The sequence below is a fragment of the Drosophila takahashii genome, chromosome 3R (assembly GCF_030179915.1).
Source record: "Drosophila takahashii strain IR98-3 E-12201 chromosome 3R, DtakHiC1v2, whole genome shotgun sequence".
Taxonomy (NCBI): Eukaryota; Metazoa; Arthropoda; class Insecta; order Diptera; family Drosophilidae; genus Drosophila; species Drosophila takahashii.
Genome location: NC_091681.1, coordinates 21,944,138 through 22,050,865, shown reverse-complemented (window position 1 = coordinate 22,050,865; position 106,728 = coordinate 21,944,138). Strand labels below are relative to the sequence as shown.

At 43.3% G+C, this 106,728-nt stretch overlaps 15 protein-coding genes and 2 long non-coding RNA genes across 26 annotated transcripts; 6 read left to right on the top strand and 11 right to left on the bottom strand.

Moving 5' to 3' along the window:
* Positions 1–418: 418 nt before the first annotated feature.
* On the bottom strand, positions 419–1,382 carry LOC108057454 (coiled-coil domain-containing protein 124). The gene is made up of 2 exons (XM_017141714.3): positions 849–1,382; positions 419–784 (listed from the first exon to the last, which is right to left on the bottom strand). The coding sequence occupies exons 1-2, from the start codon at positions 1,304–1,306 to the stop codon at positions 598–600; spliced, it is 645 nt and encodes a 214-aa protein (XP_016997203.2). The 5' UTR covers positions 1,307–1,382; the 3' UTR covers positions 419–597.
* Positions 1,383–1,764: 382 nt separating this feature from the next.
* Prp18 (pre-mRNA processing factor 18) lies at positions 1,765–2,868 on the top strand. Its single transcript, XM_017141776.3, has one exon. The coding sequence runs from the start codon at positions 1,841–1,843 to the stop codon at positions 2,861–2,863; it is 1,023 nt and encodes a 340-aa protein (XP_016997265.1). The 5' UTR covers positions 1,765–1,840; the 3' UTR covers positions 2,864–2,868.
* On the bottom strand, positions 2,866–4,090 carry P5cr (Pyrroline 5-carboyxlate reductase). Its single transcript, XM_017141778.3, has 2 exons — positions 3,078–4,090; positions 2,866–3,022 (listed from the first exon to the last, which is right to left on the bottom strand). The coding sequence occupies exons 1-2, from the start codon at positions 3,854–3,856 to the stop codon at positions 2,956–2,958; spliced, it is 846 nt and encodes a 281-aa protein (XP_016997267.2). The 5' UTR covers positions 3,857–4,090; the 3' UTR covers positions 2,866–2,955.
* A 160-nt stretch (positions 4,091–4,250) lies between these two features.
* On the top strand, positions 4,251–7,141 carry GatA (glutamyl-tRNA(Gln) amidotransferase subunit A, mitochondrial). Its single transcript, XM_017141771.3, has 4 exons — positions 4,251–4,391; positions 4,445–4,692; positions 4,751–4,993; positions 6,090–7,141. Exons 1-4 carry the CDS (start codon positions 4,359–4,361, stop codon positions 7,090–7,092), a joined length of 1,527 nt encoding a protein of 508 aa, XP_016997260.2. The 5' UTR covers positions 4,251–4,358; the 3' UTR covers positions 7,093–7,141.
* On the bottom strand, positions 5,061–5,766 carry NP15.6 (NADH dehydrogenase [ubiquinone] 1 beta subcomplex subunit NP15.6). Its single transcript, XM_017141773.3, has one exon. It carries the CDS (start codon positions 5,660–5,662, stop codon positions 5,210–5,212), a length of 453 nt encoding a protein of 150 aa, XP_016997262.1. The 5' UTR covers positions 5,663–5,766; the 3' UTR covers positions 5,061–5,209.
* A 13-nt stretch (positions 7,142–7,154) lies between the features above and the next one.
* On the bottom strand, positions 7,155–8,236 carry LOC108057496 (uncharacterized). The gene is made up of 3 exons (XM_017141772.3): positions 8,046–8,236; positions 7,441–7,989; positions 7,155–7,382 (listed from the first exon to the last, which is right to left on the bottom strand). The coding sequence occupies exons 1-3, from the start codon at positions 8,160–8,162 to the stop codon at positions 7,155–7,157; spliced, it is 894 nt and encodes a 297-aa protein (XP_016997261.2). The 5' UTR covers positions 8,163–8,236.
* A 282-nt stretch (positions 8,237–8,518) lies between these two features.
* On the bottom strand, positions 8,519–9,247 carry LOC108057476 (UPF0488 protein CG14286). Its single transcript, XM_017141744.3, has one exon. It carries the CDS (start codon positions 9,178–9,180, stop codon positions 8,584–8,586), a length of 597 nt encoding a protein of 198 aa, XP_016997233.2. The 5' UTR covers positions 9,181–9,247; the 3' UTR covers positions 8,519–8,583.
* A 46-nt stretch (positions 9,248–9,293) lies between these two features.
* On the top strand, positions 9,294–10,961 carry LOC108057475 (WD repeat-containing protein 91). The gene is made up of 4 exons (XM_017141742.3): positions 9,294–9,637; positions 9,705–9,845; positions 9,908–10,502; positions 10,771–10,961. The coding sequence occupies exons 1-3, from the start codon at positions 9,394–9,396 to the stop codon at positions 10,492–10,494; spliced, it is 972 nt and encodes a 323-aa protein (XP_016997231.2). The 5' UTR covers positions 9,294–9,393; the 3' UTR covers positions 10,495–10,502; positions 10,771–10,961.
* On the bottom strand, positions 10,819–49,475 carry gukh (NHS actin remodeling regulator GUK-holder). Of its 2 annotated transcripts, XM_017141740.3 has the most exons (6): positions 48,373–49,474; positions 24,370–24,737; positions 21,492–21,823; positions 19,914–20,189; positions 14,700–17,413; positions 10,819–12,371 (listed from the first exon to the last, which is right to left on the bottom strand). In XM_017141740.3, the coding sequence occupies exons 1-6, from the start codon at positions 48,986–48,988 to the stop codon at positions 11,251–11,253; spliced, it is 5,427 nt and encodes a 1,808-aa protein (XP_016997229.2). In that variant the 5' UTR covers positions 48,989–49,474; the 3' UTR covers positions 10,819–11,250. The 2 variants fall into 2 exon arrangements, with proteins under 2 accessions (XP_016997229.2, XP_016997230.2); XM_017141741.3 differs by lacking the exon at positions 14,700–17,413 and having other exon boundaries at positions 12,205–12,371; positions 48,373–49,475.
* A 573-nt stretch (positions 49,476–50,048) lies between these two features.
* Positions 50,049–50,738, top strand: snRNP-U1-C (small ribonucleoprotein particle U1 subunit C). Its single transcript, XM_017141717.3, has one exon. It carries the CDS (start codon positions 50,164–50,166, stop codon positions 50,599–50,601), a length of 438 nt encoding a protein of 145 aa, XP_016997206.2. The 5' UTR covers positions 50,049–50,163; the 3' UTR covers positions 50,602–50,738.
* A 318-nt stretch (positions 50,739–51,056) lies between these two features.
* On the bottom strand, positions 51,057–52,821 carry dnk (deoxynucleoside kinase). Its single transcript, XM_017141729.3, has 4 exons — positions 52,682–52,821; positions 51,995–52,346; positions 51,662–51,932; positions 51,057–51,603 (listed from the first exon to the last, which is right to left on the bottom strand). Exons 1-4 carry the CDS (start codon positions 52,737–52,739, stop codon positions 51,454–51,456), a joined length of 831 nt encoding a protein of 276 aa, XP_016997218.3. The 5' UTR covers positions 52,740–52,821; the 3' UTR covers positions 51,057–51,453.
* A 103-nt stretch (positions 52,822–52,924) lies between these two features.
* Smu1 (Smu1 spliceosomal factor) lies at positions 52,925–54,850 on the top strand. Its single transcript, XM_017141728.3, has 4 exons — positions 52,925–53,078; positions 53,150–53,216; positions 53,271–54,608; positions 54,670–54,850. The coding sequence occupies exons 1-4, from the start codon at positions 53,053–53,055 to the stop codon at positions 54,766–54,768; spliced, it is 1,530 nt and encodes a 509-aa protein (XP_016997217.1). The 5' UTR covers positions 52,925–53,052; the 3' UTR covers positions 54,769–54,850.
* On the top strand, positions 54,832–55,460 carry euc (eucalyptus). 2 transcript variants are annotated; one of them, XM_017141730.3, is made up of 2 exons: positions 54,832–55,181; positions 55,239–55,460. In XM_017141730.3, exons 1-2 carry the CDS (start codon positions 55,052–55,054, stop codon positions 55,445–55,447), a joined length of 339 nt encoding a protein of 112 aa, XP_016997219.2. In that variant the 5' UTR covers positions 54,832–55,051; the 3' UTR covers positions 55,448–55,460. The 2 variants fall into 2 exon arrangements, with proteins under 2 accessions (XP_016997219.2, XP_016997220.2); XM_017141731.2 differs by having other exon boundaries at positions 54,939–55,181; positions 55,254–55,460.
* Positions 55,461–55,632: 172 nt separating this feature from the next.
* Positions 55,633–103,887, bottom strand: LOC108057461 (cubilin). 8 transcript variants are annotated; one of them, XM_070217867.1, is made up of 17 exons: positions 103,777–103,887; positions 97,075–97,137; positions 91,755–92,474; positions 74,590–74,616; positions 65,028–65,205; positions 64,914–64,940; positions 64,314–64,522; positions 64,023–64,236; positions 63,478–63,695; positions 62,899–63,025; positions 62,728–62,829; positions 62,029–62,457; positions 61,561–61,964; positions 60,870–61,039; positions 60,627–60,804; positions 58,588–58,767; positions 55,633–58,341 (listed from the first exon to the last, which is right to left on the bottom strand). In XM_070217867.1, exons 3-17 carry the CDS (start codon positions 92,464–92,466, stop codon positions 58,019–58,021), a joined length of 3,498 nt encoding a protein of 1,165 aa, XP_070073968.1. In that variant the 5' UTR covers positions 92,467–92,474; positions 97,075–97,137; positions 103,777–103,887; the 3' UTR covers positions 55,633–58,018. The 8 variants fall into 8 exon arrangements, 6 of the variants coding, with proteins under 6 accessions (XP_070073968.1, XP_016997211.2, XP_016997214.2 ...); XM_017141722.3 differs by lacking the exon at positions 74,590–74,616 and adding an exon at positions 66,044–66,142; XR_006412373.2 differs by lacking the exon at positions 74,590–74,616 and adding an exon at positions 66,044–66,142 and having other exon boundaries at positions 58,219–58,341; positions 60,620–60,804.
* On the bottom strand, positions 70,644–71,572 carry LOC138913430 (uncharacterized). Its single transcript, XR_011419173.1, has 3 exons — positions 71,541–71,572; positions 71,251–71,326; positions 70,644–70,799 (listed from the first exon to the last, which is right to left on the bottom strand). It is a non-coding gene; the product is annotated as an uncharacterized lncRNA (long non-coding RNA).
* Positions 71,868–73,688, bottom strand: LOC123003044 (uncharacterized). The gene is made up of 4 exons (XR_006412375.2): positions 73,571–73,688; positions 72,961–73,518; positions 72,283–72,908; positions 71,868–72,222 (listed from the first exon to the last, which is right to left on the bottom strand). It is a non-coding gene; the product is annotated as an uncharacterized lncRNA (long non-coding RNA).
* Positions 80,064–80,174, bottom strand: LOC108057466 (uncharacterized). Its single transcript, XM_070217870.1, has one exon. The coding sequence runs from the start codon at positions 80,172–80,174 to the stop codon at positions 80,064–80,066; it is 111 nt and encodes a 36-aa protein (XP_070073971.1).
* Positions 103,888–106,728: the final 2,841 nt, after the last annotated feature.

Below are 106,728 nucleotides of genomic sequence, written 5' to 3'. Positions count from 1 at the left end.
TTTGGATAGGAAAAAAAAAATTTTAAATAGACATGTGGATGCTAAGAATAATTAGCTGGTCAGAGCACTAATTCTTTTATCTAAATAATACAAGAAAATAAAAAAAAATTGTCTTAAATTTTATCAGTTCGTCAGTTTTTAAACAAAACAAATTGGCAAAATTTGGAATGTTGTACCGCGTTAAGTTCTTAATTAAATGTACTATCGATCAGCATTCAAACCTAGAAAACTTAATTTTTGACGATTTTTTTTTTAAATTGTGATGGTATAAAAAAATGCAAAATGTGAAAAATGTTAACTTTTTTGTAATATTCTCGATACTGATGTGGATCGTTAGCTTAGGTTATTATCTGAATAAATACCTACATTTTAAAGTCTAAATATATAGGCCCTTGCCCATTTAACACAAATTCTACTCACTGGGCTTAAATAAATAAATACATTTATTTTTTCCACAATGTTTTGTATAAACTAAATTCTGCGTATAGTTCAAAGGTGATTCAGAACCATTTGATTAGTCTTTGCTGCTAGGCAGCAAACAGTCACTAGAGTACGCACACTCGTCGAGGGGTCGGTGAAATTCGTCCTTTTTAGCACTCAGCGCGCCTGGTTGAAGGGGTTGTCCGGGGACTTGTTCCACTCCTTCATCAGTAGTTGCTTCCACTGGGACATGCGGAGCGAGGGGTTCTCGGCCTTGATGCGGGGCAGATTGTTGGCTTCGAAGGTCTTGTAGGCGGCGCGCATTCGCTTCTCGGGATGCTTGTCGTCCTCGCTGTCGTTGACACTAAAACAAAAATAATATAGCATGTAAATTATCATTGCTATGGTGAAATTCCAGGAGCTCTAACCTGAGCACCACAATAGCCTCGTCAATGTTGGAGGCCACATCCGTGTCGGCCATGGATCGGTTGAGGTTCTCCTCGACAACATGGTTTTGCACCACCACTCGCGTGGCCGCCGGCTTGTTGGCCTCGTTGATGGCCTCAATCACGCGCTGCTTCTTCTCGATCTCCTCCAGAATCTGCTGGCGATTGATCTTGGCCAGCGGCTGCTTGCGCTGCGTGTTGATGGCGGACATCTCCTGGTCGAGGAGCGCCTTGGCCTCCGCCTTCCGCTTGGCCGCCTCCGCCCGCTTGCGATCCTCCTCCTCCTTGCGCTGCTGTTTCTTGGCCAGATTCTTGTCGTCATCGTGCCACAGGCGATCCTCCGCCTCCTTGGTCTTCTTTTCCTGCGTGGCCTTCTTGGTGGCCTCCTTGCGTTCGCGGGCCTCCACCGCCTTTGAGTTCATTCCCATTTTCTTTGGCATTGTGTCCTTAAAAGTGATTTCCTTCCAAGAATATTTTTTATTTTTTTTATTGATTTGGGGCCAGTGTGACCAGGGGTAGAGCGTTAAAATGCTTTATACCAATCCCAGCTGTCTAAAAAGTACCGTAATAAAATACTGAATAATTAAATACTTTTCGCTGTAAATTAAATGCAATTTTTAAAATTATTCTCTTTGTTTTTGGAATAAATTACTATATGTAACAATAAAATTCGGTTTTAAAGCAGTTTTGAAACTATTTTTTGTTAGACTTGGTAGTTCTTCTTTTGTGCCTTATTATGAACACATTTTTTTACTTCTTTCTTACCATTATTAGCTGTTTTGTCTACATTTAATTACATTTTAAATATAAAAAAAAAATACATTTAATAATTTATTCTTCGAGGGAGCTTGCTATTTTTGTGACCGCGATTATAAGTCCTGGCTTAGTATTTTCCCCAACCTGGTCACACTTTATTTGTTCGCATTTGTTTTGTTTACCTTTTCACCACATTGTTATTGACAAACTCCCTCGAAATGGACATCCTAAAGGCAGAAATAGCTCGGAAACGAAAGCTCCTCGAGCAGAAGCAGCTGGTGGACGACAAGAAGAAGTACTTCAGGCGCGGCGACCTGAACGCCAAGGACACGGAGGAGGTGCTGCAGAAGGTGGGCTACAAGAAGCAGGAGTCCGTGGAGGCCCAGGGACAGACCACCGAGGGAGCCTACAGTTTCGTGGCCGACGGCCAGAACATCCTGCCCCGGGCAGAGGTCATCCGGCGGCTGCGGGAGCGCGGAGAACCCATCCTCATATTCGGCGAAACGGAGCCCGAGGCCTTCGACAGGCTGCGGCAGTGCGAGATCTCGCAGCCCGAGGCGAATCGCGGATTCCGCAACGACTTCCAGGAGGCCATGGAGCAGGTGGACGCCGCCTACCTGCAGGAGATGTTCGCCAACGCACCCACCGCCAAGGAGGACAAGAAGTCCGACTTTGCCGAGCTGGACGAGACCGTGTCGTGGGAGAGCATACAGACCATGGCCCAGAAGATGGGCCGCAACAAGGACTACGACATGGACGTGATCATCACGCTGCTCACCTTCCTGCTCAAGCTGTGGAACGACCAGATAGCCAACTACAGCAAGCACGAGAAGATGTCCACCAAGGTGAAGATGACGCGGGTTATTTACACGCAGACCAAGGAGTACGTGAAGCCGCTGTTCCGCAAACTCAAGCATCACACGCTGCCCGAGGACATTCTGGACAGTCTGCGGGACATTTGCAAGCACCTGCTGAACCGCAACTACATCACCGCCAGCGATGCCTACCTGGAGATGGCCATCGGCAATGCCCCGTGGCCCATTGGTGTCACCATGGTGGGCATTCACGCCCGTACGGGACGCGAAAAGATCTTCTCCAAGAACGTGGCCCACGTGATGAACGACGAGACGCAGCGCAAGTACATCCAGGGCCTCAAGCGGCTGATGACCAAGTGCCAGGAGTACTTCCCCACCGATCCCTCCAAGTGCGTGGAGTACGTCAGCAAGAAGGATCGCGAATAAACTTTATGTTAGTCATTATTATTGTAATATCAATACCACGCGTTTCACTTTATAAGTAGAGAGCAAATGGAGGATCGGGAGTAGCTGCAGACTCACTTCTTCTTTCCCAGTTCAGCGGAGCGCTGCGAAGACTTCTCCACGGCGTTTATCAAAGTGGCCCTGAAAGAAAGGAAGTCATGAAAATATCCTACAAGACGATCTAAGCTCAACCCACCTGAGGTTTCCCTTTTCCAGCTCGTGGACTCCCACTATGGTGGAACCGCCGGGGGAGCAAACCTCATCCCGCAGCACCGCCGGATGTTTGCCGGTGAGGAGCACCGTCTTGGCCGCTCCCAGCAGAGTTTGGGCCGCAAACTGAATGGCCATCTGGCGCGGAACGCCCTGCTTGACTCCGCCATCGGCCAGAGCCTCTATAATAGTGTAGACAAAGGCGGGACCGCAGCCTGCCACTCCAGTGACGGCATCGATCATGGTCTCCGGCACCTGCTGAGCCAATCCCAGAGCGTTGAGCATCAAGTGTATCTTCTCCAGGTCGTGATGCGAGACGCGAGCGTTGCCCGTGTACACGGTGCAGCCCTCGCCCACCTGCATGGAGGTGTTGGGCATGGTGCGGATCACCTTCAGGTCGGAGCTGCCCATGAAGCTGAAGGCCTCCTCCAGCGTTTGAACGCTGGTGCCCGCCAGAACCGAGACAATCAGCTTGCTGGCGTCCTTGGCCGAGGGAACGTGCTTGTATTTGAGCTGCTCGGCGCAGGGTGCCAGCATGTGCGGCTTGACGCAGATGAAGACAATGTCCGTGTGCTCCAGCACCTCGCAGTTGTCGTCGCTGGTCACAGCTCCCAGGTCGCGCCAGCGCTGCAGGTTCTCGATGTGGGGACCCGAGACCAGCACCTGGCTGGCCTTCACGATCCCGCAGCGCACCAGTCCGGATCCAATGGCAAAGGCCATGTTGCCGCCCCCAATGAAGCCGATGCGTTCGTCCAGCTTGGCCATGTTTCTGGAATTTCTATGAGGTTCTCGCGAAGCCTTTGACTTTACAGACCCTTCAGATGATTTCAACCGATTGAGTGATGTTAGATAATCTTAAACAGCCCCTCGAGCTTGTCTTGTTGTCAATAATTGCGTTGGCTGGATTTTATCGCTGCTCTAATCAATAACAGCTGCCGGTACAGGGGCGTAGTTGGTATAAGTTGTTTTGTGGGGGATTCTAGAGGAATAGTTTTTATTTTTTTCAAATAAATAAGTAATTATTTTGGTGATTTAAGTCAAGGAATAATTCTCAATTTTAAGATAAGTAACCTTATTTTTTTGAAATCCCCAATGTAACGCCCCTGAGCTTTTAGTGTGACCGTATATCCAGTAACAAAATCAAAAAAATACCAGATAAAGATACCACTCTTGCAACTTGAATTTATTTGTTATGATTTCTTCCGACGATAGCTTCTCAAGAATTGGGTGAATTAATTCGTAGCCCATTATTTCTTAGCCCAAAAAAATGCGGCGTCACTTGCATTGGAGCATAAAGCAGGTGAGTTAATTCATCATCTAGCCAAACAACTTGTTAACCAGACTATTTACCAGCTAACGGCCAGTTATGCAGATGGCCAGTTGTCTCCTCGCCGGGTTACTGAGCAGGCTCTTGAAGATGGCCTCCGATTGAAGACCCTGAACGCCTTCGTGCGCCTCACACCGGAACAGGCTATCCAACAGGCCCAGGACTCGGAGGAGCGCTATCAGCGAGGGCAGCCAAAGGGAGATCTCGATGGAGTAACCATTGCCATCAAGGATAACTTTTGCACCAAAGATGTCCACACCACCTGTGCCTCGCGGTAGGAAATCAAGAATATTGAACAGTTCTAAAAATTAAGTATATTTCCTTTATACCAGCATGCTGCAGGACTTTGTGCCGCCCTACGATGCCACTGTGTGCTCCAGACTCAAAAAAGCGGGCGCTGTAATCCTGGGCAAGACCAACATGGATCAGTTTGCCATGGGCGCCGGCACTGTGGACTCTTTGTATGGACCCACCAAGAACATCTGGAGCGAGGACCTCGACCAGGACAACTGGCGCATTGCGGGCGGCAGTTCCGGAGGCTCTGCATCCGCCGTGGCCGCTGGTCTCTGCTATGCGTGAGTACTCACTTGTTTATGTTTTGACCACCTAACCTCAAAGGCGGGCGGGAGAAAAAGCAGCATATTTAACGAAAACTAGCCACCAGAGGACCAATAGCCAACATTGTCCACGCCGAGACTTGCAGTTTTATTAGCGGGCAACGATGCGGATTGGCACTGGCCGCCCTTCGCATTCGCATTACATAACACACTAAGGATAGGGGCACTAAATGTTTAGATGATGATCTCCGTGTCAGCCAGATCCTCGTCCGAGGGCAGCGTAATGTTGGCGGGGTCCACGTAGTTGGGGCTGACCAAATCCACGCCGGCCTGCTCGCGGCGGCGCAGCTCCAGGAAGCCCTCGCGCTGGGCCCAATCGCGGAACTGGGTGTCGGGCAGGTAGGCCCAGTAGAAGGTGCCCCACACCAGGCACAGGGTCACGGTGACAAAGAACGTCGACTTGGTGGCCTTGCGGTCCTCCACCTGGTCCTTGTAGTCGAATCCGTAGCTCTGCCAGTTCTTGGGACTGGGATTGGCAAAGTCCTCGGTGGTCACCGATGTGGGGGCCGCAATCGTTTCATCCTTCTTCGGGGACGTCTTGATGGCGCGCACCACCGCCGCCTGCTGGGCCACCAGGGAACGCTGCAGCGCCACGGCGCGGCCGGTCAGTCGAAAGAGCGCAGACATCGCTTCGGGGCAGCAATTTCGGTCGCAAATTTGGTAAATAATCGAGTTTTCCCTTGATCGCTCGACTTCTGACAGCTGCGCAGTGTGAACGTTCGTCGCACTCTGTCAGCTGGCCGAGGGGGATGCCCACTCGATGCGGTATTTTTGTTGGTATTTTTTCGTGAACCGCTCTCATTTGAATTTGAAAATAAGTTGGGTATATTTATGAACGTGGTTTTTTGGGGTATGGGAAATTAAAAAATTTGTTATATTTTTAAAACTCTCTTTTGAATCTTCTTTTGAACTCTCGAGCCATCTTTTCCGGTATTCAAAATTTGAATTTCAAAACGCTTTCTGAATTTTGAAAACTTTCTAACCAAATTGGCTAGTAATTAACATATTTTCTTCCACTTAATCTTAATGATTACTTTATTTATTCACCTTTCAGTGCAATTGGCTCGGACACAGGTGGTTCCACACGCAATCCCGCCTCCTACTGCGGCGTGGTGGGCTTGAAACCGACCTACGGCCTGGTCTCCCGCCACGGGCTCATCCCGCTGGTCAACTCCATGGACGTGCCTGGCATTTTTGGACGCTCCGTCGCTGACTGTTTGGCGGTGCTGAATGCCGTGGCTGGACCAGATCATCAGGACTCCACAACCATCAGACAGCCTTTTACTAGGCTGAAACTGCCGGAAATCGGGCAAATTGACCTGAGCACTGTGCGCATAGGGATACCAAAGGAATACCATTGCGAGGGGCTCTCCGCCGAGGTTCTAGAAACGTGGTCCAAGGTGGCCGATCTCCTGGAGTGCAGCGGTGCCTCAGTGCGACAGGTTTCCTTGCCAAATACGGCAGCAAGTATATTCGTGTACTCCATCCTCAATCAGTGCGAGGTGGCCAGCAACATGGCCCGTTACGATGGCATTGAGTACGGTCATCGAGCCGCCGATGAGCGAAGTACAGAGCAATTGTACGCCCTTTCCCGCGCCGAGGGATTCAACGAGGTGGTGAAGACACGCATCCTTACGGGAAACTTCCTGCTGCTGAGAAAGAACTACGACCACTACTTTGAGAAGGCATTGCGGGTGCGTCGCCTTATTGCCGAGGACTTTGTTAAAGTCTTTGAGTCCTCAGACAAAGAGGAACGCGTAGATATCCTGCTCACACCGACAACTCTCACAGAGGCTCCACTGTACAAGGATTTCGCCTCCCTGACGAACCGGGATCAGTGTGCCGTGCAGGACTTTTGCACTCAGCCAGCCAATATGGCTGGAATTCCCGCCGTTTCCATACCCATTCGTCTGTCCCGGGCAGGATTGCCCTTGAGCCTTCAGCTGATGAGCAACAGCCTAAACGAGCAGTTGCTGCTCACCGTGGCTCGCTGGATCGAAGCACAGGTGGGATTCGATAGCCTGGAGCACAGCCAGGAGTGCAAGGCCAGTTTGTAAAGTTTTATTCTGGTCTTTAATAAATTATGTTTAATTTGTTAACTGATAAGATGACCCCAGAGTTATACAAACTTTGCACTGCGTATTAGTCCATCGCTGCTGGCTATGTAAACTAACCCATTGTCGCCACAGCATAAGCTATTCACCCAGCTGCCCACCTCCACCTCGCCCAGGGATTTTGGAATCACGGATCCCAGATCGGTCCAAGCCTTAACCTTTTTGTCATAGCCGCCGGAATACAAATGGGTTTCATCGCCGCAAATAGCGGTTACAATCCACTCGTGGCAGTCCTAAGAAAGGTATAAATTCCTTATAAATATATCAGTTTAGATTATGAAGAATAATCACCGGCATGTGCCAAAGTTGGCTATACTTTTGCTGCGGAAGGTTGTTGACCAGCTGAAGACCCATTCCCGATCGATCGGGAAAGGCGAGGTAGCTGCGCTTTCCATCCACCAAGGGACCAAGAAGACGCAATGGCGACTTGCCGGCTATCACCGCCTTGTTGCTGTACTTCCCGGACTTGCCCTCCGCCACCTGGGAAACCACCACGTCCAGGTCGCGAACTGTGTAGATGAGATTTTGCTCGCCGGCCAGCGACTTGACCTCCTCGACTAAATTGTACTTGAAGAGCATGCGATCGTTGGTCCAAGTGGTCACCACGCCCTTGTCATCGCCGGTATAGAGCACGGTACCATCGCAATACATGGCCTGAATGGCATCGTCGCAGCGAAAGAGCTCCTGCACCGCTTCGTCTCCATAGGGAGGCAGCATAAAGTGCACCTGGCCATCGCAACTGCTCGAGTAAACTTTTCCGTGCTGGTTGATGGCCATGCAATATATGTAGGCCTCGTGAGCGTTCACAGTGGTTAATAGTTGGAGTTCCGGTGACCAGATCTGCAGGGCAGTGGGTTAGCAATGCGTGGGTTTAAAGGAAACCGTTAGATACCCACTCGGATTTTACCATCGGCTCCTCCGGAGAACAGCTGCCCATCGAAATACGCCACGCAGGTGGCATCCCCTTCGTGTCCCTCGGAGGACGTGTGTTCGATGCGGGCGTTGTTGGCCATTTGGCGTTCGGGAGCGGACTGAGCGATTCCCAAGCTATCCGTCGTCTTCCGACATGATCAACGAACGTCTATATAGCATGGAAGTGCTCTCTGCAGAGCTATAAATAAAAGCCACAAACACTATCCGGGATAAGTTAATGCCCACTAGACATCAGATTTTAGGTGAAATCGTTTTTTTTAAATATGATTTAAAGCCAAATTTGATTGGTTTAAATTTTTTAACCTCAATTAAGTTTTGCCTAAATCTAATTATAACTTAATAAATACAATTTTTCATTAGGAATTTTTTGTTTAGTGTTTTGTTTTCTTTTTAAACTTTCTGAATTGGTCAATCGAAAAATAATTCTTTATAAAAGTTTTTTTTTATAATAAACCTTTTATTTGTAAAGGAAGTAGAAAATTAAGCAGGCAACATCGGTAACTAATTATTCAAGTTCAAGCCGCTAAAGTTTATATTATTGGTGGAATCATCCTCGATAGAAAAGTTGAACTTAAAGGGGCTTCCGGAACTCTCCTGGAAATTGGCTAGCACCTTGGGTGGAGCTGCCTCGGATTCCTTGGCATTGGAGTCTTCGGCAGGCAAGGGAAAGTCAAAGCGGAAATCCTTTCCGGAGGTCAAAAGAGCAGACTTCTTTACGAAGCTGGACTTTTTGGTGGTGTCACTGGTGGTAGTAAACTTGATTTGCTTGGAGGCCAGCAGCAATTTCTGCTCCTCCTGTTGCATCTTCAGTCGGTAGTCGCCCAGGGACAGCTTCATCACCTGGCGCTTCTTGATCAGCGGGGCCGTTGAGCTTTTCAGGACCTTTATATTCTTGGCGGTATCCTCGGCCACTTTCTGGCTCAGTTTTCCGCTGTCGAGGGCATTCTGCAACTGCTGCACACACCAGCAGAGCTCCACCTCGAACTGGGTGACGATGTCCTCGGCGATGGGAGGTTCCTCCGCCGCTGGAGGCTTCTTGGCAGGTCCCTGAATTGGCGGTGGTTTATTTATGGACTTGGGGGTTCTTCGTTTGTGCATTATTCTATATTTATGTTTACAACATGTGCGAGATGGAGAGATGGCACAGAAGTCTCCGGCTATACGATACAATCGAAACAGCGCAGTCAAGCTTATTGAACAATCTGGCAACTCTGTGCTACCAGCTGTTTGTCTTCTTCTTCCACCAAAATTTATAACAAAAATTACAGGAAATTTAAGAAACTATTAAAAGCCCTTTAAAAATACAAGAAAATGGCACAAGTCGCTTTTCTGGACAACCTGCTAAGGGAATATTTAGTTTTCCGTGGCTTCTCGGGCACCCTGAAGGCCCTCGACTTGGAGCAGCGCACGGAAAAGGACCAAAATTTTCGGGCGGAGAGGATTCTGGAGCAATTTAATAATGCTGTGCAAACTTCCGATCTTCAGGCTTTAAGGACCTTGTGGTTCCACCTGGACAACAATATATTCTCCAAGCTGGAGCACACATACGCCGTGGGTGAGTTCCATTTTCCAAGCACCCACAGTATGATTCCCATGACACATCATTGACTAATCCCCTCCAGCGGTCAAGAAACTGGAAAACAGCCTCCTGAAATATTATTTAGTGACCGCCTATACCAGCAATCGTCCCGAAAAGGTGTCGGAATTCTTCAATAAGTTGGCAGGCGATCTGCAGCAGCAGAGCGAGTGGAAGGATTGGTTTTGTAAGTTGAAACTAGGGATTTTAGTGGTTAATAGTCTCCTAATGATCCCTATTCTGTTGCAGATTTCCCCTTCTGCAAGAACGCCGAGGAGTCGCCCAGCTTCGCCCTGTTCTTCACCAAGCAGTGGCAGGATACCTTGCTCCTGTCGCTGCGAAACTTCCTGACCACCGTCTATCAGTGTCTACCGCAGCCCACGTTTGTGCGGGCGGAGCAGGAGGCGGCCCACATGCAGCGCCTCAGCGAGGACAACGCGGGACTGCGCACCCGCCTGCTCAACCTGCAGCAGGAGCTGCATCAGATGACCCAACAGCAGCAGGGAAGTTCCGCTGCCGGAACCAGCGGAGGATCCATTGGCGATGGTGGCGCCCGGCGACGCAGCGTTTATCGCCAGCAGCAGAGCCTCAGCGACATCCTGCCCTTCGATATCAGTCCACCTGGCCACATTGTCGACGACTTCTGCATCATTGCCTCCGAGGCGAATAGCGTGAGCCAGGCCAGCGATGCCCAAGCCCGGAGTCTCAAGCAGCTCATCCGGAACATCGGTTCTGGAAGCTCGCCGGTGATGGGACGCAAGGATCAGGCAGCCAGTTCCCTGGGCGATAAGTCTACCAAACGCAGGTCGGGCAGCGTGGGACGTAGTTGGATTTAGTAAGAAAGGTAATTAAGCAATGCATTACATTTCGGGATGAATGTAATTACTATCATTTGTTGTATGATAGTCTAATTTCGATATTAGTTTAAGCTTCTCTATTTATAATTTGATATTCCTGTCAATTCGGCATCAAATTGTGTTGAAATCTTTCCACTTTAGCTATTATTCCAAATATTTTAGTTTTAGAAACCTCTAAATATACATTCCCACTAAAAATATAAAAGTATTTATCACAGAATTCGTTATAATCCTATAATTGCTTTCCATATCTAGATTATCATAGAGACCCAACACACCCTCCTAAAAAAGAACTGCCAAGTGTTTCCAAGTGAGTTATCCAATGTGTTTAATTTATAAGCGATTCTCATCAGTTCGTAGGCGTACAAGTGTTGTACTACAAAACAAAGAGCAATGCGTGTAGCGTAATACATAATTGCAATAAATAACGTAAAATTACAAATAAATATATTGTAGGTGTAACGACGATTCGTATTTTCGTGTATAAAACATCCTCGTTTATACAAGCAGCACAATTTAAAAAATACAGTTTATTGTATAAATGTGTTGTGTGTATATATATAGTGATATATGTATATGTTGCATAAAGTAGCATCGCTTCTGACTCGTTTCCGTCCGTCAATAAATGCAGTTTCGGCTTGGCTACGGAAGGGAATTGCTCATCTGATTATGGGATCCGTTTCTTATGGAATATATGTACTTTCGCTGGCTACAGCAGTGGGTTAGACCCACTCTCTACAACGCCGTTTCGAACGAGGGCAGCGAAGGATTCGCCACCGGAGCTGCCACGTACTTGTTGCCTTCGGCGCTGCCTGCTCCTCCAGCTCCTCCTGCTGCTGCTGCTGCTGTTCCATTTGTCCTGGCAAAGCTGGGCTTCAGCTCCCCGCGCATGAAGTTGTTCTCCTCGGTCTGCAGGAAGAAGTTCCGCTTCAGGTCGAAGCTGGAGGGTTGGGTCTCTCCAGCCTCTGAGCTTGCCCTTGATCCTCCGCTGGTATTAGAGTGATCCTCCTCGCTATTCGCCTCCAGAATCGTGGTCGACATGATGTCCGTTCTTGGTGGTGCTGCTGCGGCAGCCACCATGTTCACGGGACCCCGCATCTTTGGGGCAAACGTCTTGGAGGGCGATCCAAACTGACCCTGGCGCAGCATCCGCCGGTTGGCGAACGTCTTGGGCGAGCCACTCAGATCGAGCAGCTTGAGGCTGGTGTTTATGGTGGGTTTGCTTCCAGCCGACGCTACTTTCTGTCCCGATATAGGGGTCTTCGCAGCTGGTGGGGTTGGGTTTGCCGGCGTGGACTTCTTCAGCAGCTCCACGGCGGATACCTTGCGCTGGACAGGACTCGCCTTGGCTGACTTGGCCAGCAGCAGCTTCTTGAAGTCCATCAGCGTGGTCTTGCTCTGGCCAATGCGATCGGCACAGGTGTTGAGCCGTTCGGGGGCATCGTCGGTCCAGTTGCGGGATGGCTGCTTCATGGGAGGAACTGGGCTGTTCTCCGCCTCCCGCTCCCCCTCCCCACCGCCCCTGGTGGGCGTGGAGGTGAGGAAGGCTCCTGCTCGATTCCTTGGCACAATTGGCGATATGTTGCTCCTGTTGTTGCCTTCCGCTGCAGCTGCTGCTGCAGTTGCTGCTGCCCCTGGGCGAGGCAGTCGGTCGGCCCGACGAATGGGCGTGGCATAGAGGTCATCGCGACAGGTCACATTCCCAGTGGGCTGTGGCCTTGGCTGGCTGCGGCGACTCTGCAGCGTCCAGTAGATGGGCGCATTGCGCTGGAAGGGCGTGGCAGTTGCGTCCTCCTTTGGCTGGGTGCTCGGTGCTGGCTGCACTTGCTCATAGATATTAGAGAAACGTTGATACCCTGGGAATGGAAAAAGATACGAACAAGGATTAAATTATAGTCTTTTATACCACTATTCCTCTTGAGATTAGTAAGCGGTTTTCGAGTGCGGATCGTTAGGGTAATCAAATAAAATATCAAGCGTTCAGGGCAAGCGGTTCCATACGTACCTTCACTTTTCGGATGACATTACCTGGGAATCCCGATCCCAATCCCAATGAGCTGAGCGAATATTTACAAATGTGCTGGGATGCAGATGTGAATGTGGAATGGTTCGACTATATGTTTATGGGGATTCCTTTACCGCAGACCAAATGCCAATGATAATGTCAATGCCGAATTTTCGTTTCTTTTCGTTTTATTCTCTTCTTCTTTTTGTGGGTTATGAAAACATTACTTACGATCGGTGGTAAATTGGATTTTTGTATGGAATGTGGTTGAACTTAGCCGAGAACTTAACTGGTTAGGCCATGTGCTAATCTTTCAAGCTACTCATGCTAGTGGATCTTTCGTTAGTCGGAGGGGTGTGCAAAAAACTACTACTACTCTATAACATAGACAAACACACAAGCAGTTGGGTTAGGAAAAAGCAGTAGAAGTCTTTTGCACGCCTCACAATCTGTCATTATTTTTGGAAAATGAGTAGAAAATTCAAAATGAAAAACTCAAAAAATTAGCATCATAGTCGTGGACGAACCTAAACTTAATCACTAATTGTGGTAGTCGATTGTTTGAGTATTGTATGTCGATGTACAAGACGTGAACGGTGCAAAAAACTTTACAAAATGTACAATAATCATGTGTTGGTTTATGTTAATTATAATTAGTTACAAACGTATTTATAGGTAAACAATTAACATTTATCAATTAACTAAGGCTAAAACACACACATAACTGATAAAACGAGCAGAAATCGGGGTAAATAAATTACAAAACAAGAGGTATTAATACTTTGTTTAAACAAACGGTTTGATTGCAATTAAAAATTTGTGAGTAACGCTATAAGTTTAGTACATTTTGCGAACTGTATAAACAGAGTCGGGTTATTTAGTCTTGCAAGCCAGCTGGGTTTGGTAAATTGCGGGTAAGTTTACTTATAAAATAGGAGCTCGTCTGGGAGCGGCATATCAAGTGTGTGGGACGGATTGGACATTGAACCCCAGAACAGGACAGAATAGAATAGAATAGGATAGACCCTCATCTTGGCCCATTGAACACGTACGCTTCTGGCCAAGTGCATGCAACTTTAATGAGGCCCACACACTAGGTGGCTCAAGGGTCTCTGGCTCCTTTGAGCCGTGCCAATCTCGGCAATTACCCTGTTTGCTCGAGAGTCTGGTAAAAGGAAAAGGGACTAACAACTAACTACCAACTACCATATCTCGGTAACCTCGAATTTCTGCAAAATGCGCTGGCGACGGTTGCCGTTCTCATCGCTGGGAAGGATAATTTTAAACGGACGCAGCAGCACACTGTCCACAAAGGACTTGTGGTACTTTTGGGCTGGCAGGGACAGGGACATGGGCGGGGCTAGACCCCCATCCTCATCCTCGGATTCCTCCGATTCTGAGGCGTTTTCGTCTGGCCTTTGTTCTGGCGCTGAAGCTACGGACAACAGGGCGGGTGAGTCATCAAAGTTCTCGAGCGACTTGTTCTTCAGATACGAGGAATCATCGCCAGTGGTTAGCGACAGCGAAAACTCATCGACCAGGCGCTCAAAGGACTTGGCTATCCGCCGCTCCCCGCCAGGTGAGTGGCTGTTTTGGATGGGGGGCAGGTGGTTGCCCAGGTTGCGCAGCCGGAGGGAACTTGTTGCGTTTAGGGGCATTGCACCCGAACTAGGTGCTCTCTCGCAGCCGAAGGACACCGAGAGCTGCTGATGATTCTCCTTGTTCATCTCCAGCTTGAGCTCATCGTTGGCCAGCCGGTAGCTGTTGTTTCGCTTGAGGGCGGTGGAGCGCGGCTGGCCGGGATTACTGCTGGCAAAGTGCAGCGCAATTGGGTCAATCGATAGGGGGGTCGGGGGCTTGGCGCTTCTTACTTTCGCCCTCGGCGGCAGGGGTGGCCCCTGGGGGTTAGTTTCCATTTCAACAACCCTCACTTTCGACTCGCCATCTTTGGGGTTCTGTGGGGGATGCTGATGGGGCTGATTTTGATTCTGATTCTGATCCCTCACACTTGATATGCTACCCACTGACTTGCTGGCTGTGCTGTGCTGATTAAGGGTGCTCTTGGCAGACGTTTCAGTGGTGGCGGTGTTATTTACAGGGATACAGGATGCGGATGCGGATAGGGATACGGATACAATTGGAGGTGTGCTGACGCCTGACGGGAGCTGCTCTGGCTTACCTTCTTCACCGGAGTGACCCGATGCCGATGAGGAGGAACTGGTGGCTGTGGAGCCCGTTGAGGAATTGGATTTTCCCGAGGGAGAGGGCATCATCAAATTGGCCACTGGTGTGGCTATGGTTTCGTAGAAGGGATTCGTTCGGTTGGCCAGGAGTTGCTTCTGCTCCTGATAGCTGCTGGCCTGGTAGGTGGCCATTCCGTTGGTGTTCCTGCTGAGTGGGGATTTGGCCACAATGGGCCTCACATTGGCCACCTTGCGATTGCCAGCAATTAGTCCGCCTCCGCTGAGCAGTAGAAGCTTGGCGCTCTTGGTGGTGACTCCTGCTGCTCCTGTTGATCCCGTGATAACCTCCGCTGATGCTGCTGCCGCCGCTGCACTTTCTGCACTGTGGAGCGCACTTTCGGTTTCCTTCACGTACGGCCCAGGTGCGAAGGTGGTGTGTGCACCCTTGCGCCGCTTCAGACTGTCGGAGTCGTAGACCAGTTTCCCCTCGGCATTCGGACGCAGTCGATTCAGCCGATGGCTCGCCGATGCGAGCGGCTTCTCTTCGCTCAGTTCGCCGATTTCCGCGTACATGGGCACCCCCTCACCCTGGCATTTTTGAAGGGGTGGTTGGGATGCAGCAGTAGCAGCTGCCGGCTCAGCGGGCAGCTGTTGTTGTGCGCAGGACTCGCTCTCCGCCTGAACAGAAGGAACAACTCGCGAGGAGACCGCATGCCGACGCAAGTGATGAGGCAGCTCGTTCAGAGAAACGTACTCCGATGAGGGTTCAACCCTCTTGGAAACTATGTCATTGGAATAGTAGATACCCATGCCCATGCTCGGCTTGTTGTGCTTGTTGTTATTGTTGTTGCTGATATCCGCTATGGTGACGTACTCGCCGGCCAAATCGTAAAGCTCGTCATCATTCACGGCACTCGCGTTGGCGGGCTTCGCTTGGATTTGGTTCTGGTTCTTCGCCGGGGAGCTTTTGCCCGGAACCAGTTTCACCCTTAGCTTCTCAAACATCCCGCTTAGCGCCTTCGTGGGCGTCTGCTTAAGCTCGTTCAGGTTGTGGTCCTTGCTGTTCGTGGGCGTCTTCTGCTCCGGCTCCTCATCATCCTCCTGCTCCTCCACCTCTATAGTAAGGGTGCGATTCAGATCAGTGGTCTGATTCTCATCATCGTCACTGGTGGTGGGCGTAATGATGCACATGGAGGGTATCCTTTTGGAACTAATGGCCGTCTTCTGCTTGATCCGCTCTATGCGCTCCACACCCTCCAGGTCGGAGCTCTCCGAGAACTCCAGCTGCTGCTGCTGATCCTGGCCCTCCTTTTCCAGCAGATCTCCTCCAGATCCTTTAGTTGGTGACATTTTAACATTCCTCTTGATGGTGCCCGTTCTCTCCAAAGTACTCCCGATGGTGCTACTGCTGTAGCTCCTCTCCAGCGTGCTGCTGCTGGCACTGGTGCTCTGGCTCCTGCTCTGCCCACTGTGCTTGCCCAGCGAGCTGCTCCGCTCGGGCACATCCGGCCCAGAGGCGGCTCCACTCAGCAGGGCAGTGCAGACGGTGCCCGCGGAACTGGTAGTCGTGGAGGTGGATCCCCTGCCAAACAGCTCGTACTCGCTCTCCGCATTGAGCACCGTCTGGTTGGACTGGCTGCCAAAGGAGTAGCTGCTCGTGTGCAGGCTCGTCTGGAGAGGAGTGCCCGGCATGGGCGAGGGCTCCTCCTCCTTGAGCGTTCGCAATCCGCTGTCCATGTGGAAGGAGGTGTAGTAGCCCTCGGTGTCGCAGCTGTAGGCTGAACTGGTCTCATCGTCCAGGTGACCTGGATAGGCTCCGGCCTCCGCTTGGAGCTCCGGCGTGGCAGTGCCCTCGCTGGTCACGCTGCTGGAGGCCGAGGTGTTCAGGAAGCGCCGCCTGCTCAGCATGGACGAGGGCGGTCCACTGCCCACACCTCCTCCTCCTCCGCCGCCGCCGCCGGCCTGGAAACTGGACACATTCAGCGAGGTGCTCGAGGCACTCGACTTGGGCTGCATGGTGATCTCGCTGCCAATGGAGGCGCGTCCCGATTCCGAGCTGGCACTCCAGTTGCCGCTCGAGGAATGCGGCTGCTCCTCCTTGCCAGCCAGAGCATGCAGACCGTTCCGTCGCTGGCGGTTCAGGGTGGCTGTTTCCCGCATCTTCACTGCCAGCGGTACAGTGGAACCGGAGCCGGAGGTCAGTTGGAGTCTGCCCCTCAGCTGGCCCGTGCTGGACACACTCATGCTCTTCTCCGAGGAGGAATACGAGGGCTTTCGTTCGTGCGAAAACCGAGATTCACTCTTCTGGGCCACCAGATGATGCACCACGCACTCGTCGTCGATGTCCCGCTGATCCTTGCTGCTCTCGCCCGCCGGCGATCCATGATGGCCGTCCGCCTTCTCGGCCGCCGAGCTGTTCTGGGAGCTGCAGCCACTGGTGTCCAACTGGTCGCCCAGTTCGCCGGTGCGCTGCATGAACTTGAAGCGGTTGCGACCCCACTGCTTCAGGGAGTTCAGCCGGGTCAAAGTGCTCTTGCCCTTGTCGTAGGGCAAGGCAGCAGATTCCTTTTTTAAGATGTCACTCGACTTGCTGCGTCCGAACTTCTTGGACTTCTTGGCTTCCGAGGAGGAGGAGGACTCCGCCTGGTTATGAGCTGGCTGGTGGGCCACTGGAGAGGTGGCATTCGAGGCATTCTTCGACTCCCCATTGCTGTTTACATGGTGGAATTATATGTGGTTTTTTTTTTGTGTGCAAAATATTTGGTGTTTAGGAGAGAACATAAAAGAGAAAATATGTTTGGTATTCGGTTAGCATTTTTGGTAATGATGGATGGACATGTGGGCATGATGAAGAGGGGGTGGAGTGGGTGAAGTGATAGAGACAGAGAGAGAGTATGAGTAGTACAGTAGATGTATTTGCCTTCCTCATGGGATTATTATTGTGAGCAATTTTCAGACATGATTTTCATTTTGACTTTGATTTGGCTTTTAATTTATGTTTCTGGTTAATTTCACGCACGCACACACAGATGCAAAATACACAACGTGCCTGGGGGGAAAAAACAACAAGAACAACAACAAGAACGGGCTGAAAATTAATTAATGGCGCAGTTCAAAGTTTAATTTTCCCAAATACATTTAAATTTTTCATTTTCCCCACTCGGCTGCTCAGTTCAGTGGGACTATTAAAGGCGATTACAACATCTAAGTTTTCGAGTGGGTAAATTCTCTTCCAACATTCTTCCCCCACAAAACTGTGTGGCATGCTGGGATCGTTTGGGAGGTGAAGAGGCACAATATTGGCGATAAGAAGACGACTCATTTCGATTCTGGGCCAGCAAACAACTTGAATCAGGGGGATTTTTGAGATTTCTGGTGGGGTGGTCGCAAAGTGCAGTCATTGCTAAAACATTTCCACTGCATCTCAGTAAAGAACAGAAAGAAACAGGATTTAGATTTCTTGGAAAAATAATCCCATGAAAAATTTTAGTTTTTATAAAAAAGTTTTGTTTGCTTAAACATTAATAAGTAAACCCGTTTAACAGTATCAAGTCAATCTTGACGAAAATTAAATTTATTGTGCACTAATGTTCATTTTATATTTAACTTAGAATGAGATTTGCCGATAGAAAAAACTACTTAAGATGAGAAATAAATTTCGCAGTTATTTTTGAGAATTTTCCCATAAAAAACTACTATATTTCTCTCTGTGTTTGTTCACAAGCAAACAATCACGAAATGCACTTACAGTTTGACAGCCACTGTCTCGGGCTCAAAGTTTTCGCTGTGCTCCGCATTTTCGACTGCTGATCGCACAGATATCGAACAGCATTGACATAATGGGGCACACGTATGTACGTATATATGTATGTGTTTTCTGAGTTGGGGTCTCAAGTTGCACACACTCTATATAAGTAGTAGAATATGTAGAACGCAGTCAAATGGAATGACGCCGTCGCCGAGTTCGGGACTGAGTTGGAGTTGAAGTTGGAGTCTTGTTGTTGGTGGTGGGCAGACGCCAACCGAAAGTCGGGCCAACAAAACAAAATAAGATTTATGAAACTTTTAGCAAAAGGCGTCGTGTGTGCCATTTGAAAAGCACAGGAAAAGCAGTGAGTCCAAGTAAAAAACATCTCGAATGCGGCAAATGTTGGTCTTGCTTTTGGGTACTATTTTTTCTGTTGTTTCTGTGGGGCTCGTGTTGCCTTTGGGTTTTGGCAGAGGCAAAGGCAGAGGCAAATCCTACATAGCCAGCCCCTCTCTCGCATGATTTATGCTGATGATGCACCAGAAAAGGCCGAGAGTGGGCCGCCTGAACTGAACTGAACTGAACTGACTTAACTGACAGACTTGGCCAACAACCTCCGGCCGAATGTTGCTGGCAACAAATGTTGCCGAGCTGCGTGGGTGGTTCGCGACCAGGATAACAATGCGGGGGCGGCGAAAGGGTGGGTGTCTCGGATGGATCATGAGGTGTATGACTGAGTGTTTCGTGTGTGTGTGTGTGTTATGGTATTAAGATTTTTCATTATTTTGCGGCTGCTGAAAATCGTTTAATTTGTTAGGCTGTTTCGCAAAATTCGCTTTTGAAAATCATCCAAAACGGCTTTAGTTTCAATTTCGCAAGCAAAAGGCGGCTGAAATTTGAATTTTTCTTTGGCTAGAGTTTCTAATTACGTATAGCTAATAACACAATTTATTTACAATTTTCTTTGTACAACATTCAATTTTAGTTTTTATTGTAATTTAGAGACATTCAGTTGGTTGGTGGCATGCAATTTGTGCTGCTAATTGGGCAAACAATATATGTATACGCTAATAGTTAATGGCGCAAAACTCCGATTTGTACAGTCGGCCAGGCATTTGTTTAAACAATAAAAGGCGCAATTAAAATACACGAAATTAGGCAAACGAAGAAAACTAAACAGCATAACAAATCGTTCAGCTAACTGGGCTGATGATCACAATAATCTCATAGGAAAATGCAATTGAGAATAAGTCGGATAGGATAATACGGGGTAAATGGGGGGAGGATCTTAAAGGATCTCTTCCAGGATTTATAGAGTATGTACACATGTTTTATACGAGGTTTAGTATGGCTTATGTACAGTTGTTCGAGAGGCGAACGAAGGTGGGAAAGTGGGAAGTAATAGGTGTCCCCTCTATATAGGATCACATATATGGACAGATAGATAGCTTCGGTTACATACCCATTGGCCGCATCCTGGATCTCCTTCTGGTCGATTCCGGCTATCGTGTTCCGCCGCTTGCCGCGCACCTTCCGCGATCTCGACCTTCGGCTGACTGTCTGCACATTGTCGTCCAGGTTGTTGCCCTCCGCCGGACCCGCGTTCTTCGGCGATGTGCTGCTCGAGGATCCTGCCGGGGTTCCAGCCGCATATCCTCCGCTGGTGGACTTTCGCGCCGCACACATCCGCTGGAAGTGCTTCCCGCTGGTGTTCACCGAAATCACTTCGGCGGGGTATCTATCGAGGGCGGGAGAATTCAGAAACAGAGATCGTTTAGTAAGACAATTAATCATGCTTTGAAAAGGGGTATAAAGAGGAGATTATTGGGTAAGATCTGACCTAAATAGACTACACACAGTGGAACTTCTATCCCTTTGCTACCAAGAGAGATCGAGTTATATTGGTTTGAAGATAATTAATTTTAGCTGTTCGTATACTTTGTAGTTATAATTTTCCACACAAAAATTACTAAAGTTTATTGTTTATTGATAGGGTAATAATAGAAGACATTAATCATGCATGAAAATGTATCTTTCAGTTGCAACGCAAATGATATTCAATAGAGTTACATCACCATAAAATAACATCTCAAATTGTGAAAATATTAAATAATATTCCCAAAATTAAAGTTATGAAACGCAAATATTTTTCCAAGTGCCTGCAGATGTGTAGTACTGATCGATCTGATGGGGGAGTGGAAAGGGGAACCTCGCGCAGTTTGGAGTGCACTTTTGTGGTTATCCAAACAACAATTTGTTTACGCTTTAATACCAGCCAGCCAACCACATTTTTCGTGCTCCAAATCGGTGGAGCGTGAATACGGCTCGTCTGTGGCTGCTCCATTTCGGAGTTTAAAAAGCCGAGCAAATGAGCCATGGCTGTTATGTGGATACGGATACGAATGGATATCGGAATCGGAGAGACGACGGGGCGTGGTGTCCATGGGCCAATGGATTGGATTGGCAGGGCGAGGAAGCGGGGTCGGCGACACTTGCATAATTGTGTGGCCGCATTGTAAATATTCATACGTAATTGAATTAATTTATTTAAGCATTTTTTATTTTGCGCCCGATGCGCTCGCTGAGCAAACATCTCGTGCTCCGAGCGCAGACAATCGAACGTTGAAAAAATGTTGGACAGAAACAAACAACGCTTTTAATAGCTATTCTTTTTTGTGCGTCATGAAACAGAAAACAAACAATAGTTGCCGCGAAATTTGCATAAAAAACGCATTAAAATCGTGTTAAAAATGAGAGAAAAAAGCCAGGCAAGGTACAGTGGGTGTAAAACTGTAAGCCTAGCACAGTTGTTCTAAAACTATTTTAAGTACAGTAGAGGAGATTGAAAATTAGGGATTTAACGTATCATAAATAAGTTTACACTTTTTGGGGATTTTAAAGAATAAATTGTAAAAATATTACTGAATAATTAAAACATTTTTAAAGGAAAAACTTTTTCTCAGATTTTTTATAACAGCAAACTAGATTATATTAAGAAAAGTTGTTCTAATTCTAATTGAAACCATTTAGAAATACTCACTTTAAGGCAATCTGTTTGGTTTGTTCCTCGGGGGAAGGCAAGCGATGGTTCAAAGGCACATCTTTATTGATATCGTTCGGGATGAGGGCCTGCGTGTGGTGGTTGTGCCGGGAGCTGTCCGCCGCCTGGCTCAGGTTCTGGGCGTAGAGGGCGTCGACGGCATCGGCGGAGAGGACGGACGGAGACAGGGCCGGGGTCAGGATGCCGTTCTCGCCGATGACCAGCGAGGTGCTCACCGAGGTGTCCACGTGATGCATGCAATCCGGCGTGACGGTGACATCACCCAGCGCCTCGCTGGATGTCCACTTCCGCAGATCCTCGATGGCAGCGGGCTGAAATGTGAGAAAAAAAAACATAAACAGGAAAAAAGAGTTAAAACATCGCCTTAATTAAGCATTTGGCATGCAAAAATATTGTTTTATGTCCCACGTATGTATGTGTGTGTAGCCTTCATGTTCCGGCGGACAGGTCCTTAATTAGCCGCACAGGAGAGCCTGTCACGAATATCCCTTTATGAGAAATGCACGCTGCCACTTTGTGCCGTGTTTGCGCAAACATTCTCTATGCTTTCCGCAAATTGGGACAAGTCACGCGATTTTTAAATCTCCCAAAAATGTTACACGCGTCCTACAGTTCGTTACGAAACCGAAAATCAATCAGCCTAATTAAAAACAATAAAGGGGAACAGCGCAGAACTTTCGGGGAAGTGGTTTTAAATCGACGCCCAGCTATTTTCCAGTTTTCTATTATACACATAAAAAAATCCCCAATTTTAAAACCCTTTCTTCCCTCTAACTCTCTAAATTGTCCTTTAAAAATACATTTTATTTCACAAACAAATCAATGGGAAAATAAATAAATTGGAGGGCAATTTATAATGGTTGTTTTTCTCTGTGCTTTGGACAAACAATCCCCAGTTTCGAATTGTCTGCTGGTCTTAAGTGAATTACGCGTATAAAGAAAAAAGCGCAATCGTTTCATTTGATTTTCGATTCGACTGCTCGGAATCAATTGTAACAATTGAAATATAACTGGGGAATGGGGGGCCTTACATTGTGCCTCCAACTCAGCAGTTTTCCAACCCCCGGAACAACGAAACACCCACCCACACCACATGGAAAATCTACATAAAAAGACACTTGAGCTAGATTTCCAAACGGCCAAAGTGAGGCTGTTCGGACCATAAAGAAATGCCTGTAAATCCGACAATGAGTCTGGCTTTTCGGCTCTTTCTCCTTTCTTCCAAATTCTGCGGCATTTCCCTCAATGGATGAAGCGGAGCAAATGTGGCCAACTTTTAACGATAAAATATTTGCACATAAATGTCGAGCCGTATATAATAATGCAATTTAAGTGCCGTCAAGACGGCACAACGGCAACAACAACGACAGCCACCCAAATGGGCCATCTTGGAGATACTGGCTGCCGTAACCAATAAACCGCAGAGCGCTAATGGCCAGCCTGTTTCGTCTCCTGTCTGGATTTCTTAGGGTATCTCTCAGTGGAACCTCTTTGGGACCTTTTTTTCGAGGTGCATCGGAGTGGAAGACTGAGGCCAACTAACGTCAAACGCAATGCGAAAAGGATTAAAAGTCATTTTATTAAGAAGCAGTCGACAGAATGGAGCTAAAGGGGGCAAGGCAGGAAAAAAACAGGAGGAGAGTTGGCGACAGTCGACTGCGATTGACAACCGGCGCTGTTTTTGCCAAAACAAGTTTGGCAACCTATTGAACAGGGATCCCAGTTCCCAGTTCCCAGTTGTTGTCGTCGTCTCGGCGATTTTGCTGCTGTAGTTACTGGATTTGCTGTTCGTTGCCATTGGCATCCCCGTCTGCGGATATTGGCCATTGGCTGTTTGTCTTTGCACAGCTTATCTAATGGCCCGGCTAAAAGATAAACAAGAGACGACGGCGACGACAAAGACAAAGGCCAAAAGCAAGGAGATGGCTACGATGGCGACCAAATGGGATGACTGCGGAGCGCGTTAGCTCAAATTAACTGCAATTTTCTGATATCAGCTCAAAGAATTTGCGACGTGCTAGGCCAAATAAATGAGAAAAAGTCTCTGTTTTTCCACCAAGTAATACTTAAATCTTCTTTTCAATTTAAACGGCTCTAAACGCTTGGTGGGGAAAAATAAAATTAAATGGCTGATTAAGTTTAAGAGACAATATAAAAGTACTGCCTTGGATTTAAGGGTTATTTCGAAATCTAGGATCAGCATGGCTATGAGACTACTTCAATCTATAAACTCACTTATAGTTATGAAAGACCAAAGATTGTTTGCCAAACTAATAACGTATTCTTAGAGAAACCCAACAGAACTGTCTAATTAAGACGCCCTAATAAAACTGTCAAGACTCAATGGATTTATTCAACCCAAATGCAGACCGACTGCCTCATAGTTTGCAAAGCCACAATGGCGTGGGACGCCAGTTGGGCAATTAAAACGAATCAACTAACTCGAAATGATTTGCTGCGCCGCTGATGGAGTCATGCCATGAGCTGCTCCTCGTTGGCCATTAGCAAAGCTGCAGATAGGCGATGGATGTGGATGTGTGTGGTCCATGTTTGCTCGTTCCTGTGCATCGTCATCATCATCAGCACCAAAGAGCAAAGAGATGACAATGATTGGGATGTGGAGCATCGTGTTGGACGACAGTTGGCCGGCGAAAGGGGGTTTTGGCATAAGCCTTCGGAGTTAAACCAGATGGTGAATGGGGAGACCACACACATGAGGTCGTCGTCGTTTTGGGCGGCCGTTCCGTTCAACCAAAAACGTATTATTTATGCATGGAGCCTACATAACTACCTGCAACCAGGAAACTGGCCTCTAACGGTTACCAGTTACATAGTTACCAGGAACCAGTTAACTCACCAAACGGATCTCGATCTCGGCATCGATGCGCGTGCGCAGCTTGCGGTTGGCATTGCCAAACTCCGACACGCACAGCAATTGCTCCTCCGCGCCGGCGGATCCATTGAGAGGCAGGACTTCGTGATCGCTGGACAGCACCTCGCCGTTGAAGGAGATGGAGCGGGAGGGGATCAGCGACTGGGAGTGGGCCAGGGAGGCGAGGGCCACCGCCGTGGCTCCGGCGGCCACCGGCAGCTCCTTCCCGGCCTCCGTGTACAGCTGGCGGACACTCAGGGGTCGCGAGTCGCCGGTGAAGAGCTCCTGCTGGAATGACTTGTCCGTCTCGAAGTGCTGTTTGCGCTGTGCAAAGGTGAGCAGGTCGCTTTCAGCTGGAAATTGAAGGGAAATGTAAATTAGAATTTGTATAAAAAATATTACAATCCTTTACAACAATTAATCTTAATAATGCTACATTTAAATGTCATAAATAAACAGAACAGAATTTGTTTGAAAGGAAGTCGTGTGAAACGGTGGATAGTAACATGTCAGAAAATTCTTTTAGACATTTTTCTTTAATCTTGGTTTAATCTTACAATGGCTATCTTTATAGAACTCTTGTACATAATTCTTTCATCTTAATAGCGATTTAACTTTAAGTTCACAGCTATATTCTAGAGCCAGTAATCTGTTTTCAATAATCCACGCCGAGATCAGAGGCGGCTTTCATCTCTGGCCATTTAAATCCAGCATCGATCACTATCATCAGCAGATAATCAAAGAGCTTTTCATGTAATCTAATAGAAACAGCATGCCCGCCCAGCTGCGTGACTGCTGTGGATTTTTCCCCCGATGAAAATGGCCAAGCCCATTCCATCTCATCCCATCGATTCGGATTCAATTTAGCCCACATGGCGATCGCTACTCTGCCTCTGATTTTGCAGTCCGTAAAGTCGGTGTAAATGTAAACAAAGGAGGCAACAGCAACGCGATGCCGCAAATAAATCAACGAAAAATTAATAGAGTGGAAAAATGGCCACAGAGCAAGGACACGGCATAAAAAAAGCATGCTGAATTATCGTATGCCATGAAAAATTGTAATTAACTTTAATAACCCAGCCACATGCCATTGAGAACCGAACTGGACGACGCGGAGCTCCTCCGGCAACTTGCATATTTAATTCTCATGACTGTGGTGGCCACAAGAGAGGAGCAGGCGACCGTTTGTCTTTCTGGCTGTCTGCACTTTTTGCATTTAATAGGCCGCCGCCATGTGGACTTGGTCGGTAATGAAAACAAAGCCCGGGGAGCAGCAGCTACCAGGAAGCAGAAGCAGCAGCAGAAGCTGAAGCAGAAGAAGCCACTCGTAGATTAACAAGCCCAGAGCAAAGACACTTGACATGGGCGATGGAAAAGATGGGATGGAGGATGGAGAATCCCAGAGAAGGCTGGACCACTGCCAACTGGAGATGGGCTAGAGAAACGGCGGCAACCTAGCGCTAAATTCAGGCAATTTTATGGCAACGGGGCCGCATTTTGACGGTTAGTGCGCCACTGGAAGACGCATGGCTATGGCCGGGAGTCTGAGTCTGGCACAGAATGTCTCTCCCTTTCCCCATTAGCCATTTCAAGTGCGCAGACATTGGCACGCACAGAATCCCAGAAATCGCAATCTCCCAACTGCTGACCCCTGCCAACTCAGAACTGAAAGCCACTCGAAATAAACAAACACTTCTCCGCACTGCCTGTTAATTTCGGCCAAATGCGAAATTCAATTAAGCATGCTCAGGTGCAAAAAGGGGGGATTCTTCTGCCAAAACGGAAGCTGACAGCAGCCGTCGCCGGAAATGGCAAATTAACTTGGCAAAAATTATTTTTCCTCAAAATATGGTTTCGTGGCCAAGGGCGTCGGGGGAACCGGAGGCGTCGTCACGTCTGGGTGACGACCATGGCCATGCCATTGCACATTATTTATGAGTCATGTGCAGGAATGTCTCTGCACATGCGCTTATGTACTCAAGATAGCAATCTGCCTTCTGCCTTCTGCCCACTGGGAATGGCCACAAATCCCGTCTGGAGATTGCCTTAAACTATTTACCCGCTGGCAGGACGACCGGAGATCATAGCCCGGCCAAAACCACAATCATGGTAATACAAGGCATGAGCCCTCTATATGGCTATTATACACTTTTATGGCGATTTAGCCGTTATCCAACGACAATTGTGAAACAAGTTTGAAGTGATTTGTGGTCAAATTGGAGCAGTTCGAAGAGGGGATACTCTAAAAGGTGGTGTTGTAGATTTATGTTCGAAAAACATGTCTTTGAATATTGTATAGTTTTGAATTTTTTAGTAACTTCAAAGATTTTTTAATTATAGGACCTAGAATCTTAAAAGAGATTTTTAATTATAATGATTATATTACGAATATTCTTTAAAAATATGAATATAAGGTTATCTGGAGATCTATTTTAGTTTTATTCTATTGTTAAAACAACACTGAATTATGTAAATCTCTAAGCTAAATGCAAGCTTTGTTAGACCGTTTTGCATACCCCAAAGAGATCATCTACATAAGGCTATCCGATTACCATGCTGTTTGTAAGTTGGCGCCTGTCCTCTGTTGACATCCCTCGATTGTCATGTCAAACGCGATGAAATTTATAGGAGGCCGCAAATCAAAGTGCCCCTTTCCCGCCTGCAATTTAATCCAACCGACGCGATGATGTGCGCCAGATGGAAAACCAATAAGCCCGGAGCCAATATATCAAAAGTGCATTTGCCAAGGCCCAGGCACATTGACACGTAAGTAATGCTATGTGGCGGCAGATACTCCAACTCGTATGTGACTGAGGCAAAGCCGCAAATAAATGAGATTTGCACAAGATGTTGGCCAAACGAAGGAACGAACCAGCTGCTCCAAAGTCGGTGCTGCTGACTCTTATTTGCAGAATTTAGCCTGGCCATAAATTGACACCAAACTGGGAGCATAAAAGGAGAGGGGAGCGGTACGTGCAGCATAAAAGCTGCGCCGGCACGTCGGCTACATTCTGTATGCTGTGTATTCTGTATCTAGCAGATACAATCTGTCATAGACTAACGCGTTCCATAGCATAATTTGCGCAAAACGAGTTATTCTAAGGGGGCGGAGTGGGTATACTACCTCTACTTTACGAATACGTGTACCAGCCGTCGATGGCGATAATGTCTTGGCAATAAATGATTTATAAGCCATCCACGGCGATTGCCGTTGCTGCCTTAATTACGCTGATTGCACCAGGTTAGAGGTCGTTGGCCTCGCTTTTTGCTCAGCTCTGCAGCTCCTCAGCTGAGAAGCTCAGCTCATTTCCCCAGCCGAAAACAATTGCAACGAGTGGCAGACGAGGCAGCGACTCCTTCAATCAGTTGACTGCCCACTTTAATTTAATTATTTAAAGCGAAAACAATTGCAGGCGCAGCCAGCGGCAAGGGAAATTAAAGACAGACTGCCTCTGTGCCCTTGGCCCTGCGATTCTGGCTGACAGCCAGACACGGACCATGGATATGGATAGCCATACTCCAAGCTCCAAACTCCCGACTTTCAGTGCGTAAGTGTCGTAATGGCATTTAAAGCAATTACGGGTCACTTTTGGGGTCTGGTCTCCAGGGGGTACAACGGGAAATGAAGGTCCTGTGACATTCGATGCGATAAAAATGAAAGCCAAGTGATAAATTAATTATGTATAAAAAAGGAAGTCAAAGAAATGAAACGGGGACTGCACTTGGAGAACAGTGAATGCTCTTTTGAGTGGGTAAAAAATGTATGTTAAAATATTCTTTCAGTTCATAACATCATTATTACGGTCTTGAGAAATTATGGGATACATCCATCAAACTAAGCTTGAATTTAACATTTCACCAACAGGCCCTTTTATACACCAAGTATAATGCATAATGTGAGTTTTCATGATAACCTTTGTGGTTAATTTATCAAAGGAGCCAAGAAAAAACACTATGCATTTTTTATAATGCTAAGCCCGAAGCGGCCGGAAAAACAGTACGCTTATCAGCGACGATTTTCACCAGGCAGCTTTGGGATGATTTATGGGGAAAGATTTTGTCAGGATGTGGAAAGCTGAAAGCCGGGAACAAAAACTGCAAAATAAACAAATACATTTTGGAAAACACATATCCATATCCAAACTCATACGCAATGAGACCAACGAGAGATGGCGTGTGGATGCTGATGTGGTAGTCGTAGTCACATGTGCTTTATGGCCAAAAGTTTTTGCGTTCGGATTTACTCGGCTGGGGTTGCTTGCTATTTTAGGTTGTATTTTAGCAAATTTTCGGCAGGCGAACCGACACATTTTGGGGCGCCACAAGCGCATAAATTGTAGAGAGCGCGGCAACAACAGCTAGACAAATTTATGCAATACCCAAGGGTTTGAGGGGCAGCTACCCCAAGCAATCAACGGGCAAATGTTGCACGTAATGCGACAGTAAAAATGTTGCCAGACAAAAAAAAAACAGCGAAACAAAACAACGGCTAAAGCGAAATGTTGACAGAAATGGCAAATAAAATTGGTTTCGCTCGTTGCTTCCCCGACTGAAAAATCTCATTAAACGGACTGCGAAGTCCCATATGCGTATCCCATTTCTTGGCTTCCTTTCGGCAAAGACACACAGCCGGCGACTTGACTTTTCCAGCTGCACTATTAAAACTGATTTATGCCCGCCTGCAAACCTCTGTCCTCTATCCTCTATCAATGGAAAGCAGGCCGGCGGCACTCCCACTTAGTTATAAAACGCATTGCCAATAAAAGTGGGCAAGTCACGTGATTCTGATTTGCCAAGCCCACGGCCATAAAAGGTCAATGTGGTTGGTGAGGTTGGGAATCGGGATTGGGATTGAAATTGGGACTGGAATTGGGAGAAAGTGAGTAAGCCGGGCCAGGACTAATGATCTGAATTATGTGCGAGGGTGAACTCTTTTCATTAGGTCGCCCGATGACAGATAACGCACGATTCATTGGGCTTAAAGGGGATTAAAGATTAAAGTGATGCGAAACGCTGTCGTGTCCTGAGTTCAGGCATATCAAAGATAGTTTCACGGAATTATCGGCGGTACAAGAGCGGACAAGTAATCTCCAGCTTATGAGTAATCTATAGTTCTCATAGGATGGGATTTAGCAGAGATTTTAAAATCACCTGTCTTTTAAAAATAAAGTGTTCAAAATATTTTAAAAAGAAAATCATCATCTTTCTGTAATTAATATGCTTCAATTATAAACTTTTTTGATATTTTCTTTAGGATTATGCCTGTACATAATTGATACCATTTTATAATTGATTTAGTTTTTCCTTCACAATTTCGTAGGAACATATTAGTCAACTTTCGATGATTCATTTTTAGATACTGTGCTACACCCTCCCCCACAAAAACATATCAATGACGGCTGTTAATTAAGTTCGTAGTTCTTTGGGCCATCGCAAGGCCTGACAATTTGGCTTTTATTTAAATTTATTGACCCCGAGCACTTGTCGTGATAGCAATTAGCGTATTTTAGCGTTATTTTCAGTCCTCGGCTCGTTTTGCGCTCCAATTAATTAGGCTTCGAGTCGGGTTTGCTTTCAGGTTGATTAAGTAAGACTTGACTTCCGCCAGGGCTTAATTATGAAATGAAATGGCTGACTGGAGGGAGGGGGAAAACAGGCGGTGCTGACTTTATGACTTTACGGCCATGTAAAGTAATTAAACGAAAACGTAAAATTTGCTGCTAAACATTTTTGAGGGCCGCCCCCGCAGGCATTCGATTTCAATCATGAGCCGTGTCTATCAATCGATTTTACAGCCCCGGGGTGAACATAAAATGCAACAGACCAGACTGTAGACTGCTGAAATTGAATGAAAAATGCATCTCACTGCTGTTCGTTTTCCCCAGTTGCAGTTGCTGTTGTTGCGGTCAATAAATTTAAGTGACATGCGTTTTTCAGCGAGTACCCGCGGGATAAGTTTACTTTAAATTCCATTCTGCTACGGGCTGCCGAATAGAGTGAGGAAAACGGTGAGGAGGAAGAGCCCGCGATCAGCGCGACTGATATCATTAAGAGCTGCATCCTCATCGAGCGCCTTTTCCCCCGGCTTTCCACCGCTTTTCCTCCAACCCTGCGGAAGTGCCTCTAAGCGGCGGGGTGAAAAACAAAAATAAATGCACCCAGCAGCAGCAGAAGCAGCAGAAATTTTATTGGGTTTTGTGTCTAAAATTAAATTGAATGCCCAAAAATGTTCTCGGCTCCCTCGGAATCCCAGATGTGTGTGTGCAAAGAAGAGTGGCAACCACTTTGGCGGGGATTTGGGATTTCCCTTCCATCTCACTCTCCCACGCGGCGACATTTTCCGGCTTTCGGCTTCCTTTATTTTTAACAGCTCATTTGCCTTGGCACCTTTTTATTTTTGGAGATTTCGGATACTCGGAGCCTGCTGCCTTCTGCGGTTTATTCAAATATTAAGCGATGTGCGAGCATAAAAAAGTGGCGCAGCTGACGCGCGGGGATTATAACCAATGTTTGACTTGAACTTGAAAAAATAGGAAAAAAAAAAAGATAGGGAGGAAGTGAAAGGCAGCCATTGAGCGATGCGCCACATCCGGCTTGGGTCCTAGACCTATCCCTATACCTATCACAATCCCTATTCGCTTCCCATTCCCATATTCCCATGAACCATCGCCAAGATGCTAAGTAAGTCGTTTTCTTTTTGTGTCTCTGCTTTTTTGTCTCGCCTCCTCCTTTGTCTCAGATCTTAGGAAAACAAATTGCCCACCCCGTGTTACCTTCCACCCCCCACCTCCCACTCGAGAGTGCCCATCGCCTCAATTGCCCCTGCCAGGGCGAAATGGAAATGGTTAGACAGCCAAAGCCAAAGCTACGACCATATAGCCCATATAGCCCTGGGCCAGAGCAATTGAGTTAGCATTGAATACAATTGAACGACACTCCGGACCCGAGAGGCTGAGACCCAAAACGGGTTTGGCCATTTCGTGGAAAGAGTCTCAAGTCGAGACTCAAGTCGAGGGCTCCTAAGTGCCCCCCGTTGAGGCATCTGTATGTAAGATGATGTTGCTGGGTAACGAAGGTATCAAACAGTGCGGAATGCTCGCTCCGATGGATGGATTCTTATTTGCTATTCATTGGAAACCGTCCGTCGTAGGGGCAGGGGGCGGTATTTACATATTGGTAGATGCCAACCTTGAACCGCGACTTGAAAAACTGAAGAAGTGGCCACAGTAGTTACAAGCTTGATTGCATGTATGATAGAAGCATGAATAAAAGAAATAGACTTCAATTTCCTAAGCATAGCCATTCATAGCGCCTAGCACCTCTAGGTAATTAGTGATAGAACATAAAACCATATACCCACTTCCTATCTACGCCTCCCTTCCTGTACTTGGTATTCACCCACCTAAAGTGATTACTTCTAAACAAAGTGTCTGGCAGTTTATGTTATTAACACTTTCCCAGACATTTATGCACTTGGTTGCTTTAATGGCTTCCATGTAAAGTTTATTATTCATGCCATCTCTATTCCATCACCATCACATAATGCTGGCTCAGCACTTCTGGCCGTTGTTTATTTTGGGGGGAAAGAAACCTCAACTTCCTGGTATCTAATCCAATCCCCAGACAACTCGGTTTGCTAATTGGCCCGAATGCGACAGTCTAATCAAAGTCAAGATATAAGGTTACCAACTCGCACTCGCATTTGCATCTGAATTTATGCGAGCTCTACAGCGATATAAATACTAATTAAATCCTTGGCCGGAGTGACATGAGCCTGCTGCGACTGTCCTGGAATCTCTATTATGCACCAGCACTTGGCCAGAAGTGGCCTAGAATCCCCCTTTCCTGCTCCTCTACTCCCGATCCTTAGTCTCAGTCGAGTGTCTGGCACCCGGAGTTCAAGCGGGCGGCGTAATGCATTTTGCATTAACATTTTTCACTCCAACTCCGTGTTGTTCCAGCCAGGAACAATGGCTAAGAGGGCCTACAGGGACACTTTAGCCTCTGCTTTAGCCATGGCCAAAAGCGTGTGCGAGTGCCAGCCAGTCTGACTTTCGCCAAGGGGGGAACTCCCTCCATTGGGTATTAAATTCAGGCAAGGCTTCTTCTACTTCACAGTTTCACGGTTTACTTTATTTCATTCGAGAACTTGTGCATTTTTTTCCCTCCACTGACACGTGCTAAAAGTTAAAAGACGAAACTTTGCGAGGAGACAACAGGAAATGCTGCAAACATTTGGCAACACTCAACTGCCTGCCAAAGGTGCAGAAAAAAGAGGAAGGAAAATGAGACTGCAGGGAAGTCGGGCTGAGAGCTAAAAACAAACAAAACTGAAACAGAAGAAGCGGAGGAAATATTCCCCTAAAAACGCAAACGGCTGAAAAGTGCCGGCGAGTATTTCCCAGGCAGGTAGCAAACAAAAACAAGAACAGGAACCAAAGAAGCGAGAAGAGTCCTGAGTCCTTCGGCAACCCTCGTCGTGTCCTGGGAACGGGCATTCCTGTGAATGAAACCCAAGGCATTCCATACCATTCCTCACTCACTCACTCACTCACTCATCATTCATTTCTCATATGGCTGATTTTTATGGTTTCCTGCGCCAAGACGACCCCTTCTTCCTCCTCAAGACGATCCGAGTTTCGACCCTCGAACCGGGAAGAAGCCCTGCCGACGATTGAATTACACTCCATTTCGCATCCTTACGGTCCTGCATGTCAACCCTTGAGGGCCTCGGGTAAATATTTGCATTTGCAGCGAGAGTGGGGGACGGTGGGTAGGTAGGTGATAATCATGGCTACTGCACTGCCAGTGAGCCTGCTAATTGCTGGGACAAACATCACATACAGATTGCCAGATTGCCAGTGCAACATTCCCGTATCTCTGCAAAGGGGCAGGCACAAATTGCCACACTGTCAACTGCCTTGTTGCACGAACGTTGTTTTTAGAAAGTTTCCATGCTCTCGGGCTGAACTTCTGAACTCTGCGGCCCGCGAGGAGATATGATTCGGATCCCCGGGGGCAGATCCAATGACTACAACCTCTCAGGTGACAAAGCGCTGGAACGCAGACCAAGTTAGCCAAGTTAGTCGAGCGTCTAACAGAGAAACCGCATCGGATCTAGTTACCCCCTCCCTTTCTACCAGCGGCAATGTGCCAGTTTATTTTTTACCAGCTCCTCTCGACTGGCAGCTGCTGCGGTTAATTAAACTCCGAGTATCGGAGGAAACCAAAGCGCGACATCGACGACAATTTGTTTATTAGAAAGTCTGTCGATGACGACGGGCCTTCGGGGGAGGATAAAAGATACCAGAATACCAGAACAAGGACAAAGTGAAAGCCAGATAGCGGAGGTCTTAAAACTGTGTGAAAAATTGGTCTCTGGCTAGCTAATGATCAAGGTTTTTTATTTTTAAATAATAACCACTAGATGTACGATGGTCTGCATTCTTTTCCCACCCACGACACCCATTTCAATTTAAAGAATTTGCGAAAGTTGTTTTTCCGCATCGCCACGCCATGGAGAATAATGTCAAGATTGTGGCCGAGGACTCCTCCGCAGATGGCCAGGCGGCGATTAGCTGGCGATGGCAAGGTGTTGGCCATTTGGGACTCCGGGCTATGAGCCTGGCCAAGTGAAAGGCAAAACGCTGCTCACGGTTTTAGCCCCAAACACCGACGACGATGCCTATTTGTTTCAGAGCGGAAGAGATGGGATGGGGGATTGGGGTTCAAATTGTGTCAACTTTCCCAAAAATTTGTCGGGAATGTCGGTAATGCGAATGCGGCTCTGATTTGCATAGGAAAACTATGAGTCGAGTCAGGTCGGGAGAGGCCAGGCCAAATGACGCAAATGTTTATCGCTTGCCATTAAATGCAGACGACAATTTCGAGATAATCGGCAGACAGGGAAATAGAAACAGAATTGGGGAGCGAGAGATACAGCTAGGATTCCCCAGGCGCATTATCAAGTGCTAAAGATCTGCAATTTAAGGTGTCTGCTTAGGTGCGTTGACAGCCGAGATGGGCACGAGATGGCTGCCGCGAGGGCTACACAGGGAAAAATTAACACAAAAGGGTTATAATCCCTCCCATGTCAAGATAATATATCGCTAATACCCATAGAATATTTTGAACAAATTAATCCAATGTGTCAAGGAAACCGTTTTCAAGATAATAACAGATTTGGTTGTCAAAAATAAATGAATTCGGATATTTTGCTTACTATTTCTTGATTAAATATAAAGGAATATTGGCAAAAATATTAGAATTTTTGGGATGACACTTAATAAAGGTATTTCAAAAGTTAAGATATAGAAATTTTCTATGTGAGAAAGGATTTAATAACCCTATCCGCTATTTTTCCTGTGTAAAGCTACGAGTGCTGAAGCCCGTTTAGCGCTAATCTCTTGCAGGCAGTCCCAGCCTCCTCTTCCTGCTCCAACTCCTTTCAACGTCTGACTGCCACACGAGTGCTGGGTCCTTGAGACACCACAAACTTGTGGCAAGCTCCGGTGAAGAGATGAGATATGTGGATGGAATGGGATGGTAAGAGGATGGGACGACCAAGACAAACCTTTGTCTTTGACGCAGCGCTATCTCAAACATAATTATTGCCTCATTATGCGACGATGGTGTCGTTAATGTCTTCGGCAAACAACGCGTCCAATGGAAAGGCAAACAGCGCAGCGTTAATAATGAAATTGTAAATAAATTGTAAACATTTCGACTGCGCCAAGCGCAAATATTTGTCCCCAACTTGCTGGCGAGTATCTGTAGTATCTGTATCTGTTTTCTGTTGTGTATATAATCTTTGACTTCGGCGCATACGTTCTCAATTTTATTTTTCTTTTTTGAGGTTTCGATGGGCCGCTCTCGGTTGTCAACACTTTGACAATTTTCCCTTGCCAGTGTTTTCGGACAGGAAACAAACAAACAATAAACGACAGACATAACTGATAAAGCGAGTTCTACTGAAGCGCTCTTTTTTCACATAAAAATATTGAAAAATTCGAAATTAACCCGAAAATGTTATAATGGCTTTTAAAATATCGTTCGCTGGGGAGCGATAAGAACGGCGGTTTGATGACTGCATTAGGCACGGTTTACTGTTGTTTATGGAAATGGCTGGCCATAAAAACGTGGCTCAGAAAACTCGATCCGCGGCTGAAACCAGTTGCTGGTGTTGTGAATGATTTGTTCGCGTTTTATTATCACCTGTAACGGTGACAAAATCAAATGCCGATCAAAGTGCCGATAGAGCCAGACCACACACAGCAACATCATCATCATTATTATCATCATCATAGTCGGACTTATCGGAAAGGTCACATGTGAGTGCGAGTTTGTCAACACAATATCTGGAAAATATATTGCGGATTGCCAAAGCAAATGGAATCAATGGGACAAAGCTCTCCAAAGGCCGCCTGTCAACAAACTCCCCAAAGAGAACTTTCCAATGAAGAAATTAATTTTGATTTATTAGCCCAAACATGACTACCAGCATATGAGTTCATATATGGGGAGGTAATGAACATTTTCCTCAATTTTCTCCGCCATAAAAAGAGGAGAGAAACAGTTGCAATGCACTCACCCCCCTTTTCCAGTTGTTCATTTCAATTAATTATTTGTTGCATTGCGTTTTCATCGGATATTATGACATTTTTATGTCCCCCGGAGGGGAAGGAGGTGGAGAATCGCTGTTTGGGTGGGGTGGACTCACTTATTGAAACATAAATTAGGCAACACATGTCCATAAAACATTTCCAGTCACTTGTCATATCAGCGAACTGCCTCCAAATTTACGACTTCTCCGCCACTTTGACTCCAACAGGATACGGATACTAAGGGAGTGTGGAGTTTCTGGACTATTGCTGATAAGGACACTTGAAACCGGCCCTTAATGTCGCATTTAATGGCTTTACCGCTCGACCGCCACTAATGCTAAATCAATTTTCGAGCGCATAAATCAGTGGAGATTGGAAAAATAACCAATAAAGAAAAGGAAATCGAAAAGAAATGCAGCAGATAAAATAAAGAATCTATTAGTAATAAAATAAACAGCAGAGTGGACCATAAATTTCGATGCTGTTCCCGAGAAGAGAAAACACAAAAAGAAAATGGAAATTAAAACGATGAGATAATTAATGAAATTAAGAGATTCCGTATTAATCCAGTCGTAAAATAAACCATTAGATATAACCAGGGATTAACCTTATTTTAAGGCAATCGTTAAGTTGGTCAATTGATGCCAATTATGTATAGTTAAGCCAAATTGGAGTGCTCCAAATCTGGGCATTTCTTTAGTAATTCCCTGGGCGCGCAATCATCAGTCTTTTTGAGCCCACAAAATCTCGAATTTCTCGTTCACACGTTGCTGTTGAAATTCAACAAATCCATCATTTGCCATTGTGTCTGGGGCATCAAAGAAAACATTTTCCCAGGGCGTTAGATAACTAAAGAAACAAATTTCCACCATGTTATATGTATGTTTCGGCTCTCTCTCTCGGCTTTCCTCTGTTTCCCAACAATTTTTGCCGCCACATAAAAAGCAATTCATGCATCTTGAAGACGGCGGCTCACCCTTTGGCTCCCCACCATTTCGGTTCTCGTAAATCGTAAATCAATGCCACCGAATCTTGGTCGTCTTTTGCTCCTCTGGCCGATCTCCAAATTGCCAATGGGCCTCGAACAGCGTCTCATAATAATTAAGAACAAATTCATTTACACTTTCAAACGCCGCCAAGGGAGGAGGACCAACGACCTATGTATGCTTTATTTCGCTTTTTGGGTGGAGCTTGTGTGTCGTTGCTCTTGACATGTTTTGAGCGCAGGGAATTTATTTATTGTGGATCCGAAATGCATTTAGTATCGCACATAAAAAAGCGACAAACAAGCAGGCGGAACGGGGGCGATCGCAGCAGCCCACAGATTTAATGGAAGTGTGCGAGGATCACACTGAGCCAAAACAAAGCATTTAGAATTGACAATAAATTCGGGTGCTAAGATTTTTTAAGCACTGGGATTATGGCTATTATTTAAACAGGAAATCACAATATTGAATGGAAAACTAAACCTGTATTTTTGTGGGCAACAATTATGTTCATTCATAAACTTAGCCAGTAATTCTGACTAAACAATCAAAGATAATAATTAGTTTAGGGTGGTTTTTGTTAAATTTTTCAATATATTGTTTTAAGGAATTTCTTTGTAATCACATTTAAATTTTTTGTTAATATTTTAAATATTTTAAAGATTTTTCCCTGAGTGTTAAATCCTCGCAGATTGCCGCTGAAGCGCAACAACAGCTGTCGCGGCCTGTGGGGATTTCACTGTATCACTTTTGATGCGGCAAGTTTATTGAACTCTGTCCCCTTCGCCCTCTTGATATCCCCCCTTCTCCCCCACATTTCACCCACGGCAATTGCAAAACAATGCAAACTCCCCTTCTCATGTCGCAAAAATGGGTCAGCGGGCTCATTAAAATTGAAGCCGTGAACTTTCGCTGATCTCTGGCGTTCGTTTATTGCCACAATTTGCTGTGTTTGGACTGCTTAAGCAGCAATTCATTTCGTTTCATTTCAGCTGACGGCCCAACGACCGTTTTATGCCTTCATTAATGCAGCGCACGCATTCGCCTGACCCCGCCCCCTAATGCCAGGCCATAAACGGGGGGCTTAACTGCTCATTAGAATGGCATTGTGCACACACTCTCCGATTTCGATTTCAAATCGAAACGAATCGAAACGCCAGGTTGCATTTCCGGTTGTGACAGTTCTGCTTGTTTCTTTCTCCTTTCAACTAGCGCCACTCACCGGAAGCGCCAAGTGGCAGGGGCCCATAAAAACGCTAAACAATATTCAATGCTAACAAAAAAAGGAAATTAGGGCAAATACTCTAGGGGTTGAATATGGAGGGATTGAATACCCGAGTTGATTATTGTGTTCGGCTGTTGCATTGTTAAACAATTATGCGGCATTTCCTTCCGATGCGAATCCATTCGATGACACTTTGAGTGCCGGCTGCTGCAGCCTCCCTTCCAGTAAACCACCCAAAATGGCATAACCACACAGCTGTTCCTAACTGTTTGACCCACTGCGAATTTAATGGGCGAGGAGATTCCGACTCTGAATCCGGATGCGTGGCTCATTCACGGCTCATTGAAGTGCGGCTGTGGAACAAAAGCCTCAGCCAATTGATGGATGGTCTGCATTTGACTGTCTAAACAAAGAGCAACAGCTTGTGATGTTACTGTATGTCGAGTATCCCCTTTCGATCAGAATCCTCACTGAATGTACACAACTCCAGATATCTGTATATATACCAAATATAGGTATTTCTCCCTCGAATAAACAAGAAGCTGGCAGCTCAAGACCGGCTTTCACTGCCACATCCGTCGTGGGTTATAACATAATTTACGTCTCTTCCGCTTGGCAGCTTTGTAATCATTCGCCATGCCGTTCGTTCTCCAAAAAGGCTAAGCAACCCAGCTCTATCTGGCCGACTCCATCGAACTGCGGCATGTATCTTCTCGATTTGCCCTAATGTCAGGGCATTGTAATTGCATTTCGTGCTGAACTTCTGGTCCTACACCGCAGACAAGTCAAGGCGAAAACGAAAACTCCGGCATCCCGAACCGAAAAAAAACACGATTTCAACTTCAGAGCTTTTTTTTCATATCTCTGCGGTTGTGGAGCTGTCTGTGTGTATCTGTGAGATACAATGGCCGCACAATGTAGCCAATATCTAAACGTCGGCATCTTTGGTGGCCGACGCCATCATCGTTGGGAGTCAGATTCAGATTTCCAGTCAGAGTCACAGTACTTGGCCTCTCCCTCTCTCTTGCTAGATTTCAATCAGCCAGCTTTGGTTTTAATCGCTTTGGGATTGGTTTTCCTGAACTTTGTGAAACCTTGAATCGACTGAACTGGAATGTGGCTCAAAAACCGCAACATATGCCCATTTGCGAGCCTATCCTATCTCAAACCGGGAGATCTCGGCTCACATCTGTCGAACTAGCCCACGTGTCAAACTAAAGTATATGTGTATCTCTGCTAGAACAACTCCGTATGTATCTCTATCTGGTTTTCGGCTTAAGAGCATTAAAGCAGCCCTGAATTAGACACACAGGGGCTGCAACCCCTAATGGCAGAGCCTCCAGCTGCTGTGGCCCGAGTTTCATCTCAAGTGCCAGGCTGGATTTACGGGCATAGACAATCTAATTACAGTTTTCAGTGTGCATTTAGCGTAAATGATAGCCCTAAGGCGGTCTCAACCACTCACACATGTGCGTAATTAATCCGCAGGGCATGGTGTTTATGCCTGAGCAACTTCCAAACCGGCAAGCCCCAAAAAACCTGCCCACCTGCCTGTTAGTCTTTTTCCCGGCTTTAAGCTTTTCTATTTTATTTTTTAGGAGCTTGCAGTGCGTGGCCTCCCACTCTCAACTCCGAATTCCGGCTCCAAATGGGGCAGCCATGACTTGGCATCTGGACTCAAAATGGAGGCGACTGCGATGGCAGGTCCCACGCACTCGAATCGATCAAATGCAGCCTCAACGGGTTCGACTTGGGTTGACTGACTGGTTGACGGCATGACGCGGCTTAATTGGCCATTACAGGGCGGCTGCATAAGAGGCTCTCGGAAGAGACTTGCGCAAGCTTCCATTCCCCCACAGAGCTCACAGATTCTCCTCGCCGTTTCAGGTTTTCCTCGCTTATGGAAAATCATTTTTACCGTTGCCGGCCCCTTGTCTTTATGCAAATCAAGTGAAAGCAGCAGCAGAAGCAACAAGTTTTCCCAAAAAAAGCACTATATCCTCACTTCATTGAACCCAAAACTGAATTTGGGTCAATGTACTCTAGAAAATAGACATTCCTCTAGGGCAATTCAATTGAGATCTCATTTTTATCCGTTTAGGATTCCGAAAAAAAAGTGAAAATAATCTAGGAAAGAGCCAAGCCAGCTCTTGACCCGAAAGCCAAGGGCTCATTGTTGTTCTTGCTGTTCCTGATGTTTGATGTTGCAAAGGATTTGGATTGTTTGTGCCTCATGTCGTTTGCCGGCTTCGCTTGCTACAGTTGTTAACATGAAAAGATAAACATCGGAAATGATGTCAGTCAAGCTGACAGTGCCCAGCCTCCACGGCGAGTGTGTGTATCTGCCTCTTTGCCTTTTTTTATTCGTTTTCATTTCCATCTTCACGCATTCCCCCAGCAGAACATGCTCACAAAATCATGTAAAACTTATACAACAAAAAAGCGCACAAAAAGCTGAGCCCCTTCAGTAGTTTCAGCTCTAACATGCTCGGCAATCAGAGCAACGTGTTTCGTATCTAATGAATTGCGACTCTCGGGGACTCTGCTTCCATTGTCGGAGTAGCAGCAGCAATGTTGCAAGCTTCTCCTCCTCACAGGCATCGTTTAGCGGGCTAAATGCCGCACTTTTAGTTGGAACTAACCACGGTGGCAGACACACAATGAATAAAAGATAAAGAGCGGAGAATTGGATCACGCGATTGTTGCCTGAGTTCCCGAGTAGAGAACGTGTAGTCATGTACAATGTACATCTAGGGGATGTACTGGGTTAAAAAGTAGAGTATAGGCGGTTTCCTGCTCGGAAGGTGACTACGCAAAAGAAGGAAACCCTAAGGGATGGGATTATGGCAGCTATAATATTAACATAAAGTATTACAAAGGAATATAGGCTATCAATATCCGGGAATCTATTATATAAATTAGTAGATCTATTAGAAACATGATCAAAAAATCAGAAGATAGCTTACAATTTATTAGACGATCAGAACTGATAGGTAATTCAGTTCGTAATCTAATACTTAAACCTGAGTACCGAAATAATCCCTAAAAAATCTATAGAAAATTCTTGAAGCTGATAAATGCTTACGGAATTATTGAAAATCCCTTTAGCACTTGAAATCAATATCTTCGGCCATAAACAACACAATTTTAGACCAGTGCCTCGGGCCAAGTATTACAAAACTGCCCAGTTCAGCACCTTGGGCCTCTAATCGAAGGTGTGTAAACATATGGCGAAGATAAGATATATATGGGAACGGAGCCAAGAACAACGTTCTATGATATCATAGTCACAATCTGAGGTAGAATCTAATGTGGCATTGGCAAGGTTGAACAAAAGGTAAAGGGTTTCCAGCAGCTGCTGTTCATTTTCATCAATTTTTGATTTCCCATGCAATTACGGATTAGGAACCGAACCCTATATCCAAAAAACACACCCAAGTTCTGATTAATTTGCATATGACATGAGCTCAATCTGATCAAGGCATCAGCTGTTCTGAAAAACTCGACAATTTAGGGACGGGAGAACTTGTTTTTATGCCACAAACAAAGCAATTTTCGCACTGACGCTTCCTTACCCTCCTTCCATCCTTCCACCCAGGTGACCAGGTAACCCCACCCCAAGGAAAAAGGGTGAATTATGAATGCAGTTTACCCGGGGGTTGATGGAGAACGGGTTGCATGCAACATGGCAACATAGCGCACATTTTGGCAGGACCATTTGCTCACAGTTTGCGGTTTACGATGGCCGGAACACAGGAACTCAGGAACTCGGGAACAGAACCGCGTTTACCTGGGACACAAGACAAAAACACATAAAACGGAGACAGGGTCAAAAGCGGCGAGTCTTGGCTCATCTGTCGCCTGGCATTGCGTGATGTTTGCCAGATGAATGAGAGTGAAAAATGAAACACGAGTTGCCGGTGCCGTTCCCGTTGCCGTTGCAATCAGTCGTCCGGAAATCAGCACAGACAGGCGGGCAGGCAAAGGAAGAGGACTTCCCGGCGAGACGAGGGGCAGAAGGGACAGACAGACATTAAGGCCGCATTATGAAACCAGCAGCAACGGGCGACAAAGTGTTTCCATTTCCCATTTAGCCGGCTTGGCTTTCCTTCTCTCTCTCACTCTTTCTGGCCATCTCTTTCTCTCTCTTTCTGCACATTCTGCAATTTGTTTGCCGCAAACACACATTTACGTAATGCCAACTGAAGGTCTGGCTGGACCTTAAAGCTGCCCGAAAACAAAAAACAAGGCAGGAAAGCACTTGAAGTTCTTGCGATGAAATTCCGAGAAACAAGTTGGTCTTCGAGGCCAAGAAGGTAGGCACACTCAAAGAAATTGCGAATAATAAATAGTATTTTAAAGAAATAAGATAGGAATTCCTTCGTTATTTTAGGAATATTATTTTACCCTTAACTTCTAAGAAATTAATTTTAAAATTTATTTAATTTAAAGAAAAGTTCTTTAAGTCTTTATTGATAGTATTTTCAATATTCGTTAATTCTATTATTTTTTTTGTTATTTCTTTTTAATAAATTTAAAAAATTGCTGTATCAAAAACTAATATTTTACCAAGATATATGAAAAACAAATAGTTTTTTAGTTGTTTTTCTTTTTGTTCTCTGTGCATAAATGATGCTGCCAAGAAATTCCAATGGTAATGCAAGGTAATGGTCTTCCCAGGGTTTGTGATGGTTCCTGGACCTCTTTTCCCTCCCCCTCCTGCCATTCCCCTGCCCATTTCCACTCCCCTGCCCTGCCCCTTGATTAGTGACGCTGTTTACCTGTGCTACGTGTACAGGTTTCTGGAACGAATCTATAAACTGGGATCGCACGCTGACTGGCTGACTAGCCGGCTGGGCTGACTGGTCTGTGTTTTCCGCTTTCCTACGGCGTACAGATGGAATTTCCAACGCACAATTTGCGCTTTCCCCGCCTCGCTGTTCTGCTGTTGCTGCTTTTGTTCTAACGCCCACGTTCTCTGCACACTAGCATCTGCCGGCCAACCGAATTGGTATTTGCAAACACGTTTTTGGCTCGGGAAAATTAAATTTAAATGCCATCAAATGCGCGAGGAGACGACGAGATTGAGATTGAGACGAGAAAGGTGGCCCAGGGCAACATTCGCCCAGTTAACTCAAGACACCATCCCCATCCCATTCACATGCAGATTAGAAAGTCGTGCTCCAAAATGCGGGTGCAGTGTTTCCAAAGGTGTTTACGACCCAACCAAAGCCGCCGCTGAACTTGAAAACCGCCAAAGAACTTGAAACCCAAAACGACAGTTGGAAAAGGCTTTTAACGACGCCCTTCAACTGCGGCCAGAGGCTATTAATCAAGGCAGCACGAATCGCATCCGCTGCACCACCGAACCACTGCGACACTAGCGAACCACTCAAATTTACAGCCCACGGCGCTGCATATAAATACTGCTTAAGGTAAACAGACAAAGCCCAGACAGACACATTAATTTCCAGTCCATTTGTTGTTAAGAATCAAAAATTGAAAAGCGCTACATAGCTGGCGATCGTCTCCGAATCTTCCCAGTTCGAACATATCGATGGGTATACGGGTATAGGAATGGGTATGAGTTTGGATTTCGGTTGGGGAAGTGGGCCTGAAGTGGGGGCTATCGACAATGGAGAGTCGTCGAACGAAAGAACGAGCGAACGAAGGAACGCATAGCTTAAAGTTCATTGACTGAAACTGAAAAGGTGCGTTGTTGTTCTGATGACTGCGGTTGTCGCTGATGTTGCTGCCGTTGCATTGCAGTTGCTCTTGGTTCCGATCCATAGTTGCTGCGGTTCCATAGGAATCCATCAGGCAACTTTGACTCGGACCCCATTTATATTGGCCATTTGCTTTGGCCCGGGGTTTTGCTTTCGGGTTCTCTTCTTGCGCCTCGCTAGGCGAACGTGCAAAAATGCGGCATAAGCAGCATAAGCGGCCTAAGCGATCGGCAATCAATCTGCAGATTCCAGACGCAACTCGCAACTGCAACTCGCCACTCGAGGAGGCACGCAACAAGCAATTTCTTGCAAGAATCTTCCTCTCTTGCCGTTGAACTTGTGGCCTTAAGTGGCTGCTACACTTGCGGCCAAGTTGGCAAAACAAGCTGGCCAAGAGTGTTGGCCAAAGGCAAATACAAGATGGGTTTGTAGAGAAAAGTTAGGATGGGAAAAAAATAATAAAAGTGCCCATATATCTTCGAAAAATTCGAAGGATCCTTAAAAAAATATTTAAAAAATCTAAATATTTTTGAAAGAGCTATACCTTTTACGAAATATTTTATTTGTACTTATTGTTTGTAATAGTCTCTTAAATAATATAGGTTTATTTGTTCTTGAGACCAGAACTTCAGCCAAGACCTCTAAAATGCAGGCTTTAAAAGAAGACTAAAATCGGGACTCAGACTCTTATCGGTCCTGAAGCGAAGACTCCTTCCTTCGCGCCGCTGTTTACAGGCCCTCGATGACAGACGCGTCTATTTATCTGTATCTGGCTGGCTGGACTGGTTGTTTGGTTGGTTTACATTTCGGTTTTGCGCTTCAAGTGAGAGAAAAATGTTGGGAAAATAAACAAGAGGAGCCAGCCAGCTAGAATGCCAGAGCTCCAGACGCAGCAAAAGCAAAAGCAGCCGCAGTGAATGGGATTCGAGTGGAGTGGATTGGCCCCAAAAATGAGAATAAAAGGGGGGCCCTGGGCAAAGTTTGACTGCAACAATCAAATGCTCATCAGCGCACTTGAAAAATAATGCGTTGCTGGCTAAGACAAAAAGAAGTGCGTTCTCGCAGAGACACAGAGATGTATAGATACTGTATCTCGTACTGGGTACCCGCCAGTATGTATCTTTCTTTTTTTTCGGCTTTTCATAGCTGGCTGTATTTTTCGTTGGCTTGTTTGTTTAGTTTTCGAGGCAGCGGCACTCACACAGACACGCAATGCTGCAGGTGGGAACAGGTTTTTCGGTTTCGGCTTTTCGTGTATCTCTGCGATGCGGGCTGCGTATCTCTTTTTGGCCTCGCGTTATTTATGCCCCACTGTGGCTGTAATTACAAATGCTCGTTTCCTGCAGAAAACAATCTGGACTCGGGCCATGTGTGACTGGGCATCTATGTTGTATCTTAGCTTGGTATCTCCTCGTATCTTTGTATCTCTGTATCTGCGGGATGCCCACGCACATGTGTCCACCGTTTGGGATCGATTTCCCGAAGTGGGCAAGTGCGTAAGTGGACAGCGGCATTCGAGGGCACTCTTCAAAGAGCCTCCTTCTTCTTTCGCGAAATGCGCCTGCTGCGCCCAAGCAACTTGCCCATGCCGCTCACGTATGTACAATATGGCCGATCGATTGGCAGATATAGTAGCTCATAGTTGGCCCATAGTAGCCCATGGTTACCCGTAGGCCCGCAGCAACAGCCGGTGAACGAATGGAAATTACCCTCGACAACTGCTTCGCACGCTTGGCTGCACACTCTCCTTTAAAAACAGAGCCATTTTTCCGAGTGGTGGTTAGGTTAGCAGTTGCCGCAAATGGCGCGATGTAATGGCATTTCTAATATGGGCACGTTAATGGCTCTGGGGACAAAGAAACAGGTGAGGGGGGCACAAGGAGTTCGGTCTCCGGACTCCAGAGGCAATTGCAAAATTCAAAATTAACAGCCCACAGCTGAGGTGAAAATAATAGCCAGCCTATACAACCTTTTAGTCAAGTTCTATTGGGTTCTTTGTGGTATATATAGGGTTTTTATGTTGGCAGGGTAGTTAGGGGTTTCTGGAATTTATCGCTTAGCATTTTATTACATTTTAACGTTTACTTTTTCTGGTAAGAGGCTTAAATTATGATATATTTAATGACATCATTTAATTATTTTGGTGTATTGTATTGAAATGGTTTCAATTGTTCACATGTGAGTCTGCCAAGATAATAATGACCTTTAAAAGAAAATATTTAAAAATACGTATAATCTTCTTCTTCGCATAATGGTAGATTTAGTACCAATGATAATATTTTGGCCAGCTAAAATAAATGTTATAAAAAATCCACATTTGTAGGAATTACAATTATTATACCCTTGTAGAGGGTATTATAATTTCAGTCAGATGTTTGCAACGCAGTGAAGGAGACGTTTCCGACCACATAAAGTATATATATTCTTGATCAGCACCAATAGCCGAGTCTATCTAGCCATGTCCGTCTGTCCGTCTGTCCGTCTGTCCGTCTGTCCGTCTGTCCGTCTGTCCGTTTCTATGCGAACTAGTCTCTCAGTTTTAAAGCTATCGCGATGAAACTTTCCCGAAGGTCTTCTTTCTATTGCAGGTAGTACATATGTCGGAGCCAGCCGGATCGGACCACTATATCTTAAGGCTCCCAAACAAATATAAGAAAATTCATTGTAACTTTGTAGGAAGTAGGCGTTTTGATTCTTGACTACTTAAAAACAAAATTGAAATAAATCGAAACACTGAATCTGGAATCCCTGGAACTGCACCGAGTGAGTATTCTTTTATCTACAAGGGTATATAAGCTTCGGCTGGCCGAAGGTAGCTTCCTTTCTTGTTTTTTTTTGAGAAAGATTACAGCGAATTGGGTAAGTTTGGGTGCTATTATTGTATCCCCTGGTGTACCTAGAAGCCCGAGTGTGGTGCTCTTGTTTTTTGCCCGGGCCTCATACCTGAGCAATTAGTGCGACGCTTCGATTGCGCATGCAGTAGCCCAAAGAGCAGCAGCTGCTTTTCTGTTTTTCTCCTCTTGTCGCTGCTCTTGGGCAGCTGACAAGGAGTCGGGGGGCCAAGGGAAGGGGACGTGGCAAAGTGAGCTCTTGCCAAATGACAGCTGACAATGGCTCGCCACGTTTCGCTCTTCATGCAGAAAAGGCACAACAGCTAAGTGCACAATAATAATGCACAGCAAACAACAACAAAATATCAAAGCAAAAGACCTGCCGTCGACATTTCATAAAGTTATTGAACGTTTTCAGGCGAAAAACGAAATTCGGATTGCAAGCAAAAAAAATGCGATAAAGTGCCGAGCAAAGCAAAGTGCAAAATACATGTCAGGCAGTTTGACAGCCACTGGAGATAACCTGTTGCTGTTGCAACTTCCAAAGCGGCAACAACAACTGCTACGGTACTTGCCACACAAACGGCCATTCGTGTTGGCCGGTATTTAACACAAGGTCGCGAAAACAATGAGCCAAACGACTTTAGACCGCTTATCTAAGTGCTCCCAGCTCTTTGGTAATTGTAGAAGCCTCCGCTGGACGCGACCAAGAAGCTAATTGCATGAACAGGCCACCCACCCACCCACCTACACACCCCCCTAACCATCCACCCACCTGGGAATAATGGAGGAGCAAAACGGAGGAGGCGAGAAGTAAACAAGGTGTTAATTTCCACTGCCTCGGTATTCCCTCGTTTTCTTTTCATGGATATGCATGGAAAAGGGTATGAAAAAGTTATGGCGATTTCAAGTCCAGTTTGCCATCGCAAAAATTTAATAACTATTCTTTAAGAACTTTTTTTTTCAAAAATCAAATTTCAAGTATTTTAGTCACCAATAAAATAATTAATTCTTAAAAACTTTGACTAAAAAGAATTTAAATAACATTTGTGATTTGTTGTTAAATATTTTACCATTACAAAATTTAAACATCAAATTGTATGACTCAGAAGAGTAAATGCAAAACAAATGAAATCGACTATAAAGATTGTTAAAAATAACCCAGAAAATGTTCAATGTCAGTTCCCAGAATTGGCCAATTTCAAGAACTCTTGTAGAATACCGAAGAAAAAAGAAGAATAAATAATTGAAATTATTTACTACTTGACTTTTTCTACTGAAATACCATTTTTTTAGGGTATTGAAGAACCCTACTCTTGCCTCCCATCTCCCACTTATTTATTTTTTCTGCTCCTCCCTTGTCTTTCCCCCTTGCAAATTGAATTCCCCGCGTGTTGCGAAAGCAGATAAGATTGGAGCACGTTCTCCGCCAAACAGCCACCCACACAGAAGCGGTTCCACGCATACAAAGCGCCAGATGATATCGCGATAAGCCGACCCTGATAAGGCACTTGACTTTGGGTCGCGGAATCGTGAGGGGAATTCTCTCGTACTACTACTACTTATTGATTATTATTAAGAACTAAGAGCTGAGAAGATGAATGGCTGTCTACTTACGAACTGTGACCGTTTTCGGATCGTAGGCACAGACGCGTCGCTCCACGGCGGCAATTTTCCGCTGCACCCGCCCTGCCCGCTCGCCCACTGCCTGCAGATCCCGCTGCAGGTCGTCGAAAATGTCGCTGGCTATGAGGACCAAGCTGGCCAGCTGCCTCAGGGCATTGCTCAGCGTGATGTTGCTGATCGAGTCGAACTCATGACCCGAGATGACCTTCGAGGAGCCGGCGGTGGGCGACTGCGGTGCACTGGCGATCCTGCCCAGCGTCGGTCGCTGCTGGCTGGGATGCCGCGAATTGGGCAGCGATTGCGACTGGTGGCGCGTGGGCGAGGTGGACAGGAACTCGACGTGCTGCTTTAGCTTCTTCATGGGCGCCGGAGCGGGTGGCACCGGCTGCTCCTCGCTGCTGGCCGCCGCCTGGTGGACCAGGACGCGGGTCAGGGAAGTGGGTGAACCTGGGCTCCCGCCATCCCCATCCGGCGACTGCTTGTTGATGCAGTTGTTGTTCCGGCACTTCCCGGGCGTACAGTGGAATCGCCCGGAGGCGTGGCCCAAACTGGCCGCCGTGGCCTGGGCCACATTGACCGGCTGGACCAGGCGCTGGACGAAGGGCATCTCGGTTTCTCTCTGGGGCAACCACTAGCTGCTCCTCCTCATTCGCTCGGGTTTCAAAGGCACAGCGCACAGAAAAAGGTAATCCAAATAATCCAAATCCAAAAACACACACACGCACACAGAGGCCCAAAAACTGGTCGGACAACTTCTGGACTTGAATCCTCCGCAGTCGCTGTCGCAGCCTCCTAGCTATTGTCTACTACTCTCGGCCAAATTCCTTGGCCTCTTCACACGCACTCACAAACTAGTTTAATTCAACTGGTTTATTGGGCCCCCCCTCTTTTTCGGCTCTTTAATTTTGTAATTTTTCGGCTAGTTCTCAGCCTTGCATAATTGGCACGTCGCACTCGAGCTGCCCGTGATTGTGGCGATTTTATGGCCCGGCCACCGTTACGCGTCGTTCGAAAGGTGTGTTAGCCGGCAAAAAAAGCAGAACCGACGGTCCGCGCTCACGTCTTCGGTTTTGCCGGTTTTCAAAATAACTGCCGGTGTGGCCGATTCAAATAAATAGCCAGTGTGCCCAGTTCAATAGCAGTCTGAAAAGGCAAGCAGTGTGGCCATGTGGAGGGATTTTATTTTATCAGCACACACACAAACCATGGTTCGGAGCACTGCTAAAATGTATACGTTCTCATTTCAATTTTTGGGTTAGTTTACGAACGGTATTATTTTTTTGAGACTTTTATTGTATTCCAAGAAAAATGATTATGAATAATTGCCAAAAGTTATGTAAGTATGTGAATCATTTCAATTATTGAGAACTATAAATGGAGAGAATAACCAAAGCAAATAACGACAAAGAATAACGACATAAAACCGCTTTATCTTTTGTCGCATGCGTGGGCCTCAATTTTTGAACTTATCTTAAAAAAGATCAAGTGCATAAAATAATTCTAAGCACGAATTTTCAGTTAATAAAAGTTTCGGAACAGTTTATTTTTTACTTTTACATATATAATGGGGTATAAAAAAGCGTAGTCTTCCAAACGAGTTTTACTAAATAGTATTTAGCCCACTGTGCAGTGCGACGAGTTGAAAGTTATCGATAGGTTTCCATATTTCATCGCACTTGACAACTCTTATCGAGTAGGGTCACACCACCGTGGAAAAAATAAATAAACTACAAATTTCCTTATTTCCACGCCGAGTTAAGTAAAATCAAACAAAATAGTACAATGCCAAAGTACTATTGCGACTACTGCGACACCTACTTGACCCACGACTCGCCTTCGGTGCGGAAAACGCACTGCACTGGCCGCAAGCACCGCGACAATGTGAAGTTCTACTACCAAAAGTGGATGGAGGAGCAGGCGCAGCATTTGATTGACGCCACCACCGCCGCCTTCAAAGCGGGCAAGATCACGAACAATCCGTTCGCCGGAGGACCAGGATCGGCGCCCCCGAAGCCAGCGGGCGTGTCTATACCGCCCCCGAATATGGGTGCTCCTCCTCGTCCGGGAATGCCAGGAATGCCCTACATGCCACCGCTGATGAATCCCATGATGGGCATGCGCCCGCCACCGATCATGAATCCCATGGCCATGATGGGACCACCACCTCCGCTGGGCACGATTTCTGGCGTCCGACCGCCGATCATGAACGGACCCAAGTGACCCCCCGCAGGAGGAGGACCCGGAATTGGAGCACGGAAGGAACGCACCTCGTGAGGTGTCCTATTTAAGCTGTAGCATTTAAGTAAGCCCAATAGCAAACCAAACTATGTAAATTTATATAAAGAAAGTTTACTCAACAGATGGTTTTTTACTGGGTGGAAATATAAATTTATAAATGTAAAAGTTTGAGATATGGAAAATTAATTGTGTCTACAAAATGAGGTTCCTTATTTTATTTAAAGAGTTTCTATATCCTAACTAATTTTGTAACTTCTAGTGTACAAGATAATTAAAACCGATTAATTCAAATTTTTCGAAAAATAAAAAACTCAAAATATAACCTTAACTTATTACCCACTTCAATCAAAATTCCTATGAAATAAACATCTCTCTTCAATTCGTTATCTTTTTAATTGATTGATTGAGTTTAAGACTTAAATAAAAACGCAAAATAATTTTCAATTTCATAGGGGCAATGCCCTTGTATTCATTTCTTTGTCCAATACAATATAAACTAAAAATGCAAATTTCCTCTATATGAAATGCTCTCAAAAGCAGATGGGTATCAACCAACTTTTGGGGAAATTTCATTTAACATAAACACTCACAGGTTTTATTACAATTTTTGGGCTTACAAACTAGTTTCCGTGAATAGAATATAATGTGGATTATAATTGTTAAAATACGAATGCGTTAATCAGGGGCTTGAAGTGTAAGTAGATAATTCTTTGCCTTGTCCCGCGGATCGGCTCGTCTGCGCCTCTTACATTATATTAAAAGTCTGCACTACACAAGATTAGGTACTATAAAGGTTATGGGTTTGAGACAGCGCCTATGTATGATCCTCACTGGTTATCTGGCGACACGCTGGCGCTTGCTGGGCGAGACCAACACCGGCGATGGCTGGTGGTTGCTGGAGATGGCGTCGAAGATGCTGGACTCCGAGCGCTGGTACTCGGTGCCAATGTTTTCCAGATTCAGATCGGCATCGAGAACGAGGACCTGTAATGCAAACCGATTAGGTAAATTACAGATAAAGTTGGAGGGTATATAGAGCTACCTTGCAGGACTGCGGACGTCTGTGGTGGATCAGCCAGTCCTCGTGCAACTCGTGCAGCTCCTGGAGATACTTGAGCGGCACGCAGCTCTCCTCGGAGCGGGCGCGCTGGCGGATGCGCTCGTGGGCCACCTCCGGCGAGGTGCGCAGGTAGATGATGAGGTCCGCCTGCACGTGAATGGACTCCTCGATGAACTTGTACCACTCCTGCAGCGTATTGAACATGCCCTCCTCCAGGGAGCCGTTGCGTTTCATATTCTCCACGAAGCAGTAGCTGCGGGGAAAGCGATTCTGGTTAAACCGGATTTCGAGAGGAAGGGGCGATAATGTACTTACCGCGCACTAAAAATGGAACGCTCCATTATTTTTAGCTTCTTGTCGGTGGGCGCTGTGTGCGCCTGCAGCATGGTCAGCGTGACATAACTCTGAAAGGGCATGGCCCACTTCTTGGGGTCCTTGTACATCAGCTCCAGCAGATTGACCCCGTTCACGTTGCGCCACTTCTCGACGGGCTCGGTGAGCAGGCAGATGTCCTGCTTGTACTTCTCGAAGTGGTTCAGATAGGTGGTCTTCCCGCTGCCGATGTTGCCCTCGATGAGGACGGTGAAGGGCTGGGTGCCCTCGGCGTACTTGCGACCCTGCCGCGAACTGGAAGCTGCCGCCGCCATCAGACTGGACAAGCTGCGATCTGCACGTGAAATCGAAGGAGGAGGAGATAACGGTTTTTACTATCTGGTACAGCCAGCAAAGGGTTGCGACTTCAATGGAGTACTGAGTACTGTACACGGCGGCGGGCGAATGGTGAGTGAAACACCCCGCCAGAAGAGCCAGTTTACCGCCGAAAAGTCAAAAAGAGCGGGAACACCGCCATTTGTTTTTTACTCGGGTTTCTCGATCGGCATGTTTGTTTTTGTCAAACGGCTGATCGGCGACTGCGATTGTGTGTGTGCGTGTTCCAATGCCGGCATAAGTTTGTAGATAATCTGTAAACTTTAAATCTCAGGTAAGGCTGAATTGAATTACCTATAAATGGTATAATGTTCCTTCTGCTCATGTCCGGGTTACAGGAAACGGAATTCATGCACTTTTTTTCAACGAAATACCACCGCTGGCAGTTGTAACTATTTCTTTTGACTTATAAAATGCAATTACTTGCCTTTTTTACTTTAACATCAGGAAATGAAATCGGTTTGTTTTGAGCTAACAATCAGCTGTGGGCGATAACGATAATTACTCAGCTGTTCCGAACAGAGTTATCGATGGTTTGGGAAGAAGAAGAACTCAAGCAAAGAAGAAGAAGCAGACGCACTTTTTATCAATATTATTGTAAATTTTTAAAAACCTGTATTAAAAGATTTTATAAGGCGACTTTTGAGCCAGGCACTTGATTAGCCATGTCCATAGAAATTGAATCCGCCGAGTAAGTACTGAAAATCAAGAAATAACAAGGAGTTTAGCCTAATTCCGGTTTTCCTCCCTTTAAAAACCAAGTGTGATTCGGCTCATCCAGCAATATCTCAAGGAGTCCAATCTTATGAAGACCCTGCAAACGTTACAGGTGAGCAATGGTACTCTTCTAGAAGGTATTCACTCCATTAGCTTTTATTTTCAGGAAGAAACTGGTGTTTCCCTAAACACAGTGGACAGCGTGGATGGTTTTGTGCAGGACATCTCCAATGGCCACTGGGACACCGTGTTGAAAGTGACCCAGTCCCTGAAGCTACCGGACAAGAAGCTGCTCAATCTCTACGAGCAGATAGTACTGGAGCTGATTGAGCTGCGGGAACTGGGTGCCGCCCGATCTCTGCTCCGCCAAACGGATCCCATGAGCATGTTGAAGCAGCAGGAACCGGAGCGATACATTCACTTGGAAAACATGCTGCAGCGCGCCTATTTCGACCCCAGAGAAGCCTATGCGGAGGGCAGCAGCAAGGAGAAGCGGCGCACGGCCATTGCCCAGGAGCTGAGTGGCGAGGTGCATGTGGTGCCCTCCTCCAGGCTGCTGGCGCTTCTGGGACAGGCTTTGAAATGGCAACAACACCAGGGACTCCTTCCGCCCGGCACCACCATCGATTTGTTCCGCGGCAAGGCGGCGATGAAGGATCAGGAGGAGGAGATGTATCCCACCCAGCTGTTCAGACAAATCAAATTCGGCCAAAAGTCCCATGTCGAATGCGCCCAGTTCTCGCCGGATGGTCAGTACCTGATCACAGGCAGTGTGGACGGCTTCCTTGAGGTGTGGAACTTCACCACCGGCAAGGTGAGAAAGGATCTGAAGTACCAGGCGCAGGACCAGTTCATGATGATGGAGCAGGCGGTGCTGGCGCTGAGCTTCTCCCGCGACTCCGAGATGGTGGCCTCCGGCGCCCAAGATGGACAGATCAAGGTGTGGCGCATCATCACCGGTCAGTGCTTAAGGAAGTTCGAGAAGGCTCACACCAAGGGCATCACCTGCTTGCAGTTCTCGCGAGATAACAGCCAGGTTTTGAGTGCTTCCTTCGATTACACGGTGCGACTGCATGGCCTGAAGTCTGGAAAGATGCTGAAGGAGTTCAAGGGCCACTCTTCCTTCGTAAACGAAGCCACATTCACGCCCGACGGCCACAGCGTGCTAAGCGCCTCTTCCGACGGCACCGTGAAGGTCTGGTCCCTCAAAACCACCGAGTGTGTTGCCACATATAAGCCTCTTGGCAACGAGTTGGCCGTCAACACAGTCCTCATCCTGCCCAAGAATCCCGAGCACTTCATTGTCTGCAACCGGTCCAATACGGTGGTCATTATGAACATGCAGGGCCAGATTGTGCGATCGTTCTCGTCGGGTAAGCGAGAGGGTGGAGCCTTCATCTCAGCCACTCTTTCGCCGCGCGGCGAGTTCATCTACTGCGCTGGCGAGGATCAGGTGCTGTACTGTTTCTCCGTATCCTCCGGCAAACTGGAACGTACTTTGAACGTAAGTTGGCCTCTTCACTGGTTTTCTCGAACTGGTTTTTAACTTGATGTTCTCTTGTTAGGTTCATGAAAAGGACGTCATCGGCCTGACCCATCACCCGCATCAGAATCTTTTGGCCAGCTACAGCGAGGACGGACTGCTGAAGCTTTGGAAGCCCTAGATCATATAAGCAATTGACTTTCACACCTAGTTTTAGTTGGTAGTCCTATTTGAGCTACCGAAATATACCTACTGACCCCAAAGTGCTTGCAGTTTTTTCTCATGCCCTCTCCTGTTACAGCACATCAATATCTTCAATCATGTCTATATGAAACAAATTGACTTTAATTAAGCATTATGCAAAGCGACAGCCTCTCAGAGCACTAATCCGCAGAGTTTGCCTCAATTGGTGGACCAGCGCTTAAATTAGTCGAGCAGCGACACTCAGCCGGTTCACTTGCAACATGAAGAGCGACGAGATTATCGAGAAGATACGCAGCAAGCTGAAGGAATCGGATCCTGCCCGGCGCACCGTGGTCAATACATTCCAGTTCAACTTCACCGATGCGGATGGTAATCTCATCAAGAGCATGGGTGAGTGAGATATAGGCCTTATTGTGGGTCAATCCGCCGTTGACCGTCTCATCGTAGTCTTTGATTTCAAAGCGCTGGACATCTACGAAGGGAGTTCCTCCACTGCCGATGCGCAAGTCACCATTTCGGACGAGGATTTCTACTTGGTGGGCACTAAGCAAAAGACTTTTCAGGAGGTTCTGCAGCAAGAGAAGGCTAAGATCGATGGCGATGAGGAAGCTATTAAGAAAATGCTGGAAAAGTTTCGCATAAATTCACAAAACTAGCTAAGAGAGTTGATATAATGTTGCATGCATTTTTATGTTTCCTATTTACCTTACACCTTTCAATAATGACTGCTATTTGCACAAATAAAGAAATACAATTTTTATAAAGTCTAATTGAAGTGGATTTTTAAAAACAGAATAACTATTATTTGCCCACTAATAAACGGAAATTAAACAATAGCAAATTAAATTGGTTTTAGTATTCATTTATTTAATTACCTTTATTTATATTTAATGTTAACATGGAATTGTTTTTGTAGGTGTTTCCTTTTAATTTGAAATTTTTGTTCTGCATTTTATTATTCAACTATTTTGTTATTTGGATTCTCTTTATCTCTCTTTGGCAAACGGCGCCATGTTTTGTGCCAATAAGTGCGCCCGAGATTCGGTTTTTCTGACTTCTGTTTCTGGATTTTGAAATTTGAAAAACGTCTCTCAATTCAAATGTGTTTGACTCCCTCCTTTCAGTGGCTTATTTATAGGTTTAATTGTAATTTTAACATTTGCTCTTTTTGGGTGTTTTAATTTAACTTTGTGTTACTTTAGTAAACTTTTTAGTTTAGAACATGTTTTTGTTTTGGGATAGGTTTCACTTTGGGGACTTTCTTTCTCGAACATTTTATTAGCTTTATGTTTTAGTACTATTTTTCTTTAAATTTATGTTTAATTTTTATTGCTAGAACACAAATTTAGAGTTTTTATTAACTAATTGAATTCTTTGCTTCTGGGTTTTCTTTTCGGTTTTAATGTAATACAACAACAAAATTTGTACACTTAAACTAAACTTTATTTTTATGAATTAATTCCTAGGAGTTACTTGATCATTATGCTTTTTTTATGCAACAATTTAACAACGTTTTACTTCATCAATGTAATTGTATTTACTTTCGCTTTGTTTATCATTTTTTTGTTTAATTAATGTAGCATTTTTTTTAACAACTACATACGTTTATTATAAATGGTTTTTACGTTAAACGGGTTTAAGTTTCCATCGCTGATTTAAGCCATATTCTTTAATTTTCTCAATTTTCTTTTGCAAAACGTACGTGCGCTATGAAACCAATAATTATTATTCATTTTACGAAATTTTAGGGAATTTATCATTTAGCTCCAAAACGGAGGAAACTGATATCAACTTAAAACAATCTTAAAATTCGCAAAAGGTTTGCGTATTTTTAAAGTTGTTAAATTAACTGGAAATTAGATTTGGAACAAAAGATTGCCAAATGACATTTGACCCAACGAAAAATCAACTTAATATTGGGTTTCCTTGTGTTTAGATTCTTGTTTTTAGCTTCTTGTATAATTTACTTTATTATTATCGTTCCCTTTAGCGTATACATTTTTATAAATATTCTTGTTCGCCTTAAATGTTTATAAAAATGTGCTTAAATAGACAAAAATCTTTGAATTTATTTCCATTCCATTTCTCGCTTTCATTTTCCATCTTTGGGGCCGCCAATTTATTAAATTTCCTCTTTTATTCTCATATAAACTTTTCGATTTAGCGTCATTTAACTCTTTGCTTTTATTCTTTGCTGGAAGATACAGTTTTGATAGTCACTAATTCTTTTATTTATGCATTTTTTCTTCTTCTCCTTTTTGTTGTTGTATGTTTGATTTGTGTAGCCTCAAGGGTCGAAGATTTTTTGTACAAAATGTGTAAATAAAAAGTCATGCGCGTATGTAAAGGTAGTTAATTATTATTGTTTTATGCCCTTTAGTATGTTGCTGCCGTTATTCATTATCGGTTTATCTATCGGTTTGCGAATGTGTGTATTGTTTTATTAACGCTTACGTTCTTCGTTTCTTCTGTTGTATAATTAATTCAATTTATGCTTCACCTAAATATTACTCGTATCAAATATAAAAATCAACAACTTTATTTTATTTTTCGTCTTGTCTGCGGTCTCTTGTGGCTATGAAAATGATTCGTACTTGCACTTCCGCCTGCTGGCTCGTTTCGTTTCCGTTTCCGCTGCTGGGCTGCTCCTTCTTTTTACACATCCGCCTATCGCCCTGTGAATTTTGGTGAGCCCTTCCCCATTCCGATCCGCCATTCTCTACGTATTTCGCTATGTGTATAATATAGTTATTAAATGTAGCTATTATTTGTTTCTTATTCCTCCGTCATCCATCCCTTACTTATGTGAAACGCTTCTGGCTAATCGTGTTATCGTTATCGCAACTACAATATGCTCGCCCTACTGTACTTATTTAGCTCCGCTTTCGCTATATCGATCTTTAGCCATCTATAATGCCTACTAACCATCCCGTTTCGCTTGGTATTAAATTTATGTCTTAATCAATTCGCATTTTTGCATATTTTCTTGTCTTTTAGGTATTGTTAACTTTTGAATTTCTGTTTCTGTTCTCCTCCCGGCTTCACTGTATCTGTGTGATCCTGTGTCTGCGTGTCAGTATGCGCTGTGGGAGTGTGTGTGTAATCTACTGCTCTTGCTCTGCAAAGTTGCTTTGTTCGCCATTACCTAGTTAGCCTTATTCTAAATGCGTTTTAAAACCGAAACTGAAGGTTGCGATAAAAGTGCCTAAAACTGCGCCGAACCATCGTTAGACGTTTGCCATTTGGTTGACATGATCGATGTTGTCCTCATCGAAGTGCACATCGTTTATGAAAATGTCCGCGTCCAGCTGGTCCTCATCGAGCTCCAGATCGTCCTCGTCGTCCTCCCCGTTGGACATCAGTCCGTGTCCCATGCCCATCCCCATTCCCATGTCCACGCCGGCGATGCAGATGTGGGGCGGTGGCGGCACACTGGTGGGCGGCAGTGGGGCGGGCGGGATCATCAGGTTGCCGCTGTTGATCCCATGCAAACTGCCCGCGATGCTGGCGCCACCACTCTGCAGATGCCTGCGACTGGAGCTGAGACCCGCTGCTCAACGGAAAAGGTTCAATTAATAAAAAGTTATATTCTCAAAATAAATTCCTAAATTAGTTTTAGTATTAGGATTGCAATTTTCTAAGAATTTAGAACCCCTGAGGTAAAAATAATAATAGAAAATCAAATTTACCTTGAAAAAATGAAATAAAACCAAACTCAAAGAAAACCTAGGAAAAACATAAATATTAAATAGTTCAAATCTGCTATAATCCTATATCCTATATCAAATAAACTCACCCGTGGCACTGGTCTGCGAGTCGTAATGTGCATTCCGATGTAGGCCCAATTGACGGACATGGTTCCTACGGTTTCTTCTGGAGTGACAGAGTATGCATAGGAGACAGATTAGGGACGAGACGACGAGAAGCGTTATTATAATTAGGACGTCGTAGTCCTCCTCGGCCGCTTCCGTGGTACCTATTCATTTTTAATAGATTGGGTGGGGAGAGCAAGAGTATAGGACAGAGAATTAATTAATGACAATAGGGATTGCGAGGTAAGTAAGTTGATCAAGAAGATGTGGTTTATAGTTAGGAATGTGTGTTGATCTCTAGTTAGCTGAGATTTTCGAGTGTGTGTCATGTGGGTGAGTCGGAACTTGGTGTTCTTGTTCTGTGTGCTGTGGCTTCCATTTCTTTTCGGCTTTTAAGGTGGGTTTCACAAGTTTAGCATATCAATAGATTTAGGGCTAGGCGGTTTAGAATATTCAGTTCAGTTTAACAAAGGCACCAGGAAGATATATGGACTATATATACATCGGATGGATGCGGTGCACATGACAAGTGGGGGAAAGGTGCGGAACATAAAGAAGCCAGAACCAAAAACGGTGGCATGCTCATAAACTCAACTCTCAAAATGCGATTGAAGTGAACTGAAAGATGCAACAGAAAAGAGAAACGTGGGATGGTCGTATTTTCATTGGGCTGTGAACTGTGATCTCCTTGTACTGTGGCAATCTACGGGGTTTTTGGGTTTCGGGTTTTGATTTTTGGTTAATTTTTTCTAGATTGGGGTGACATGTATCTGGTTTGAACACTGTGCATGTCATGAGCGTGGAGTGTTGATCGATTGTAGACAAGCTTATGCGGAACTCACGTGTTAATTGTGACCATAGAGTTTCTTTTACTTAAGTATTAGAGTTAATATTTTTTGGTTTTGGCTTGGTTGCTTCGTTTCGTTTGCAATTTTTGTTTGCTTGTTAGAAAAGTGAGTACAAATGCTTTCTAGCAGAATGTTCCATTTAATTCGTTATCTTAGTTATGTTTCACGCTTTTGATTCTCGTGGCAATTCCAATTCCAATTTCGATTTAAAAATTTTGATTCTTCGAGTTTCGTTCTCTCAGGATTCTGTTTAAGTTTAGTTGTATGTATTTAACACTAATGCCATAATTGCTAAAACAAATGTCTGTAGAAATGTGGGCAAATGCTTGGAGTTTGCGTCACCTGTGCCAGGGGTAAGGGTTTTTTGTTTCGAGGAGGGGAGTTTTTTTTTATAGTTTACACAGTTTTACAGTCGAACAGTTGGTAGTGGTTTTAGGTTTTTAGTTTTTCAGTTTTGTTAGTGGAGACAAAAGAAAGAACAGAGAGAAACAGAGGGAGAATTAGACAAGTAGAGAGAGAAATAGAGAAAGATGAGTTTAGTGTGGGCGTGGCTGTAGACATCCCCATAGTCTGATATGATATCTGGGTCTGTTTTGTGTGCTGAATGCCATTCGAGGTGAGTGTGAAGATACTGAGAAATCGGGTGAGAGATAGAGAAATGCATTGGTGAGGTTTGGGTGGGGTGGGTGGTGGAACTCAGAGGATCAGGATCACCCTAGGCTATCCAAGGAGGTATGTACAAAAGTCTGGCCATCGAAAGGAAGGAAACAAAATAGCTAGTAAAGGTTCAGGACAAAATACGAATACTTAGGTGCAAAAAGACTTAGCGAGAAATATAGGGTTTATTCAGGTGGGCCTCGGAACGGGCACTTTAGTTGGTTTTTAAGTTAGTATGGATTATAGTTAGTTGTTATATATTTAGTGGTTAACGGTTTGCAAGTGTTTCGTCGGGTTCAAGTTTTCTTCACGCATCAAATGAAAAGTGTAAGGAACGCAAGATCGTACGTGGAAAACCAAGGGAAACTAAAGTGGAAACTGAATGGCTTGCCCACCACAGAGGACGGCACTGGAAACACAAACACGAGATACAAACTTAAGATACTCGGTTACGTAAACTTAGGCAAAAGAAGGCAAATAAAAATTGAACTGAACCGTTCGACTCACTCACGACTCACAGTGCAATTCGTCAGTATCGTCGCCGGGTCCGCAGTTCTTGACCCCGTCGCATCGCAGTTTATCCGAGATGCAGTACCCAGCTCCGCACTGGAAGTGGTAGGTGGACTCGCAGTGCAGCCCCACGGACGGCGGACCCGGACCGGAGTCCTGTATCTCGGTCCAAACGATGCGGAAGCCCTGTGAATGGGGGGAATATTTTCAGGTTGGAGTTCACCATCCCTGGGAGTTAATAGTTAGCTCACCTGGGCACCCACTGTCTTGTCGCTGGTCGTGAAACTGATGCGCGCCGTCTGGCCGGTGGAGGTGTAGTGCCACTGCTCCACGGGCGGCTTCTCGCCACACAGCTCCATCGGCGGCTGGTCGGAGTCCACGTTCATCCACAGCCGCAGCACAGCAGCAGGACAGCCGCGATCTAGGGAGGAAAATAGGTGAGGAACGTTAGAAAATTTAAAAAACAATTAATAGAGATTCCGACCTAAAATATACGTATTTGAATGGAATAATATCCTTACCAGATAGTCTATAAAAATACAATATCTTATGATTTTTATATTTAAGTATTTTATACTGCTTTTAAATATATTGTGTTCATATTAAATACATATTATATTGATACTATACAGTATTCTAAATAATTGTTTAAAGGATTAAATAATAAAATATTTTTTAATGGCTAATTTGATTAATTGAATAAATGTTAATTACTGGACAACACTTCATAAATGCTCTTTTCTGGATTAAAGTTAGGGAATAGGAAGGGTATTTTATATATTTTATTTTTATCAGATTAATAAAACCGATTTGTATAGTTTCATTAAAATTCAGTTTTAAAACATTAAAAAAAATAAAATAAATTACAATATACCAAATATTCGTTCTTTTTCTGTGTAGTTAATTTTTATAATTCAAATACAATCAGAATTAAAAACTTACTGGCTGGGTCTCCTTCCAGGCCGAACTGCTCAAAGTGTATGGACAGTTTGTAGCCTGGGCGGGCCCTCATCACCCAGTTGCAGGCATTGGAGGCCAGTCCGCGACCAGGAGCCTTGTAGCCCGCCGGCCAGTTGGGCGAGGTGATGAGGCCCGAGTCCTGGTTGCTGAAGTTGCCGCCACAGTCGCCGGCATCCGACTTGGCCGACTCGAAGAAGTAGCGGGCCTTGAAGCCGCTTGCCACGCTCTCCTGGTCCGTGTGCAGGGTGATCCGCAGCCCCACCGCTCCCCGCGGGCTCTCGACGGGTCCGGGGGCTGTCTGACCGCAGTAGCGGCCCAGCAGGCGGTCGTTGTTGTCCCGGTAGACGACGTACATCTCCAGCCAGTCCTCGAAGCAGGCGCCAGAGCTTCAGATTGAGATTATTGAAATATTAGTGGAATATTACCTATAGGTAGGAACTAGTAACTCACCCATATGCTCCCGCCGTGGCGTTGGCATTGTTGTCCGCCTTGATCTTGAAGTGGTCAAACACAATGGTCACCTGCTCATCGGCCTCGGCCAAAAACAGGTAGGAGCAATTCGTGTCCGACGGATAGTTGGAGGGGTAGCGCGGACTGTTCAGTTCGCCCCGCTTCTTCGAGCTGCTCACGTAGGTGAAACTGCAAGTGCCATCCGGAGCAGCCGTGCCGGGTATCTTGTACTCCGTCTCGAAGGTGTACTTGCCCTTGAAGCCACGACCCTGCAACTCGCCCGAGCTGAAGACCATGGCCAGTCGCGGCCCCTCGCTAATCACGCGCTGTGTCTCGTTGCCGCACAGCTCGTAGTCGAACTTGTCGTAGGCATCGGCCGTCTCCTGGCCCTTCAGATAGATCTTTAGATAGCCGTCCGTGCAGTTGGACCTTTTTCAAAAAAATTAAATTAGTACATATAATTTAATATATATTTATCAGATAAAGAAAAGATTATTAGAAATATGTAGCTGCTTAAATATGGTATTTTTAATGAATATTCATTTTATAAATACAAAGTTTTAACTTTTTAAATTAAATATATTTAGGATTTCATTTGGATAATATAATAGGAATACTTTGCCTTTACTTTAAGGTGTTTTTAAATTTTTATTCAGCTATTTAGTTATCATTTAGTTGTTGATTAAAAATACTACTTACTCGCCCTTGTCCTTGTGCTCCACCTTGGGTATATTGAAAGCGTTAAACTCGAGTCGAACACGCTCCAGATGCTGGGCATCCTGCATGCCATAGATGAAATATCTAAATGATAATTTTAATATTATAAAACCAGGCGTATTTAATACAAATTACTAAGGATGTTCCACTCACCTACACACAGTTTTTGGTATATAGGGATAGGGATAGTTGGGTGAGAGCACAAAGCCAGTGGATTCCTTCTTCGATAAAATCTTTTGATCACATTCTGAGCCACGTATGTGAATGCCATCATTTTCACCTGATGTACGTATTTTCATTACAATTTGTTGTTGCATTTTTGTAGCGAATAATTGGTTGGAATTTCGATAGAGCAGTCAGATCAGATCGGATCAGATGAGGTCGAATTGTAGAGAAGAGCAGATAGATCACCAGATAGCGTAGAAATAGATTTTGGTTGTTTGTTTTCGAAGTGGAGAGAAAGTGTGGAAAGGTTAGAATTTGAAGTGTCGATAGGGGATAGTTTAAATAGCACACAAAACGAACAAAGCCAGTGAATAGGTTGGATCAAGCACATACAATTAGCTGATAAATGCTATTCGCTATGGCAACCATTTTGTGGCGCCCTTATAAGTAGGCCACATTATTTTGTAAGCCCTTTGAAAGCACCACAAAATGATTGCCGGGATAGACAAAGGCATAACTGAAACGACAAACAGATTGTGTATAGTATGGATAGTTGGCAATACTTACGTATAAAATCTAATTTAACAAAACTCTCGCTAAATTCATAAATTCCTTTAAAGCCACGATTTTGGGTATTTGCGGTGCGCGATAACGTATAAAAATGAACAAAAAGGCTCGACTCGCTCGAATACAAAACTAAGTTTCTTTGCTGCCCGCAATATGTACCGATTAATGCTGACGAATTATCTGGACCATCGTACACTTTCACATAGTCAAATGGGCAGCTGTTTTTTTCAGTTTTTCAATTCAGTAGTTGTAGTTGTTCATGTGGTTGTTGTTGAAATTTTGTTGTAGACAAATTGCAGTTTGGATAGCGCAGATTGGATAGAGAAGAGTGGTTTTTTAGAGACATTCGAATGAGAGTAAATTTGGTTTAGATAGTTCACAGATATCGAGAGTGTGGGCTGCCGACCAGAGCAAGTTTTTGGGTCATAGCACCAAAACTTGCTTTGATCTTGACTTGTTACCGGTTTTATTATGTGTGTGTGATTGATTGGGTGTTAATATTTCTGTGTTCTGTGTTTTAATTGTGCAGCATTAGAGGTACTCACTGTGGTCCACCAAAAAATAGATCAAAATCACGAAACTCTAATCTAACCCTCTGATTCGATTCACCAAGAAATTGATATGTGCATGACATATCCTTCGGATAGGCACCTGGATAGGTTGGCGATATGAGCGCACCAGTTTTGTTGACGCTCATGCTGGGCGTTATCGTGTAGGAACATGGCGATCCCGCAATGGGTATGCCAATTTCATATTCCGCTTTTCGATTTGAAAGGGGGAGACAGTCAGTATTTAAAGAAGAAAAAACGGGTAATTCCAAATCAAACACTACTCACATGCATTTATAAACCTAAACGTGCCCTCGAACAGGTCCGTGGTCACGTTCTTGTTGCTAAAAAAAGAAATCGCAACTGCCCGGTACATGGAAATGCGACGACGCGGCGGAATGGTGCCGCAGTAGCGGCCCCCAAATGGCGAATTGATCAGTTCCGCTGGCTCCGACGACTGCACCTCCGAGTAGATATCCATGTACTCATGAACACAACTGGTAAAGAAGAAGGGGAACATTTAATTTAATGGAATTGTGATGAATAAGTAATTTTATAGTTTATTTAAAGCTCAAAGTTACAAACTACAGCTACTATGGCTTTTGAAGAATTTATCGTGTTTGAATTTAATATTAAATATTTATATTTAACATTTTACTATTATAAGGCGCATAGTATATAGTTTCATTGTACTTTAAATATTTATTAAGCTTTATTATTAATTGGTTTTAATGTGTTTAGTAAATAGATTATGTTAGTTTTGGTTTCAAGGGTCCAAAAAAAGGTTTTGTAGGTTGTTTGCGTTTTTTTAGTTCAGAATCACTGAGAATTCTATTATTATATTGTTGAAAATATTTTAAAATCATTAAGAATTTGTTTTATATTTACCTTGGTAATTCACCGACGGCCGAACCGCTGCAAAAAATAAAGAAGTGAGCAAAAATAAATTTATTAGTTAGTAATTCCTTTCACATTTCATATCATTAGCCTCTTATTACTCACTCTGGTGGACTTCCTCTTAAATTAAACGATTTAAAAACTACTTCGACACGCTGTCCAGGTCCTGCTAGGAAGGTGTAGAGGCATTGGCGCGAGTGATTCCGATGGTTGTGCAGCAGCGGGGCCGAGAAGCTGCCGTTCTGGGGTCCACCGATCCGCGACACGAATGTCTGATCACACTCTGTGGAGAGGGACGATAAATAGAGGGGAAAAGCGGCACAGGGATATGCACAGTGATCAATTTTGACGCTTTAATTAGGGAATATCGGTTAGACATAGACACACACAGCAATACAGAACACATACACAGAACGTAGCATCGGAACAAGAGCTGTTAACAAGGCAATCTCAATGTGTGGGTGTGTATGGCTTTGTGTACACAGAGAAAAATATTTGCTTATTATGGGATCTCGAAATATCACTTTGATCCTAACACATTATACAAGAAAATAGAATGTATGTGACTAAGAAGATTAGATAGAATTGTTTTTAGAAAATGTAATGTTATTAAAAAGGAATATCAACAATTAATCTTTTTTTCGTGGCACATAAAACTTTGGAACTACTATTTATACAAGCTCAGCTATTATTTAAATAATTAAGAAATATTTCATTATTATAGCTAATCACCCAAGATAAGATTGTTTATGTGATTAGATTGCCTATATTTAATATGCTATTAGATCAAACTGATATTTCGGTGGTCATAAATTTAAATGATATCTATATGATTCCTTCTCTGCGAGGTGTTCAGTCTTCGTTTGATGTGTATGTGTGTGTACAACTAGTAAGCGTTTTGAGTTGGTCAACTAGGGCAACTGGAACTACGGGTGGACACTAAAACGCAACTGTTAACTACGGGCGCACCAAAAAACAAACACACACACACGCTGCCCAAGGCGCACACACTCAAACACAATCACAAGCACACACACGCAACATCGAGAGGGGGGGTTTTTGATTTCAGAGTGTGTGGGTGTGAGAGAGGGGGAGACAAAGAGTGAGATGGCGCCACCTACTTGGCGATTTCGTGGGTCGCGAGGACACCTCCAAATAGGCCACCACCGGCTGCATCCAAGGCTCTCCGTCGGCGCCGTTCGACTTTAAATGAGCACCGCCTGCACGGTGGGTGGTGGTGGGTGGTTATTGGTGTGGGAGTGTTTCGGGGGGGTGGTTTTGAAAACGGGGGGGAGACAAATACACAGCGTTAATGATTTCGATTTGCTTGGAATGCGGGGTATTTGGGGGAACCTGCTCTAGTTCAGTCATAAGCTGACACCCAACATGGAAATGCGCTCCTCGACTTTATGACAACCTGTCCGTCCGTCTGTCCATTTGTTTGTTTGCTCACACGCTCCGCAATCTATATATCCATCTATCTATCGACTTGGCTTTCGCTGTGGGCTGCCTGCGATAAGAGAACCCACTGATAGTGCAGCTGGCGAAAGGAAATTCATGTACCCCCCACGCTGGCAGCCATGGCGTATACGCAACGTAAAGTAAGAGTGCCTGTTCGTGTGTGCCAAAGCCAGCGGAAATTATTTAGAGCTTTCCAAAGCACACATACACGCACACAGCCGGCTGCATTGTTCAAGGTGATTCGAGCAGCAGCCACTTCCATTAAATTTCAAAGCCCCTTAAGCCTTATACCGGACTACACCATAAAAAAGACTTTGCTGCTACATTTTTAATTAACTTACTATTATTTAATTAGGATCCCAGCACAACGGTATCTATATAAATAAAATCTAGAGTGCTCTGGCTTTAACTTTATAAACTTACAATGTGTAGAATTCCTTTACAAACAAGGGGAACAAAAGTTTAAAGGTGAAATCTTTGCAATTACATAAAACTAAAATTTGAATATCAAACTTTGGGAACTTTTACTTTTACTAGAAAAGAAGAAAAACCTTTTTAAAATATTTGGTAGTCTATGGTATTTCTGCTAAAACACAAGAAATAATTCCATAACACCTTTTCAAGAAATGGCAAAACAGCCTTCTTAAACACCTAATAAAGATAGTTCCCTGTTTCTCATAACTGCCAGCTTTGAATTACGCATAAATGGCTGTCGCTTCGGTTAAACATTAACCGATGCCTTGCGGCCTTTCGTTTGTAATTAAATTCGCTTTGGAGCATAATAATAAATGAGTTGGCCGAGATGTGTTTGATGTTCGGGTAGAAGGTCGGTTTGGGCCATGCTTTGTGTTGGCTTTTGTGGGCGGCCCAGCTGCAGCTGCGGTCTAAAGTTGGCGAATCTGACGGTATGGGTTTGGGTTTTGGTGGAAATCAAATTCGGAAAACTATTGCGTTAAATGCCGGCCTCGAATTTAACTGGCTAAACGGTATGGCTATTGATTTTATGATGTTAGCACCGAAAATTTCATGTCAACATTGTGTTGGCCAAAGCCCCAACTAAGCCGTTTACATAATTTCCACTTAATTATTCACGCAACCAAATAAAATCCCTTTAGGCAAGCGATCTGGGGCGATTATCCCCCGCTTGCCGGCTCTCCGGCTTCTAAGTACGGGTATTTTAAATTAATTTTCGAAAATCCCTGCGCACACACAGAAGCGACATTCTATCTGAAATGCAGTTTACTAAACAGCAAATAAATGGCGCACGAGTAAAAAGTTTGCTCATTAAAATGAGAGCGGATTTGTGTGGCGCACAAACACACACGCAACTCACGCCCCCACACACAAAACACAAACACACGCTGCGTGCAACAAGGCTGACTAGAATCCTAGAGAAAGGAGGTCCTGGACAATGGGATACCCTGGTTGCAGATTTGTTGCATACCTTGAGGCGTTGTAACTTGTTTAAACGTATTAATATTAATTGTAACAGTTTTTATCGATAGTTTGGGTCCTTAAATTCGTAAGGTTTCTGCATCTCAAACTGGTTTATGTAATATTATTCCATTTTGTAATATTATATTACTCAACAAATAACCATGGGTTTTACTTATAGCTTTTATAGAGTCGTTCCTTGTGTTAGATCTCTTTAATCGAGCACAATATATACACCCTTGTAATCCACGCTTACCGGCCATAAAAACTAAGGGCGTGGCCGTGGGCGTAACAATGTCAACCGCAGCGCAGAACGCTGCAAACGGAAGGTGTCCCCCTATCACCCCCTCCCACTACACCATCCTCCCTCTAGAATTCACCCACCGCCCACATTTCGCACCACAAAGACAATGCGCAGTAAAGTGTCAATAAATTTTATGCAGACGCCATTTGCATTGCCATAAATATTTTTGTTGTGCTCGCCAACGCTATGCACTTTTGCTCTGGCATTTGTTTTCTTGCCATCAAACTCACCCCCCTTCGACTGCCGCCGCCCCTGCCATTATGTTAATTTACACCTTTTGTTGGCTGCGTCGCTGTTTCAATGCCATCACAGGGCGAACAAAGCCTGCAAAGAATACTGCAGCTTTTAATTGCGTGCCGTAAAAACTAACTGAAGCAATGAAAAGCTGCTAAATGGCAGCAATTCCATTGGGCAAACAAGTTGTCTGCTAAATATATTTACCGTTTTGCGAACAGGTGTAATTGGGGGAGGCGGGCGGCAGACCTTATCCTTGCGGTTTCGGCGCCAATGGCTCCGCAAATAGCACCCCAAGGATGCGTGTCACTAAATGCCCCCGGACCGAAACTGAAACCGAGACGCACAATGATGCCGATGACGAGAACTTTCCCCAGGAGGCACGTAATACCTCTAATAACCCGGCCGACACTCACTCACCCACGCACTGAAAGTCAGCCAGGCGACAATTCCTTTGGATTCTCGAGAATTTAATAATCCTGAAGGAAATGATCACACCACTGAACTATTTTCACACTGGGGGAAATGGAAATGTAGGCCATAAAATACTCTACAAAATATCAAAAAGCTAAGAACCGACTCCTCTATTTGAGTTCGTTTAATATTCATTATCAATATCAAAATTGAATTTACATTTTAATTTTACTTATTTAGTTTATAAGCACTGTTCTTCACATTCTTTTTTTGAATGGAATTGATTTCTATTTCCACCACAAGCTCCGTAGATAAAGCTACGGCATTGTTTTTCGGCGGAAACGTAATACTACATGGTGAGTTGTGACGAACAGGTTATTCCGTATGAATAACCACTTCTTTGAATTCTCGAGAATTTAATTCTCTTTAACGAATTGATCGCTCCACTGAATTATTTTCACACTGAGGGAAATTGAAATTACAAATTCAATGCCGAAGAAATTAAATGGAAAGAGCTTTACTTTTTTGAAATATTTATTTTCACAGCTCCGAGTTTAGTTTATCTTCCGATTGTACTCTGCACATTTTCACTTACTCATCAACACTGTCTAAGTAAATCTAAAGCCCTAAGATTAACTTTTCGAGTGGGTTTAGTGAAACTTTGCCAACTTTCATTTAGTTAAGGGAAAACTATGCAGTAACTAGAGTCATACGTTCGAGATGCTTTTCAAATCCAGACTTCCGTTATTGGGTGATTCCATTGCGACACTTTTGTCGCCCTTCTGCACATACAATCTTTAGTGGCTCTGTCTGTCTACTGGGCTAAAACCCCCACCCCACCTCGTGTCACCTGATCCCGCCTCCTGCTGCTGCTGCTGTCTGCCTGGGTTTCCTGCTCGAGTACACACTTCTTGAAAATTTAATGGCTGCCACTGCTGTTGGCACTTACACCGCCACCCGCAGTGCCCTTAACCACTCCCCCGAACACCTCTCTTCGCACCCAAAAACCAGTCGACCACAGACTCATTCTACGTCTCCATTTCCAACCCCCACCTGGAATCCCCTCTGACACCTTCCGTGGAGGAGCTCATGTTACAGACAATTTTCGTTAAATTTACAAGTAACACCGCTCGCCAAATACCAGGCCCAAACCACTGCGCCTTATGTTGTTTTATTGGTGCCTGGCATGCCGTTCTGATACTACAGCATACTGAGAGAAAATACTGCCGAAAGCTTTGCGAATGACAGGCAGGAGTCTTTAATGTTTTATCAGGCTTTGCTGATTTGACACTTTTTATTTTTGACAAGGTTCCTTCGCTATTTTCCCTTGTCACTCTAACATTTTCCTATTTCTGCTTGTCAAAACATTGTGCCAAGTAGTTTTCATGAGCATTTGGTATTGTCTTAATTTATCATTTGTTCTTCAAAGAAAGAAATCACAGGCTTTCTTACATTTGGAAAACATTATTTGGAATTTTTTATTTGGTTTTTTAATTGCAAAGTATTGTTTGTCACCTGTCCTTCCCCTGTCTTAATTTTTTCCAAACACATTTCGTGTCACATTTGGTCTTTGAATCAAATCGGTTGTCGTTTCCACCACATCCTCCGTAAATAAATTTAACACATCTTTTTTCGTGGGAAACGTAAGACCAACTGGGCATATAAGCACGACAGCTTTTTCCATCAATATCATTTTTAAAAGGAGGTTGATGACAGATTTCTTAAAAATTTAAATGAATAAAATTAAGAACAATAAAATGAATTTAAAATATCACTTTTCCGAGCCAACGAATTTCCCACATATTAAGAAATAATATTTCTTGAAGGGAAGTTTTATATTAACACTGAAACCCTAAAAATAAAATGTAACTTGGTTTTTTCTTTTGCATATTTTATTTATTTAAATTTAAAACATTTAACACTGAACATTTAAACAATTTTAAATAACACATTTTTGACTTAAGAAAACATTATTATAACCAAATATGTAGTTGCAGGCATAAAAAATTATTTTCTTCGGCTTTCCTCATCTGGAAAAAAAGAGTTATTGGGATATCAATGATTTGTTTTTAGATAAGAATAGATGTTTTTAGATAATAGATAATAATGTAATGTTAATAATAGCCAAAATACAAACACGTTGGTCAGACGACCGAGAGAGGAGCAAGACAGGTAGAAAATGAAGAAGGAAGGGTTGAAAATCGAATTTCAGAGAGAGAGAGGCACGGGAGAGACACGTACATACATACATATATATTTACATACAGTCCTTTGCGCGAAGGAATGTAAGCAGGGCAGATCGTGTCAGTTTTAAGAAGGAGAAGAGAGAAACGTCGCGACGCGTAGGTCAAGCGAGCGAGAGAGAGGAGCAGAATATGAAAGGGTTGAAAATCGGGTTTCAGATCGGGTGAGCCGCGTACATGCATAGATATTTACATGCATACATAAGTATGTCAAACAAATACAACATATTTTTCTTACCTTAGAATGTTTTAAAACAAAATTACAGCTTCGCTAAACAAATTATTTGGCTGATGCAACTGCAGGTATTTTCACTCTGAAAAATAAATAAAATGCGAGTAATAAGATAAAGTTATTATAGAACTCTACACCCACAGATTTATATACAAATGTATGTATGTACGTAGCTCTTAGCTAAAAAACCATTCAACTAAATTGGTATACGCTTGGTAAAGAGATTTGAAATTTATCCTTTAATTACATACATACAATTGTACGCCCGCTATACAAAAAATTATATATTTACATACCTTTGAATATTTGGAAAAAGGCTTAACCTCTTGGCGAAGAGCACCAGAACCAAGATCATTAGCTTCATGGTGAAAAAATCTAGAACTGCTAGTTTGGGCAAAAAAAAACCTAACTAAAACAACGCGTGTTGAGTAATTAATTCCTATATAATTACAATTTACAACCTATTAATTATGATAAAATTGAGATTTCACAGTGTTAATTGAAAACCAACTCTGAGAAATTATAATGTAATTTGTCAAGCAATTGCGGAAAAATATCATTGCCTTATAGGTCGAAGGTCGAAGATCCATCTACGAACATGTAAATATAAAAGTAAATATAAGTAAATATAAAACAATATTATTTGATTTATTTTCAATATGATTTCAAGCTTCATTTCACTCAGTTCTGTGAAACAAAATGATTTCGTTTTCACCACAGCCTCCGAAGATAAATCTAACACATTTATTTTGTTGATTTTTATTGTTTGTCACCTGCCCTTCCACAGTACTAATTTTGTCCAAACACAAGTCATGTCACATTTTGTCTTTGAATCAAATCGGTTGCCGTTTGCACCACATCCTCCGTAGATAAATTTAATACATTTTTTTTTGCGGGGAACGTAGGACCAACTGGGCCTCTTAGTTTGACAGGGTTTTCCATCAATATAATTTTTAGAAGGAGGTTGAAAACAGATTTCTAAAAAAATTCAAAATTCAAAACAAAATTAATATCGATCAAATGAATGAAAAATATCACTTTTCCGAGACAACGAATTGCCCACATGGGCGAAGAGCATAAGAACCAAGATCATCAGCTTCATAGTGAAAAAATCTAGAACTGCTGGTTTAGGCAAAAAAAAACCTTAGCTAAAACAACCCGGCCTGAGTATTTTATGCCCATATCATAGTAATTTACAACACGTAAATTAGGATGACATTTAGATTTCACAGCGATAATTAAAAACTAATTCTGTGAAACTATTGTGAAATGTCTAATGCGATCGGGGGATATATAATTGGCTAACAGGAGAAAAAGCTCAACCTACGGACATGTATTTAAAAAAATAATAAAGTTAAACGATACAAGAAATATAAAATCTCTTCTTACAAGTAAAATATTTTATTCTGAAGTTGGACTTTCTCGGAGTAAATATAAAACAAAATGATTTGATTTATTTGAATAGGATTTTCTTATTCATTTCTTTTCCAAACATTTCTCTTCACAAATCTTCTGTGATAGGAAATGATTTTCGTTTTCACCACAGCCTGCAAAGATAAATCTAACACATTTCTTTTCGGCGGAAACGTAAGACCACCTGTGCGTATAAGCGTGACAGGTTAGCCCATTAACGTCATTTTTAAACGGAACTTGACCACAGATTTCTATAATAATTAGATTTATATAATTATGTATAACCAAATTAACATGAAGTACCATTTTTCAGTGCCCATGAATTGACCACATAGGCAACAAGCACAACCAAGATGATCAGCTTCATGGTGAAAAAAATGTAGAAGTGTTAGCTAGTTTAGACAAGAAAAACCTGAGCTAAAACAACACGAGTTGAGCTATTTATTCCCATATCATTACCATATCGGTATAAATGGTGAGGAAATTAAGATTTCACAGAGCTAATTGAGAACCGACAACAATAACAACTTTAATGTACATATTGAAATCGGGATAAATATAGTTTTGACTAATATAGAAGATCAACAGCTAGAAAAAATCACTTTCCTTTTAAAATGTAATACTTAAAAAACTCTAGCTGCTTTATACTTTTGTCAGAACAAATAAAACGAAACATTTTTTATTTCATTTCACTTCTTTACACACTTGTCTTCACAAGCTTTCTTTGAACCGAAATTATTTTCGTTTCCACCACAGCCTCCGTAATTAAATTTAATGCATTTATTAAAGATGGGAAGAAAGACCATCTGATCATTTTTGCATAACAACGACCATCCTTAGCCCAAAGTTGACTACAGATTTCTACAAAAATTAGTTAAATTATTTAGGAACTGTTAAATAAATATAAAAATACCATTTTTCAAAGCCAACGAGTTGGCCACAAAGGCGACAAGCACAAGAATCAAAATCATCAGCTTCATGGTGGAAAATATTTAGAAGTGGATAACTAAAGCTAATAGATCCGTGCCAAGTCTTTTATACCCATATCATTACAACTTACAACCTCTTAATTAAGAAGAAATTACGATTTCACGGAATTTATTTTATTTTAATGTAATTTAAACATCCATCTTAGACACCATGTAAAAGTAAGCCTCATATTTCCTCAGTGTATCATATCTGGCTGCTATAACCACAGCCAGATGGGGAAATAGCAACAACGGTGGCAACAACACCGACAACAGTAACAGCAATTAAAGTGGATTTTCATGAAAATGAGTTTTCCTAATAGTTTATTCCAGGCCGAAAAATAAAATCATGGCGATAAAGCGCGTTGATTAAGACGAAGGCAGGTGAGAGGCGATGGCCAGGACGATGATGAGTTTCTAAGGCTATGGAGGATGGGGATCCTAGACACACAGCTGCCGCTTAAGTCCCGGTGGTGGATTTTGGTTTTGGTTCTGGTTTTCGGGGGGCCTGGTTAGATGCCTGGCATAATTATGCATATTATGTTGCAGGGTCTTAAGTGCATATTTGTGTTGGCTATTAGGTAAATTGAGTCTAATTTATTGCCAATTAGTAGGGTGATTAAATTCAAGTGATTATCTTGGAGTTTATTAATGACTTTGGCGAGTGGGTTAAATTCATAATTAATATCACGCATACGCCCCAGTGGCTCACACAGAAACCTCCGAGACACTCTCGTGGTCAAAGTTATTCCCAACTTTTGGTCAACTTTATAGTGGATATGAAATCTCTTTTGACCCCAAACTCTTTTGCATTTATTTATGCACTTTGCGGTGGCCCCTGAGAACTCGAACTCGATAACTGCAATTGAGGCTCGCTTCAACTTTGAACTTTTGACTACGTCGAACCAAGAACTTTTATATCGGTAAGTGGCAAATAATAAAATTGCCTGTGGCAGCTACTCACGCTTTTGATTGACTTTTGCGAACGTACCTGCAACGAAAATAAGATAGAAAAGAGTCAATATGAATTAAGTGTTTCTTGGAACTCGAAAAATCTTATTTGGATTAAGGATTAATAATATAAAAAAATAATATTTCATTATCAATTCCTCATAATTTATTTATTACAGTTTAGAAACTAGTTCCTTCTTATCTGTAAGACCATTAAATTATTTTTCCCTGTCATAATCCCGATTAAATGTTGAAGTATAAAGGTGCTGCCTACATATATCCTACATCCTTTCAGGGGTTAATGAGGGGTGGCAATTAAATGACCCGAGAAGAAGGGGAAAATTGACATAATGAAAGTGCCAGCGGCAGTCAAAGAGATTGGGGGACACGGATAAGAACACCGACTGCCACTCGAGCATCCTTGAGTGTCCTGCCGGCACTGGCGATTCCAAAGATACAATGCAATATCACCAGCAGCCAGTCCTGTGGCCATGGCACGGAAAAGAAAGAAAGGAACGGCGAAAGGACTCAATTCAATAAGCGCCATATTATGCTGTCTAGTCGGGTTTCTGCTGAAGCACCTCGTGTTGCATGCCGCTAATCAATCATGGCGTGGCATCCTCGCTTGGTGCAGCCAGCCAACCAACCAACCAGCTAGTCTTCTTCCAGCAGCTGCCTTCAATGGGCAATTATTGATTGATGCCAAGTGCACATCGCTGGCGGGGGTTTCGATTGGTTGCAGCAGCAGCATGAGGATGGTGTTCTGTGTTCTGCCTCTGAAGTGGCCCGTAACCCTGATCTAGTGCCCCTTTTCTGCAGCATCTGCTGTCAATGTTAAGATTTTAGACATTGAAATTATTCCTTTGCGGCGCCTGCGAAGCTTAAAGTTTTAATTTGTTGTTTCTGTGTGCCAAGTTTCGTGTCGGTTTGCCATTCCGAGTGCAGAGCACTTCATTGGCTTCTCTTTTTCTGTGTGGTCTGTGTGGGGTTTTTGCGGCACTGGACCTTATTATTTTATTTTTTGGATAACTTTTCCTAGGTCTTCTGGCGGCAGGGCTTTACTTTTAACTTGAAAGAAATAAATACATTTTATAGTATTTTTCATAATTGCAAGTCAATGTGTTGTTGGTCCCCAAAAAGTATGCTAAAGCAAATTATTTTCCACAGATTTTCTGGAAAAAACGTGTTCTGCATACTTAAGGCCACAGAAACCAAACAAATTTATTTAAATGAGTCAGGAAAATTAAGTGGAAATGCGTGTGCCATAGGAGGTCCTCATTGTGTGTGTGGGAAATGAACAAAATACGCGAGATGTAGATAAGTCGAAAGCGGGGCAAATTTTAATGCCGCTCCAGCAAACCTTAGACAAATAAAACTATAAATATAAACGTCGAGGGGAATGGCGCAGGGAATGTATTTACATAAGTGCCCTGTGACTGGCGCACGTGTTTGATATTTCCTTTAGTTTTATGTCAGACAATGTCAAACCCACCCACACATCCGCCCCGTTGATAATTCAATAAACTAAACAAGATTCTGTGGGAGATTTATGGGTATGCTGAACTCGAACCCGAATGCGATGCCGGAACCCGACTTTCGGGAGTTGAAACTGCTCGGGGCGGTTTATAAATCTTCATTTCAGCACAAAGACACACACCGAAGCACTGCCTTATTAAAATGCCATTTTAGAGTGGGGGAAACTGGGCGCGGCTGGTTCATAAATTGCCAACACTTATGCTCAATAAATGGCCATAAATCTGGGACCGACTCGCTGGCGGCATTAAAATGCGTAGCGACACGGCCAAAATGGAAGAGGAAACAAAAACATCAGGAACAGGAGCTACAAAAAGTAGCACACAGCTGGAATATGCCACAGATGAAAAATATGCCCATTGTGTGTTGTGCCAAATCTCTGTTTGTTGTCGAATCATTTTCCACGGCTGTAATTTGGTTTTAAAAACCTTAACATTTGTTACATCCTGGCAACGGTTTCTGGTGTGTTCTTAACGTGCTCACATTAAGTTGATGGCCTAGCCAGCTTGAGGCTGGCTAAATTGATTAATTGACAGTTGACTCAGCGCGTCTTTGCTAGTCCACTTTTCGGCCATGACTTGTGCGAAAATCCTCCGTCTTCCCAGAAAAAACCTAGCCAGCCAATTGGTTTTGCTACATTTCACAAAACTGCATTAAACTTCGTATCATTAGGCAGCAGTTTATTTCCCACCCTCCATTTCGTCCTTAGTCCTTGGGCAGGACTCGTCCTTCTTTCTAATATTGCCACCATTAGCTGGACATCTTCTATCTGCGCTTTACACTTCGCTGACTGCCGACTGCCGACTGCAATTCTTGGAGCTATCTGGCTGCCATTGTAAGGCGTTCATCATGCAAATGTAAGCGAAAATAATAAGATAGTTCTACTTATGGGCAATCATCGAGAGGGGAAAAAGGGCAGATAACATAAAAATGGCATTTTAATATAGCTATTTCCATATTTTTCACTGTCAAAATGAATTAAATATGCTAATTAAGTTAATACTCTTGTTTTTTTTTTTCCATTTACGTTTATAGTTTTTTTATGTTTAAATAGAATAAATGCATTTATTTCTTTTTCTTAGTTTTTGTTCCATTTTTTTAATCTGTCAAAATGTATTAAATATGCTATTTAAGTTATTTAAATATTCTTAGTTTCTTGTTTATTTAGTTTTTATACGTTTTTTGATAATTAAAGATAATTATATATTATATATATTTTAATTTAAAATACATTTATTCCCCTTAAATTTAAGCTATCAAAACATATTAAATATGCTAATTATGTTTAAAAATTCTCAGATTTTTCAATTAGTTTTTTGATATTTTAATAGAATACTATATTCAGTTTAAAAAATATTCTTATTTATTTAAATACATTTATTCCCTGTGTAGACATCCTACTTAAATATGTTGTCGTTTAGTTGGCTGTGTGTTTCCCCGTTCTTGTGTGTTTTAGTTTGGCTTTCGATTTCGACTTTCTAATTGAGCAATTTCCTTCGGATAATTGCTTTTGCGCACTGTCGCATTCGGATTTGAGTTTGGACTTGGATTCAGATTCACATTTCGATTGAGATTCACTTCCGCGCCCTCTGAATCCCGCCCACTAATGCCAGGCCCATGGAATTGGACAATTAATTTGTGTTGTTAGCAATAGCAATTCATAAACAAACAATTTGAAATTGAAAGGAGCGGGCCATTTGCATAATGCTGACTAAGTGGGAAACCAGATGGAACTCTCGAGCACTTTGAGCATTTCCAGAAGCGGATGCAGCTCAAACGCCCTCCACACACACCTCAAATACACCTCAAAAACACACACACATGTGAAACTGTTGATATGCAAACGCAGTCATAAAACGTGACATTTGCCGTCAGCTTCAATTTGGCCAAGGCATTGAATGGCCATAAAGTGTGCGAGTGTGTGTTGTGGCCTTTCCCTGGCAAAAAGGTAGCAGAAATTCAAAATGAAACGTAATTTGCATATGAAGGAGGGGGCGGAGGCATGTTCAAGCTGCTTCGGGGCGGCTTTTTATGCACACCCAGAACCCAGATACACGAGAATCAAGTGGGTAAAGTCGACAGAGCCAAAAGGTAAAGGTGGAACTTGGCCTAATCTGCATAATAATAAACCACACAAACGCAAAACATGAAAACACACATAAATTGCCACCACCAAACGCAAGTTGGCCCACTTTTTGCCATATTTAATGCTGTGTAAATTGAATTTCCATCACTTTATGATTACTTGATGCGGACTGAGGTGGAAATATTCATCAAGTTGACTTTTTGTTCAGCATCCTGGGGTTTTCTACGACTTATTTTCCCAAGTCCCAATCCCCTAGGAACGGATCCATCGTCACTCCAAACTATAAATGACTTCCGGACAACTCTGAATGCTGTATTCTGTATTCCAGATCCTGGATTGCAGTTGCCCAAGTAACTGAGCATATCAATTTTAATCAAATTGACAGGACTCTGTGGCAATGAAACTTTATTGCCCACCCTTTAGGTGTCCTTAAACCTTAAGCGGTCCTTGGGCATTTAAATAAAATCTATTGAGACCTTTTTTGGCGTTGGAAAACTGCACGAAAAGCCATTATTTATTATATTAATATGTTTTTATTCAGCTTACCTTTCTCTCTTTTCCCACACTGTCCATTGTTGTTGATGTTTATATTTAATTAATGTATTAATTTATGCGCCACGCGTTGATCATTTGTTGAATATTGTGTTTGCAGACTCTGGCATTTGCATTGATTAAAATTGAATTGAGTTGAATTGAGTGGAAGTTCTTTTTTTTTTTATTATTATCGTTTACAGCGCACGTACGTTTTGCGTTGAATTGATTTAATTGGAGTAGTTGTGGGTGTTGGGGTTTAATTAAATTACAGTTTATTGGTTTTTAAGGTATAATTTTTCATTTGATTTCAAGTAAGTAAGTTCCATAGTTGATAACAGCTTATGTTGGCTACATCTAGGTACACGTACACGTAAAACTTATCCAAAAGTTGTTTTGTTTGATATATAAAATGCATATCTCCGCTATATAATTCATATCTCCCGTATGTTATTAGGTATATCTATGCTCCAGTTCCTGCTAAATCCCATTTGGGCCTTGAGCCTCCTTTACTGTGCAATTAACAAGTGCAATTGCTGGCATCATTCCGACTTGATATGATCTTACGGTATAATAAACAATTGAGCTCTCCAGTTTCAATCCCTATTGTCCTGATCCTTCCTTTGCTTCCCTTCTTTTTTCTGGGTTTTTCATCGCTCATCAATTTTGACATCGCTGGACTTTTAATGTAAACTTATTCCACTTTCGTGTGTGTATGCATGTGTATATACGTTGTATTCAACATCAATAAAACATCAATAAAAATCGGTTTGTTAACAACACTTTTATAAAAAAGAACGCAACGTTACGACGGTTGGGTTACACATATATCATATATATCCATATATAAGTACGTAAGTCTGTCTAGATATCTATATATTTGGTTTGTATTCATAGATTGTGTGTCTATATAATATATACATTTATATTAACAACACTTAACACACAGAAATGCTACATGAAGATGTGTGTGTTTCCTCGGGATGCGGAATGTTCAAAAATGTAGAGTAGCTCCTTTTGTGTTGGGTGTTTTCTTGTTTTCTTGATTTCTCGATTGATTTTTGCTTCACAAATTCTAAAAATTTCACATCACAGCCAATGGATACTGACGATGGGACGCATTTCCTCCACTCCTGATTCTCCTCCTGCCTCTTCGGTTTCCTCTGCTAATTTTCTGCCGGTTGGAAATGATGCTGATTTTGATTTTGATGATTTTGCGGATGCTGCAGATGCTGATGAGGTGGCAACGATTTTTTGCTGGCGGCCCCAGCAAACTAACAATTTGGGGGCCTCTGTTATCCATCTGGGAAGTTGCCTGGTCCCAGCTGGAGCATGTCTCATTTGGGCTCCTCAATCGTCTGGCCAACGACTATGATGATCACAATGAAGACGGCCAGCAGGACGAGGATGCAGCAGATGGCCACGGCCACCATGGCGCTGTTACTCATGCGGGGACTGTTTGCTCCCTTAGCGGCTCACTTTTGGAATGGAATCGATGGGTTTTTGTTGCCTGAATGGTTTTTTTTTGGGAGAGAAAGTGAAGTGGGAATTTGCATATTGACACTGACTGCGATTGAGATTGCCTGGCTGTGTGTGCACAGTTGAGATTATCGCTCGATCCACTGGGCCATCGCTTGTCATAAATCCCCCGACTCCCTCGACTGGCATTGACAAATGCCGTAACCACCTATCACCCACTGCGAACCACCCACACAAACAAATTGCCTGCCATAAATTGCGAGGGCTGCCCATCAGCCGCTCGACTGTGCATGAAATGCCCGACAGCCTGTGGACAGCCCAAAACTTGTCGCCTCCAGTGCGTATGTGTGATATCGCCCATGTCCCCTTTCCCATTTTCCTCCCATTACACCACCCACGCACTTCATCAAGAGTGTCCCCCGTCCATCGAGTGGGAATTTTTGCCCCAAAAATCACAACCCATAAGGGCGAGTCCTTTGTCTGCTACTGACACATGATTAATGCTGTCCGGCCGAACAGGAGAGTGGGGGTCCTTGCTGCACTTCCAGCCAGCTGAATGCAATTTCAAGTGTCTATTATCCTGTCTAATAGCTGCTGAGCTGTGCTGCTCATCTCCCGTCGTCCTGACGATAATTGCCTTATATAGTGCATTATGAGTCCTGACATGGCAGCTATGGACACACGACACGTATACTTAATTATCGCCGCTGTGCGCCACTGCCACTCCACAACGGGGGCGAAAATTCAATTACATCGAAACAAAACTTGACAGGCCGTCCATTCGATTCATTGAAAAGTGAAAATAAAACATATAAATAATATCGAATTGATTGTGTAAAGGTTTTGTGTGCGATAGAAGAATTTTAATACTCTCAGGGCGGTTTTATCGTCCATTTGTTCAATTTAAAATAGAGTATAAACCTCGAAATCGTATGGGAAATCAGAGTTTTAAGGTTCCTTTAAATTTAACAGGCGGACGAGAAAAAGGAAAAACGTAAAGTGAATTTGCTATGTTAATAATAGCTTTATTATGGATTAAAAAGTCAAAAAAATTATATTAAATCCAAGAAATTAAATTTTCTAATTATTGTACTTTTTATAGTAAATCTTGTTTGATAAGCTAGTCATAAAATACATTTAACACTTATTTTACTTTCAAAAAGCCTTCAAGCAAACCGAAATATCGAGTGTCGTTAAAAGAGTATAAAAGCATCAAATAAATGTTCACTTTTTCGCTGCCTTCTTTTTTGCGAAAGTGAAAATGGCTGGAAACAAAACAGGAACCGACGGGCTGCACAACAACCGCTAGGAACTTTTGATAAGTTTTTGCAGTGCCAAATGGAAGGTGAACGGAATGGAATATAAAAACTAATGCAGACCCAGTTCTCGGCCAAATGGCCACAGCTGCTGTCAGTCGTTATCAATGGCAACACGAATTCAATTCACAGCGAACACAACGAAGGGGCCAAAAGGACAACAACAAAGTCGGAGGAGGACTTAAAAGGATGACGGGAGGTGGAGGCTTAAACTAGGGAGTCCACTTGCTGCCCAAACAGCCTTTTAATTAAGCCGCTCACGCAAATAATTTGCCCTTCTTGGCCATCACAAGCAGGTCCTGTCAATGTCGGTGGCACTTCGCATTTTTCCATTTGATTTCGCCGCACTTAGTGGCTTCCCCGCTGAGCGAATTCTTTTACAAAAGGCTTGGCCATTTAAATATTTATTCTTATTTATTTGGGCCCATTTGTCTGCGCTGGGAGTGCGTTTAAAAAAGCCCTAAGTAAACCTGGAACTAACTGGCTTTTTGGCCTTTATTACGCCTCGTTTTCGTGACTCAATTGCTCTTTGCTGCTGTCCCTTTGAATTGGTCAATTAATATTAATGAAATGCCCGTCTTTCGCTGCTCCGCCCCCTCAAACCCATTTTACCTGCATAAATTATGCTTTCCTGTCTGCCTCTTTTATGCACACACACATGTAATTTGGCCCACAAAAAAGGCGGTTGCCAAAAAACTTAAAATTACCCATACCATTTTGCCAACAGGCGAATTATGTTGTAATAAGTCAATTTATCAGTTTATTTTTAGCTTACACATGTAAGCCGCGGGCGCATCAATCAAATTATGTTTGCCAAGCGGCAGGCGTAAAATTAAATGAAATGCAGCCCGGCCAACGAGTCGTATCCGCAACGTGGCTGAGTACTTGTGTTTTATAGCCGACGATAAAATGCCAAAATGATATATATTATACATTTGTTTATGGTCGGCGTTTTTTGCTATATATATTCCTGAATATTCGTGGGCTGTCCGAAGTCCCTTGAAAAGATTTACAACACATTGCACTGACACATATTGTTTGGTCCGTCCGTCGGGCTTCTCTTTGTCTATGAGTCTTAATTAAATTAGCGCCAGAAGGCGACGAGCCACAAACACAGATAAACGGCGGAGGCCAAGATGACAGGATACCAGCCCCTCATATCAGCCAAACGAAACAAAGGAAACGCCGAGGAAAGGCGCTTGTCACACACACACACTGTTGAGATGTTGTGAAATAAAATAAATTTTTGCAATTTCGTAAGTTTTATGCGCACATTTGCAAAATTTGTTTATGCTGGCAAAAGATGGGAAAGGAAAGGACTGTGTGAGCGGAGGGTGAGAGGTCATAGAACAAATGGGCCATGACGTGGGTGGGAAAATATGGAAAGAAAGGGGTGGAGGGGGTGGAGCCGCCCCCTGGAGTGCGTAAGCATCGCCCATCGTCGACTGCCAGTGACGTTGGCAACATTTCTGCGTGCTCTCGTGTGCGCTGGCACATAAATTCAATTTGTTTCGCCAGCGAATCGTTGAAGGGTTAACGTTAGGCCCAGGCTATGCAAAAAACCAGAAAAAAATACAGAAGAACAAAATTATGGAAAATTGCACGGGTCGAGGGGGATAAGAAAAAAACGTTTATGAAATTGCATGCAGAATTAAAGCCGCCAGGCGAATGCCGAGCGAATCCTTTATCCTTTGTCAAGTTCAACTGCACGGCGCGACCTTGGCAGAAGCGACCGACTCAAGGAGTCCTCTCCGCCGAGTGCCGAGTGCCTAGTGCCGAATGCCGTGTGTTTTGTGGGCTTTTTGTGTGTGTGTTGTCGGGACAATAGCCGCATAAATGCTCGAGCAGTGCTTTAAGGCTGTCGCCCGTGTTGTTGCGCTGTCTTGCGATGTCAAAAGTCAAAAGTGCATTAAAATAATTGCACTTGTTTAGGCGTCACTTGGCAACCACCAGCGAGCGGTTCTGATTTATAAGAGCACAGCTCCAAACATTTCGATACAGATGAAAATAATTGACCACGAAACCTACTATTAATCAAAGTAATTGCATTCGGAAAAAACAATGCAATGTGGTTTTAGACAATTTTTTCTTAATTAATAAAACTATTTTTATTGTCTAACAAATTATGTTTATTTAGACAAGATCTCTTTTATTTTTGAAGTTTAATGATTATGAGCTATGTACTTTAAATTGGTATTAATAGAGAGATGCTTTCTTAAAGTAGACAAAAATAAATTAAGGAGTATGTTTAAAATTTCAACTATAACAACTTATAACTTTATTATTTTAAATTAATTTAACATTACTTTTATGATAAACTATAACGTATCCCACTCACAATTAATTTATTTTTTGAAGAGCAAATAAAAAGGCATATATTATCTGAAATCTGCATCTCTTTGATGCTCTAAATGGAAAATATAATAAAAGAAGCATTTGTTTTCTGCATCTTTTTCTTGGAAATACGATCTTAGAGTTTTTCCCGGTGTCCGTGTGAGGCTCACGTTTCCGCCTTCAACTGCACTTAAACTTGATTTCTGTGTATCCTTTGTCTTAGTTCCTTGGACAAGCGTCTGGGCCTCATTGTATCCCCCATGAATGGTGGATTTATACTCGCATGCAGGCGAGTGAGTGTGTGTGTGTGCTAGTGAGAGTGTGGGTGTAACCTCGACACAGTAGCTTGTGGGTGGCCTTCTTTTGGCCCGCTTCCTTACCCAGCTTGTTGCATGTTTCACGTTGGCTTTTATGGGGGAGATTTTTAAAGCTTACACAAAGATGCTCGCCTCCCGTTTGTCCTGTTTTTTATATATTCACGTATCACAAAGGAGATATTTTAATATACCAAGGAACGTGCGACAGAGATTAATGAAATTCCCGCCTTAAAGCCTCATCTTTCTGGCTAAGTGAATTCATTTCCCATAGATATTCTGATGCGGAAACAATGCTAATTTGTAAGCAAACGAAATATTTCGCGTTTACCAGTATGAAATGAAGATTCCCGGAAATATTGAAAATTCAAATTGGGTAATCAGCCATAAGGCCCATTTGCGTTGAGTTCTGTTTTGCCAATGCCATTAGAAATTAGGAATTCGCGAATACCGCTGACTCGGGCCATTTGAATTGGCTTCCTGTTGGGGTTTATTTGGCTCTCGCAGCCTCTGTTTATTTATAATTCGATTGGAAATGTGTCGGGCCAAAGAAGTTCATTTGGATGGCGCCACCTCATCGCCATCATCATCATCCTCATCGCATTTTATGACCATTTGCGGTTTGTTTATCTTGCTGTGTTTAGCTTAATTACCGTGGCATTTCATTCATATTTAATGTATCGGAAAGTTCTGCCAGCCCACACAGAAACTCAATCGAATCGCTCTTTGAGTGCTCGGTTAATGATTTTTATTGAAATCGAAATCGTAGCATAGTTTTCGCTTGGCTTCCCCAAGGCCCATAAATTCATAATGCAAGGGGAAACTTTGGATGGCTGGCTATTTGCTCCATCCAGATTGATTAGAAGATTGATGGACTGACCAACTGACTGGGCGGCTGCAGCTAAGTGAGAATGACTTCAAGTTTGTGAACTACTCGTAATTGATTGGCTCAGCCAGTTTTTATTAGTTTCTATTCGAGGGGCCAGCTAAAAGGTTTGCGAATATTGTTTGATCGCATGCTGCATAAATTATGGCCCCCTTTTTTAGCCAGTTAATGGAGTCTTAAAGCTCGTGAACCTTGTGCAAATTTAATTCCCGAGGTGGGACATCAAAAGACGGTCCCTTTTTAATCAGCAAACTCATTAGCATCGTCCGCTAACTAAATACAAATTAAAGAAACAGCATCCACAGCTGGCTCGTTTCGTTTTCCCCCTTTTCCCACGCTTTTCCCGACTGCTCCTGCTGGTTGCTAAAAAGTTTTTAGCCCAGCCGTCAAGTTGATGTAATGAAAAAGTTGCAGCATTTTTCTAACAATATTTTCCCAGCTCATATCACATGACGTGGACACGCAAAAAGCGAAAAGCTGCTGCTGCAGGAAGCCTTCAAAACAACAAGCACTCGGCACAGGGCGCTAATTAGTTTCGAGTTGGGGGCTTAAATAAAAAATGATTTAAAAAAAATACATGGCTCATACGCAACGTTGGCCCGCAGCTATGGGATATTATTATTATACGTTTTTGTTGGAAAATAGTAAAAACCGGAAACGGAACATAGGAGAAAGCAAAGAAAAATGTTTTTTTTTATTTCAAAAGCTAACACAAACAGAAATAAATAAACACTTTCAATGCAAACCGACCACGCCCTTCACCCATCACCGTTTCACGTAGTTTTCCTCGGGAAAAATCAGCCGGCGGGAAAATCGCTGGCAAAGCAAAAAATCCGAACAAAGGAGCAAAGGGAAACCGAAACCGTGTGAGCAACTCAACCAAGTTTAGCAGCCTGGAAGCGAATCCAGTGCAGCTCATTATAAAATAGCCAAAGTAAAAACCCCATTTTCGAACCAAGGGGCGGGTCAAAGGTGCCGACTCCTCACCCGAAATTCACTTTGAGATCCCAACAGGGAACAGAAATTTTAACGATGTATATAAAAACCCGGCGACGGCAAATGAATAAATAATTTATGCGTGAGGGTCCTAAACACTCGAGTGGCTGGCTGGCAACATTATTTGCAAAGTAACTGGGAACTCTTTATTTCTCTCGTTTTTTTTCCCAACATTTTCCACACGTAGCACATTTTATCTCTCTATTACCTGGCGGCAGTGGCTTGATTTAGTGGGCAGTGTCTCAGCTGGCAGAAAGGGTTGAGTTTTGCGAGTCCTTCCGCTGACTTTCCCCATGAGCTGCCCTGCCCGTTGGGTTATGTTTGCTTATCACCTGGTTGGCTACTCAAACAGAGTGAAAAACGATTGCGGCCCTCTGTTTGCACATTTGGCACGTTTCAATTTCGCAGCAATTGCCGAACTGCATGCAAATTGCAAGCTGAATTTTCCTTCCTTTTTTTTTTTGGAACGGCACTTAATCTTCTTGAGAATGGCAAAGGAGACTTGGCCGAAGTTCTTCCCAAGTTTCAAAAATGTTCAACAATTTTTGGTCGTCTTTAAAAAAATCCTTGAATACATTTCACTTTTTACAGCCTTTCTACAAAAGTGGAATTCACTTTGAATAATTATTTAGCATTTATAGAAAGTGTACATGCCTTAATATAAGTTATAGTGATACGTGAACAGAACTACAAATTTTAAAAAGAAAGTACCCACATTAAAAATAATTTACAGCTATATATCAAGTGGTTTGAATAACTATTTGGCATTATTAAAAAGTTTATAATGAAACGTGAAACAGAATATGCAACTGTTTATTAAAAATTAAAAATATTCCATTTTTTTTTTTAAAGCCATAAAATGTAAAAAAATATTTTAGTGCCTTTCACTCTAAATAATCCATTTGTATGAGTAATTTAATAAGAACAATCGTTGGTAATAACCTTTTTTAAATTTAATCGATTTAAAATGCTACCAAATTATGAGATGATCAATGGGTTTAGCTCCGTGCCAAATCAAAGTTGTCAGTTGTCAATGGCAGGCGTTGCACGGGCGGAAATTGGAAAGTTCGTCCAGACATTGACTCCAATTAAGCATCTGGCGAACAGGTGAAGAGATCCCGGACAAGATGTCATACCTGCCGTGGACACATTTCTATCGCCATCTCCTCTATTCTTCTAACCTTTCCACATTTATCCTCTGTGTGTGGGATTTTATTGCTGCATTGCAAACAATACGAGGGCCATGTTGTAAATCCCTCAACAATTGCCTGCCTCCAATTCGTTTTGTAACCTTTCGTTGCCCGGAATGCTCTCCTGTGCGTAAGGACGTTCCAAGGAAAGCACTCAGGGTTACCGATTAGGAATATACTCGTATGCGTAGCCATTGTGCCTGTGAACTAATAACGCATTTGTAAGGCTGCCTTTGAATAAGGAGTTCCCTCGAAGGGGAATTCATCTAAGGCACACTCACTCAATGCAAATAATATCCATTTCTTCGAATTGACAATATTTTAATGACAAATATACAGTTATTGTCGATTTCAAGAAATCTTATTCACATTCATAAAAAGTGAGAGGTGTAGATGCCATAACTTAATGAAATTGAATAGAAAAACAAGATTGTAATCAAGGCAATATTGTAAAAAGGGGAATATAAAAAATAATTTAAAGAACATGTTTGCTCATGAGATTTTTCCTTTTACAAAAGCCACTATATAGATTTCTCTAAAATACAATGGATAGGTATCCTTTGCTTTCCAAGGATTTATGGAGATTTTTCGATTAAAAAGAGATTTTGTTCATTCTTAAATATGCCATTTTAATTCTGGCAAATGATTCTTGAAACAATCTGCTTATTTTCCTCGATCACTGTGAAAACCCAACCACACTAAAATTATTTAAAAGCCCTAATATCTCAATTGTGCACCACAGCCAAGGCAATTTGAAAAGAGTATGAGTAAAAATCTGCCAAGTGGGCCACCCCTGTTCCGAAGGTCCGATTTTCATCGAACTTTTTTACTTTTCCGGTTCACAACGAAAATATAAGAACTTCATTTGAACGGTTTTGCGAAATTTTGAGTTTTACCGGAGTTATAGGGGTCAAAACATGGCATTTTTGACACTTTTTCGAAAAAGTTGCACTCAGTCATTAATTCATAACTTCGGAACGGTAAGAGATATCTTTATGATGTTTTCACTAATCGCTCAAGAATTATTATGGCTTTCCATAAAAAAATGTAAAAAAAAATTAAAATTTAGTTTTCATAAAAATAAATCAACATTTTTTTTTAGTTTTTATTTTTTTCAGTGTTCTTCACCAGCTATAGAGTTTAAAACCATTTGAAAATGAAGTTTGATTCATTACGAAAAAGATCAAAAAAAAAAAAGAGTGGCCCGGCCAAAGGTTTTTCGCAATATCGATTTGAAGAAGGGCGCACAGCGGATTCCCATACAAAACGACAAGAAGTGCCTCATTGACAGCTGCAGTCGGCTGACGCTACGCGCGCAACGGCATGTGTTGACCAGCCAATTTTCACGAGCAAGCCGTTTTTGTATGGAAAACCGCTGTGCGCCCTTCTTCAAATCGATATTGCGAAAAACCTTTGGCCGGGCCACTCTTTTTTTTTTTTGGATCTTTTTCGTAATGAATCAAACTTCATTTTCAAATGGTTTTAAACTCTATAGCTGGTGAAGAACACTGAAAAAAATAAAAACTAAAAAAAAATGTTGATTTATTTTTATGAAAACTAAATTTTAATTTTTTTTTACATTTTTTTCTGGAAAGCCATAATAATTCTTGAGCGATTAGTGAAAACATCATAAAGATATCTCTTACCGTTCCGAAGTTATGAATTAATGACTGAGTGCAACTTTTTCGAAAAAGTGTCAAAAATGCCATGTTTTGACCCCTATAACTCCGGTAAAACTCAAAATTTCGCAAAACCGTTCAAATGAAGTTCTTATATTTTCGTTGTGAACCGGAAAAGTAAAAAAGTTCGATGAAAATCGGACCTTCGGAACAGGGGTGGCCCACTTGGCAGATTTTGACTCGTATGTAAATCAAGTTCCATTTGAATATTTACGTCTGGCAGCCGAGTTCTTTCGCGATTGATTTGTAATTCACTTTTGTGCTGTACAATTCCGCGTTAAGCTCTCCGTTTGGCAGGCAGCTTCTTGTTCTTATCGCCGGTATTGGATTTATCTTTTTGACACCGAAACGGAATGGTTAATATAAATATGCAAAGTAAGAGAGGCCGAAACGATGGGGCGGTAAAAACACACGGGACCGAAAAATATTCGAAGTCCGAAGGTCCGAAGCGGGAAAAGGAAAAGTGCGCGCGTTGCTGGGAAAACTGTTTTCTGATGCGATGCCGTTTAAAAGCTGGTGGCAAGCTGATTCTGGAGCTGGTTGAGTTGGCTGAAAAGCGAGCTGCGTGTTTGCCGCACGGCCGACAGAAATCGACTGAACACATTCGGCTGCTGCCACGGCATTTAAGGCGGAAAACTCGGAAAAGTGGGAAAAGCGAGAGAGAGAGCGAAAGCGATGACATCAAGTGAAAGCTCTCCACCATTTGAATCTCGAGGCGGTTGCCAGCCCTCCGCCAAAAACTACACAGACTGAAATAAATCAAATTGAATTTATGATTTCGTTTTTGTGCACTTCTTTTTCCTCCAGGATGCCTCTTCAAGTGGCTCCTTGGAGTTTCTTTGCCCCGGGATTTCATTTCATTTCGTTTCGACTCAATGGGCCGTCGATTCTGTTTGTTCGAGTGGCCGACGAGCGCTTTAATCGGCCATCCAAAGCCGCCACTCGAGACAGCTGGCAGGTGGCAGATTTCGGATTTCAGGTGCAAGTTTTTCCTTCAGAATTCCAGGTGGCAGGAGGAGGAGCAGCGGGGCAGCCAAAGCTGGCAGGTGAGAATCTTGTTTGACTTCGGCTTCCGCTCATTATGCTCCCGCCCGTTTTGGCCTCTTTGTGTGTGGGATAATTGCCGACTGCGTCTTCTTCAATTTAAATTGCCAGCGAACTTGGCGCGCTTCATTTTCGATTTCATTTAATTTGGCGAAAATCTCATTAGGCCGGGCCAAAAACGACGTCGTCCAAGATAAATGGGAGTCGAATCACAGATACATTGACCTGTGTGTGCCCGGGGGCACAGGCGTCTTTGACTTTCCCACCCATTATTGGAGGTCCAGTCGTCCGGCAAGCCAAGTCAGCGATTTATTTGGGCCAAACAAAGGCTAGGGATAACCCAGCAAACAATCGCCTGGCCAACTGATAAGAATAACTCTCTGGCAAAATGATAACATGCAAGTCCTGGCAGCGCAGGCGCGAGCTTTTCCGAAATGCGAAGGAAAATCCAGAGAGAGAGAGAGGAACCACTCCAAACTGATAAGAAAGCAGACTTCTAGTGCCTGCATCTGCGGCTTCAATTGTCTTTAATCGCTGCTCGAATGTCGATGATGATGATGATGGCAAGTGTCCTGGGGATGGGGTGGAAAATTGGAGGGGGCTGGGTGGTTCTCCTAACTGCTGGGGGACCTTTAACGAATTGTCATTGATTTCTTTTGAAATGGCGCCGCCTTTGTTTGCCTCCGCTTCTGCCACATTAGGTTTTCCCCCTCCTGATTACTGCAGCTCCCTCGCTGCTTATCGGGCAATGATCACAAATTGAATTTGCTTCGGCGGCAGCTTGTCTTAAATAATTATGAGCGCGTTTAATTAATAAGTTTGCGGCAGAGTCAGAGTTTTTGCCCCCTTAAAGAAAAGGGTCTGTTATTGTTTTTGCTCCCGAGAAGCAATTAAGACCGCCCAGCGCATTGTTTTCTAGGCCTCAACCTCGCTTGACCCCAACTCTCTTATAATTTTGCCTTTGTGCGTGCTCTGAAAAATGAGCAAAGGCAGCCCAAATGCTAAAAAATATAAAACTGTCACACAAAGAGTTTGGAAAAAAAGAGGAAAACTCGCTGGGAGTGGGTGGCGGATTGCTTCCTTCCTGCCTGCCGGGAATGCTGCTCACTTTTGCCGGTCATTAAATTTTTTCCATTGCCTTTGGCAGTCAATACATATTTGGCTGCGTACATAAATAATGAGCTCAGTTGTTGTTTGGCCAGATTTGCAAATGTTCTTCGACAGTTTCAATTATTTATTTACCAACCCAAACGACTACAGTGGGCCCTCGGTGGGGTCTTTTAAACTCTCTCTGGTTGAAAGTGGGCTAGTGGACACTCGAGACTTGGTAATTAGGAGCAAGGAAAATTGTTTTGTTTTAAAATAGTTCAGCATGGAAATTGAGAGGGAAAAACTTTCGCAAAAGTTAAGGTTCATGCTGCACCATAACAATTTTGTTGCGGTTATATTGTAACTTTATTAGACAAATTTAAAGTTTAAAAATATAATTTTTCTGTACCAGTATTTATCATATAACTTTTAAAAATAGTTTACTAATGAATTGTTTTTCGAATCCATTATGTTAAATTTATATCACTTTTTATTTAATATTTATAAAAATTGTTAACTGTAAAGGGCCCAATAATACTGTAATTGCATTCAAATGACCTTTTTGAATTCTGTGAAATAATCGTATTTGTCACTTGAAAAACTGAAACAATACACGAAGTCCAACAATTGACCTCGTCAGCCGTTAACAGTAAATCACTTACTATTTAATTAATATTATTCGATTGAGTGGCGCCACTTACCTGCATAGAACAAAGGCAGCAGATTAAAGATGATAACCAGCGGAAATAAAGAGCGTGCAAACTTTTGCATATCCGTAAGGATGCCGACTGCCGGAGTCGTCGAAGTTGAAGCGCCGTGTTGAAAGAGCTTTCGTTGTTGTTGTTGCTGTTGTTTCGTAGAGTCTGACTGGCTGACTTTGGAAGATAGGCGTGATAGGAGGCGGAGGCGATCCTGCTCCGAAGTCCCTGTAGAAGCGGCCAAAGTAGCAGCAGGATCGGCCAGACATTGCTGTTGCAGCTCGGCAGCAGGAGCAGCAGCAATATCGCAGGTTGCACCGCTGCCGACCAAAGGATATCGCATCCTGTGCTGGTTGTTTCTCTTGCTGGCAGAGATCTCATCTGTTGTCCAGGACTGACGACATTCGCTGGCTGGTACATCATCTGTTGCTGTTGCTCCCGTTGCTGCTGCTGTTGCTCCTGTTGCTGATGATGTTGCTGCTGCCGCAAGCGTTGACTGGCATAATGTTGCTGCTGTTGCTGTTGCCTCCGATTCGCTTTGTGTTTGTGTGTGGCACAGAAACGTATCGCTTTGAAATTGCTTCCGTTTGCTGTTGTTGCAGTTGTTCGTGTGCTGCTGTTGCTGTTGTTGTAAAGGTTGTCGTGTTGTTGTTGTTGTCGTTGAAGAAATTGTTGTTGGTGTGTTATAGAAATGTCGTATCTGTGCTGAGGCCATGTTGTGCCCTGAAATGAGATTTGAAAAGGCATCAAAGGGCATGAAGTAGTTGTTAAAAACGAATAAGTAAGTCTTTATAGTGACCATTGACAAAAGGGACAAAAACGGTTTTGATAATCCAATCGCTTCGATTATCGATTCCTTGAAACGCCGTTTGCTTGTTGTTGGGTTGGGATTACACGCCACAGGGAAACGGACAGCATCACAAAGCATTCGGGTTCTTGTCTTTTTAATCAATTTCCACTGGCAGGCCACGCCCATTCGGTTAACGCCTAGGGGCAATCCTTTTACTGTTTTTTTTTTACAAGCTGACAAATCCCCGACTCGCTTTTAAAGACCTTCTGACTAAGGGGTTCAATTTGTAATGTTTGTTTTTCAATGCTTTCTAGAGTTTTGTGGGGTTTATTTACATTTAATATAGGCTCAAGGAACTGGGGAAATTTAAATTGCATTTGAAGTGTATCTCAATAACAATCGCGTTCTATATTTGTTTAAATACTTTAAATAAAATTTTAGTTAAATTTGATTTTGAATATTAAGTATACGCTTTGGTTGCTCTACTTGTGACATATCCTTGGAAGCTTTTGCTTTACATCCTCGTGTAAAATTTGTAAGGGATGGAAAACATTCTAAAGCTTATGTCCTAAAAGCTTTTAGTTGAGTTATAAATGTCAAGGTTTTTACATTTACGTGACTTTAGTGTAACTGTAAGCCGAAAGCTTTTGCTGTTATTGAAATGTAACCAAAAAGCTTCCATTGACATACATACAATGATTCTCATAACAAGGAAATGATAAGAAATTGACTGAAAGTTAGCCTTTCCTGATATACATTTCTTTGGTAATATCTCTAGAAATTAGCTGAATTATCCAGTTATTCATCCCCCAGAAACCCCAGCGAACTACGCCCCTGTGTCGCACACTCATTCCTCATTTGCAAGCCATAAAAATATGCGGAATAATCATAAATAACCTACAAGTACACTAGATAAACCCTTGGCGAATGCCACGCCCATTGGGTCAGGCCAGGCATTTATCAAATTTCCGCCACTCGAAATGTTTTTGGCCGCAATAACAGACGCCGAAACAAGTTTGCTAGCCATCAACCCCTCGGCTGCTGGTTGGCTGCTGCTGCCCTTGTAGTGTTGTTGTAGTGATTACAGACGTTGATAATAAAGTAAAAATTGCAACAATGAACGCATAGACATCATGTCTATGGCAGTCCTACTCGGCCAGATCCGGCAATCCAGCAATCCAACAGCAACGCCCACACGTAGCACGGAGCCATAAAGTGCTCGTAATCAACGTGAAACTGCGTCGCACGCACACACGTCTATGGCCAAATGTGTGATGCTGAGTTTGTGCACTCAGAAAAATGTCGTTGCTTTTTTCCAAACTTAGTTTTTATCCTCGCAATTATTTTCTACTAAATAATTAAATTCAATCTTTTTAAAAACTCAAAAAACAAGTATTTACTGTTTTTAACTTTAATAAAATCCATCGGTAAATCTAAAACTAAACTATTAGGCTCAATCTTTTTAAAAGAATAAAAAGAATAAAATATTTACTAATTTAAACTTTAGTCAAATTTTTGAGGAAATCTAAAATAAGAATATTGATTACTTTTAGACATCTTAAAGCGTTTTAAAATCTTTAAAATATGTTTCTATTAAATCAGACTTTTTGAAAAAAAAAAACCTTAAAAAAATTTTTTATTTTAGACAATTTCGGTAATTTTTTGTAAGCCAATTAAGTAAAGTATTAAAAAACTAATGTCTTAGGAACTGTGTCTTTTCGTCTTCAACAGCAATATAATTTCTCCTTCACAGTGTTTTTTTCCAGTGTATGTTTGCGTGCGCCTTTTTGGCAAATGTCGGTTACCGGGCCTCTGCTGGCCGCTGGTCGCTGGCTTTCCCATTTAGCCAACGAAAATTGTCTGCAATGCTGCACTAATGTCATCAGGGCGTATGCGTAACTAGGTGAATGTCGAAAAGTGCTGAGTGTTGGAGTGCCGGAGTTTTTCTGGAGCGTAAGAAGGCGGGGGAGGCGGTTTTCGGGGCAGGTTTGGGTGCCTGAGTGGTGTTTTCTGTTACGTTTCAGCTGTATCCATTAATTCCGGGCAGCTGGCAGCAAAGGATGTGAGCTCATGTGTGTATCCTGCTGAATAATTAAGGAGCCTGCTCGCCTGGCAGGACAACTTTTGCCGAGCTGTCAACGCTGCGAACGCTGCATGTTGCCATGTCTCTGGCTCTGCCGCATAATTGGAAATTATTCGCTGCACTCGGACAACTGCTACTGCTACTACCTACTGTAAAATGCTAATTGCAGTCAAAAGTAACAGCCACAATGGCCACAGTAACGATGCAAATAAATTGCAATTTGTTGCCGCTAATGATTATTCAAATGTTCGCGCAGCTCTCTATTTTTGTTTGTTTCGTTTGCACCTGCGGCTGACCTGTTTCTGTTTTTCTCGCAATTAGTCAGTTTGTTTGGCATCGCAGGGCATCGCAGGGATGGATGGAACTACGCCCTTTGACCCGTATCTGTGGCCCCGCTAATTGTGCACTTGGCCAGCGGTTTAATGAGTGCTCCTCCTCGTCGTTCAAAGGCCAGCGAATGCGAAAATAATAAAGGCAGCGAAAATTAAAAGCCAGCCAGAGCCAATTAGAAGCGACTAAAGCGCAGGAACCACTTCAAAGCGGCTGAAAGTGGAGAAAACGCAGCAAATGAAAGGTTGGCCACTGACTTTGGGTTTTCCCGATGCCCTAACAGAAGGTCCTTGAAAGGGGGATCTTTCAAAACTTAAGAGGATTAAAAAAATTATTATTAAAATCAGTATTTAAAATTAACATTTTAAACACATTAAACTAAAGTAAAATGGTATAATAAATCCCTCAGCTTGGCGATGTCCCTTCCATTCATTTACTTTGTTTCAGAACTTCTCCATCCGAGTCTTACAAACTTGCCCCAGCTGCATCCGAGTTTATATTTAATGCTTGCCACCCACAGCAATCCTCTTTCTAAGCGCGGCAAACACTCCAAAATAGTTATTAAACCCTCGGCAAGGGCTCTGAAAGCCCAGCAAAAGGATCCTAGATGGTGGCTGAAACAAATGGCGCTCGATGCAGCACAAAAAGTTGCCATCCACAGCAGCGCATCATCATCATCATCAGTGCATCTCGACGGCAACAAAAAAGCAACGGCAGCAGTCTCACTTCAACGCTGCGAGTTGGTGGCATAAATTTAGCCATCTTCTGTATCTGCAGCCGTTCTCTAGATACAGATACAGATACAAATACAGTTGGTGATGCATTTATGTATACCGCAATGTGGCATTTACATTTCTGATGTTTTGTGGGTGGAACCATCAACAATATGCATTCACTTGGTTGATTAACATTCTGTTTGAATTAAAGCTTTAAAGTCACTTGTGTGTGGCCAACATCCACAAAGGCTGTCACGCGTTTTTTGTGCATTTCTCTGTACACAAAAAAAAAGCGAAATGAATTGCAGGCGTGCCTTTGCCTTTAGTTGCTAGCTGCGCGTGGCAAAAGGAACTTCATCATCATCAGCGTCATCAGAGGCAGTCGCCGGAATGGAAATTAGCCAGGACACAGAGCCTTGTAGTCGCATGTTGCACATGTACATACATGGCAGCCAGCAACCAGCAACTCGGAATCAGCAACTAGCAACTGGCAACCACAGTGACAAATTGCAATTTAAATTTGGCTTTCGCGGGGCCACAACAAGATTTAAGTGCGCCATGTGTGTGCTCATTACGAGTCACAATTATTTGTAGTTTTTAATTAGAAAACTTAGCTCGTCGTTCTATATTTCCGTCTCTATTCCTGTCATCCTCGTCGAAACACAGAAACACTAGAGCCGCCTGCTTGTGCAACAACAGCGTGCACTTCAGCACATCAAAATGCTTTTATGAATACGCAATGCGCTTGTTAATAGTTCTGGGCATATGCGGCGTATGCGTAATACATGATTTATGCGACTTTCTGTCGGTGTGATTATGAGTTGGAATTGGAGTTTGAGCAGTAGTCTGTGTATGTCGTCAGCTATTTGTGTGAAATTGCAATTAATCAGACAAAAGCATTAACTTGTTGAGCTTTAGGCCAATCGAAAGTCGAGAACTTGATTAAAATTGATTTTTGGAACTGAGAAATTGTAGTTGTAGGGCCTTTAGCTAGTTATAACCGTTACTCGTAAAGTTAATGGGAAAGTCCGAATTTATTCTAACAGGTAGGAGAAAGCATTTCCTACCCCTTAAAGTATATATATTCTTCGTAAATCCCACAATCACTTTACACAACCTTTGTCGTGTGTCTGCTGCCCACATCATTAGAGATTTAAAAAAAGTGTAAATGCAATTTTGTTGCTCTTATAAATACCTATCGAAATGTAGAAAAACATTTTCAAATCGGACCATTCATTAAAAAGTTAGGAGTAAATAATAGAATTCAAGCAGTGCAAGCAGTTGCTTTGCTGCATGCAGATCTCCACCTCCCTCGCACTTCCTTTAGCTGACTAACGGGTATCTGATAGCGTTCTCTCTGGTTTTGATATAGAAATTTTCACTAGAAAACTCTGGATAACTCACCATATCGTCTGCATTTAGAGCGCTAGGGTACAACACGTCCTAATCACGGAATCTTCTGAGTTTCTGCAAAGAGAAAAGCGGTGAAGAACTCAGTACAAGGTGACAGGCAGACAGACAAGTCTTAAGCTCAACTTTGCATTGCCAGGATCCAGCAACCAGGATCCACCAAACAGCTGGCAGCGCTTAAGTAAAAGTTACGAGCAAAACATTTGCAACTGCAGCATTAATGCGACTTCGCCCGGAAGTTGAGAAACTTTCCGGCAGGCAGGCGTGGGCGTGTCAAAAAGATTGTAAAGTAAAGTATATACACCAAATAAAATGGGGGGAAGCTCCGAAACTTTGCAGCAAATCAATTTCGTAGCAAACTAAATTAAACAACGACAAGCAAAAGCAGCTGCCAAATAGATAAAAATGCCAAACACACGTGCCAAAAGGGGTGGCGGGCGGTCGAGGGGTCGGTGGGGTAGAAAAGGGGCGGGGCACGACAGCGAAGCGAAGCCGCAAACAAATTGTAAAAATGTAGGAATGCGCCGAGAATCGCGCAACGGCATTTTGCCATTGGCAGCGCCTTGAGTCGAGTCCCAGAGCAATTTATCATCTCTATGTTTAAAATTTATTACATTTATTTTATGTTGTTTTGCCTCCTTTTTTTGTTTACTTTTAACTGTTTTCCTTGCCACGGTTTCCCCTTTTTCTTTTCTGCCTTTTTTCTTGGTTTTTCTGTGCGTGTCCGTGTCTCTCAGTTTGTGGCAGCACTTTAAGAGCCAAGTCAAGTGGATAAAGTGGCGGAGGCGGCAAAGAGTTCTGCCGCTGTCAGTTGAGTTATAGCACTCGACTTGGCCCCAACTCGGCTCTTGTAATTGAATTTATCGCTGTAGCAATATTCATCAACGTCAGCCACTACACTATGTGGCAGGATATATGCAGCAAGGAGCAGCAGGACTCTAGCCGGCGTTGTCGAAGGTCTTACAAATGCCCGGCGATCAAATTGAAGTGCCAAAGATTACGCCACGCCTGCAGTTGCGCATACGCAGCGTGTGCCACACAGCCAAAGCCAAAGCGAACTGAAATTGAATTACTGGCTCTGGGTTTTCGGTCCCAAAAAGTAACGTCCCTTGGTCCATAGTCCGCATACATAGTCCATAATCCACCCCCTAACCATCGAAATCCCCGTATCTCTCATCCGCAGAGGGCAGCGGTGCCAAATTGCTTTCGATATCAATTTCCTGGCAAAAGCTTTTGTTTCCCCGGCAGCTTCGGCCGCAGCTGCAACGAAATCCGATTAGAATTCCTGCACTGCCAGTCTAACAACCTGCCACGCCCACCCTCTCGCCTGTCCGCCCCTTTTTAGCCTGTCCCGTGTGCGTTAAAATCAAATTGTTTACGATTGCTTCTGTTGTTGCCGGGCAAACAAACAACACGGACGAAAGACGAGCACAAAATCCATAGACGAATTTACTGGCTTTCGAATACCTAATAAAACTTAACACAAACAATTGGTCGATTTCGGTGAAAACTAGACAGAATATTCCCATAATTCTGTTTCTGTTTCGAAAAAAAAATCATAATTAAGGTCTACCTTTGCTAGTGGTTATTATTAAATTCTTAGGACTCTTTCACAACAATATTTGCAGAAAGAACATTTGAATCCATAAAACCTGCTTTTCTTTCAGAAAAAAACTTCATTTATAGGGCATTTAATAAAACGGTATTTTATTTTTAAACTTCTTGGAATTTAAAAATCGTCTTGGTGTAATTATAATTTTCAGTTTAATCACATATTTTCTTTTCTAAATCTATTTTAGTTGTGTATCGGATTAGGTTTCCTATTTTTTAAAAATTTTTCCCTTCGATTACCGGTTTGTAAGGGTCAAATACAAAACGATGCACAAATCCTTAGCAATGCAAAAATCAATGGAACAGCGGAAGTGGGCGAGTAGAGGAATGGGGACTTTGCGATTCGCCCTGCTGGTGAAATATTCATGATGGAGTTGACTGCACATAAAATACGCATATGCTGCAGTGGCCAGCAGATCCGAACTCGATTCACCGCCAGTGAAATGCAATTACCCACCGTTCGACCAATGAAACCAATGCCAAGTCAGCAAATTAAATCAACTTTCAGTAGAGCGAGGACAGCAACGAGCATTTCCCCCAAACATTTAACAAATCGCATTTAATTTGAGTGCAACTTTTGCCGCACTTGGACTGCAGGGAACTGGCGTGAAAACCCGCTGACATGTTGGCCAACTGCAAAACTAATTGATTGGCATGTGGATTCCAACTCATTGTTACACTAGGAAAATTCATGTTTCAAAAGAAACCTGTGGTTTAGAAGGTAAAAACTGTTTTAAACTAATTTCCATTTGGTTTAGTTTTCTCGGTGATATTGTAAATATTAAAGGCACTTTTACAACAATATTTATAAAGCTAACAATTTGTACAATAAACCTTTTTTTTCTTAGGAAAAATAAATGATGAATTAATGAAGACAAAATCTATTTAATAGCTAACTTTTAGAAAAAGCCTTAAGACACATGGTCCATTTTTAAATAAACGACTGGATTTATTTTAAACAGTCATTGCAAAAATGTTGCTAAGGTGTAGCTTCTTTTTATACCCTTGTAGAGGGTATTATAATTTCAGTCAGATGTTTGCAACGCAGTGAAGGAGACGTTTCCGACCACATAAAGTATATATATTCTTGATCAGCACCAATAGCCGAGTCTATCTAGCCATGTCCGTCTGTCCGTCTGTCCGTCTGTCCGTTTCTATGCGAACTAGTCTCTCAGTTTTAAAGCTATCGCGATGAAACTTTCCCGAAGGTCTTGTTTCTATTGCAGGTAGTACATATGTCGGAGCCAGCCGGATCGGACCACTATATCTTAAGGCTCCCAAACAAATATAAGAAAATTCATTGTAACTTTGTAGGAAGTAGGCGTTTTGATTCTTGACTACTTAAAAACAAAATTGAAATAAATCGAAACGCTGAATCTGGAATCCCTGGAACTGCACCGAGTGAGTATTCTTTTATCTACAAGGGTATATAAGCTTCGGCTGGCCGAAGGTAGCTTCCTTTCTTGTTTAGGTTGCAGTGACTTTTTAAATCATATCTTGTCGTTAGTCAAAGAAATAAATTCGAAATATGGCAATTAAACGACTAAGTCTTATTTTACAAGCAATTATGACTGCAAGTGTACTCCCCAAAGCCCCAAAATTGAAATGACCGACATCGGTCGCCTGTTTTGCTAAATGCCAGACTAATGAAACAAATACAAAGTCTGCAACGAAGCCCCTGGAGCGACGGCAATCAGCAAATCAAATTTCGAATCAAAAGCGAAATGCATATCGATTGCAGCTGTCAGTTGCACATGCAATGCGGCTTCGCATTCGCATTTGGATTCGGATTTTGACTCGGATGCGGATGATGAATGGAGCCGTAATGAGTGTTATTAGGCGGCGTCACTCGCACTGACCGTCAATTTGTCAATTTGTGCGGGCGATTGGACAAAAAGCCGTCGATTCCCCTCTTTGACCCGTCCCCTTATTTTCGTCCTTGGCCAGCTGACAGAGCGTGTGACAGGATACGTCCAATTGAGGGCGAAACTGAAGCCCCGTAAGATGAGTGTGTGTGAGTGAGTGTTTGCGTCCTTGACAGTCGGCATAATCAATCCACTCGCCTGACACCATGTCCTTTGTGCTCTCTGCATTCGTGAAAATTGAAAAAATTCCCCCTGCTGGCGGCTTGACAACGCCATCCTGGGATCCCTGCCAGCCGGGAGGATGAGGATGGGGATTGGAAGGATGCAGGGGAGCACGAATACCGACGTGATATATGCTTATGGCCACCGTTGCCTGGGCGGATGCAACATAAATTATCAAAGTGCAAGTTGCAAATTGCTTGGCCTTCAGCCTGCGGCACGAAATGTGCACATAATTTCAAATTTATTACGAATTTACGTGCCATGCGATATGAAAGGGAATCCCGTAGCACTAGCAGAAAAAGGCCTGCACCTTCCACGACTCCAACTAGGGTTACACTGGGAGTAAAAGTAGGGGAATCATCTGAATTGGAGATGAACTATGAATATCTTCGATATCAGAGGTCTATTATTATTATTACTAATAGGATCTTGTCTAAGAAAAATGGTTCCAAAGCTTAAAATACACAAATTGAAATTCATTTAAATTTTTCCAAGCACCAGATTGAAATTTATAAAATTCGTATTAATAATTTTGATCCCTGAAGGATTACCCAAAGTGTTATCCCTAGTTTAACCCCCTATTTTCCCTGAGTGAGTCGAAGTGCAGTGCTCAGGTATCCATGGCACGTTGGGGGCGTGTGTCACATGCAAAGCAGGTGACACCCCCTCGCCCACCGCCACCCACTCGTTACCCGCTTAAGACAAGCCAACACGCCTGCAGGACGGCCATTGCTTTTGTGTTGACTTCCGCTCGCTGATGGGAGCGACCACGCCCAGGGGCCGCCCCCTCGTTTGTTACTGCTTAGCTTTCCCACCCACATCACCCTCGTTTCGATTAAATGCATCATTTCCCCGCATTTCAGATGCAGCAGCAGCGGCAAAGCCATAGCCACAGTCACCTAAAAGGATCTGAAAGGAGCCACAGGAGTCGAGGCCATCGCATTTGCCATCCTCATTCCTCTGGCTAACACGATGCCCAGCGGGCAACCCACTCGTTCCCATTTCCCAGACTCAACATTGAAAAAAAGGAAAAAACTAAAAACAATACCTTTCAATCTTTTCTTGGATGGTCTCCAGACCTTTTCGGACTTATCATTTTATTATAATGTAAACCAAGGAAATAATTTATTATCCAAAATTTATTTTTTAAGAATGAACTGGAATACAGAATTATTAAATTTTTAAATTTTCTAATCCTAAATTTAAAAAATTGTTATTTAATTCATTTTTTTATACATTAAGATTTTCAGACTTTTATCTATAGTTTTAGTAATTATTAACTTTAATAGAAACTTTTTGTTTCAAATTTTCATTTTCGAACTAGGGTTTTTCGAACTATTTTTATTTCAAAATATAGTAGTCCGATTTTTTAAATAATTAATTCGAAATTCAGATATATTTAAAAAATAACATCCCCAAAAGTAGAAGGTAATATTTCAAAAAACACCGAAGCTAGAATTTTTTAAAGTTTTTTTTTTCCGATTGTTCTTATGGGAGCTATAAGATATAGTTGTCCGATCCGGTCGGCTCCGACATATATACTACCTGCAATAGAAAGAAGACTTTTGGGAAAGTTTCATTCCGATAGCTCAAAAACTGAGAGACTAGTTTGCGTAGAAACAGACAGACGGACAGACGGACAGACGGACAGACGGACGGACAGACGGACAGACGGACAGACGGACAGACGGACAGACGGACATGGCTAGATCGACTCGTCTTGTGATGCTGATCAAGAATATATATACTTTATGGGGTCGGAAACGTCTCCTTCACTGCGTTGCAAACTTCTGACTGAAATCATAATACCCTCTGCAAGGGTATAAAAATATAAAACTTTAAAATTAAAAAGAAGATAAATAGATTTCGAAGCCTGATATTGCCCAGCTTTGTTTGTTTTTTTCCCTCAGTGTAGCCACCGAAGAATGTTGTGCATTTGTGTTTGCCTTTTGTGCCCCAGCTCGGCGTTGTCCTGGCTCCTGCTGTGTCCTGCGCGCCATGCTAACAATCTTGTACTTGGGAGCCCGCTCGAGTTTAACTATTGACGTTGTTGTTGCCGTCGTTGCTGTCATTGCCATTTTGCCGTTGTCCCCGGTAATGTTACACGGCTTTTTATACTCCTCGGAGGCAACGACAACGACAACAATAAAGCAGGTGAAGGATTCACATAAAAGTTGTAAAACTGATTTAGCCAAGGCGTACACATACCTACATATATGTGGGAAAGTAGGGATGTTGGGGGATTGTGGACCTAGCACGACGATATTAAAAATCAAATCAAATTTCAGCTTAACAATTTAGGGTCGATATGATGCAACTTTCGGCACTGGAATTTTTGAAGCCCTAAACCAACTTTAATCTCTGCTGATTGAGTGCAAACTGGAGAACTGTTGACACGGCTGAAACTCAATGATTATTGAGAGCCCTTCAAACACTCGTTACACAATCGGATAATCCGGCGGTGCCGGGCTGTAAATCAATCTAGTATTTGGCACTTCGATCGATGCACTTGCCGAAACTTGCCATCAAATTACCATTTTTGGGGCCAGTCAAACATGGCCATTTCTTTTGTGCCAAGAATCTATTTGCTGCCGATTCAATAAGTTTTCGGGCCCAGGGCCTCCGGCTATTTGGCAAGCCTGAGCTGCATTTCATATCAGTTGATTAGTGCTGCAGGGAAGGGATTGGGGTGACACAATAAGGACGTTGCCAAGGAGGAACTTTAATAATGGCCGGGACAGACAGACGGACTGCAAATGAAATGCGAGACGCCAAATTAGTGCCAAGCAATTAGATGGCGGCCAAATTGAAAGCAAATGAAATGCTCCGGCTCTCACAAAAGCCTGCTCCAAGATTCAAGACCCAGACCCCGAGCAATTAGCCACGACACCAGAGCCCATTTTCCATTTTAATTTCCCTACCCATTTTCCCAGCCATTTTCCATCTCCATCTCAACCATTCGCGTTCGCATTCGCATTTCCTTGGATTCTGTACTCACGTTTATGCTAGTTGCATCGCATGGCATTTGCTGTTCCAGTTGGGCCATGTTCTTTCCCTGCTACATTTTCAGTTAATTGCTTCAGCTTGGCGACGAAGACGAGATTCTTGCTCTGCGCTGCAATGAAAGGAGCATTGAAATGGGAATGAGGTTAGCAAGTGCATTTCGTATGACTAATTGCAATGTGCAATGGCAAGAAATTATATTTCAAGAGGTTGGATTAGAAAAGGGGTTTACAAATCGCACGAGTATTATTAAAATTCATATTTTGGTACTTGGTTAAGGGGGTGAAAATGTCCAAAACCTAGCCTAAAATATTTTATTTAGTATATTATTAAATTGTTTAATACCGAATTTAGTAGCTAGACTGTAAAATAATCAAATAAATATTTTAATACTGTTATAATATTTTCTAATATAATATATAATCCATTTTACCATTTTAAATTTGATTTATCAAACCTTTTAGTTTTTACTAACTGTCAATTCTAATGAATAGCCAATATGCAATTTGCAGATATATTACAAATGCAAATTAGCCCATTAAAATGTATATAAAATGATCCGGGTATTAAAGCGATATTTGTCGCATTTTCATAATAATAATATAAATTCTAGTTCATTTGCAAGTTTTGAAATTATTTATGTCCCATACGGCAGCTGCAACTTATTTACATCATCAATAATGTATTTGCAATTTTTATGTGACTTCTGCACTGCATTCCGCCGTATTCCACATGCATTAATCCATAAAACATTAGCTTCGAATTGGCCGAAACGAAAACGAACCAATTATGCGACTCACGTACGAGTGATTGTGTGTGTGCATAGATGGCCATAATTGGCCTATGACTATGCAAATTGCGACTGGCCGCAAAGTATGCCATACAAATAGTTGAGCCGCAAATGGCATTTAAATGAAACACGCATCAACGAAAGTTAATTGGAAGCCCAGGGAGAGCGAAGGCGAATTCGAATCGGAATCAGAATCAGAACGGGAACCCGAAGGATATGGAATGGGCTGGGAAAAGCAAACAAAGCTCTCCCACAGGCTTTGTATCAATCACAACAGAGCACACAAACAGATACAGATACAGATACAGATACAAATACAGATACGGATAGAAAAACACACATATACAGTAACAGGGAGGAAACTAAATTACAACCAATTTTTATTGCTGTGAAAACAAAAGGCGCAGCATATTATCACAAAATGGAGCTGCGAGGAGGGCGGTGCGGCTTTTTTGGGGCGTGGCTGGTTGGCTGACTGGCTATATCTGCGCCTTTTCGTAGGTTCGTCTGTCTATCTTTGCCAGGCGCACGTTTTCACACAAAAGACACAATAAATGATAACACATAAATTCGCACACAAGTTCGTCCTGCTGAAATGCGCATGTGTGTGTGTGTGCTTGTGTGTGGGTCGTATCGTTAAAAGTCAATTGTAAACTTGCACGCCCAAAGGCAGACTCACAATCTGCAACTATTTACGCACAGCTAGAAAAACTACACTTTACACCTAGCAAATAAAAAATAAGAGGTTTATGATTCTAATTTATAATATTAACAAGCTAAAGAATATGTAAATAAACCGAAACATATCAGTAAAAATGCAGTAAAAAATATAAAAAGCTGAAGCTACCAATCTAGTTTAGTTTTGGTTTAGTTAAGCTATTTTATAAGAAAGCTTCCTTAAAACTTTTAATGAAGATTTTAAATTAAATTATTAACTTAATTATGGAAGGTTTTTAAAGAATATTTATGTATAAAAGAAATTTTTGACAGCCTAATCATTTTTTTAACATAATGATTTAAGTAATCTATTAATGTCAATACTAGCCCCAATTGTTAAGATGATATTGCCGGAAAATTGTGCTATAAGGTTTTATTTAGGTAATTCCATGGTTTATAAAATCGCATACTGTTTAAAATTGTATTAAAAGCTTTATTAAAATCGATTTTCAAATTAATTCGTATTGTAATACTTGGATAATTTCTAAATGGTTTGAATTCGCAATGTTCACAGATCGTTTTCATTAAAATGAACACTTTTTTCTCTCTGTAGCTTCACACATTCATAGAAGTAGCGGCACTGTGACTAAGGCAGATCGAATTATAATGCAAAAGGCAACCGCCCCAACTCCCCCGAACCCTCCCCCCTCTACACCCCTCTCCCCACAGGAGTGCGTAATGCCACCTTATCAGTGGCATTCAAATCAGAGCATAAACACACGCACACCATTTCGTGGGGAGGCGCTGCAGCCAAAGGAAAGCAGTGAAGCGGCAGCTGGATAAAAGTTACATTGACATTGCCCACAATTCGGTAAGTGTGTGTGTGTGTGGGTAAGAGCAGATTATGCCAGGATATGAGGCAAAGAGAGAGCGAGAGAGAGCGCCTGCGCTGGCCTAACGGCATAAGAGTCGCTGGGATAGACACGCAGAGAGCGGCGGCGGCTCGAAGGGACTTTCCTTCCTTCCATTTTCCTCTCTGCTGAGCCGCCCTTTTCGCTTTTCTTTCCTTTTTTTCGGCCTGGCTTGTTGTTTACGCTTTGCCGCATATGTCGCTGCCAATGTATTTAATTGTGAACTGCGCACAAAAGTAGGCAACGATAATTTCTGCTTACCCAGTGCCACACATCCTTGTCTGTGTATTAGTGTGTGGTGTGTGCCTGCGTGTGTGATTGTCTCTTATTTATTTATTTTGTTTGCTGTTCTGGGCCTTTTACAGGCAGTCGCTTAATGACGTAACAATTATCTTTGGACGCATGCTTATGGCACTCACGGGTGCGCTTACTGCAGCCCGAGGTTGCCAATTGAAATTGCCACAAGCAGACACACGCACACACATCCTGACCCTCACGAGCACACAGACACACCTACACACACCTACGTAGATGTCACATTATGGCTTAGGATGCCCTACTCACATTATATATGCCTTATTGAAAACTT

Coding starts and splice junctions, on each gene's coding strand:
- LOC108057461 (XM_017141722.3), bottom strand. CDS start 92,466: ATGGCCTCAGCACAGATACGACATTTCTATAACACACCAACAACAATT. Junction 63,026..63,477: donor TGTTAAATTAGATTTTATAC/GTAAGTATTGCC, acceptor TACGTACATCAG/GTGAAAATGATGGCATTCAC. Junction 61,965..62,028: donor GCCACGGCGGGAGCATATGG/GTGAGTTACTAG, acceptor CTCAATCTGAAG/CTCTGGCGCCTGCTTCGAGG.
- LOC108057454 (XM_017141714.3), bottom strand. CDS start 1,306: ATGCCAAAGAAAATGGGAATGAACTCAAAGGCGGTGGAGGCCCGCGAA. Junction 785..848: donor GAGGCTATTGTGGTGCTCAG/GTTAGAGCTCCT, acceptor TTTTTGTTTTAG/TGTCAACGACAGCGAGGACG.
- Prp18 (XM_017141776.3), top strand. CDS start 1,841: ATGGACATCCTAAAGGCAGAAATAGCTCGGAAACGAAAGCTCCTCGAG.
- euc (XM_017141730.3), top strand. CDS start 55,052: ATGAAGAGCGACGAGATTATCGAGAAGATACGCAGCAAGCTGAAGGAA. Junction 55,182..55,238: donor TAATCTCATCAAGAGCATGG/GTGAGTGAGATA, acceptor GTCTCATCGTAG/TCTTTGATTTCAAAGCGCTG.
- snRNP-U1-C (XM_017141717.3), top strand. CDS start 50,164: ATGCCAAAGTACTATTGCGACTACTGCGACACCTACTTGACCCACGAC.
- NP15.6 (XM_017141773.3), bottom strand. CDS start 5,662: ATGTCTGCGCTCTTTCGACTGACCGGCCGCGCCGTGGCGCTGCAGCGT.
- P5cr (XM_017141778.3), bottom strand. CDS start 3,856: ATGGCCAAGCTGGACGAACGCATCGGCTTCATTGGGGGCGGCAACATG. Junction 3,023..3,077: donor CTGGAAAAGGGAAACCTCAG/GTGGGTTGAGCT, acceptor CCTTTCTTTCAG/GGCCACTTTGATAAACGCCG.
- dnk (XM_017141729.3), bottom strand. CDS start 52,739: ATGAATTCCGTTTCCTGTAACCCGGACATGAGCAGAAGGAACATTATA. Junction 52,347..52,681: donor GAACATTATACCATTTATAG/GTAATTCAATTC, acceptor TTTCACGTGCAG/ATCGCAGCTTGTCCAGTCTG. Junction 51,933..51,994: donor CGTTCCATTTTTAGTGCGCG/GTAAGTACATTA, acceptor CTTTCCCCGCAG/CTACTGCTTCGTGGAGAATA.
- gukh (XM_017141740.3), bottom strand. CDS start 48,988: ATGCCCTTCGTCCAGCGCCTGGTCCAGCCGGTCAATGTGGCCCAGGCC. Junction 20,190..21,491: donor ACCAAACAGATTGCCTTAAA/GTGAGTATTTCT, acceptor CGCCCTCGATAG/ATACCCCGCCGAAGTGATTT. Junction 17,414..19,913: donor ATCCAGGATGCGGCCAATGG/GTATGTAACCGA, acceptor CCATGTAAACAG/CAATGGGGAGTCGAAGAATG.
- GatA (XM_017141771.3), top strand. CDS start 4,359: ATGCGGCGTCACTTGCATTGGAGCATAAAGCAG. Junction 4,693..4,750: donor CACACCACCTGTGCCTCGCG/GTAGGAAATCAA, acceptor CCTTTATACCAG/CATGCTGCAGGACTTTGTGC. Junction 4,994..6,089: donor GCCGCTGGTCTCTGCTATGC/GTGAGTACTCAC, acceptor TTCACCTTTCAG/TGCAATTGGCTCGGACACAG.
- LOC108057466 (XM_070217870.1), bottom strand. CDS start 80,174: ATGAGTAACAGCGCCATGGTGGCCGTGGCCATCTGCTGCATCCTCGTC.
- Smu1 (XM_017141728.3), top strand. CDS start 53,053: ATGTCCATAGAAATTGAATCCGCCGA. Junction 53,079..53,149: donor ATAGAAATTGAATCCGCCGA/GTAAGTACTGAA, acceptor TTAAAAACCAAG/TGTGATTCGGCTCATCCAGC. Junction 54,609..54,669: donor AACTGGAACGTACTTTGAAC/GTAAGTTGGCCT, acceptor TTCTCTTGTTAG/GTTCATGAAAAGGACGTCAT.
- LOC108057476 (XM_017141744.3), bottom strand. CDS start 9,180: ATGCACAAACGAAGAACCCCCAAGTCCATAAATAAACCACCGCCAATT.
- LOC108057496 (XM_017141772.3), bottom strand. CDS start 8,162: ATGGCCAACAACGCCCGCATCGAACACACGTCCTCCGAGGGACACGAA. Junction 7,990..8,045: donor GAGCCGATGGTAAAATCCGA/GTGGGTATCTAA, acceptor ACTGCCCTGCAG/ATCTGGTCACCGGAACTCCA. Junction 7,383..7,440: donor GCCAACTTTGGCACATGCCG/GTGATTATTCTT, acceptor TACCTTTCTTAG/GACTGCCACGAGTGGATTGT.
- LOC108057475 (XM_017141742.3), top strand. CDS start 9,394: ATGGCACAAGTCGCTTTTCTGGACAACCTGCTAAGGGAATATTTAGTT. Junction 9,638..9,704: donor GGAGCACACATACGCCGTGG/GTGAGTTCCATT, acceptor AATCCCCTCCAG/CGGTCAAGAAACTGGAAAAC. Junction 9,846..9,907: donor CGAGTGGAAGGATTGGTTTT/GTAAGTTGAAAC, acceptor ATTCTGTTGCAG/ATTTCCCCTTCTGCAAGAAC.